Raw genomic sequence first — 144179 nt, 5'->3', positions numbered from 1 at the left:
CACACTCCTTAGCGGGTTCTGACTTCCATGGCCACCGTCCTAGCTGCTGTCTATATCAACCAGGGTGAGCCCCACCCCTTTCGTGAGCGCACTGCGCGCGGAGTGACCCCTGTTACGCGCCCTCGGCAACAGGGGTGGCGGGCAGGTAAGCTGCGCGGGCGGAGCGCGCGGAGTGACCCCTGTTACGAGCCCCCGGCCACGGAGGTGGCGGGCAGGTAAGCTGCTTACCTGCTGCGCGTGACGCCGGCCGCGGCGAAGGCGGACGAGGCGGGGTGTCGGTGCGGTGGGCGCGGTGGTGACCCTGGACGTGCGTCGGGCCCTTCTCGCGGATCGCCTCAGCTACGGCTCCCGGTGGGGCCCTCTCGGGGGAAGGGGCCTCGGTCCCGGACCCCGGCGAGGCGTCCCTTCTCCGCTCCGTAAAAGTGTCCATCTCTTTTTTTTTTTTCCTTCTGTTGTGGCATATGCAGCAGGTTCCTGCTCGTTTTTCGTATGTGGGTAACAACATTTAACTATGTTGTGACAGTTTGACCCCACACTGTCACTGTTTGACCTTTGGACTTCCTCACAAACCGTGCACATTTGTTGGGAAGCTCAACATGGACACAAACATTCAATCTTGTTAGCCAGTGAAAAGCATGTGCTCAACAAACAAATTGTTACCTGTCACTCACCATGGCTCTGAACTATTGACCAAAAGAGTCAGGGTGGGGTTGAGGGCTTTATATAGGTGACCACACCTGCATTCACTAATTAGGCCAAATTTGGGTCGAACCATGATCTTCAAATGCTGGGTGTTACAGAAGGACACTGGACATTTAAAAGTTGTGTTGTCTAAGCCTGAATATACTGTGTACGAAAATGACTGCTCTACACATGCAAAAGTACCATGTGAATACTTTTTAGACATGTGATGGTTATTTATGGTGAAATTTACAAAATAACTGTTTTCTTAATTTCCCCTGTCAAATTGGTCCCAGCTAGTGGGCGGGGCTAAGGGCTATTTAAGTTGGAAAATGCCGTTTTTCTGACAGTCTGCTGTCGGTCACTGCCAGAGGAGGTTCTCTGTCCTGAGTAGGAGTTTCGGTCTCCATGCATCAAACATCTACTAAGGTGAATATTTTGATGATGAGATTATGTTGTGTTGTAACCGGTTAAACGAGTTTTGTTGAATGCTAATTGATTTTGCTAAATCTGTTATGATTAGTTAATTCTTTACTTTGACATATTTGATTATTGACCTTTGACTATGAGTACATGTATTTTGATATAATGAATGATTTATCTTTTGATTATTTTTAATATGCTTATTTTGATTAATTATATAGGCCTAGTTAACGCATGCAACTTCGAAATGTATTTAGAATATAAATGTACTATATATAATATACGATACTAATATTGCCTCTATTTATTACATTACAGATTGTGGGTGCTTTGTTTTTTCTGTCGTTCACCTTTTGACACTTTTTGGGATTTCAATAAATGTTTGTAAACTGTTACCAACTGCGTGCCTTGCCATCCTTGATTTGAAAGTCTGGTTTGCAAAGGTTACATTACCTTCACCCGAGCCGGGGTGTGACATATGTATATATATTTCCGAATTGGTTTAACTGCCACCCGCCTGAATCTATTTAAAATCAAATTGTTCTTTATTTCAACCACCCGACCCGACCCGACCCGCGGATAAAATCTAATTTTTTTTAATTTCATCCGCCCGATCCGCGGATAATCCGTGGACTCCGCGGTTGTGCCCGCAAACCGCGCATCTCTAATACACACACACACACACACATAATATATATATATATATATATATATATATATATATATATATATATATATATATATATATATATATATATATATATATATATATATATATATATATATATATATATATATATATATATATATATATATATATATATATATATACATTATATATATACACATCAATCAACTTTATTTAATGATATATATATATATATATATATATATATATATATCATTAAATAAAGTTGATTGATTGATATATGTATATACATACTTATATATATATATATATATATATATATATATATCATTATAATAATAATAATAATAATAACTTGGATTTATATAGCGCTTTTCTAAGTACCCAAAGTCGCTTTACATGTAGAACCCATCATTCGTTCACACCTGGTGGTGGTAAGCTACTTTCATAGCCACAGCTGCCCTGGGGTAGACTGACGGAAGCGTGGCTGCAATTTGCGTCAACGGCCCCTCCGACCACCACCTATCATTCATCATTCAATTCACCGGTGTGAGTGGCACCGGGGGAAAAGGGTGAAGTGTCCCGCCCAAGGACACAACGGCAGCGATTTTTGGATGGTAAGAGGCGGGGAGCGAACCTGCAACCCTCAGGTTTCCGGCACGGTTGCTCTACCCACTACGCCATGCCGCCCCATTATATGTATATACATACGTATATATATATATATATATGTGTATATATACATTTTATATATATAGACGTAGCTTAAAATTGGTTTTCTGTGTTGGAAGGTTACTGCTTTTACACTAGACCGGTGTTTGGACAGTTTGACAGATGTTCTCTTTTCAAATACACTTTGTGTCAAGGTGATTCTATATTTATTACCCACTGTTCTTCAACTCCTAAAACAACTGAAAGGGAGGCAGTGGGACCACAATTGGATGTAATCCAAAGACACACTTTATGTAGTAATAGTTGTGTGTCACTTCCAGGGTGTTTGAAAAGAAAGGATATATATATATATATATATATATATATATATATATATATATATATATTTTTTATTTATTTTTATTTTTTTTTGTTTTTTTTTTTTGGGTGCGTGTGTATGTGGAGGGGATAACCTTGACAAGGTCAAAAATGAAGGGTCTCGGTTTTGGACAGTTTAATACAGGCAATATTACCTAAGCATTGTGCAGTGTTGTATATGTAGATTCTACGGGAAAACAATAAAAAAACAGTGTTTAAATAGTTCCCTAAATGTGCCATTAATTGATTATAATTAAATTACATCCATCCATCCAAACGTGTTATTAAATTTGTCATAAATTGGATGTAAATGTACCGTATTTTCCGGACCATAGGACGCATCGGATTATAAGGCACACTGCCGATGAATGGTCTATTTTCTACCTTTTTCATATATAAGGAGTCATATTATTATTTTTTTTTAATTTAAAACATTTCCTTGTGGTCTACATAACATGTAATGGTGGTTCTTTGGTGAAAATGTTGCATAGATGTTGTTTTACAGATCATATTCAAGCCGCTTTCTGACAGTCGCTTCCGGATGCCCCGTTTTTTTGGGCGGTCTTATTTACGTGGCTCACCTTCGGCAGCTTCTTCTCCCCGTCATTTTTGTTGTAGCGGTGGATGGGGGGTGGAAGAACTGTCAAAAGATGGAGCTAACTGTTTTAATGACATTCAGACTTTACTTAAATCAATAACAGAGCAGCTTCTTCTCATCCGGAAACAACAACGCCGGGAATGTGTCCAGTGAAAAACCGTCCGACCGGAACTCTCTAATAACTAAAGTTCCTTGAGTGAATAATGTAAACTCACTATACCGGTATGTTTTAGCTCTTTCATGGCGAGTTTACTGACAGATATAAGTAAGAACTCTACACTACTTTATATTAGAAATGGCAACAGCGGAGGATGAATGTCACATAACAAGAAGATAGAGAAATCAGCAGGTACCAGAAGGTAAGAAAAAGTTGCCAGATAATGTCTTACCTTATACACACGCTATAATAATACTGTAATGTTTAATGCGCCGACAATCCATCAAGCGGTGCGGCTTCATCGCTTACCAAAGTCGTACTAAAACATTTTGATAGATTTTTGAGCGCCGTGTGTAATGTTCTATATTTTCAATAGAACATATAAAATGTTGGTGTTGTTTATTTGAGTCATTTTGCCATCATATTGTAGTCTACAGGTATCTCTTATTTTTGACTGCCATCTACTTGTCACACTAATCATTACACCTTGTAGCAACTAAAATTGTTTCGAGGTCAGTAAGCAAAACCAGAATTATATCGTGCATTAGGCGCACCGGGTTATAAGGCGCACTGTCGTGTTTTGAGGGGAAACAAAGAGTTTTAAGTGCGCCTTATTGTCTATAAAATACGGTACAAATATTAATTTAGTTACTTATTTCAATATTTTACAATTTACTATTCAACACATTAATAATTAATATTTTATTAAATTATTTAATATTCCCAGACGTCAACATCAGTAGGCGGGTCCTGACATCCGATTGGTTCCATGCTCGATACCGTAGTAATCATTGGACTAGATTCGTGTGAGCTCCGAACCACTGGCTTTGATGGTTGAGTTTGACGGATTAAATACATTCAATTTAAAACATGTGTAAAATAATCAAATCAATTTAATGATTAATCAAATATTGAAATATTAATTAAATTATTTCATCATTCAAATTCCTTTATGTTTAATAAATCTGACACGCTTTTATATTTAATTCCAATTATAATTAATTAATGATACACTCAAGTAATCATTTATTCCTTTTAGTTCGTCCCATTTGACCCTCCATAGCGTAGGTCTGCACCGCATGTGTGTTTCTTAATCATATAGCGCTCCGGTTGTCACGTGACTAGTTTTGTTTACACCCCCATTTTGGCAGGAGAAGCAGATGCTAAAAATGAACGTTACTAAAGAGCTGCAGCCTGCCACCGTAGCCCCCACTCCCTCCCCTCTGTTGCAAGTCTCGAGATGTATGTTGTAATATGTATATGTACTTTGCTATGGGTTTTTTTTGCCCACTCCAGACCGGGCTCTCTTAGGAGTCAAGTCTAGATTGTATTTTTTTACTCATCCTCCATCAGCGTTTACCTTTTCCCCATCTTTTACGGGGCGCCTTGTACATATGAATAATTAATTAGTTGCATATTAACATGCAAATTAGTAACATATTGGTTAATAAGTCATTATTAAGTACGTATTAATGCCTTACACTGCATGGCCTTATTATACAACCAGTAAACTATTAACTAAGAATCTTCCCTAACCCTAACCCTAGCCCCAACCTATACTTGCCAACCTTGAGACCTCCGATTTCAGGAGGTTGGGGGGGGGGGGGGGGCGTGGTTAAGAGGGGAGGAGTATATTTACAGCTAGAATTCACCAAGTCAAGTATTTCATATATATATATATATATATATATATATATATACACACATATATATATATATATATATATATATATATATATATATATATGTATAATAAATACTTGAATTTCAGTGTTCATTTATTTACACATATACACACATAACACTCATCTACTCATTGTTGAGTTCAGGGTTGAATTGTCCATCCTTGTTCTATTCTCTGTCACTATTTTTCTAACCATGCTGAACACCCTCTCTGATAATGCATTGCTGTGTGGCACGCACAAAAGTGCTTTCATCAAATGCACTAGATGGCAGTATTGTCCTGTTTAAGAGTGTCACAACATTGCTGTTTACGGCAGACGAACTGCTTTACGGTAGACGAAAACGTGACTGCTGTTGTTGTGTGTTGTTGCCACGCTGGGAGGACGTTAATGAAACTGCCTAACAATAAACCCACATAAGAAACCAAGAACTCGCCTTCCATCATTCTACAGTTATAACGTGATTGGGCAGGTACGCTGTTTATATTGTGGGAAAGCGGACTCAGGTCCATGCCTGAATTTCGGGAGATTTTCGGGAGAAAATGTGTCCCGGGAGGTTTTCGGGAGAGGCGCTGAATTTCGTGCGTCTCCCGGAAAATCCAGGAGGGTTGGCAAGTATGCCCCAATCTCAACCTCAACCCTATGTTAATAAGCAACTAATTAATGGTTCATATGTTCCCCATACTAAAGTGTTACACCTGTACACTGTTTGTCTAATCTTGAACGGGTTTGCGCTGAAAACAAAGTTTTGTTGTACCCTTAACCCTAACCCTAACCCTTACCCTAACCCTAATCCTAACCCTAACCCTATGTTAATAAGAAACTAATTAATGGTTCATATGTTCCCTATAATAAAGTGTTACACCTGTACACTGTTTGTTTGTCTAATCTTGAACGGGTTTGCGCTGAAAACAAAGTTTTGTTGTAATTGTGCAATGACAATAAAGGCCTATACCTACCTCATCAGCGTCAGCTTCAGACCTTCAGAACTGAATGTGCATTTTAATGGCACAATACAACGGGAAACAGGAATGAAATTACCGCCAAAACTACACAGACACAAAAACGTGTTTTTACTCATGCCCAATGATTTACAAGTATAAAAACTATTTGCTGCAAGTACACAAGCACTGAATGACAAACAAAGCCGGCGGAGTATACAATGGTGTCAACTAAGTACCAGAGGTAAGTAAAGCAATGCTTTTTTAGTAACTGAGATTTATTGCGATTTATCCAATTAAAATACATTTTTAAATGTATGGTTTGGCAGCACTACTCTATATAGGTGACTTTCGACCAGGATTAGATCAACAGGAGTCTTCCAGTTAAAAATCTTGGTTTTAAAATCCCCGCCCACCCAACTAATCCTCTTCCATAAAGCACACGCCAAAACACTGCTAAATAAAATGATGAATAGGATTTGATAAAGCTTTCTCCGTGCCAACAAAACATTAAAAGCTCGTTTTTTTTTCTCTCTGCAGTCGCAGATGCTATGCAAGCGCTAAGACAAATTCAGTGTTGATCCTCATTAAGGGTTTTAGATCCTGTAAGATCTTGAGGGAGCAAAACGTATCTTTATCCCAGCAAAACATTGATCTCGACACTCCTTCATAGACATGGGAGTTGAAGTTGTGGCCAAAAACTATCCGGAGACACAGTTTTTACTATGTCAAAACCGATGAGTTGACACAAAAGCTTCAGCATCCTTACAAACACCTACTACAACTCCTACATGCTCTGCTTCTTCAGATCTTATTTCTGTTCCCTGGCAGCTCATATTTAGTGGATATTTGCTTGGGGATTGCTTGTATTTTGGGATATGTTTTTGCATGGGTTTGTTTCGCTTAGCAATATTTTACCTCCGTGATATGTCACACCATGTGAAGATTCAGTTGAAACCGGAAAGCAGGCAGGCTTATTACAATATTTTGTCTTAACGCATTGATGCCTGTATATTTTCCTACAAAACCCAAAACCAGTGAAGTTGTCACGTTGTGTAAATAAAAACAGAATTCAATGATTTGCAAATCCTTTTCAACTTATATTCAATTGAATAGACTGCAAAGACAAGATATTTAATGTTCAAACTGAGAAACATTTTTTTGCAAATAATCATTAACTTAGAATTTAATGGCAGCAACACATTGCAAACAAGTTGGCACAGGGGCATTTTTACCACTGTGTTACATGGCCTTTCCTTTTAACAACACTGAGTAAACTTTTGGGAACTGAGGAGACCAATTTTTGAAGCTTTTCAGGTGGAATTCTTTCCTATTCTTGCTTGATGTACAGCTTAAGTTGTTCAACAGTCCGGGGTCTGCGTTGTGGTATTTTAGGCTTCATAATGTGTCACATTTTCAATGGGAGACAGGTCCGGACTACAGGCAGGCCAGTCTAGTACCCGCACTCTTTTACTATGAAGCCACACTGTTGTAACACATGGCTTGGCATTGTCTTGATGAAATAAGCAGGGGCGTCCATGATAACGTTGCTTTGATGGCAACATATGTTGCTCCAAAACTTGTATGTACCTTTCAGAATTAATGGTGCCTTCACAGATGTGTAAGTTACCCATGCCTTGGGCACTAATACACCCCCATACCATCACAGATGCTGGTTTTTGAACTTTGCGCCTATAACAATCCGGATGGTTCTTTTCCTCTTTGTTCCGGAGGACACAACGTCTGCAGTTTCCAAAAACAATTTGAAATGTTGACTCGTCAGTCCATCTTAGATGAGTTCGGGCCCAGCGAAGCTAGCGGCGTTTCTGGGTGTTGTTGATAAATGGCTTTCGCTTTGCAGAGTAGAGTTTTAACTTGCACTTACAGATGTAGCGATGAACTGTAGTTACTGACAGTGGTTTTCTGACGTGTTCAGAAGCCCGTGTGGTGATATCCTTTACACACTGATGTCTCTTTTTGATGCAGTACCGCCTGAGGGATCGAAGGTCCGTAATATCATTGCTTACATGCAGTGATTTCTCCAGATTCTCTGAATGAGATGGTGAAATCCTTAATTTCCTTGCAATAACTTGTTGAGAAATGCTGTCTTAAACTGTTCGACGATTTGCTCACGCATTTCTTCACAAAGTGGTGACCCTGTCATTCACAAACATTCTTGTTTGTGAATGACTGCGCATTTCATGGAAGCTCCTTTTATACCCAATCATGGCACCCACCCGTTCCCAATTAGCCTGTTCACCTGTGGGATGTTCCAAATAAGTGTTTGATGAGCATTGCTCAACTTTCTCAGTCTTTTTTGCCACTTGTGCCAGCTTTTTTGAAACATGTTGCAGGCCTTGAATTCCAAATGAGCTAAAATTTGCAAAAAATAACAAAAGTTTACCAGTTCGAACGTTGAGTATTTTGTCTTTACAGTCTATTCAATTGAATATAAGTTGAAAAGGATTTGCAATTCATTGTATTCTGTTTTTATTTACCATTTACACAACGTGCCAACTTCTCTGGTTTAGGGTTTTGCATATAAACTTAAATGATGGACCGGCTTGTAATAATTGTTGCATAGATTGCCCACATTGGTGCCGGACTGAAACATTAGAAATTGTGCCTATAAATTCAGTCACACTGTTTCGTCCATCACAGGTTTTACACAGATGGCCCAGTTAATCATTTTGTATGGAAAGACGGCTGAGATAAATTAATTTCTTAGTCATTTGAAGACATCTGGCCATCCTTCAGTCCAGATGGCAAGTTGTGTGCATATACGTACTGTACAGTACAGTACTTGTGCACAGACAAGTAAACTACAAATTTATACTAATGGTTTATGCAAATCAATACATGACATGGGAGCAGAATGTCCACGGAAACCACGGAATTTGTAGAGTTTGGTGCTAGAGCAAAGGTTATGGTGCACAAGGTGGAAGGCATGTGCATCGCAGTTCTGAGACAAAAATAAAGACAATGTGCAAAAAAGAGCCATAAAAGACCAAAAATACAAAACAAGCCACAAGAGCAAATAGAGAAAGATTTGTCCTGATCTGGACCAAACTGATTTTAACAATCATATGGTCTTGATTGAAGGAAGTAACCTATAGGTCCTTTTCCACCACAGGAACTTTTTCAGGATTTTTCCCAAGTTCTTCCTGTGTTTCTACCAAAAACAACCCGGGTAAATTTGGTTCTTCAGGAACCTTTCGGAATTCCTCCTAGCTAGGTGAGACTCTTCGAAGCTACCAGGAACCTTTTCAGGGGTGGGCTTTGCTGTCGAACGCTAATTGGCTGAACACCCGTTGAGGGCATTCCTAAAAACGTATTTTTCAAATACACGACCGCCATTGCGGAGACTCGTGTATTTCTTCTTTTTTTTTCATTTTATTTTTATTGACATCCAGCATTAGACATTCCTATCCATTACATCATATTCACATCAATCCTATATTTATTGTCTGCCCTAAATGTCAAGATATTTTTGTTTGTATCCCACCCATACCACTCATCCCCCCCCCCCAAAAAAGAAAGAAACAACAAAAAAACGAAGTAATATCTACAAATACATCAATTAAATAAATGAAAGAGGGAAAAAAATAAAAAATAAATAAAAAATAAAAAAAATAAGAGAAATAAATAATAATACATAAAATATAAACAGATACCCATATATATATATATATATATATATATATATATATATATATATATACATATACCCACACATACATATATACCGTATATAAATATATAAATACATATACATACATACCTACATATACACTTGTAGGGAGTAATCCCCTTTTTAAAAAAAAAAATGTTTTAATCTTTTTTCTTTCCCTTTCTTTTTGGCAATACAATCACTAATTCGAAAAATTAAAGTCAGGTTTATGGAGCGTGACATAGTTGACCCAATTTTCCCAGTATGAAGTAAATTTCTCCAATTTATAATAAATAAAGGCAGTTATCTTCTCCATTTCGTGTATTTCTTATTTCTTTTACAACAAACTTGACAATGAATCTTTGTGCTGAAGAACTATGATCAGTGGAACTATCTTGCAGTGTTTTTACTCAGCCCTAGTCTTTAAACTCTATCTATACAGTTGAATTTTGTTTACAAACTTCATTTCGATAAGCGACGCTACGAGAAGTGGACGACTCTTTCAAACGTATTTACAGAGGAGCATGAAGCCGGACTCGATTGATTGATTGATTGAAACTTTTATTAGTAGATTGCACAGTGAAGTACATATTCCGTACAATTGACCACTAAATGGTAACACTCGAATACGTTTTTCAACTTGTTTAAGTCGGGGTCCACGTAAATCAATTCATGGTACAAATATATACTATCATCATAATACAGTCATCACACAAGTTAATCATCAGAGTATATACATTGAATTATTTACATTATTTACAATCCGGGGGGTGGGATGAGGAGGGTTTGCACTTCAGTCATCAACAATTGCATCATCAGAGAAATGGGCATTGAAACAGTGTAGGTCTGACTTGGTAGGATATGTACAGCGAGCAGAGAACATAGTGAGTTCAGATAGCATAAGAACAAGTATATACATTAGAAATACATTTGATTATTTACATTTGGTTATTTACAATCCGGGGAGGTGGGATGTGGAGGGGGGAGGGGGTTAGTCAAGGGTTGAAGTTGCCTGGAGGTGTTGTTTAAGTGCGGTTTTGAAGGAGGATAGAAATGCCCTTTCTTTTACACCTGTTGGGAGTGCATTCCATATTGATGTGGCATAGAAGGAGAATGAGTTAAGACCTTTGTTAGATCGGAATCTGGGTTTAACGTGGTTTGTGGAACCCCCCCCCTGATGTGGTTATGACCTCGGTCGCTTACTGCTCTGACTTTGTTGGATAATTGTGAAATAAAAGAGGCAGCACACGAGTGGAACAAAGGTAAATAACATCAAATATTGACTATTTACTTTATTACATGTTGTAAAAGTAGTCAGTGACACTCCATTTGTGTAGGTATTTATCACGGCCCGGGCGCATGCCAATGCGCACTCTTCAATGAGCCCCGCGGAACTCACCTCGGGACATGCCCACAGCCGCTCAAATCCTGCCCGTGTCACTCCGGCGGCAGCGAGCAGCTGCAAGCAATCAGCAATCCACACACCTGTCGTTGATGAGCTCTCCTGCCTTCATAAGCCTGCACAACGTGCTATCCGGGGCGAGAACGTAGTCTTCTGTTCGTGTATCCTAAACCGACTAACCCTGCTAGATGCAAACTCTCTCTCTGTGTTTCTTTCCCCGTCTTATGATTGGTCTCGTGTTTCTCCTCTTGTCGTTCCTAGCAGCTACCCCTTCGTTCCCGAGTTTTGAACTGTGCGTCTCGTCATACACATAGTCTCACTCCATACACTCTCTTGGATTTTGTCACACTTAATTTCCTTAGTTTATTCATATTATTGTTGGTTATTATATATATTATTAATATGTTATTATATATATTATTAATATAAATGCGTTAAAATGTAATATCGGAAATTATTGGTATCGTTTTTTTTATTATCGGTATGTTTTTTTTAATTTTTTAATTTTTTTAATTTTTATTTTTTTTTTATTAAATCAACATAAAAAACACAAGATACACTTACAATTAGTGCACCAACCCAAAAAACCTTCCTCCACCATTTACACTCATTCACACAAAAGGGTTGCTTCTTTCTGTTATTAATATTCTGGTTCCTACATTATATATCAATATATATCAATACAGTCTGCAAGAGATACAGTCCGTAAGCACACATGATTGTGCGTGCTGCTGGTCCACTAATAGTACTAACCTTTAACAGTTAATTTTACTCATTTTCATTAATTACTAGTTTCTATGTAACTGTTTTTATATTGTTTTACTTTCTTTTTTATTCAAGAAAAATATTTTAATTTATTTATCTTATTTTATTTTTTTTATTTTTTTTTTTAAAGTACCTTATCTTCACCATACCTGGTTGTCCAAATTAGGCATACTATTGTGTTAATTCCACAACTGTATATATCGGTTGATATCGGTATCGGTTGATATCGGTAATTAAAGAGTTGGACAATATCGTAATATCGGATATCGGCAAAAAGCCATTATCGGACATCCCTAATAATAAATATCTAGAGCTCAACTATGCCCCCTTGTGGTCTGTGCCGTCTACTCCCCCCGTAAACATAACAGTATTAGCCTCAACCCGAATAAACAGAATGCTAATGCTAACAAGCTAACGCTCAAGCCGATGTGTTCATGTTGTCAGCGTGAGATACACACTGACATTTATTATTTAAATATTGTTATTTACAGCTGAAAAGGACAATAAGGAATCGCCTGACCCTCATGAATTAATCATTTTGTGAAAGGATGACTTTCTGACTGTTGGACATTGCGGACAAAAGCCTGACTTTTTATGAACAATTCGGTACACTTCATTTTTTTAAATCATATCGTTTTGTTTATTATTGCCTTGTATTTTATTTACTTACTTTTTAGTAAAAGAACTGTGACCTGATATTGTCTGTTTATTTACATGGTATCAGTGTAGAAATATACTAAACCACTCCTCCATAAGTCATCAGTCTGACTTGTATAAATTACCCTGACCTGTGAAATGCGGTGGAAACACAAACCACACACCTCTACAGGAACCTCTAGTTCCAGGAACTTCCTGATCCATTGGTGGAAAAGGGCCTAATGAGGCGTTTATTTTCATATGGTAAATTGTTGCAAAGTGAGGTTTACGCAACATAAGGCATCCTTTACATACAGTTTAACAAGTATCCAAAACCCGAACAGAAACGGCACATCATAGTGATGATACTTAGCATCAATTATTGGTATTTTTTTATATTTTATGTGTATTTTCTTCTGCTTTCTGTGTGTATTTTATCTTTTGCTGATGATAAACCCAAAGGGAAACGATGAAGAAAAACTAATTATTTAAGTGGCCCATGGTGCCGTCTCTCAAACTGGTTTGGTTCCAACCCCAACACTGTCACTCAGTACGTTTCCACACACTAAATTAGTCTGATTCCTCAAATAATTTGGCTGAAAATAAGTTGTTCTTTATTTTTTACCACACATTGAAACACACTAATCTGGTCGTCTTTGGCTTTTCCAGTATAGGTGTCAAGTTCTGGCAGTGTTGCTTGCAACGTGACAACAACACCCAGACACAGCAGGCTGCATGTATATAAAAATAAAATGTTAGGTACAAATTTAATTGGAAGTGCACACAAAACAATGATAATCCAGGACTGGCACAAGAAACAACCTGATTGGCAACCAGGGACAGGTGTGCCCTGATTGCCAGTCAGGGACAGGTGAGGGAAGTTGGGCTCAGCACAAAAGTAAAGTGGCAGAAATGAAAGCACACAGGAATAAAACAAGAAAACAAGAGCGCTGGAATAAAAATAACACCAAGCACAGGAAAATAGGCATAAATCCAAACTTATAGATCGGATAAACAGACCAAAATGATACGATTGGAAACTGGGATGTCGTGAGTCGCTTTTTAAAAATCATTCACAGGCAAGAAATATAGAAGCTAAAATAAGTAAATATTTTTTTTAAATAAAAAATACAACCCTACCTGTTGGCACGGTGGAGAGAAACCTATAAACAGACGTATTTTATTAAAAAAACTTTTTTGGACACACAATATAATTAATACAGAGTAAAAATAATACATGTATGTTTTTGTTATTTGACAACAATAATAAATAGTGGTAGATTACATGACTTCAAGACAGCATCGAGCTCATTCATTCAACTTATCCACAACAACATCGTTAGGCATACTTTATTAAGTGATGTTAGAATTAAACACCCAAATGCAACAATTTAGACGAGGTCATTGACATACCAACCAGCAGTAAATAGTCATAATTGCGATATTCATACATGTTTCTGATAATCACAATGACCGCAGGTGTCATTTAAACACATTAAAACATTACCAACTACACCAAATAGTAGAGATGTCGATAAATGCTTTAAAATGTAATATCGGAAATTATCGGTATCGGTTTCAAAAAGTAAAATGTATGACTTTTTAGAATGCCGCTGTACGGAGTGGTACACGGACGTAGGGAGAAGTACAGAGCGCCAATAAACCTTAAAGGCACCGCCTTTGCGTGCCGACCCAATCACATAATATCTACGGCTTTTCACACACACAAGTGAATGCCAAGCATGCTTGGTCAACAGCCATACAGGTCACACTGAGGGTGGCCGCATAAACAACTTTAACACTGTTACAAATATGCGCCACACTGTGAACCCACACCAAACAAGAATGACAAACACATTTCGGGAGAACATCCGCACCGTAACACAACATAAACACAACAGAACAAATACCCAGAAGCCCCTGCAGCACTAACTCTTCCCCCACACACCTCAACCCCGCCCCCCTCCCAACCCCGCCCACCTCAACCTCCTCATGCTCTCTCAGGGAGAGCATGTCCCAAATTCCAAGCTGCTGTTTTGAGGCATGTTAAAAAAAATAATGCACTTTGTGACTTCAATAGAAAATATGGCAGTGCCATGTTGGCATTTTTTTTCCCATAACTTGAGTTGATTTATTTTGGAAAACCTTGTTACATTGTTTAATGCATCCAGCGGGGCATCACAACAAAAGTAGGCATAATAATGTGTTAATTCCACGACTGTATATATCTGTATCGGCTGATATCGGAATCGGTAATTAAGAGTTGGACAATATAAATAGTCGTTGTCGCAATTGTTGGATATGACTTTAAATCATAACCAAGCATGCATCAATATACTGTAGCTCTTGTCTCAAAGTAGGTGTACTGTCACGACCTGTCACATCACGACGTGACTTATTTTGAGTTTTTTGCTGTTTTCCTGTGTGTAGTGTTTTAGTTCTTGTCTTGCACTCCTATTTTGGTGGATTTTTTCTTTTTTTGGTATTTTCCTGGAGCAGTTTCATGTCTTCCTTTGAGCGATATTTCTCGCATCTACTTTGTTTTAGCAATCAATAATATTTCAGTTGTTTTTATCCTTCTTTGTGTGGACATTGTTGATTGTCATGTCATGTTCGGATGTGCCGTCTTTGCTCCACAGTAAGTCTTTGCTGTTGTCCAGCATTCTGTTTTTGTTTGCTTTGTAGCCAGTTCAGTTTTAGTTTCATTCTGCATAGCCTTCCCTAAGCTTCAATGCCTTTTCTTAGCGGCACTTATCTTTTTATTTATTTTTGGTTTAAGCACCTTTTTACCTGCACGCTGCCTTCCGCTGCTTCTACAAAGCAATTAGCTACCGATTGCCGCCTACTGATACGGAAGAGTATTACACGGTTACTCTGCCGAGCTCTAGACAGCGCCGACACTCAACAACGGCACACTATTTGCAGATTATAATTACCGGTTTGCAAACAAATATTTTCAACCCAAATAGGTGAAATTAGATAATCTCCCACGGCACACCAGACTGTATCTCACGACACTAGTCCGTGTCGGATTAGAGTGTCCCCCCTGATATCGGTAGGTCGTGAGTCATACCAAAGACTATAAAAATGGCACCCATTACCTCCCTGCTTGGCACTCAGCATCAAAGGTTGGAATTGGGGGGATAAATCATCAAAATTATTCCCGAGCGTGGCCACCGCAGCTGCTCACTGCTCCCGTCCACTCCCAGGGGGTTTGGAACAAGGGGATGGGTCAAATGCAGAGGGTAATTTCACCACACCGAGCGTGGGTGTGACTATTAGTGGGACTTTAACTTTTAACTTTAATACTGAGAGATAATTCCTCTACTATTGATATCATCCTTACATCTGAAAACACAATATTCTTTCCAATTATTGAAAGTTCCCATAAAAAATGTATTAAAGTCGGCCACGTTATATTCCTTCCTCTGCGATGACCGTTTAACTCATCCACTTTCCATATTCGGTACAAATCACATGGAAATACAGTATCAGGCTGCCAGTGATCCTTTTTTTGTCTTTGACATTGCGAGGTGATTTGTCTGAAGCAAAGCGCATTAGGGCCTGTCTCGATACATCAAGCATGAAAGGTGGAAATTGGATTTCTTATCTGGCTAATTTCCAATGTATGTCGTCAATCATAAGTAGATGTTATCAAGGATGGAGACGCAAGAGGTGACAAGTGTAAGTTGGCCTCTAAAGATTTAATGGGGTAAAAGATTAACTTAACAGATCAAAAGATGAGATTTTTGAATACTCGGCCTTTATAATCAATTGGGCTCATATTAGCACGGCTTTTCTTTAAAATAGACTTTGTGTGTTTTTGTTGCGTTCTTACTATTAGCTCTCAGACAAGCTGCATCTTCCCACTCAGCTGTCAAAAAGTGACAATGTTTGGTCCTCAGGCATATGTGCTTTTCTTTCCCTATTAATTTTGACTTTAGGTTTTTACCTTGAGGTTACTTCTTGACAATGTTACTAATCTGTTCTCCGAGATGTGTCGAGAAACACGCTATTGAAGTTAAAATTTGGACCAAAAATGTTTCTCGGGGAAAAAAAAAAGCGTTGTTGATCATCTGTGGCTTTGTAAGTCAATATGCCGCCAAGAGACAAACACAAGTTAGAAGCTATTAGTCTGGAAGTATGGAAACGATAACAAACGCTATTGAAGAGATTTTAGAATCTTCAACATGCACTATAGCCAAAAGTATTTGGCCACCTGCCTTGACTCACATATGAACTTGAAGTGCCCTCCCATTCCTAACCCATAGGGTTCAATATGATGTCGGTCCACCTTTTGCAGCTATTACAGCTTCAACTCTTCTGGGAAGGCTGTCCACAAGGTTGCGGAGTGTGTTTATAGGAATTTTCCACCATTTTTCCAAAAGTGCATTGGTGTTGGTCGAGAAGACCTGGCTGTCAGTCTCCGTTCTAAGTCATCCCAAAGGTGTTCTGTCAGGTTCAGGTCAGGACTCTGTGCAGGCCAGTCAAGTTCATTCACACCAGACTCGGTCATCTATGTCTTTATGGACTTTGCTTTGTGCACTGGTGCACAGTCATGTTGGAAGAGGAAAGGGCCCGGTCCAAATTGTTCCCACAAGGTTGGGAGCATGGAATTGTCCAAAAATGTTTTGGTATCCTGGAGAGTTCAAAGTTCCTTTCACTAGAACTAAGGGGCCAAGCCTAACTCCTGAAAAACAACCCCACACCATAAATCCTCCTCCACCAAATTTCACACTCGGCACAATGCAGTCCGAAATATAGCGTTCTCCTGGCAACCTCCAAACCCAGACTCGTCCATCAGATTGCCAGATGGAAAGGCATGATTCATCAGTCCAGAGAACGCGTCTCCACTGCTCTAGAGTCCAGTGGAGACGTGCTTTACACCACTGCATCCAACACTTTGCATTGGACTTGGTGATGTATGGCTTAGATGCAGCTGCTTGGCCAGGGAAACCTATTCCATGAGGCTCTCTGCGTACTGTGCGTGGGCTAATTGGAAGGTCACATCAAGATTGGAGCTCTGTAGCAACTGACTGTGCAGAAAGTCTTTGCACTATGTGCTTCAGCATCCCTCTTTGTCAGTTTATGTGGCCTACCACTTCGTGGCTGAGTTGCTGTTGTTCCCAAACTCTTCCATTTTCTTATAATAAAGCAGACAGTTGATTGTGGATGATTTAGGAGCAAGGAAATTTCACGACTGGATTTGTTGCACAGGTGGCATCCTATGACAGTTCCACGCTGGAAATCACTGAAAGCGGCCCATTCTTTCACAAATGTTTGTAGAAACATTCTCCATGCTTAAGTGCTTGATTAGGGCCAAGTGACTGGGACACCTGATTCTGATCATTTGGATGGGAGGCCAAATACTTTTGGCGATATAGTGTATATCAGCTACCTATCATTTCAAACAGGCAAATTCCCAGATAAAATAAAAATAGCAAAAGTCATACCGATTTTACAAACTGCAGACCTGTTTCTCTACTTCCACAATTTTCTAACATTATTGAAAAACTGTTTAACAACAAATTAGACGGATTCATAAATGAAAACAAAACCCTCACAGACAACCAATACGGATACAGAGCCAACATCTCAACATCAATGGCATTAATTGAAATAGAGATAACCAATGCAATAGATAGCAAACAATGTACTGCTGCAGTGTTTATGGATTTAACAAAAGCCTTTGACACAATCAATCATAACATCTTAATAAGCAAATTAGAAAGGTATGGAATCAGAGGGTTGGTCTTTTTCTGGATACAAAGCTACTTAACCAACAGGAAGCAATACGTGAAGATAGGCGAACACACTTCTACAGAGCTGGATATATTTTGTGGCGTACCTCAGGGATCAATACTTGGACCAAAATTGTTCAATCTCTCTCCAAACGACATTTGTAAAGTTACAAAGGACTTAAAGTTAGTCCTTGATACAACTGTGTTTTGTTCAGGAGAGAGCACACAGAAGCTAATACAAATAATAACAGAAGAAATTAACAAAATAAAAAGATGGTTTGGAAAAAACAGACTATCTTTGAATCTCAGTAAAACTAAAATAATGTTATTTGGTAACAGTAGAAGAGAAAGTATATGTATGTATGTATATATATATATGTATTTATATATTTATATATATATATATATGTATGTGTGGGTATATATATATATATATATATATATATATATATATATATATATATATATATATATATATATATATATATATGTATATATATATATATATATGGGTATCTGTTTATCCATCCATCCATCCATTTTCTACCGCTTATTCCCTTTTGGGGTCGCGGGGGGCGCTGGAGCCTATCTCAGCTACAATCGGGCGGAAGGTGGTGTACACCCTGGACAAGTCGCCACCTCATCGCAGGGCCAACACAGATAGACAGACAAAATTCACACTCACATCCACACACTAGGGCCAATTTAGTGTTGCCAATCAACTTATCCCCAGGTGCATGTCTTTGGAAGTGGGAGGAAGCCGGAGTACCCGGAGGGAACCCACATAGTCAGTTTATATTTTATTTTATTTCTGATTACTATTATTATTATTAATGTATTATTATTATTATTATTTATTTATTTATTTTTTCTTTCTTTCTTTGTTTATTTAATTGATGTATTTGTAGATATTACTTTGTTTTTTTTGTTGTTTCTTTCTTTTTGGGGGGGGGGGGGGTGAGTGGTATGGGTGGGATATAAACAAAAATATTTTGACATTTAAGGCAGACAATAGATATATGATTGAAGTGAATATGATGTAATGGATAGGAATATCTGATGCTGGATGTCAATAAAAATAAAATGAAAAAAAAAAAAAAAGAAGAGAAAGTTCAACCTAAATTACAAATAGACAGAGTAGATATTGAAAACAACTAATTTTTAGGATATCACCACATGGGCTCAGGAACACTTCAGAAAACCACTGTCAGTAACTACAGTTGGTCACTACATCTGTAAGTGCAAGTTAAAACTCTACCATGCAAAGCGAAAGCCGTTTATCAACAACACCCAGAAACGCCGCCGGCTTCGCTAAACTCATCTAAGATGGACTGATGCAAAGTGTACAAGTGTTCTGCGGTCTGACGAGTCCACATTTCAAATTGTTTTTGGAAACTGTGGACGTCGTGTCCTCCAGAACAAAGAAGAAAAGAACCATCCGGATTGTTCGAGGCGCAAAAGTTCAAAAGCCAGCATGTGTGATGGTATGGGGGTGTATTAGTGCCCGAGGCATGGGTAACTTACACATCTGTGAAGGCACCATTAATGCTGAAAGGTACATACAGGTTTTGGAGCAACATATGCTGCCATCCAAACAACGTTATCATGGACGCCCCTGCTTATTTCAGCAAGACATTGCCAAGCCACGTGTCACAACATAGTAAATGCCCCTGTGCTGCCATTAAAATATAAGGGAATGATTATTTGCAACCAAAAAAAAAATGTTTTTCAGTTCGAATATTAAATATCTTGTCTGTGCAGTCTATTCAATTGAATATAAGTTGAAAAAGATTTGCAGATCATTGTATTCTGTTTTTATTTACGATTTACACAACGTGCCATCTTCACTGGTTTTAGGTTTTGTAATTTGAACCAATAAAACTCTCATCTTTGTTTTATCATGTTAACGAGCAACATGCAGTATCAGTGATTAGAGCATAGGAATTTAAGTTTTGGTTTTTTTCAGAAGTATCACACTGTTCTTTTTTCTTCTGAATCAATACTTTAACTTTCTCGGGACGACTTGACTCCACATGTTCCAGTAGCTTAATGAGTGTGAGTGCTTTTGTAATTTAAAAAGTGTTTCTGGCTCACTTCTCTCGTTGGAAGTCAGGGTACAAAAATGATTATATATCCTTTCAACATTCTGAGCATCACTGTTGGCACGGTGGCTTTTGGCAGCTTTTCTACGCTTGGTGAAGCTGCAGTGGACTGTTTGAGCAGCAAACAAAACTCATTGCAAAGTAAGAGTCAGAGCGAATTGATTTTAGTGTCGAGCTTTTAGACATTTAGACAATCAATATCCCTCTGGACATTTTTGGTTTGACAATCTTAGAGGCAATATGTTTTTGGTCCTCAGAGCGCTGCAAAATGAAACCTGGTTTTTAAAGTCGCTTTTGTATATGTATGATGGCATAAAGGGGTGTGGCGTAGTACAAAACCCAAAACCGGTAAATTTGGCGCGTTGTGTAAATTATAAATAAAAACAGAGTACAATGATTTGCAAATCCTTTTCAACTTATATTCAATTGAATAGACTGCAAATACAAGATATTAAATGTTCAAACTGAGAAACACATTTTTTTGTTGTTGCAAATAATCATTAACTTAGAATTTAATGGCAGCAACACATTGCAAAAGTTGGCACAGGGGCATTTTTACCACTGTGTTACATGGCCTTTCCTTTTAACAACACTCAGTAAACGTTTGGGAACTGAGGAGACCAATTTTTGAAGCTTTTCAGGTGGAATTCTTTCCCATTCTTGCTTGATGTACAGCTTAAGCTGTTCAACAGTTCGGGGTGTGTATTGCACCACACATTTTCAATGGGAGACAGGTCTGGACAACAAGCAGGCCAGTCTAGTATTCACACTCTTTTATTATGAAGCCACGCTGTTGTAACACGTGGCTTGGCATTGTCTTGCTGAAATAAGCAGGGGCGTCCATGATAACATTGCTTGGATACCTTTCAGCATTAATGGTTCCTTCACAGATGTGTAAGTTACCCATGCCTTGGGCACTAATGCACCCCCATACCATCACAGATGCTGGCTTTTCAACTTTGCGCCTACAACAATACGGATGGTTCTTTTCTTCTTTGGTCCAGAGGACATGACGTCCACAGTTTCCAAAAACTATTTAAAATGTGGACTCGTCAAACCACAGAACACTTTTCCACTTTGCATCAGTCCATCTAAGGTGAGCTCGGGCCCAGAGAAGCCGGCGGCGTTTCTGGGTGTTGTTGATAAATGGCTTTCGCTTTGCATAGTAGAGTTTTAGCTTGCACTTACAGATGTAGCGACAAACTGTAGTTACCGACAGTGGTTTTCTGAAGTGTTCATGAGCCCATGTGGTGATATCCTTTACACAATGATGTAGTTTTTTTTTTTTTTTTGATGCAGTACCGCCTGAGGGATCGAAGATCACGGGCATTCAATGTTGGTTTTCAGCCTTGCTGCTTACGTGCAGTGATTTCTCCAGATTCTCTGAACCTTTTGATGATAGTACGAACCGTAGATGGTGAAATCCCTAAATTCCTTGCAATGGCTAGTTGAAAAATGTTGTTTCTTAAACAATTTGCTCACGCTTTTTTGCAACATGTTGCAGGCAATTATTTTGACTCGGTGTGTATGTGTGTATACATATATATATATATATATATATATATATATATATATATATATATATATATATATATATATATATATATATATATATATATATATATATATATATATATATATATAGAAGTGGGAATTTTTGGGCACCTCACAATTCATTCCTTACGATTCAGGAGCTACGATTTGATTAAAAGTCGATTATTGATGCATCTTTAATTTACGTATATTGATGCAGTTTTTACATTTCTTTTTGTTTCACTAAATCAGCGTTTATCCCTTGCAACTTTAAAAAACCTAGTGCATTTATAATAAGAAACAGTTAAATTAATTCCCACATTAATGAAAATGTGGGCAAAAAAAAAGAAGAACAAAAATTATATATATATATATATATATATATATATATATATATATATATATATATATATATATATATATATATATATATATATATAGACACATATACATACATATATGTAAGCTGTGAAAATTTGCTGTACAGCATGTGTGCTTGGGTCCTATTTTTAGGAACACTAATACAAAACCTCACAATAATGTCTGATTGAATGCTAAAAACTTTATGACAGACCGCCTTAAAAAACGGAATGGAATTGTAATTTTTTTTTACTGAATGAGACGCCCAGAATGTACATGAAAATAAAGAGTGTGGGATTTACAATATTAACTATGAACGATAAAACACTGAATATTGACAACATATGAACGTCACACCCACTCTCCGTCGAAATATTTGACAATCATGTGAAACGCAACAAAAATGCAACAAACACAGCGAAATAAATATACAATCTGATATATCTGATACATCACTAAGCTTTAGAAATGTGTTGTAAAAATCTCCTTCCACATCTGTCCCTGACACCCGCATTTCAGGCTGGCCTCTCTGGAAACACTCTGTGGAAACGCTCCCCACCCACACTGCTTGGCGCCTGGTCTTAGCTGCTGTGACGTAGATCACCATAGTAACTAGTACAGGGGTCGGCAACCCACGGCTCTGGAGCCGCATGTGGCTCTTTAGCTCCGCCCTCGTGGCTCTCTGGCGCTTTTTAAAAAATGTATGAAAAATGGAAAAAGATGAAGGGAAACATTTTTATTTTTTGTTTTATTTTTGGTTTCTGTAGGAGGACAAACATGACACAAGCCTCCCTAATTGTTACAAAGCACACTGTTTATATTAAACATGCTTCACTGATTCGAGTATTTGGCGAGCGCCGTTTTGTCCTACTAATTTTGGCAGTCCTTGAACTCACCGTAGTTTGTTTACATGTATAACTTTCTCCGACTTTCTAGGACGTGTTTTATGCCACTTCTTTTTCTGTCTCATTTTGTCCACCAAACGTTTAACGTTGTGCATGAAAGGTGAGTTTTGTTGACGTTATTGACTTGTGTGGAGTGCTAATCAGGCATATTTAGTCACTGCACGACTGCAAGCTAATCGATGCTAACATGCTATTTAGGCTAGCTAGATGTACATATTGCATCATTATGCCTCATTTGTAGCTATATTTGAGGTCATTTAGTTTCCTTTAAGTCCTCTTAATTCAGTTTATATCTCAAGACACACTATCTGTATGTAATATGGCTTTTAATTTTTTAAATTTTTGCGGCTCCAGACAGATTTGTTTTTGTATTTTTGGTCCAATATGGCTCTTTCAACATTTTGGGTTGCCGACCCCTGAACTAGTATATCATGCAAAAGCGCAGATTCCAACCATTGAAATACTTTGTATAGTTCAAGACTTATGGTCATTTGAAAACATCACTGCACATCATAATGACAGCTACAGTTTCCATCTTGAAAATCTAAAAAAAATATTTGATTGAAAAGCTTAACGGGCCACATGCGGCCCCCGGGGCCTTAATTTGCCCAGGTCTGGTGTAAGGTAATGTAAGAAAATTTAAATTTAAATAATTGTAAAACTCCAAAAGGTATCGGGAGAGTTGTCTGTAAACATGCAGTTGTTTTGTTTTCTTTATTTGTTGAATTTAGAACTCAGTTAATTGTCACTGTTAAGAGAGTATCACCTCCTCCCACTCTGTATTTTTTATTTGCCTTAGACAATTCGGAGCAAATTTAATCTTGACTCTCTTCCTGAAGTTTCTTTTGAGTTGTAAATAAGGAGGCATCTTTGGTAAGATACTTAGATCCTCTATACATTTTTCATTCCACATCTTATTTAGTCTTCCATATTTATATGTGGGCAGCACGGTAGGGGAGGGGTTAGTGCGTCTGCCTCACAATACGAAGGACCTGAGTAGTCTTGGGTTCAATCCCAGGCTTGGGATCTTTCTGTGTGGAGTTTGCATGTCCTCCCCGTGACTCCGGCTTCCTCCCACCGCCAAAAAAACATGCACCTGGGGATAGGTTGATTGGCAACACTAAATTGGCCCTAGTGTGTGAATGTGAGTGTGAATGTTGTCTGTCTATCTGTGTTGGCCCTGTGATGAGATGGCGATTTGTCCAGGATGTACCCCGCCTTCCGCCCGATTGTAGCTGAGATAGGCTCCAGCGACCCCCGTGACCCCAAAGGGAATAAGCGGTAGAAAATGGATGGATGTATGGATGGATATTTATATGTCTAGATCAGGGGTGTCAAACTCATTTTAGATGGGGGGGGCCACATGGAGAAAATCACGGCACGATAACTTAAAAATAAAGACAACTTCTGTGTTACATGGCCTTTCCTTTTAACAACACTCAGTAAACGTTTGGGAACTGAGGAGACCAATTTTTGAAGCTTTTCAGGTGGAATTATTTCCCATTCTTGCTTGATGTACAGCTTAAGTTGTTCAACAGTCCGGGGTGTGTATTGCGCCACACATTTTCAATGGGAGACAGGTCTGGACTACAGGCAGGCCAGTCAAGTACCCACACTCTTTTACTATGAAGCCACGCTGTTGTAACACGTGGCTTGGCATTGTCTTGCTGAAATAAGCAGGGGCGTCCATGATAATGTTGCTTGGATAGCAACATATGTTGCTCCAAAACCTGTATGTACCTTTTAGCGCTGATGGTTCCTTCACAGATGTGTAAGTTACCCATGCCTTGGGCACTAATACACCCCCATACCATCATAGATGCTGGCTTTTGAACTTTGCGCCTATAACAATAAGGATGGTTCTTTTCCTCTTTGGTCCGGAGGACACGACGTCCACAGTTTCCAAAAACAATTTGAAATGTGGACTCGTCAAACCACAGAACACTTTTCCACTTTGCATCAGTCCATCTTAGGTGAGCTCGGGCCCAGCGTTTCTGGGTGTTGTTGATAAATGGCTTTCGCTTTGCATAGTAGAGTTTTAACTTGCACTTACAGATGTAGCGACAAACTGTAGTTACTGACAGTGGTTTTCTGAAGTGTTCATGAGCCCATGTGGTGATATCCTTTACACAATGATGTCGTTTTTTTTTTTTGATGCAGTACCGCCTGAGGGATCGAAGATCACAGGGCATTCAATGTTGGTTTTCAGCCTTGCTGCTTACGTGCAGTGATTTCTCCAGATTCTCTGAACCTTTTGATGATATTACGAACCGTAGATGGTGAAAATCACGGCACGATAACTTAAAAATAAAGACAACTTCAGATTGTTTTCTTTGTTAAAAAAATAAAACAAGCACATTCTTAAAATGTACAAATCATAATGTTGTTGTTTTTGTTTTTACACTTACATGTTGTGGTTAATAGTATTCTACCTTTATTTGTCATATATTTATATTTTCTGCATAAATTATGTGATAATATTCATCAGTCAACTAATTGGTGTTCATTTTCAATCTATCAAGATAAAAAAAAAAAATATCAAAATCAAATTAAGGATGTTATTTATGTAGTTTGATCATTTTCCTCGACTGGTGTGCTAACATCATGTGGTTTATTTTTTTTGTACATATATAGCATCATCTGCAAAGATACAAATAATTGCTATTGCGACATCTAGTGGACACATTTAGAACAGCTCATTTAAAAAATTCGGCTCATTTTTATACTTAGCAAACTCATCCCGCGGGTCGGATAAAAACCTGTTCACGGGCCTGATCTGGCCCTCGGGCCTTACGTTTGACACCCCTGGTCTAGATTATTCCTTTTATACCTTTTTCTTGCTTCTGATTCCAAGTGAAAGGATATTTACTGCATGTGCCAGGCACTGTAATAAACCAGTGTGTTGCAACGACGGCTGTGAACAAGATCAACGAATTATAACGTCTTACTTCATTTAGTGTTCAATACGGTTTTTGTGCTGACTCCCGAGGTTCCTGATTGCCCAATAAAGCCTTGTTGTTACACCAGTGCTCCGAACTAATATGAGCCACAGACACAGCGGCACTTGTCTTCCAATGAAGAAAAAACACTGTCTAGAGAGTCGTTTTACACATTTTTTTCCACTTTTAATGAATAATTCACGTGTTACTTGATGCGACCCAATGTGACCCTGATTCTGAAAGGGAAGAGACAGCCTACCTCTAATGAGGAGGCTAATGAGCCCAAATGGTACCGAGCAGAACTTGGTGATCGGATGCATTCGGCCAACAGTAGTGCTTAAAATGGTATTCATGGATGTGGACTTACAATATAATATCACAGTCAAACACTTTAAGGGACCCTCTAATGCTGACAACATTGGCACTTATTTCATACACTATATTGCCAAAAGTATTTGGCCACCAATCCAAATGATCACAATCAGGTGTCCTAATCACTTGGCCCGGCCACAGGTGTATAAAATCAAGCACGGAGACTGTTTCTACAAACATTTGTGAAAGAATGGGCCGCTCTCAGTGATTTCCAGCGTGGAACTGTCATAGGATGCCACCTGTGCAACAAATCCTGTTGTGAAATTTCCTCGCTCCTAAATAATCCAAAGTCAACTGTAGGGATGATACTCGAAACAGGTTTTTCCCGGTTGTTCGATAAGAAAAGAACCGAGTCCTCGGACTTGAATCCCTTTTTGAAAACCAATACCTGTTATCAAGACCACTATAGCAGGGGTCTCAATCTCAATTTACCTGGGACCACTGGATGCAGAAACTGGGTGAGGCTGGGCCGCGAGAAAAGATTTCTTAAAAAAAATCTAACATGCACTTTTTAATGAATTCACCTTCTTTGAATGGCTTTCCCGCCCTAGCAACATACTTGCCAACCCTCCCGATTTTTCCGGGAAACTCCCAAATTTCAGTGCCCCTCCCGACAATCTCCCGGGGCAACAATTCTCCTGAATTCCTCCCGATTTTCACCCGGACAATAATATTAAGGGCGTGCCTTTAGCGTCCTCTACAACCTGTCGTCGCATCCGCTTTTTCTCCATACAAACAGCATGCCGGACAAGTCACATGTTGTATGAGGCTTCTGCAGACACACGTAAGTGACTGCAATGCATACTTGGTCAACACCCATACAAGTCACACTGAGGGTGGCCGTATACACAACTTTAACACTGTTACAAATATGCGCCACACTGTGAACCCACACCAAACAAGAATGACAAACACATTTCGGGAGAACATCCGCACCGTAACACAACATAAACACAACAGAACAAATACCCAGAACACCTTGCAGCCTTAACTCGGGGCGGGGCAGGGTTTGGTGGTAGCCGGGGGTGTATATTGTAGCCCGGAAGAGTTAGGGCTGCATGGGATTCTGGGTATTTGTTCTGTTGTGTTTATGTTGTGTTACGGTGCGGAAAGTTGTTTATATGGCCACCCTCAGTGTGACCTGTGTGGCTGTTGACCAAGTATGTCTTGCAGTCACTTACGTGAGTCTGCAGAGGCCAAATACAACATGTGACTGTGCTGGCACGCTGTTTGTACAGGCTGTAGAGGACGCTAAAGGCCGTGCCGTCACAGCACGCCCTTAATATTGTTGTCTGGGTGAAAATCGGCAGACATTCGGGAGAATGGTTGCCCCTGGAGAATTCCGGGCGGGCCGCACTACCATTAAATGTTCATATTAAGGTGCGGGCCGCAAAATAACGTCTCGCGGGCCACAATTGGCCCGCGGGCCGCGTGTTTGAGACCCGTGCACTATAGTAAAGAAAAAGAGTTGGTTCTTTATTCGAATCCCTTGGAACAAATCCCGTCCCGACCAGAAATGCCCCTTGAGACATCACAAGAAATGACGTCACGGAGCTCAGTCGTTAGGCGCAGATAGGGAAAGCAGGAAAAACAATGGACTGGAAAAAGCGCTCCAAGGTGTAATAAAGTTCAAAACAAAAGGTATAATCCAATGAATAACTTTACTGAGAGATGTGTTGTCTGTCTAATTATAAATAATGCAGACGAGGCGTGTTGGCTGAGTTCTTGACCTTTACTTTCACAGCGTGCTCATAACTTCATTCTTAGCTGCCGGCGTGACGACATGCAACAGCACTTTTCGGGGCTACCGTGCATGGTCGTCACTCCCGTTGCATGCTGGGTAGTGTAGTTGTTATATTCCCTAGCTCGTAACATCACATCTTTCCCCCTATAAAGAAATAATGTTAACTCAATAAAGTTTATTTCTTTTTTTTAGCTTTAACTTTTCATTTTTTAGCATTGTAACCACATTTGCAAACAACTTTTTTCTTCATAGAATGTTCTTTCAATAAAGAAATAAAGTGCAAAAATGTCAAAGCATCATAACAAACAGTTATGTTCCAATAGCAGCAGAAGTGCACTTTTTGGAGAGCTGTATTATTTTCAGTTTTGTGCCCAAGGGACTGACTTTATTTAACACTATATTATTATTTATACACCTACAGTGATCACAGAGACAGGTTGTTTTTGTGTTACTGTATATATTTGTTTTTCTGAAAAATCCCACTTAATATACTTTGGGTAACAACCAGGCCCGGCCCTAACCAATCTGGCGCCCTAGGCAAGATTTTAGGTGGCACCCCCCCACATCGGCAGTGAAGTGTATATACTCACAAGAACCCGAATAGCTTTGTCTTTGACCTTTTTTTTTTACTTACAACTATACCTAATATATAAAGGGGTGGAAAAGTGACTATTACCTGCAGGGCAAACATTAGCTAACCAGAAGGCAATAATGTAAACAAAAAACACCTGCTTAAAAGATCTAATACAAATGTCCCTGAGGAATGTAAGGTGGGAGTACTGTAATTACCTAACGTTACATTATTATTTTCCATAACAATTTAGCCCCCTCCACAATATTAACCCGACGTTAAAACAGAACTAGCTATTTATTGATTAGCAATTGCCGAATCATGTAACATTAGCTTAATGCTAAAAAGCCAGGTTACTATCACATTCTGTAACAGACAAATAATTTCATGTAAGCTAACGTTACCTACCTGCTACCTCTGTCTTTTCTCGTTTCTCCTCTTCTTTTCTCTTTTTTCTTCCCTGGGCACCTGACAGTTTTGGCCGTTTTGACATCTTGTGTTGATTTTTTGATGTGGTGACGTCCAAAAAGAGTCATGATACGGGAAGGGAGGGGGCGCACCGTGCGGGGGGAGGAGGGGGGGCGTAATGTTGTAACAAATAATATTTCTATTAAATAGGCTTTACTTTGCATTTTAATTAACGTGAGATTATTTTTTGTATTTAGAAATAATAGTAACAACTTTTTTTTTCTTTTTTTTTTTCTCCAACATTTGTGGCACTGGCATGGCGCCCCCTGATGGACGGCGCCCTTAGCATTTGCCTATACGGCCTATGCCACGGGCCGGCCCTGGTAACAACAGTCAATATTTATTTATTTTATTTAATTTTTTTTAGAAGGGGGAGGGGGGGCAACAGTCAATATTTATTTACTTATTAGATTTTTTTTTTTTCTTATATAATAAAAGTGACCTTTTGTTAAACCAAATAGTGTGTGTTTTTTTCCATATACAACAACCTATCTGGACTCGATAAGAATATCGATAAGGAATCGGTTCGATAAGAGGATTCGATAATAGGCTCGAACTCGATAATTTCTTATCAAACATCATCCCTACTTAACTGTCGGCTTTATTATAAGAAAATGGAAGAGTTTGGGAACAACAGCAACTCAGCCACCAAGTGGTAGGCCTAAAGGTGGAAAAAAAGTTTGATAACTACTGGGTTGATAATCTTTGTTGTGATTAATGCATGGTTTACATCATTTGACAAGGTTTAGGCCTGTTCAACTGTAAGTAGGTTAGACATCATTTTTGAATATGTTCAAAATCAAGTGTAAGTAAGTGTACTAATCCAATGTTTATTATTATGTACGCCGGCCCCGGGCCCCTGTGTGCAGAAAAAGTTGGGTCCCGAGGTCAAAAATGTTAAGAACACCTTCATTAAATGTTTAACACATTTTAAACATGTTTGATAATCATTATTAAAGCATTCATTCTAATTATTTCTGCTTTAAAAAAAAAAAAGTGTAACTTTTATTGCCGTATTGAAGGAACAAGTAAAGTAAAAGTAAAAGAATAGCCACAGGAAGTAATAAGAACTCCATCAGTGTCCAAGGCTTTTAGTGGCATGACAGTGAAAGATGATTACCATTCGCCACATGGATGATTGTGCAGAAGGGTTTTCCTAAGTGATGCTTAAGTAATGCTAACCACCGATGCTTTTATTTTTGTAAAATACTTTACATCCCCCACATGTTGGCGATTGAATGACTTTTCTTTGCATATTGCTGGTGTTCCGCAGTCCCATATTTTTTATCATTTGTTTATAAGGCATATTCACAAGTGTTATGTTTTACTTTCCATTAGTGGTGTTTTTTTGTTTTTTTTTACTTAACAGAGTTAATATTCAAAAATGGAATATGTGAGCATCAGCGACATGCCCTTTCTTTTGAAGCAAGTGCAGGTCTTCAACAGGGGTTGCATTTACAAAACCAGTGAAGTTGGCACGTTGTGTAAATGGTAAATAAAAACAGAATACGATGATTTGCAAATCCTTTTCAACTTATATTCAATTGAATAGACTGCAAAGACAAGATATTTAATGTTCGAACTGAGAAGCATATATCTTTTTTTTTTTTTGCAAATAATCATTAACTTAGAATTCAATGGCAGCAACACATTGCAAAAAAGTTGACACAGGGGCATTTTTACCACTGTGTTACATGGCCTTTCCTTTTAACAACACTCAGTTAATGTTTGGGAACTGAGGAGACCAATTTTTGAAACTTTTCAGGTGGAATTCTTTCCCATTCTTGCTTGATGTACAGCTTAAGTTGTTCAACAGTCCTTCAGGCTTCATAATGCGCCACACATTTTCAATGGGAGACAGGTCTGGACTACAGGCAGGCCAGTCTAGTACCCGCACTCTTTTACTATGAAGCCACGCTGTTGTAACACGTGGCTTGGCATTGTCTTGCTGAAATAAGCAGGGGCGTCCATGAAAGAGTAATACACCCCCATACCATCGCAGAAGCGGGCTTTTGAACTTTGCGCCTATAACAATCCGAATGGTTATTTCCCTCTTTGTCCCGGAAGACACGACGTCCACAGTTTCCAAAAACAATTTGAATGTGGACTCGTCAGACCACAGAACACTTTTTCCACTTTGCATCAGGCCATCTTAGATGAGCTCGGGCCCAGTGAAGCCTGTGGCGTTTCTGGGTGTTGTTGATAAATGGCTTTTGCTTTGCATAGTAGAGTTTTAACTTGCACTAACAGATGTAGCGATGAACTGTAGTTACTGTAGTTTTTGATGCAGTACCGCCTGAGGGATCAAAGGTCCGTAATATCATCGATTACGTGCAGTGATTTCTCCAGATTATCTGAACCTTTTGACGAAATCCTTAAACTCCTTGCAATAGCTTGTTGAGAAATGTCGTTCTTGAACTGTTCAACAGTTTGCTCACACATTTGTTGACAAAGTGGTGGCCCCATCCTTGTTTGTGAATGACTGAACATTTCATGGAAGCTGCTTTTATACCCAATCATGGCACCCACCTGTTCTCTATTAGCCTGTTCACCTGTGCGATGTTCCAAATAAGTGTTTGATGAGCATTCCTCAACTTTCTCTGTCTTTTTTGCCACCTGTGCCAGCTTTTTTTGAAACATGTTGTAGGCATCAAATTCTAAATGAGCTAATATTTGCAAAAAATATGTTTTCCAGTTCGAACATTAAAAATCTTGTCTTTGCAGTCTATTAAATTGAATATAAGTTGAAAAGGATTTGCAAATCATTGTATTCTGTTTTTATTTACCATTTACACAACGTGCCAACTTCACTGGTTTTGGGTTTTGTACATGCCTTGATCTGCACATTAACCGACTTGATACTATAAGGCTCTCACTTTCGCTCCCGACAAATGGAACACAGCAACAAACCATCGCAACATCACCAGGAATAGTTTAAAAAAAAATCTACATATTGTTCTGAATTTAGCACCTCAAGGAGAGCACAGGTGCTGAAAGATACAACCATCCCACCAGTCGTCATCCGAGAGAGAGCGGCCTTTTGTCAATTTACTGTATGCTCTTAATTGACACGTGTAGCATTAATGCGACATAGTAAAGCTCACAAAGTCTGTCATTAGTGGTAGTAGATACAGAAAGTGCTCTCTCTGTTGCTGTTGACGCAAGTAGCATTCAATGAGAAGTCTCGTTAATGCCTAAAATGATCAAAATACTGTAAATATTACGACACATTATATTATCATGAATGTTTCTGTTACTACATTACACATTGTTTACTGTGATGGGCAAACTACTTGGATCTATCTATATCTTGACAAAAAAACAAAACAATGACTTGAGTTTTGTTTGGGAAAAGTTTGTAATGGTTATGTGCAGTAAAACTTTTCATGAACTCAACTCACCTTAATGTGTGTTCCTAAATTTGTTTTGGACGTCTAAGAAGAAGTGAGCAGTTGTGGTCTTGGTTTACATAGTAAACAACTAAAAACTAAGGTTTTGGGCATTGTTTTCTCTGAACGCATACATTTGTCTAAATATGGCCGAGGACACGTATTATTGTGGGTTTCGTGTACGTCGTCATCATCACTAAAGGAAAAATCTAATCCGCAGGACAAAATTCCCCTGCCATTAGAACATATGTTGTTTTTTTCTTGAGTGGTCAGCTTGAAGCGTCCCTCTGTCTCGGACTTCCTCGTCGTCATGCGACATGAGTGTGTGACTGTTAATATTTTGCTTACCAGTTTTGATGATCCGCCTTATGCGGTATAGCTCGGTTGGTAGAGTGGCCGTGCCAGCAACTTGAAGGTTCCAGGTTCGATCCCCGCTCCTGCCAATCCGAGTCTCTGCCGTTGTGTCCTTGGGCAAGAAACTTTACCCAAGTGCCACCCACACTGGTTTAAAAAAAAAAGTAACTTAGATATTGGGTTTCACAATGTAAAGCACTTTGAATCACTAGAGAAAAGCGCTATATAAATATAATTCACTTCACTTCACTTATCTTGCCTCTGATTGGCCAGTCCGTAATGTTGTGCCCTAACCTTAGCCAATTGTTAATTTAAGTTAAAGTACCAATGATTGTCTCACACACACACTAGGTGTGGTGCAATTTGTCCTCTGCATTTGACCCATCCTCTCGTTCACCCCCTGGGAGGTGAGGGGAGCAGTGAGCAGCACCGGTGGCCGCGCCCAGGAATCATTTTTGGTGATTTTCTCCGTATGTATGGATGTTCTCATTCATCCAGGTCATTGTAATTTCTCTGTATGTTTTTTTTCGGCCTGGATTTGCAGTCAATTTTCTCTTGTTGTAGCTTGTAGCTTTGATGCTTGCTACTTAGCTATATGGGTCTAAAAGTAGCTAAGCTGCAGGAAAAGCTACTAAAGGTAGCTAAACTACCGCCAAAATGCTGGGAAATGTACAAAACATGACATGTGGACTCGTCACAACACTTTTCCACTTTGCATCAGTCCATCTCAGATGAGCTCGGGCCCAGCGAAGCCGGCGGCATTTCTGGGTGTTGTTGATAAATGGCTTTCGCTTTGCATAGTAGAGTTTTAACTTGCACTTACAGATGTAGTTACTGACAGTGGTTTTCTGAAGTGTTCCTGAGCCCTTGTGGTGATATCCTTTACACACTGGTGTCGCTTTTTGATACAGTACCGCCTGAGGGATCGAAGGTCACGGGCATTGCCGCTTACGTGCAGTGATTTCTCCACATTCTCTGAACCCTTTGATGATATTACGGACCGTAGATGGTGAAATCCCTAAATTCCTTGCAATAGCTGGTTGAGAAATGTTGTTCTTAAACTGTTCGACAATTTGCTCACACATTTGTCCATACAGTGGTGACCCTCGCCCCATCCTTGTTCATGAAAGTTGCTTTTATACCCAATCATGGCACCCACCTGTTCCCAATTAGCCTGTTCACCTGTGGGATGTTCCAAATAAGTGTTTGATGAGCATTCCTCAAATTTCTCAGTCCTTTTTGCCACTTGTGCCAGCTTTTTTGAAACATGTTGCAGGCATCAAACTCCAAATGAGCTAATGTTTGCAAAAAATAACACATGTTACCAGTTCGAACGATACATATCTTGTCTTTGCAGTGTGTTCAATTGAATTAAGTTAAAGTTAAAGTACCAATGATTGTCACATTATAGGTTGAAAAGGATTAGCAAATCATTGTATTCTGTTTTTATCTACGATTTACACAACGTGCCACTTCATTGCTTTTAGGTTTTGTAGTTAAGCTACGTATGTATAGAAAACGACAGACTGGGTCCCCATTAACCGCATTGTAAGATGTCTCTTACTTGCAGTTTTTGACTATTTAGAATACATAGAAAAAGGTGTGTGGTTGTGGTTATTAGGCAACATTTCCCCCCATAAAAGTGCAGTTTTCCAGTGTTCAAATAGTGTTTAATTGTTTTTGAATTTTTAATAATTTTTTATTCACATCTTTGAACAAAAGCACATTTTGTCAGGTTGAATAAAAACTCCACCAAAAGAATGAAATGTTTTTTTTTATTGAATTGAATCTTCCATCCGTTTAAAACCCGGGAGCAGATTATCTTTCCAATATCTGTGGAGATAGACAACCCTCATGAGATTAATAGAATACACTTTCGGTGACGATGTATAACCTCAAGACGTGGGTACAGAATAAATGTTACAAATTTGACGTACCACCAAATACTACCTGTTTTTTTTTTTTTTTTTTTAAGTCATAATAAACTTTTAAAACAATTCTTAGAAACTCTTTATTTATTTTTTTGGGGGTTAAATTACATCAAAAAATATACTTGCTGAATACGTTATCTACTCTTGAGGTTATATAATGTGCTCAATTCCCACAGCCGTGAAAAGCGTTGCTTATGTGCAGTAGCATATTGTACAAAGGGGAATAATGGAACACATGTAAAAAGAATAAAAATACATTAAGCAGTACATGTCAAAACATCTACCGACACCGGAAATATGGCAGGAAATATCTCACACTGTAGTACTCCTATTTGTCTTCTTCGGCGTGCACAATTTCAGTGTAACCTAATTAAGGACATTTTCGTTTTAATGCAGCCCGATAAACTAATAAAGTGGGGGAAAAAAATACTGCATATTCAATATGGATGAGCAGATTACTTGTATGTGGTTTCTTTCAAATATATTTTCCAAATTCTTCTGACAAAAAGAACAAACATTGGGAGTTGGCCACCAAATACCTAAATAATAATATCTATTACAGCCAGACTTCTGTCTAACCCAGGGGTCACCAAACGTTTTGAAAGCAAGAGCTACTTCTTGGGTACTGATTAATGCGAAGGGCTACCAGTTTGATACACACTTAAATAAATTACCAAAAATAGCCAATTTGCTCAATTTACCTTTAACTCTATGTTATTATTAATAATTAATGATATTTATCTTTGTGGAAACACTGATCATCTTAATGATTTCTCACAATAAATATATATAGAAACAGATAAATATCAATATGAACTATACTAGGTCAGAGTTCATTTATATTAAACACAAAAAACACTTTACATTTTAAGTGTTTATATATATATATATATATATATATATATATATATATATATATATATATATATATATATATATATTGTCATTTGTAAGTTACATTTAAGTGTGATTTAAACAAGAATAGCTAAATAAATAAATCTATATATATATAAAAAAATTGGGTATTTCTGTCATTCCGTCGTACATTTTTTTTCCTTTTACGGAAGGTTTTTTGTAGAGAATAAATGATGAAAAAAAACACTTAATTGAACGGTTTAAAAGAGGAGAAAACATGAAAAAAATGAAAATTAAATTTTGAAACATAGTTTATCTTCAATTTCGAATCTTTAAAATTCAAAATTCAACCGAAAAAAGGAAGAGAAAAACGAGCTAATTCGGAATTTTTTTGAAAAAATTAAAAAAAGAATTTATGGAACATTATTAGTAATTTTTCCTGATTTTAGAATTTTGATGACATGTTTTAAATAGGTTAAAATCCAATCTGCACTTTATTAGATTATATAACAATTTGGACCAAGCTATATTTCTAACAAAGACAAATCATTATTTCTTCTAGATTTTCCAGAATTTTTTTTTTTTTAAAGAAATTCAAAAGACTTTGAAATAAGATTTAAATTTGATTCTATAGATTTTCTAGATTTGCCAGAATAATTCTTTTGAATTTTAATCATAATAAGTTTGAAGAAATATTTCACAAATATTCTTCGTCGAAAAAGCAGAAGCTAAAATGAAGAACTAAATTACAATTTATTTATTATTCTTTAGAATAATGAAAATAAATTTACTTGAACATTGATTTAAATTGTCAGAAAAGAAGAGGAAGGAATTTAAAAGGTAAAAAGCTATATGTGTTTAAAAATCCTAAAATCATTTTTAAGGTTGTATTTTTTTCTCTAAAATTGTCTTTCTGAAAGTTATAAGAAGCAAAGTAAAAAAAATAAATGAATTTATTTAAACAAGCAAAGACCAAGTCTTTAAAATATTTTCTTGGATTTTCAAATTGTATTTGAGTTTTGTCTCTCTTAGAATTAAAAAATGTAGAGTAAAGCGAGACCAGCTTGCTAGTAAATAAATACAATTTTAGAAATAGAGGCAGCTCACTGGTAAGTGCTGCTATTTGAGCTATTTTTAGAACAGGCCAGCGGGCGACTCATCTCGTCCTTACGGGCTACCTGGTGCCCGCGGGCACCGCGTTGGTGACCCCTGGTCTAACCAATGCATTCTGTAAAACATATAGGATTTATTCCTTTCTAATCTACATGAAATAAATTAACAAAAATTACACCCAATTAAAATGATTTGGTTTTACTCCCAAATCAATAATTTATACATGTGATATACTTGCTTTATTAAATAGTATGCCTGCAGCACTACTCGTCATTTCTTGTGATCGGACCGGAGGGCACAATAAAACTGTTCATGTCACGTTCAATCAAACGACTATTTTTTTTTTTTTAAGATATTGTGCTTTATAAATCTGACACATACCTAAAGGGACTGTTTGCAACATTTACGCTGGATTCAACAACTTTCCGATGTAATTTAAGCATCATATTCCGCATTATATATGGCTTTCAACACATAACGACAAAAACCACGCCTGTACGTAAGTGGTCAATCCATCCATCCGTCCATCTCCTTCCGCTTATCCCAGGTCTGGTCGTGGGGGCAGTAGCCTAAGCAGGGAAGCCCAGACTTTCCTCTCCCCAGCCTCTTCGTCCAGCTCCTCCCGGGGGATCCCGAGGCGTTCTCAGGCTAACCGGGAGACATAGTCTTCCCAACGTGACCTGGGTCTTCCCCGTGGCCTCCTACCGGTCGGACATGCCCTAAACACCTCCCTAGGGAGGCGTTCGGGTGGCATCCTGACCAGATGCCCAAACCACCTCATCTGGCTCCTCGTTGTGGAGGGGCAGCGGTTTTACTTCGAGCTCCTACCGGATGGCAGAACTTCTCACCATATCCCTAAGGGAGAGCCCCGCCACCCGGCGGAGGAAACTCATTTCGGCCGCTTGTCCCCGTGATCTTGTCCTTTCGGTCATAACCCAAAGCTCTTGACCGTAGTTGAGGATGGGAACGTAGATCGACCGGTAAATTGAGACCTTTGCCTTCCGGCTCAGCTCCTTCTTCACCACAACGGATCGATACAGCGTCCGCATTACTGAAGATGTCGCCCCGATCCGCCTGTCGATCTCACGATCCACTCTTCCCTCACTCGTGAACAAGACTCCGAGGTACTTCAACTCCTCCACTTGGGGCAAGATCTCTTCCCCAACCCGGAGATGGCACTCTACCCTAGAACCATGGACTCGGACTCCGAGGTGTTGATTCCCATCCCAGTCGCGAACCGATCCAGTGAGAGCTGAAGATCCTGGCCAGATGAAGCCATCAGGATTACATCATCTGCAAAAAAAGCAGAGACCTAATACTGCAGCCACCAAACCGGATCCTCTCAACGCCCTGACTGCGCCTAGAAATTCTGTCCATAAAGGTTAAGAACAGAATCAGGGACCAAGGGCAGCCTTGTCGGCGTCCAACCCTCACTGGAAACGGATCCTACTTACTGCTGGCAATGCGGACCAAGCTCTGCCACTGATCATGCAGGGAGCAGACAGTCCGATACCCCATACTCTCTGAGCACTCCCCACAAGACTTCCTGGTAACTGGTCAATCACCGTAGCTTATTTAGTCAGCAAAGCAGGGCTGTCTTTAACTATAGCACTAATAATGATTTACATTTATGTAGCTCTTTTCTAGACTCTCAAAGAGCGTCACAGAGAACTGAATACCCATCATTAATTCACTCCAAATTCACACATTGCTGGTGGTAAGCTACATTTGTGGCCACAGTTGCCTTGGGTTAGACTGATGGCCCGTCCAGCCCCCACCAAACATTCATACACCAGTGTCAGTGGCACTGCTAGCAAAGTGGGTGAAGTGGCTTGCCCAAGGGCACAACAACCGTGACTGGGAAGCAGGGCCGTAACCAGGGTTTGACAAATACCGAGGTTAAAAAAATGGTGGTCCAAAAGGAGATTTGAAAGGCTAAAATCATGGGCTTACCCAGCACTGTACACAGTAATGATATTACCTTGAGCAACACAAAGAACAGTCCACTGTTTTTAATTACTATGCTGAAGTGAAGTTAAGGGCATTAAAAAATGTAACATTATCAAAACATAAGGTTGAAAACTTTAACACAACTCCGGATTTGAATTCACAACCCCAAAATGTATCATTTTTAACCAACTATTGGGTCAAGGAGCGCTAAATTGTGCAACTTGGTTTTGGAATAACCCAACATCGTAGTGAGCATAACTCAGCTTTTGTGTTAAATATTTTCAACCCAATAGTTGGGTTATGAATCAACCAACATTGAGTGAGCACAACTCAACTTTTGGGTTAAAGAATTCAACCCCATAGTTTGGTTGGGAATAACCCAACATTAAGTTATCATAACTCAACTTTTTGGTTAAATAATTCAACTCAAAAGTTGGGTTGAAGAAAATGAACCCAAATTGTTGAGTGAAAATAACTCAAATGTCCTTTTCTTAACCAGTAGTTGGGTTAAAATTTGGTTATTTTTTAACCAAACATTTTTTTTGTGTGTATTTGCTGGCAGTCCTATCATCTTCTTCTTATCACTTTACCACGAATTGATTAACGTGGACCCCAACTTAAACAAGTTGAAAAACGTATTCGGGTTTTACCATTTAGTGGTCTATTGTACGGAATATGTACTGTACTGTGCAATCTACTAATAAAAGTTTAATAAAAAAAAAAATCTAATTCTAATAAATACAATTTAAAAATAAAATCAAATTAAAAATAAAATAAAAATGTATTTATTATTTAAATTTATTTTATTTTTTATTTTATTTTTTTTAATAAAATCTAATAAAATCAATCAATCAAACTTAAAAAGATACCGAGGACATGACCTTGGTCTCCTCAATGGTAGTTACGGCTATGCTAGGAAGGATGCCGAAGCTGGAATCAAACCTGTAACCCTCAAGTTGCTGGCGCTGCCGCTCTACCATCTGAGCCACGCCGTCCGATCTACTTTATTTTCCCGATTATAAAGAGCACCAGGTTATAAAACGCAACCACTAAAATTTAGAATAACATTTTTTTTTATTTCATATATTAGCTGCACTGGACTATAAGCCTCATATAAAATACGTTGTTAGATGAGTTATTTACGCAGAACGAGTCTGTAAATGTTTATTTTCATAACTTAATCGTTTCCAAGCGGTGTCTGTCACGCGGCAGTCAAACGGCTGATCAAACAAAACAGAAGTCATGATCATGGACCCGCGAGCTGCGGAAGCTAGCTCTCCAATCAGCCAAACAGACTCAATAAATCCGCGGTGACGTACTGGTGAGTTTATCGAGGGATTTTTGAAACTGGAACAATACAAAAAGAATGCCATTGTGAGTTAATAATACTAACACAGACACTCGAAAACGTGTTAGCATATTAGCTCATGCTAACGATGCTAGCTCGATTACATTACGGTACTTTACAACACTCCTGCAGACATCACACAAGGGCCATTTTAGTAAGCATAAACAGTCTTAGTGATGCGGTAAAACTTCAAAACGTTGCTTGGAGTGATGAATGAAGAATCCGTAGGAGTCGAAACGCTATGCACCTGCAGTGAGCGATCTCGTCCATAAGATGGCGCCATAGTACAAACAGCAAAACACTGTCAAGGCGTATTTGTTTTTTTTTAGTTTTAAAAATACTTTTATTATGACTGTTATCAGAGAAAAATCCATAAATTAGACGCACCGTTTTGCAGGGTTCAAAATGTAAGAAAAAAGCCGCTAAGTAATTGCTAGTTTGTGTGCTTTTAAGTGTCTTTCATCCTTTTTTACAGCATTTTTCTTGTTTTGTTAGCTCAATAGGAGTCCAAAGAAAGCAATGGACAAGCCATGTGTGGTTTGAAACATTCAGAACGATTCCACAGCCTTGGCGATACTAATCACCCCCTACCTCACCCAATTTCCCCCTGGATGCCAATAAGATTAACCGACAAGGAAAAGTGGATTTTATTTTTTTATACCAAATCATTGTCGCGACCTGGCTGTTAAAGTTAAAGAGTTTTAGGAATTCAAACTGAGACTGCACCACAGGGCTACTGACAAAGTGTGTGTGTGTCCGCAGGGTGACTGCAAATGAGGTTAGTTATTGTTTTTTGGCTTTTGTTAGTAAATAGAAAGTTGATGCATCACCCCCCTTGTTAAATTTGTTTGATATACAGTTAGGGCTGGGTTGATAAAACAATATCAATAATATAGCGATTGACATGTAAATGATATAAATAAAATTGCATTCCATAAAATACGATTTTTTTTGGTTGGAAGAAACGGGAAAGTGGTGTGTTGCATGAACAAAGGCACTCACATTCTGGTAACCGAGTAACGCAGGAAGTTATGACTGATCAATGGGAGTTACGCTAACAGCCAATCAGGTAACGTATCAACTATCAAGATTGGTTGCGACATCATGTTGTCTCGCGGTTAACTCTTTGCATGGAGTGAGAAGAGACGGTAAAAATGTGTGCCGCAGAGAGCGAAGAAATTGTCGATAAAACAGGAAAAGTGACCTCAACTGTTTGGCAGTTTTTCAGATTTTTCAAAAACAGACCGTAGTCCTTTGCCGCGCTCACCTCTTTTTTTCAACCCTCGTCCGTTGTATACGGAAACAACAGTTGGGAACTAATTTACAGGACTGTATCAGTAAAAATAAACGACAAAACACAACAAATTACTACTTTAAATTAAAAGTAATTTGGTCCAATAATAATTACTGCATATCATAAATTCCTTTCTATACTTAGGTAAGAATAACAGACCAAAATAATGTTACACAGCCGTAACTTCCTGGCACTTAACCTGCAAAACATAGTTCTTCTAAGGTTTCTCTATGTTTACATTTTCACACTTTGCACTATTTTGTTACACTTTATTAAGCATTTCTTACATATTCCTTATTTTTGCACCTTCATTTTAGAAGGTTATTGTTAAGTATTTTCTGATTTTAAAATGTTGTTTACATTGTTTGAGTGTTTTACATGGTTGTGTTGACATTTCCTTTACTTTCTGCCTTTATAGCTGAGGGGATTATAATAAAAGTTAATCAAAATGTTTACATTTAATATATACCTGGTTCTTATTGTCGATAGTTAATAATAAAAAATATCAATAATTATTGATATTAACCGATATGAAACGCTTATATTGTGATATAGTTTTCAGCCGTATCGCCCAACCCGACATGTACAGTACTGTTTACCGTAGTCAAAGTGTACAAACTTTAACAAAAATATGGATTTTTGTCAAGGCTAGAACCCATTGTCTTATGGCGAAATGTGCTTCAATATATATACTTTTCTATTTACAAACCCAGTTCAAGACCCGATTTTGTTCGGAAATTGAGGTTCCACTGTAGTCTATTGTAACATCAACATGACTGCAAATTGTTAATTGCTGCTTTTGAACTGCTTTCCTTTTGCCAGACAAATTACTCGGTCCGACCAGCACATTTTATTCAACATAATTGTAAAAAATATAGACATATATATATATATATATATATATATATATATATATATATATATATATATATATATATATATATATATATATATATATATATATATATTAGGGTTGCAACCAACAACTAATTTGATAATCGATTAATCTGTGGATTATTACTTTGAATTATCGATTAATAATCGGATTATAGAGACAAACTACATTTCTATCCTTTCCAGTATTTTATTGAAAAAAAACAGCATACTGGCACCATACTTATTGTGATTATTGTTTCTCAGCTGTTTGTAAATGTTTCAGTTTATAAATAAAGGTTTATAAAAAAATAAAATAAATAAAAAAAGTAGCCTCTGCGCATGCGCATAGCATAGATCCAACGAATCGATGACTAAATTAATCGGCAACTATTTTTATAATCGATTTAATCGTTTAGTTGTTGCAGCCCTAATATATATATATATATATATACGTTAGGTCAGGAAAAAACACATAGGCTATTTCATCCCTACAAGCCTCACAGGTTTCCCGCTCTTCAGGGGATTTTATTTAATAAAATACCACTCTACCCCCGGTATTGAGCACTATATAAAGGATAAATATCCGTTACACAGTGCTCAATACTGGGGTAGGTCGGAATATATATAATATAGAATAAATTCCCCTGAAGAGCAGGGAAACCGGCGAAACAGGCTTGTAGGGATGAAATAGCCTCTGTGTTTTTTCCTGACCTAACGTGTGTATATATATATATATATATATATATATATATATATATATATATATATATATATATATATATATATATATATATATATGTGTGTGTATACATACATATATATGTATATGTTCGCTTAAACAACTAACATAACATTTAACAATGTTTTATTTTTTTGGTTTAAAAAAATGTAACTATGAGCAAGTTGCAAACAGCCCCTTTAAATTAACTGGTGTTTACGCTCTTGTCATGCGTGTGCTCATCAACTACTACCTTAATTGGGTTACATATTGTCGTCATAATTGCGGGCATGTTAACATACTTCAGTATTGCCGTTACAATGTTTACAGAAATTCGACTTCTTTTTTTTTTTTTTTTACTATTTTTCTAAAAAAAAAAACAAGAAAAAAACAATAATTGGAGTACATTGGGTCAAGATGCATTGCAATTGCTATCGCTCAAGCAAAGATAGTCCACATCCCGACTTGAGTTAATAGGTCTGCAGGCCCTCTTTTTCACGGTTCACATGATTTTCATATTGAATTGAATGGGAGTCTCAGTTGGACTAGCCTCTTCTGTGTCTTCTTTGTTCGGAACGTACTCGACCTCTATAGTTGTCTTTGTGCTGTCTTTTCCTCGGCTCCACAGAAACAGAATAACAAGACAGAAGAGCACAACTCCGAGGAAAGAAATGAACCCCATGGTGGTTGCGATGATTAGTGTCTTAACATCAAACGGAAAGGGAATTGTGGTCCGGGTCACGTTCGCCCCTTCGTCACTGGGCTGGTTGGAAATGAAGGCAAACGTCTTGTTTGGTTGATGAGGCCAATTAGGGGAGTAGCTATGTACAAAAAGATGGCTGACTTTGGTGTCGTTGCCTGCAGGATTGCTTGCAATGCACAGGTAAGTTCCGTTGTCTTGAATTTGGGCATAACGGACCTCTAATGTACCTTCGTCGGACACGGAAAGTCTTGAGCCCATAGTTTTGGTGGTGATGTAATCTTTCTTCGGAGAAAGCCACATGATGACGGGGACTGGATCACCTTCCGCTTGGCAACTAAAACTGATGGTAGTCCCTTCGTCCACGTGGCTCTCTTGAACCTTGTTATCCACAATTTGGGATTTCTGGCAGCTAAAATAATTAGAAGGCAGGATATCTGGGAAGTCTTTGAACTCCTTTCCTTGCACAACATCAGGTGAAGCACAGATGGGTTGCTGTCTATTAAAGTTTAACCTCCAACGCCGGCGGAAAACCCACAGCAAGCGACAGTCGCATGCCAAAGGGTTGTCATGCAAAGCCAGGGTCTCCAGATTACCCACGGAGTGGAAAACAGCCTCCTCCACGGTGTTCAGCCTATTACCAGAAACATTGAGAACGTGCAGATGATTTAGTCCTCGGAAGGAGTAAGGCTCAATGGCAATTAATCTGCCACCTGCCAAATGAAAAGCCTGCAGCTTTTGCAGATTGTGAAGTTGGTTTCCTTCGACAGTACGGATGGGATTGAAAGACAGGTTTAGAAATCGTAAATATCTCAGGTGACTGATGGCTTGGTAGGGAATAATGGTGAGATTGCAGTTTGTAATTGCTAAAGAGGTCAAGTTGATTCCAAATAAGCATTTGGGGGTCATGGTATCCATGGAAGGCATGTGTGATATTTCTAGTACTCTTAGCCGATACAGCCGCTTGAAGGAGTAATCCCTTATGGCAGTGATGTTCAGATACCGTAATCGGAGTGACAGCAGGTTGTGCAGATGGCTCAGGGCATCAGTGGGCACTGAGGACAGCTTATAACCCTCAATGTTGAGGGTTTCAAGATTGCTGAGGCCGTGAAACGATCGTGGCGAGATGAAAACGAGGTCATTGTCACCCACTTCCAGTACCCTCAGGTTGTAGAGCTCCTGGAACATGTAGTCTAGCAGAATGACAATCTTGTTCTCACTGATATCCAGCTGTGTGAGGTTGTTGAGGCCAGTGAACACCCCCAGCTGGATGAGCTTGAGCTGGTTATTACGCAACCCGAGAGTCCGTAGGTTCATAAGGTTGCTAAACGCGCCGGACTCAATGGAGGAAATGATGTTTTCGTTTAGTTGGAGCTCCTCCAGCTGCGGGTAATTGATGAATTCCTCCGGCCCAATAAGTTTTAGACGGTTTATGCTCAGATCGAGAAGCCTTGTTTCTGTGGGGATGCCTTCGGGAAGAGTTGCCATTCGTCTTCGATGGCACACAACCGAGCGCTCCTGGGCATTGCAGTCACATCTGGAAGGGCATCCGGTGGTCGAGCCGGAGAGGACGGTACCCAGCATCAGGACCAGGATGGGCTGCCAGCACGCCACCAAGTAGCTGTGCCCCCCTGTCTCAGCAGTGACCATCCTACTGCTACCCTGTAGACAGAGAGGAACGAAGTTTGCGTTAATGGAATGGACGCAATTACTATTAACATAATACATTTTATTACATCTAAACAAAGGGTCTCCAACTTTTACAAATTAAAACTACTCATTTTTAAAACATTTATTGTCACATCTAATATCAACCCAAACAAGGTAAATATGCTTGTTTTGTCAGAACATGAACAAAATGTTGCTGTCCACAGCTCACACGTTGTATTAAAAAGTAAAAATTATTTCATATTTCAGTATATATTCTCTTTCTGGTGTATTTCACATTATGAAATGATACTCCATGTTACATCTTTTATAATTATTATCATATATAATATCATGCCTGTAATCTACCTAATCAGAGGAAGTATTACAATACATTTTGATTCCTAACTTACGTTCCTACTTTCAGTATTAAGGAAGTTTTTGTTAAGATATTATGCTGTCGGTCCATATTGTTTAAAAAAAAAAGCTGCACAACTCCTTATCTTTCTTCTTATTATTATCTCAATAACGTTTTAACACCTGTAGACGGGGCCCCAGGCATAAACACTCTATGCGGTTGTTTAGAGTGCAATTGGCCTCACCTTTGCTCTGTTATGAGTCAACATGTGCTTTGTGATATTTTCAGTTCGATTTTTGGTTGCGTCTTGGAGCGCCAAGAGATAATTGCTCATTTAGCATCGCTTTGAACGCCCGTCATGATTTTGAAAACAACCGTACTTTTTAAGTTGATATAGTAGCCAAACCTTTATATGTCATGTCTAAAAAACTTTTTTTTTTTTTTTTGTGGTTTTGTGCAGTTTTAAATGTATTGTCTTCACTACAGTAGATTATATGAAACACTTCTCTCTTCCCTCAAATCTATCAACTAGTGTTGACCCGATACCAATATTTTGGTACCCAAATGATTTTGATAATTTTCAATACTTTTCTATATAAAGGGGACCACACAAAATGGCATTATTGGCTTTATTTTAGCAAAAAATCGTAGGGTACATTAAACGTATGTTTCTTATTGCAAGTTTCTCCTTAAATAAAATAGTGAACATACAAGACATCTTGTCTTTTAGTATTAAGTAAGCAACAAAGGCTCCTAATTTAGTCTGCTGACATATTGTGTCATTTTCTATTCTATTATTTTGTCAAAATTATTAAGGACAAGTGGTAGAAAATAAATAATTGATCTACTTGTTCATTTACTGTTAATATCTGTCTATTTTCTGTTTTAACATGTTCTAGCCCAGTGGTTCTTAACCTTGTTGGAGGTACCGAACCCCACCTGTTTCATATGCGCATTCACCGAACCCTTCGTTAGTGAAAAATAAAATGGTTTTTTTTCAAATTCAAGAAAAAGTTATATGTTTTTTTTACTGGTGCACAAAATATCACATCACCTTGTTCAAAGAACAAAACCGACACACACCTTACACACATTACCATGAATTGATTAACGTGGACCCCGACTTAAACAAGTTGAAAAACTTATTCGGGTGTCACCATTTAGTGGTCAATTGTACGGAATATGTAGTGTACTGTGTAAACTGTACTGTTTCATAAAATGTATTCTCTTCCTTTGCAATCTGCTAGTAAAAGTTTCAATCGATCAATCAAACAACATGCAAATCAGATGGAAAATCAGAGGGAACATTGTTTGGGGGTATCCATAATACGCTGATAGGGAGAAGTTTTTATTTACACGATAAGTCGAATGTGTCTTTACCTCCGTGGCGGAGGCTCCGTCGAACCCCTAGGGTTCGATTGAACCCAGGTTAAGAACCACTGTTCTAGCCACACTTCTGTTAAAATATAATAATCACTTATTCTTCGGTTCTTTGATACTTTACATTAGTTTTGGATGACACCACAAATTTGGGTATCAATCCGATACCAAGTAGTTACAGGATCATACATTGGTAATATTCAAAGTCCTCATGTGTCCAGGGACATATTTCCTGAATTTATAAACATAATATACATACCGGTACTTTTCAGAGGCGGTATAGTTCCGATTATGATTCATTAGTATCACGGTACTATACTAATACTGGTATACCGTCCAACCCTACTATCAATCTAGTTGTTTCCTTTTCATTTAAACTTTGAACATTACATTAATTGTAACATCACTATTGAGCATTTGGACTGAACTGAATTGTAGTTGTCAATGTAGTTCATACTTGCCAACCTTTAGACCTCCGATTTTGGGAGGTGGGGGAGGGGGTGGAAATACTTGACGTTCAGTGAATTCTAGCTATATATATATATTTTTATTTTTTTTTTAATTTTTTTTTTGTTATATGTATATATATATATATATATATATATATATATATATATATGTATATATATATATATATATATATATATATATATATATATAAAATAAATACTTTAATTTCAGTGTTCATTTATTTACACATATACACACACATAACACTCATCTACTCATTGTTGAGTTAAGGGTTGAATTGTCCATCCTTGTTCTATTCTCTGTCACTATTTTTCGAACCATGCTGAACACCCTCTCTGATGATGCATTGATGTGTGGCACGCACAAAAGTGCTTTCATCAAATGCACTAGATGGCAGTAGTGTCCTGTTTAAGAGTGTCACAACATTGCTGTTTACGGCAGACGAACTGCTTTACGGTATACAAAAAAGTGACTGCTGTTGTTGTGTGTTGTTGCCACGCTGGGAGGACGTTAATGAAACTGCCTAACAATAAACCCACATAAGAAACCAAGAACTCGCCCTCCATCATTCTATAGTTATAACGTGATTGGGCAGGTACGCTTTTTTTATATTGTGGAGGACCTGAGTCCGCCTGAATTTCGGGAGATTTTCGGGAGAAAATTTGTCCCGGGAGGTTTTCGGGAGAGGCGCTGAATTTCGGGAGTCTCCCGGAAAATCCGGGAGGGTTGGCAAGTATGATGTAGTTGTCCACACTTGATTATTTATTGTAAATACAAATCTTTACATACATGAATAAAACGTGACCTCTAATTATTTAATTATAATTGAAACTGCTTTGTTTGTCGGTTGTGTTTACTTCTCTATGCACACACTCAGGCTCCCATAACCAAATCTACTTCTGGTCGCCGAAAGTATTCCAGTAAACCCTTGCTTAACGCTGTTAATTGGTCAATTAATTTCCGCAAAGTAGGATTGAATAATTATAAATGTAATATTTTTATAGCTACGGCAGAAAAAAGACATTAGCGGCTTTCTAAACATGTTGTTTTTTTACATAAATAATGCCGTCTAGACATGAAATAATACCTGTCAGCTTTACAAGCCGCAAATGTCAAAGCCCAATGTGGTGAATTATTACGATGCTCACTCGGCTGCAGTCAGCCCTATAGCCCCTTGCGTGTTACATGAATAAAATTAAAGACCGAAATGGGGCCACAAACAAACTCTTGTTTAGGGCCACAGCCAGGCAACCAGTTCTTATAGACCAAAATGATGTAATCTCATGTCAGTAAGTTCATGGTACGGAAGTTGATACCATATAAAGGCATGTTCGTGCCCGTGCGTGTTCTCTACGCAATCTATATTAGGCCATAACTAACCAATAACGTTTACTTCACGTACGTCTGCTCAAAAGGATCTGGCTGTCATTCTGCATACCCTACGGCAGTGTTTTTCAACCTTTTTTGAGCCAAGGCACATTTTGTGCGTTGAAAAAATCCGGAGGCACACCACCAGCAGAAATCATAAACTCAGTTGACAGTAAAAAGTCGTTGTCGCAATTGTTGGATATGAATTTAAACCATAACCAACCATGCATCACTATAGCGCTAGTCTCAAAGTAGGTGTACTGTCACCACCTGTCACATCACCCCCTGACTTATTTGGAGTTGTTTGCTGTTTTCCTGTGTGTAGTGTTTTAGTTCTTGTCTTGCGCTCCTATTTTGGTGGCTTTTTCTCTTTTTTTGGTATTTTCCTGTAGCAGTTTCATGTCTTATATTTCCTGCATCTACTTTATTTTAGCAATCAAGAATATTTCAGCTGTTTTTATCCTTCTTTGTGGGGACATTGTTGATAGTCATGTCATGTTTGGATGTACATTGTGGACGCCGTCTTTGCTCCACAGTAAGTCTTTGCTGTCGTCCAGCATTCTGTTTTTGTTTACTTTGTAGCCAGTTCAGTTTTACTTTCGTTCTGCATAGCCTTCCCTAAGCTGCAATGCCTTTTCTTAGCGGCACTCACCTTTTGTTTATTTTTGGTTTAAGCATAAGACACCTTTTTACCTGCCTTTACAAAACAATTAGCTACCGGCTGCCACCTACTGATATGGAAGAGTATTACACTCTGCCGAGCTCTGGACAGCATCGACACTCAACAACAACACATCATTTGCAGACTATAATTACTGGTTTGCAAAAAATGTTTTTAACCCAAATATGTGTAATTAGATAATCTCCCACGGCACACCAGACTGTATCTGACGCCCTACGGTACGTCTTTCACTTGTGTGATATAAGCTATTCCACATGTGATGTAAAACGTTATGTTCATACTTTATGACCTCCCCGCCATACGTGACCACTGTCTACCCAAACTGGCTGGCTGCTTGTTCCATAGGATATGGGAAAAACATGTTATTTCGTAGGCTATCAGACACTACAAAGTGAGAAACATGGCCTCGTTTACACTGCACACCAAATCAGGTTTTTTTTGCCCTCAAGTGACACAGATCTGATTTTTCTTGCCAGTTTAAATGATCCAAAGTGCTTCAAGCCTAGATTCAGGCCACCCCCGAAGGTAGTCTAAATCCAACCGGAATCTGATCTTTTCAAATGTGACTTCAGTTTAATGCGACCCATATGTGACTTTTTCGTCAGCTTTGGGCGAGCTACGTCATTCGTGTGGTCGGGGAAAGACGCGACCCGCCAGCGGCAGTGGATTTTTCATCACAACGTCCGGTTTCCGCAAGCAAAGTGTTATTTTGACGGTCAAATTTTCGGTGTATCACGAGTCAACCGTGCGCAAATAGTAGGCTTTACACAATATATGAATATATATTTACATTCTGAAGTAATAGCGATTGTTGAAGGACCGGAATTGACGCTTTGGCGTATTTGCTTACATGTTACGTACATTGTGTACCGTATTTTACGGACTATAAGTCGCAGTTTTTTTCATAGTTTGGCCGGGGGTGCGACTTATACTCAGGAGCGACTTATGTGTGAAATTATTAACACATTAACGTAAAATATCAAATATTATTATTTAGCTCATTCACGTAAGAGACTAGACGTATAAGATTTCATGGGATTTAGCGATTAGGAGTGACAGATTGTTTGGTAAACGTATAGCATGTTCTATATGTTATAGTTATTTGAATGACTCTTACCATAATATGTTACGTTAACATACCAGGCACGTTCTCAGTTGGTTATTTATGCGTCATATAACGCCATATCAGCCTGTTGTTCGCTATTCTTTATTTATTTTAAATTGCCTTTCAAATGTCTATTCTTGGTGTTGGATTTTATCAAATAAATTTCCCCCCAAAAATGCGACTTATACTCCAGTGCGACTTCTAAATGTTTTTTTCCTTCTTTATTATTTATTTTCGGCAGGTGCGACTTATACTCCGGAGCGACTTATACTCCGAAAAATACGGTAAGTTATTTAGGTAAGTAAGTTAAAAAATAAAGCTAACATAGATCCACGCCGATGTCCTTGTTGCTTGTATGTAACAGCGATAAAAAGATTAGAACCCTCCCAAATATATTACAATATATATATTCATTCATACTAGTGTTGTCCCGATACAAATATTTTAGTATCGGTACCGGTACCAAAATGTTTTCGATACTTTTCAGTACATTTCTAAATAAGGGGGACCACAAAAAATGGCATTATTGGCTTTATTTTAACAAACAATCTTACAATACATTTCAATCAATCAATCAATCAATGTTTATTTATATAGCCCTAAATCACAAGTGTCTCAAAGGGCTGCACAAGCCACAACGACATCCTCGGTATATTTAACATATGTTTCTTATTGCAAACAAAGAACAATTTTGGCCTTATTTTATTTTTCGAAGTTTTTTTCAAAATTTTACCCATCACGCAATATCCCTAAAAAAAGGTTCAAAGTGCCTGATTTTAACCATCGTTATATACACCCGTCCATTTTCCTGTGACGTCACACAGTGATGCCAATACAAACAAACATGGCGGATAGAACAGTAAGGTATAGCGACATTAGCTCGGATTCAGACTCAGATTTCAGCGGCTTAAGCGATTCAACAGATTACGCATGTATTGAAACGGATGGTTGTAGTGTGGAGGCAGGTAGCGAAAACGAAATTGAAGAAGAAACTGAAGCTATTGAGCCATATCGATTTGAACCGTATGCAAGCGAAACCAACGAAAACGACACGACAGCCAGCGACACGGGAGAAAGCGAGGACGAATTCGGCGATCGCCTTCTAACCAACGATTGGTATGTGTTTGTTTGGCATTAAAGGAAACTAACAACTATGAACTAGGTTTACAGCATATGAAATACATTTGGCAACAACATGCACTTTGAGAGTGCAGACAGCCCATTTCAGGCGCACTAAGAACATATATTTTTCCACGATTTCAGCATTTTAAATGTGCTGTTTTTGTCCAGTAAGATACATACTAGCCTACAGTTACAGCTGAAGTGACAGATTAAAAAGATTTGAACTATTTATTGTCATTTTTCCATGTGCAATCAATCAACCATTGCTTGCCGTGCTACCGAGGTCCTTTGTCCCTGAATAGCTCACACACTCCGGCAGATTCAATGGGGGTCTGGCGGCAGATTTCTTTGACTTTATCGTTGGAAATGCATCTGCTTTGAGTGTCGCAGGATATCCACACATTCTTGCCATCTCTGTCGTAGCATAGCTTTCGTCGGTAAAGTGTGCGGAACAATCGACTGACCATTTCGTCGCCTTTCCCCACAGCCTCGTATTTTGAACAAATTTCGTCCAATTTCTTGCCACTTTCGCATCTTTGGGCCACTGGTGCAACTTGAATCCGTCCCTGTTAACAGTCGAAAAAATGGAAAATAACAGAGCTGATTTGACTCGGTGTTTGTAATGTGTTTGAGAAAATGGCGTTGTGACGTCATCGCTCCGAGAGCGAATATTAGAAAGGCGTTTAATTCGCCAAAATTCACCCATTTAGAGTTCGGAAATCGGTTAAAAAAATATATGGTCTTTTTTCTGCAACATCAAGGTATATATTGACGCTTACATAGGTCTGGTGATAATGTTCCCCTTTAAATAAAATAGTGAACATACTAGACAACTTGTATTTTGGTAGTAAGTAAACAAACAAAGGCTCAAGGACAACAACAGAAGAATAAGTGATTAATACATTTTAACAGAAGTGTAGATAGAACACGTTAAAAGAGAAAGTAAGCAGATATTAACAGTAAATGAACAAGTAGATTAATATTTCATTTCCTACCACTTGTCCTTAATAATTTTGACAAAATAATACATAGATAAATGACACAATATGTTACTGCATACATCAGCAGCTAAATTAGGAGTCTTTGTTTACGTACTATTAAAAGACAAGTTGTCTTGTATGTTCACTATTTTATTTAAGGACAAACTTGCAATAAAAAAAACATATGCTTAATGTATCGTAAGATTTTTTTGTTAAAATAAAGCCAATAATGCAATATTTAGAAAAGTATGGAAACGTACCGAAAAGTATCGAAAAACATTTTATAAATAATCAAAATATTGGTATCGGGACAACTCTAGTAGACTCTCAAGCAGACACACATTCGCAATTCAATAATAATTGGGATAGCGACAAAATGTCAAATTCACGTGTGTGCTCTTTTACATCAACGACATCCTGAAAACACCGGTAAGTTGTAACCCCATAGATCTCGATCGTTCGACCAGCAACTGTGTCAAATACCTGTGCATAACGTGCCACATTTCTAGAACCCTCTTGCGAACTACTCGGAAAGGCTACCGGGGGAGGGGTCGTGAGCGACAGTGACACACAGGCACATTTATACCATTTTGAACATCTGCCAAAATAGTCTCCAACTGAAGAAGGAAAGTCTTTACCAACACAACATGTTCAGTCCCTGCTGGAGTGTTGATCTAGCTGTGATATAAGATAACACAGTGCTGCCAAGAGGTGACAGAATAAGTACAGGAGATTGGAAATTCCATTGCGTTATACCCGCGGGACACCAACTGAATACCTCACATTCTAAGCAAATGTTTCCGGGGCTCAAAGCAGTTTTTTATTATGAGGGCATGTAACGATGCATTATGTAATAATAGTGCGTTAGGGATGTAACGATATGAAAATATAATATCACGGGTATGGTTGTACGATATATATACAACCCTAACCCTAATAAAGTACGAATGAATCAAAAACCCTCTAAATAATATCGGTTCTTTTTGAGCAGATGTGCATGTTAGGCAACGCACACGAACGGAGTACTTACAAGCAGACACATAGTGAAGACAGAAGAGGGAGAACGCACGCATTTTGGCTTAAAAACTAACAAAAAAAGTGAAGCTATAAACACTAATGCACAAAAACATAGCTAGCGGCTAACTTCCATTTGCAGTCGGCAGTGTTTTAGCTTCTACTAAATCACTTAATCCTCGCTTCCGTGGGGACAAACACAGTGAGTTTCTTACAGGTATCATCCCTAAAGGACGAGGAATAGCTAAACATGCTTCACTACACACCGTAGGCATACAAGAGTTAACCACGAACAGTACGCTAGCTCTCCTGAATGTAAACAAATGCCATGAGTGGATCTACACGGACGTTGACTTTTCACTATCACAAAATCTTTTGTCATGTTGTTTAATATTTACTAACCCAGGAACTATATATATATATATATATATATATATACTGTATATATGCACAGTATATATATATATATAAAAATAAATATATTCGAAATGTCCGATAATATCGGCCTCCCAATATTATCGGCCCATAAAATTGCCCTGCCGATAAATGCTTTAAAATGTAATATCGGAAATTATCGGTATCGGTTTTTTTTATTATCGATATCGTTTTTTTAAAATTTTTTTATTATATCAACATAAAAAACACAAGATACACTTACAATTAGTGCACCAACCCAAAAAACCTCCCTCCCCCATTTACACTCATTCATACTCATTCACACAAAAGGGTTGTTTCTTTCTGTTATTAATATTCTGATTCTTACATTATATATCAATATATATCAATACAGTCTGCAAGGGATACAGTCTGTAAGCACACATGATTATGTGTGCTGCTGGTCCACTAATAGTACTAACCTTTAACAGTTAATTTTACTCATTTTCATTAATTACTAGTTTCTATGTAACTGTTTTTATATTGTTTTACTTTCTTTTTTATTCAAGAAATTTTTTTTAATTTATTTATCTTATTTTATTTTATTGTTTTTTTTAAAAAGTACCTTATCTTCACCATACCTGGTTGTCCAAATTAGCCATAATAATGTGTTAATTCCATGACTGGTCGGTATCGGTTGATATCGGTATCGGTAATTAAGAGTTGGACAATATCGGAATATCGGATAACGGCAAAAAAGCCATTATCGGACATCCCTAATATATATATATATGTATATATATATGTATACATATGTATATATATATATATATATATATATATATATATATATATATATATATATATATATATATATATATATATATATATATATATATATATATATATATATATATATATATATATATATATATATATATATTTCCAGAGTTTATGAACTCAATATACATTTAAAAAAAATTAAAGAAGATGCTGTGATGCCAAAAAATATTGATGTAATAATAGTAGCATCGACTCAATACGTGCTTGTACTTGATATCATTACAGTGGATGTTAGGTGTCGATCCACCAATGGCGTTTTTTTACATTTTGACGCCGGTGAGCTACGATGTGTAGTGAAGCATGTTTATCTATTCCTCGTTCTGCAGGGATAATAGTTGTAAGAAACATACTTTATTTTTCGTCATGCAGGCGAGGATTAGTGATTTAGAAGTAGCTACAACACTGCCGACGGCGGATGGACGTTAGCCGCTAGCTAGCTAGCCATGTCTTAAAGCACCTCTTCCTGAGGGCGTTTCAGTGTTATAACTTCACCTTTATCTTTAGTTTCTACACCAAAATGCATCCGTTCTCCCTTTTCTGTCTACACACTGTGTCTGCTTGTAAGTACTCGGTGATTGTGCGCTGCCGAACATGCTTGTCTGCTCTTAAACCAGCAATGTCAGGACGTGACTTCGACGCGGGCGCGGGGGGGAGTTCGGGACCGGTACGTTTCAGAGAAGGTATCGTACCGAAAATGATTCATTAGTATCGCGGTACTATACTAACACCGGTATACTGTACAACCCTATGAGAAAGTAAACAATGGATGATAATGTACAATAGGGGCATAGTGGAACAGTATTACTTTAGTATCCTCTCTTTTAAATCAATCAACAGAACCTACTTATAAAGAAAGAAAATATTCAAGGGCTTAAGTTCCCAATGTTGAATAAGATTTAATGTTTAATTAATATTCCTCAGCGTGAATACATAACACCGGAGCCGTGTTTATCTCTTCGACACATAATCACATTATGTGATTTTTTTTTTCTCCCGCGTCATGGCAGAAATATGAACGAGCATGTGGTCGCCCCCTATCTTTGCTAATCGAAAGCAAACGAATGCAAATGCTGCGGTGATTTTCTTACCAGAGCACATGCATGATTTATGATGCAGACCGTTGTAAGGACACGGGGAGCTACAGTATCCGTGTATTCCGGCCTCACAGCACAGATCGTCTCACTATTACACCACTTTATTTTGACCTTGAGATAGCGGGGGGAAAAAAAAAAAAATCTCAAATAAACTCTTAGAAAAAGCACCAAGTACTTCATAAGCTGTTATCATACATTTTGTATGTTTTTTTTTTTTTTTTTTTTTTTTGTTTTTTTTTACTTTGGAGAAGTGAGAGGAAATCAATATTGCATCACAGTATCTCTTTCAATATAGCGGTATTGAGTTTCTCTGTTTTCTTTTGAATCGGTGGAGCGGAGAAGAACATCAGTGATTACGCTATGACAGCAAACCTCTCTCTGACATTGTCTTCACATGCCTTGCTTGGCTATTGCTACAGGGATCGTGCAAATGGGATAAAGGTCTCCGCTCCGAATGGTTTACCAAATGTCTGCGAGCAGAATGGAGACGGATGAATCAATCTGAATGCATCAGTGCATTCCATTTTTTTGTGTTGTTTCAGTTACTGTTCGTATGGGTCTCCATCCGTCCATCCATTTTGGGGGGTGTTGGAGCCTATCTCAGCTGCATTCGGGCGGAAGGCGGGGTACACTCTGGACACTTATAGACAGACAACATTCACACTCAGATTCACACACTAGGGCTAATTTAGTGTTGCCAATCAACCTATCCCCAGGTCCATGTCTTTGGAGGTGGGAGGAAGCCGGAGTACCCAGAGGGAACCCACGCAGTCACAGGGAGAACATGCATACTCCACACAGAAAGATCCCGAGCCCGGGATTGAACTCAGGACCTTCGTATTGTGAAACACATGCACTAACCCCTGTACCACCGTGTTGCCTCGTATGGGTGTGGTGCACTTATTTTTAGGGAATAAAGACGGACCCAGCCAAGAACACACTGTACATATATATAGAATTAAAGGCCTACTGAAACCCACTACTACCGACCACGCAGTCTGATAGTTTATATATCAATGATGAAATCTTAACATTGCAACACATGCCAATACCGTCAATACGGCCGGGTTAGCTTACTAAAGTGCAATTTTAACTTTCGCGCGGAATATCCTGCTGAAAACGTCTCGGTATGATGATGTCTGCGCGTGACGTCACGGATTGTAGAGGACATTTTGGGACAGCATGGTGGCCAGCTATTAAGTCTGTTTTCATCGCAAAATTCCACAGTATTCTGGACATCTGTGTTGGTGAATCTTTTGCAATTTGTTCAATGAACAATGGAGACAGCAAAGAAGAAAGCTGTAGGTGGGAAGCGGTGTATTGCGGCAGGTGTTGTGCTGGATAACGCACTCCCGCCGTAGAATGCACCCCCTGACTGGTGTGCCGGATAACACAGCCGGTGTTTCATTGTTTACATTCCCGAAAGATGACAGTCAAGCTTTACCATTGGCCTGTGGAGAACTGGGACAACAGAGACTCTTACCAGGAGGACTTTGAGTTGGATACGCAGACACGGTACCGTGAGTACGCATGCAGCTGCGGCTTCCAAACATTTGATCGCTTGCCCATACGTGCGTGCCGCTTTGTGCATGTCACGTACGTAACTTTGGGGACTTTGGAGAAATATATGTGCTGTATGAACTTTGGGGAGGCGAACGGTACTTTGGGCTTTGGGATTGAGTGTGTTTTGCAGGTGTTTGAGTTGTATTGGCGGGTTATATGGACGGGAGGGGGGAGGTGTTTGTTATGCGGGATTAATTTGTGGCATATTAAATATAAGCCTGGTTGTGTTGTGGCTAATAAAGTATATATATGTCTTGTGTTTATTTACTGTTTTAGTCATTCCCAGCAGAATATCAGGTCCCACCCACCTCTCACAGCATCTTCCCTATCTGAATCGCTCGCACTGCCCTCTAGTCCTTCACTCTCACTTTCCTCATTCACAAATCTTTCATCCTCGCTCAAATTAATGGGGAAAACATCGCTTTCTCGGTCCGAATCGCTCTCGCTGCTGGTGGCCATGATTGTAAACGATGTGCAGATGTGAGGAGCTCCACAACCTGTGACGTCACGCTACTCGTCTGCTACTTTCGGTACAGGCAAGGCTTTTATATCAGCGACCAAAAGTTGTGAACTTTATCGTCGATGTTATCTACTAAATCCTTTCAGCAAAAATATGGCAATATCGTGAAATGATCAAGTATGACACATATAATGGACCTGCTATCCTCGTTTAAATAAGAAAATCGCATTTCAGTAGGCCTTTAAACGGAAAGTATGACATTGAATTGAGGGATGCAAATATTATAATCAAGCACTCTCAATCTGATTTATGTTTGTTTTTTTGGCGTTTTTTTCTAACACGTCCTGTTCAGCCACTCATATTGTTCATGTAGATGCCCATATCTGCCGTACAGAATTGCTTTACAAAAGAGAAGTGTTGGATACTTCTCTTGTTGCCTCAATTGTATTAATTGTAGGCGCTAACTGGCAGCCACGTTTCCGTCAGTCTATCCAAGGGCAGCTGTGGCAACAAATGTAACTTACCACCACCAGGTGTGAATGTGGTGTGAAGTGGGTTCCCATTTCTCTGCGAAGCACTTTGAGTGTCTAGAAAAGCGCTGTATAAATCTAATCCATTATTATTATTATTATTATTATTATTATTATTATTATTATTATTATTATATTTAAAACCTCTAAAGGCCTTAGTGGCCTCATGCGTGGACAGCACCTTTTAGCTCTTATTTCCAAAATTGTGAACACTACTGAATTCGGGTCTTGTGGCCACTTATGTGGACACTTATACTGCCATCTGGTGGTGTCAGAATAGTATAACATACAATGGAATTTGAAAAAAAAAGTGTAAAAATAAGAATTAGCATGTCACTACACATTAAGTACACGTTTGTTACTTATGGACTAAGTACATCATATAAAAATATGATTCTTAGTTTTTATTCTAATTAGGGACCAATAAGCCCAAATAGCAAAGAGAAATAAAAAAAGCATGTAAACAAACAGCTTGGTCTTTAAGAGGATTTATTAATGTTTGGCGCAGTGTGATTTATCAATCCTGAAACTGCTGTTTGGCGTCTAAATTTAGCATGTTTGGAATATACGCGCAAACTGCCACAGTCACACACAAATGGCTAAAATTAATAAAAGAACCAAACTTAATGAATTTTTTTTTGTGAGCAACAAGTATGTGCTCCAATCACTCTATCACAAAAAAATAAGAGTCGTAGAAAAGATTGGAAACTCAGGAGAGCCATGACATTATGTTCTTTACAAGTGTATGTAAACTTTTGATCGCGACTGTATACATGTGCCCATTACTACATTACATATATAATTACATCATGTATATAAAACCTTAATGGAGGTTTTTTGGCTGTTTTTTTAAGGGCTTTATAGGCAGAATAGAGCGACACCCGTAGGCTCCATTGTAAGCTGACTTTGAGTGCATTTATTTACTATTTAGAATGCATAAAAAACTAAAACATATGTGATTGTGTCTTTTATAAAGATTGTGAATGATAGGCAAAATTCCAAAAAAGTGCAAATCCTCTTTAAAAGCTGATTTAAATGACATTTCATTTTCAAATAGGAGATTTATTCTTAGATATATTAAAAATATATCCCCACACGACATGTCTACACTTGAGCGCATTTGTTCTATAGCAGAATAAAAGAAATAGAGTCAACCATTGACTCATTTACTGTCTTTGTCTCTGTGGGTGGAGGCTGGGCCACTAGCATACAAACACAGAGCCAATGTTCCCTCTAATTTTTCATGTGTGTGAGCAAACGCAAAAACTCCCTGAGCATTCAGTGGAGCCCATGTGAGCAACATCAGACGTGCACACTGTGGCTACACCAGCAGCACACCTGTCCCAAACCTGACTAAATAACAAGTTAAATCTCCATCCATCCATCCATTTTCTACCGCTTGTGGGGGGGAGGGGGGGCTGGAGCCTATCTCAGCTGCATTCGGGCGGAAGGCGGGGTACACCCTGGACAAGTCCCCACCTCATCGCAGGGCCAACACAGATTGACAGACAACATTCTCTTATTATTATAATCAAATGACAGCAGTCATTTCCATGAGGTTATTTTCTAACATAAGTGTTTAGGCCCACTTACAATGACAATAACAAAACATATTGTTTTTCATGAATTGTGTACTTGTATTGTTTGTCTGGGTGGAGGTCCTGCTTTGGAAATAATGTGTACGCCTTTCAGACATTGCATTTAGTTCCCATTAAAACATGCACATGTTGCACAATGAGATGTAAGCAGGGGATCATGTGTACATTCCTGCAACGTCCTGTTTGTAAAAAATATATTTTTTTAATATACTAACAGCATTTCATGATTAATATTTATAAATTAAGATTCCTAATAAATGACACTAGAATAAGCACACATTTGATTGGTAAATCATAGTGTAACGACCTGGAATTACACTTTATGTGTGGCGTTGGAGTTGTCCGACTTTTTGTGTGGCTGTAAATGCATCACTGGCTAAGTGCCATATGTGCATGTGTTGGCGCAAGTGAGAAAGAGCGAGCGGCTGCTGTTGATATAACAAAGTTGCTTTTGGTCTGGTTTGTACTGCAGAAAATGACCAGTTTTGCTAGATATAATTTTTTTTACTAATGTTTTGGTGATGTGTTTATGGCCAACAATAAAGAGTTTTGCTCAGTAAAGTGATGGATGTAATTCATGTCCTCAAAGCGTCTCGACAGACATTTCAATATTTGAACAATGATGACGAAAACTGTTTTCTCTGTCGTGTCCGTGTGTCGAAAATTGTTATGCGCTTATTTTTTTATTTGATTTTGTGCGTGGCATAGATTTGCAGTGCGCAGAGGACGCTTGAGCAGTGCGCAATTGCACGGGCGCACACCTTAGAGGGAACATTGCACAGAGCAGTATAGCCTTGTAACGTAAACACAAGATAACATAGTAGAAATGATCAGGATGACCCCCAAAATCTAATTACCTGTTACTTATCCCATTTCTGACATATCCTAAAAGTTCCGCCCATACCTTTTTGACTGATGTTAGTAATTAAAGCAGGGCTAAGTAACTTTTTAACCTTCATAAAATATTGACATAACTTTTGGGATGATACATGGACTTACAACTAATTGAATGACACCTCTGTCATGGCCTGAGGGGGTCTGTATCACTTTTACTGGCACTTAGTGACTTTGAGGAGGGTGGCAGGAACCCTGCCACACAAAAAACTACAAATGTGCTGACTTGCTTTACGGCATACGTCACTTCCCCATTTGTTAAAGAGACGGAAGTCGATGCGAACGCTTACGTGCCGCCAGAAAACAAAAAGAAGAAGAAGAACGCCTTTGCGCAATTACTGCTATTGTGGTCGAAGCTCCAAAACAACCAAAGAAACAAAAAGTTTTATCTGAGGAGACAAACAAAGAGCTTACCCGGATAAAAGGACAGTCAGGATCAACATTGCCCCGGCTTTCATTCAGCTCAAAAACGAGGGATTTCAGACCGATGCTGCCTTGGTTCATTTCCTGCTGGACTATTAAGCACCTTTTGATGCTCAAATCAAAATGATAATGCAAATGTTAGATATTGGAAACTTGCGTGGTTTCAGTAAATACCCACTGGTGTGATAGATTCACTACTATTTCCTTTCGCCGGTCTTTCTTTGTTAAAAGTTAAAGTTAAAGTACCAATGATTGTCACACACACACTAGATGTGGTGAAATTTGTCCTCTGCATTTAACCCATCCCCTTGTTCACCCCCTGGGAGGCGAGGGGAGCAGTGAGCAGCAGCGGTGGTGGCGCCCGGGAATCATTTTGGTGATTTAACCCCCAATTTATACATCTGTATCTTGAATCAATTTAAGTGGACCACAACTTAAACAAGTTGAAAAACTTATTCGGGTGTTACCATTTAGTGGTCAATTGTACGGAATATGTACTTCACTGTGCAACCTACTAATAAAGGGTTTGAACTCGCAACCTACCGATCTCAGGGCGGACACTCTAACCACAAGGCCACTGAGCAGGTTACTTCGGACCAGATACATTCTTGGTAGTAGCGTCATGTTTGTAGCGCAATCCGAGATCATTTCTTGATACTGTCTGCTATTTAACATCAGCATAGCCATTAGAGACATAATATTTGTGTGCCAATATCACATCATGTCAGTATGACACTATATGCGCCAATCCTCATGGGAAATGTGGTTTTCTTCTGGCAAAACACTACCTCTTTAGTCCACTGGCGCCGCCAAAATAAACCAAAACTGAAAGTATTCAAGTGTGACTTTAAGTATTTAACTGACAGCCAAATAATAGCTAAACTCGTAAACCAAGGATCCGCCGTACCCTGAAACGGTGTTTATGTTCTACTGAGAAATATAAAGCAATGTATTAATCAATAGTTTATTTCAAAATGTGCAGTATGTAATAATGAATGATCATCATTCATTAGTTGCTAATTAGCCTGTGAAAATGCACTGTAGCTCCATTGATGCCTAACATAAAGTACTGCTGCTTGGCTCTCAAGCACCAGTTCAAAGCTCAGACACATTATATGAGCTAAGAGATTAGCTGATATAGATTCCCCTGCTACAAACGATATTAGTTCCACAACAGCGACGTATAAATCATAATCACTACAAAACACGGACCAGTGTTTGCACTGAACACCCCGTTCACCATCTGCCTGCAAGAATGAGCCTTGTTTTGTCTGTTTTAATATAAAAGGTTGATCTTTTTACATTAGTATGTACTGTAAGTGTTAAAGGGGAACATTATCACAATTTCAGAATGGTTAAAACCATTAAAAATCAGTTCCCAGTGGCTTATTATATTTTTCAAAGTTCTTTTCAAAATTTTACCCATCACGCAATATCCCTAAAAAAAGCTTCAAAGTGCCTGATTTTAACCATCGTTATAAACACCCGTCCATTTTCCTGTGACGTCACATAGTGAAGCCAACACAAACAAACATGGCGGAAGAACAGCAAGCTATAGCGACATTAGCTCGGATTCAGACTCGGATTTCAGCGGCTTAAGCGATTCAACAGATTATGAATGTATTGAAACGGATGGTTGTAGTGTGGAGGCAGGTAGCGAAAACGAAATTGAAGAAGAAACTGAAGCTATTGAGCCATATCGGTTTGAATCGTATGCAAGCGAAACCGACAAAAATGACACGACAGCCAGCGACACGGGAGAAAGCGAGGACAAATTCAGCGATCGCCTTCTGACCAGCGATTGGTATTTGTTTGTTTGGCATTAAAGGAAACTAACAACTATGAACTAGGTTTACAGCATATGAAATACATTTGGCAACAACATGCACTTTGAGAGTGCAGACAGCGCAATTTTCATCAATTAATATATTCTGTAGACATACCCTCATCCGCGCTCTTTTCCTGAAAGCTGATCCGTCCAGTTTAAGGGACGGTGTGAGCCAAGACATCCAGGGGGTTTAGCTCGCTCGTCTGCGGGAACAAACTGCCGCCATTGCTTGCCGTGCTACCGAGGTCCTTTGTCCCTGAATAGCTTACACACTCCGGCAGATTCAATGGGGGTCTGGCGGCAGATTTCTTTGACTTTATCGTTGGAAATGCATCTGCTTTGAGTGTCGCAGGATATCCACACATTCTTGCCATCTCTGTCGTAGCATAGCTTTCGTCGGTAAAGTGTGCGGAACAAACGTCCAATTTATTGCCACTTTCACATCTTTGGGCCACTGGTGCAACTTGAATCCGTCCCTGTTCGTGTTGTTACACCCTCCGACAACACACCGACGAGGCATGATGTCTCCAAGGTACGGAAAACAGTCGAAAAAATGGAAAATAACAGAGCTGATTTGACTCGGTGTTTGAGAAAATGGCGGATTGCTTCCTGATGTGACGTCATCGCTCCGAGAGTGAATATTAGAAAGGCGTTTAATTCGCCAAAATTCACCCATTTAGAGTTCGTAAATCGGTTAAAAAAATATATGGTCTTTTTTCTGCAGCATCAAGGTATATATTGACGCCTACATAGGTCTGGTGATAATGTTCCCCTTTAACATGTGACATACAGATTGTGTAAGTTTCATGCTGATACAAAAGTGTGTATATCCTGTAGGACAGTGTTTTTCAAGATTATGTAATTTCAACTATTTGGGTTAAAAATGTTTTTTGCAAACCAGTGATAATAATACGCAAATGTGCCGTTGTTGAGTGTCTGTGCTGTCTAGAGCTCGGCAGAGTAACCATGTTGTACTCTTCCATATCAGTAGGTGGCAGCAGGTAGCTAGTTGCTTTGTAGATGTCGGGAACATGGTTTGTCGTGATCACAATATGCAGATGACAGCGTGCAGGTAAAAAGGTATCTAGTGCTTAAACCAAAAATAAACAAAAGGTGAGTGCCCCTAAGAAAAGGCATTGAAGCTTAGGGATGGCTATGCAAAACAAAACTAAAACTAAACTCGTTCAGAATCAGAAGAATCAGAATCAGCTTTATTGTCATTACGCAGGGTAACGAGATTGAGGCCATTCCATACAGTGCAATGTGTGCATGCAAGAAAACAATGTGTAAATATATAAAAATATAAAAAATATAGAAGTGCAAATAAAGGAGTGGAAGAGAACAGTGTACACTCTATACTCTCTGTACAATGTACACTCTATACACTCTGTACAAATGTACACCCTATACACTCTGCACAAATGTGACCCTATACACTCTGTACAAATGTACACTCTATACAGTGGGTGAAATGAATATATACATGAATATCTACATGAAAAAACAGGGTGGTTGCAAAGTAAACAAAAACAGAATGCTGGACGACAGCAAAGACTTACAGCGCGTGGAGCAGACGGCGTCCACAAAGTACATCCGAACATGACGTGACAATCAACAATGTCCCCGCAAAGAAGGGTAGCGACAACTTAAATGGCCTTGATTGCGAAAGCAAAACAGGTGCGGGGAATAGCGCTCAAAGGAAGACATGCAACTTCTACAGGAAAATACCAACAAAACAGGAAAAGCCACCAAAATAGGAGCGCAAGACCGGAACTTAAACACTACACACAGGAAGACACCAACAAACTCCAAATAAGTCATGTGACAGTACTTTGAGACAAGAGTTTTGTCATGCATGCTTGGTTATGGTTTGAATTCTTATCCAACACTTGCGAGAACAACTTTTGGTAACACTTTAGTATGGGGAACATATTCTAAGTAACACATACTTAATTTAGATTTATTTGGACACTAAGGGAACATATTCTAAGTCACAAAGACTTAACTTAGAGTTATTTGGTTAGGGTTAGGGTTAGAGGGTTAGGGTTAGGGTTAGAGGGTTAGGGTTAGTTGTATAATAAGACCATGCAGAATAAGGCATTAATAAGTACTTAATAATGACTGTTGCGTTTGGACCAGTTGTTCCTCCCAGGGAAGAACCACCAGAGACAGAATAGGTATTTTGTAATTTTATCTCCAAAGCTTTGGAAATATAATGAGACCAGTCCAGCATAGAACATTCAATTGCGCAGCTAAGATGGTCTGATCTAAAACATGGAAACCTTCTCTTCTATAAAGTGTCTCTCGTTCCCCCCCCTCGTTGTCTCTCTTTCCAGCCCAAACACATGCCCATTGTCCTCCTCAGCTGGGCACAGGAACAGATAAGGAAAAGGAGTATCTGTCCTCCTTACATTCCAAAGTCAAGGTTAGCACACAGTACTTGCAGACAACCAAAAGACCACAATTGGAAGAAGAACACTAGCTGTTTTGTAATGTGACTATAAAAATAAAGAAGTAACACTTAAATACGGATATATGTAAATATCTGCCTCCGACATGACTAATTAAGAGCCAATATGTTACTAATTTGCATGTTAATAAGCAACTAATTAATGGTGAATATGTTCCCCATACTAAAGTGTTACCCAACTTTTTATTGTCAATGTCAGCTGCTAAGTTTCATTTTTTTTTGTATTCTGCTGGTGGTGTGCCTCCACAAAAAATGTGCCTTGGCTCAAAAAAGGTTGAAAAACACCGCTGTAGGAGATTGCTATCATCACAGAAAAGGTCCATAACATTTGCGTATCTGAAAGATGATCCAAATATGTATTTGTCGATGCCCTCAGGCATTCATCTTCTGCTGCGTTAACTGGACGGGCCGAGAAGCTGCTTTTCCTGATATTAAGTTTTTCATATCAGCAAAACACATGGGTTTAGTGCGGCGTTATTCACCGCTTCCATGGCAACACAACTGAAAATAGGGCGGTTACTGTACGGCAATCTGAGAAAAGACTGTGCTTTTTGTTCACTGCTGCTCAGCTTCTCAATTATTTTCTGTCATGACCCCCTTGGGGGGGCAGACATTTTCCACCACCCCCCCATGAATGTAATTACTATTGAGAACTTGATGATATTGATTAAAATATCTGTAAAACAACACAGGGTGTGAGTTAGATTCTTTATTTAATCACCTTGTTATCAGAGTCGATAAGCAACGTGTGCAGTGATAACAACTTAAACCGCTTTCCAGGTTTATTAGTTGATCAAATCAGTTTGCTATATTTAACAAAGACTGTTCAGTCATTACAAAGAAAAATGCAATAAATTCACATGGTTGTGCATTTTCATAAACCTAACACAGCAACATTGAAAGTAGTTCCAAAAAATGCAAACATTGGTCACTTGTCCGTTTTATCAGCGACCGTATTTTCCGGACTATAAGGCACACTTAAAATCCTTTTTTTCCCCCTCAAAACTCGACAGTGCGCCTTATAACCCAATGGTGCGCCTAATATAAGGAATATGTTTGGTTGAGCTTACCCGCCTCAAAGCTATTTTATTTGGTACATGGTGTAATGATAAGTGTGACCAGTAGATGGCAGTCACACATAAGAGATACGTGTAGACCTCCATATGACTCACGTAACCAACACCAACGTTGTATATGTTATATTGAAAATATACAAACCCTGTTTCCATATGAGTTGGGAAATTGTGTTAGATGTAAATATAAACGGAATACAATGATTTGCAAATCATTTTCAACCCATATTCCGTTGAATATGCTACAAAGACAACATATTTGATGTTCAAACTGATAAACATTTTTTTTTTGCAAATAATCATTAACTTTAGAATTTGATGCCAGCAACACGTGACAAAGAAGTTGGGAATGGTGGCAATAAATACTGATAAAGTTGAGGAATGCTCATCAAACACTTATTTGGAACATCCCACAGGTGAGCAGGCAAATTGGGAACAGGTGGGTGCCATGATTGGGTATAAAAGTAGATTCCATGAAATGCTCAGTCATTCACAAACAAGGATGGGGTGACGGTCACCACTTTGTCAACAAATGCGTGAGCAAATTGTTGAACAGTTTAAGAAAAACCTTTCTCAACCAGCTATTGCAAGGAATTTAGGGATTTCCCCATCTACGGTCCGTAATATCATCAAAGGGTTCAGAGAATCTGGAGAAATCACTGCACGTAAGCAGCTAAGCCCGTGACATTCGATCCCTCAGGCTGTACTGCATCAACAAGCGACATCAGTGTGTAAAGGATATCACCACATGGGCTCAGGAACACTTCAGAAACCCACTGTCAGTAACTACAGTTGATCGCTACATCTGTATGTACAAGTTAAAACTCTCCCATGCAAAGCGAAAACCGTTTATCAACAACACCCAGAAACGCTGTCGGCTTCGCTGGGCCTGAGCTCATCTAAGATGGACTGATACAAAGTGGAAAAGTGTTCTGTGGTCTGACGAGTCTACATTTCAAATTGTTTTTGGAAACTGTGGACGTTGTGTCGTCCGGACCAAAGAGGAAAAGAACCATCCGGATTGTTATAGGCACAAAGTTGAAAAACCAGCATCTGTGATGGTATGGGGGTGTATTAGTGCCCAAGACATGGGTAACTTACACATCTGTGAAGGCACCATTAATGCTGAAAGGTACATACAGGTTTTGGAGCAACATATGTTGCCATCCAAGCAACGTTACCATGGACGCCCCTGCTTATTTCAGCAAGACAATGCCAAGCCACGTGTTACATCAACGTGGCTTCATAGTAAAAGAGTGCGGGTACTAGACTGGCCTGCCTGTAGTTCAGACCTGTCTCCCATTGAAAATGTGTGGCGCATTATGAAGCCTAAAATACCACAACGGAGACCCCCGGACTGTTGAACAACTTAAGCTGTACATCAAGCAAGAATGGGAAAGAATTGCACCTGAGAAGCTTAAAAATGTGTCTCCTCAGTTCCCAAACGTTCACTCAGTGTTGTTAAAAGGAAAGGCTATGTAACACAGTGGTGAACATGCCCTTTCCCAACTACTTTGGCACGTGTTGCAGCCATGAAATTCTAAGTTAATTATTATTTGCAAAAAAAAAATAAAGTTTATGAGTTTGAACATCAAATATGTTGTCTTTGTATTGCATTCAATTTAATATGGGTTGAAAAGGATTTGCAAATCATTGTATTCCGTTTATGTTTACATCTAACTTAATTTCCCAACTCATATGGAAACGGGGTTTGTAGAACATTACACACGGCGCTCAAAAATCCATCAAAATGTTTTAGTATGAATTTGGTAAGCTATGAAGCCGCTTCAACATACGAGTATTATAATGGTCTGGGTATAAGGTCAGAAATATTATCTGACACTTTGTTTCGCAATAATATGCAAAAGGAACGTTTCTTACCTTTTGGTGCCTGCTGATCTGTATTTGGGATCTGCATAATTCCTGAAAAATTGTGCGCCTCCGCCTGTGTAGTCCGTGCCGACGCCATAGTCAATAAGCTTCTTCTTTTTCTCTATCTTCTTGTTATGGGACATTCATCCTCCGCTGTTGCCATTTGTAATATAAAGTAGTGTAAAGTTTTTACTTATATCTGTCAGTAAACTCGCCATGAAAGCTCTAAAACGTACCGGTGTAGTGAGTTTACATTATTCACCCAAGGAACTTTAGTTATTAGATAATTCCGGTCGGATGATTTTTCACAAGACACATTTGTTGTTGTTTAGGGATGAGGAGATGCTGCTCCGTTATTGATTTAAGTAAAGTCTGAATGTCATTAAAACAGTTAGCTCCATCTTTTGACACTTCTTCCACTCCCGTCCTTGCACGCTACACCGCTACAACAAAGATGACGGGGAGAAGATGCTGTCGAAGGTGAGCCACGTAAATAAGACCGCCCACAAAACGGCGCATCCGGAAGCGACTGTCAGAAAGCAGCGTGAAGATGATCTCCATCCATCCATCCATTTTCTACCGCTTACTCCCTTCGGGGTCGCGGGGGGCGCTGGAGCCTATCTCAGCTACAATCGGGCGGAAGGCGGCGTACACCCTGGACAAGTCGCCACCTCATCGCAGGTAATAAAAAATAACAAAATATGTATTTTTTTTTTGTTTGTTTTTTTAAATCAACATAAAAAACACAAGATACACTTACAATTAGTGCACCAACCCAAAAAAACTCCCTCCCCCATTCACACTCATTCGCCCAAATGTGTTGTTTATTTCTGTTATTAATATTTCTGGTTCCTACATTATATATCAATATAGATCAATACAGTCTGCAGGGATACAGTCCATAAGCACACATGATTGTATTTTTTTAAGGCAAAAAAAAAAAAAAAAAAAAGCCGGTCTGTGAGACAAATTTACTAGCGTTGACCGGTCCGCAGTGACAAAAAGGTTGGGGACCATTGATGTAGACCACAAGGAAGTGTTTTACATTTAGAAACAAAAATAATAATATGACTCCTTTAATGCGCCCTATAATCCGGTGCGCCCTTATATATGAAAAACGATCAAAAATCGACCGATCATCGGCAGTGCGCCCTATAGTCCGGAAAATATGGTAATTCATTTTCAAAAAGAGCTATGATTTATGGGGCCAAAATCTGCAACAAGGTTTGGTTGATATCAGCACTTCAGTCATCAACAATAATATCATCTGAGAAATGGACATTGAAACATAGTCTGAACATAGTGAGCTCAGAAAGCATAAGAACAAGTATATACATTTGATTATTTACATTTGATTATTATTATGGAATGTGGTGGGAGGAGGGTGTTAGTCTAGGGTTGTAGTATGTTGTATGTAGTATGTTGACCAGAGGGGGAGCACTTTTAAAACCGACACACCAGTCAATTTGAAAAATCTCTCCTTTTTGGGACCACCCTAAATTTGATATATTTCACCACCAGGGGTGTAAATGAGACATTATCTATTAGATGCAATGGTTTTCCGTATTGGGACCATGATTTCGTTCCTAACTTGTTCACCGGTCCTCATATGGACGGCACTTTTCCTTGTTTGATGTCTCAAAAAAGGTACAAATACACACACACGCGCGCACTAATATGAGCAAATGAATGTATGGCTGAGTACGGAGGAGCCGGGTGGGTAAACACTATCACAGGAGCCATCTACACCAGGAGGTCATCAGACCATGACCACCAGGACACGGACACAATGCGCCCCCACAGCATGGCTGATACCCCTGACGGGGATGTCTCCTTTTAAGGAACGCTGGAAAAGTACAAATAATAAAACCTTTAAAATAGGAAGAACTGTGAGTAGAGATAAAGGATCAAATACAAGCAAAACACATGAAGATAAAATAAATATATATGCAGTACATATATAATAAATAAATACAACTAAATAAAATATTGCATAACTAATAAGATAAGAAGTAAAGTACGAATGACTTTAATAAAATTAATAAATTAGGTAAAAGCCAAATGAAAAATTTAGCTCTTAAGCCTGCTCTTTATGAAACACAACTACCATCTACTAATAATTTTAAACTGATTTCACAGCATGTATCTGTTTTACTTGAACACATTTAACTTCTATGCAATTTGCAACAAAACAGAGGAGAGGATTCTGCTCGCATTTATTGGCTACCGGCCTTTTTTTGCAATGCACATCCTTTCAAATCTGGGCTTCCAGTTTGATAGTTTGTACTCTTTCAGTCTTGCTCAATGTTATTTCAATTGCAGCAACAATAGAAAGGACATCTCAACAGAGATAGGATGTCGCAAAGGGTAGCAAAATGTCATGAAACAAACATCGGTCTTTCCTCATTTCCTACTGTGGTCGTGATGAATACAAAGACTATGTTGTACATCTGGATCTTTTTATTCTGGTTTTCCTTGACTTTTTCATTCCAATGTTCTCCATCCCCATTAGCTATGTACACGTGTTCCTGTGTACTTACTGTTTCTACTGGGTAGAATGGGGAGCCTGTTGATTAGATTGAGCACTGCTGCCACCTAGCTGCAGCCGTGGGTATTATTCTAACATGAATACTAAAGTACAACTAATGAAAATCGTCCCTGTTGTTGAAACACTCAGCTATGATGAACCCTGTAACCTTCCTTTCCACAGCCCATAAGTAATGACTCAATGGACCTCCTTCTAGAAAAAGTAATACAATAATTTACAAATAGTTTTCAACTTATATTCAATTGAATAGACTGCAAAGACAATATACTTAATGTGCGAAAATTATTTTCAAACTAATATATTTTTGAAAATAATCACTAACTTAGAATTGCAAAAAAGTTGGCACAGGGGCATTTTTACCACTGTGTTACATGGCCTTTCCTTTTAACAACACTCAGTAAACGCTTGGGAACTGAGGAGACCAATTTTTTAAGCTTTTCAGGTGGAATTCTTTCCCATTCTTGCTTGATGTACAGCTTAAGTTGTTCAACAGTCTGGGGGCTCCGTTGTGGTATTTTACGCTTCATAATGCGCCACACATTTTCAATGGGAGACATATCTGGACTACAGACAGGCCAGTCTATTAGCCGCACTCTTTTACTTTGAAGCCACGCTGTTGTAACGTAAAGAATGTGGCTTGGCATTGTCTTGCTGAAATAAGCAGGGGCGTCCATGAAAAAGACCTTGCTTGGATGGCAACATATGTTGCTCCAAAATCTGGATGTACTAATACATACACTATACACTGTACTAATACACCCCCATACCATCACAGATGCTGGCTTTTGAACTTTGCGCCTATAACAGTCCGGATGGTTCTTTTCCTCTTTGGTCCAGAGGACACAACGTCCACAGTTTCCAAAAACAATTTGAAATGTGGACTGGTGAGACCACAGGACACTTTTCCACTTTGCATCAGCCCATCTTAGATGAGCTCGGGCCCAGCGAAGCCGGCGGCGTTTCTGGGTGTTGTTGATAAATGACTTTGGCTTTGCATAATAGTGGTGACCTTCGCCCCATCCTTGTTTGTGAATGACTGAGCATTTCATGGAAGCTGCTTTTATACCCAATCATGGCACCCACCTGTTCCCAATTAGCCTGTTCACCCGTGGGATGTTCCAAATAAGTGTTTGATGAGCATTCCTCAACTTTGTTAGTCTTTTTTGCCACTTGTGCCCGCTTTTTTGAAACATGTTGCAGGCATCAAATTCCATATAAGCTAATATTTGCAAAAAATAACAAAGTTTACCAGTTCGAATGTTAAGTGTCTTGTCTGTGCAGTCTATTCAATTTAATATAGGTTGGAAAGGATTAGCAAATCATTGTATTCTGTTTTCATTAACCATTTACACAACTTGCCAACTTCACTGGTTTTGGGTTTTGTAGTATGTTAAATCTGCCATAATTTGTTCATTATTTTATCGATTAACTGGGTATAGAATGGGCTACTGGATCAATAAAACATTAGGACTTTTATTAACGCAAACATGGACAATATATATTATATTTCAACTATAAAATGCTACATTGCCATCGCCTTATTTGAACCTCAGGCCTTGGATCAAACGCTGGGGAGAAAAATCTTCCCAGTGCCCTCATTGAAACACTGGCCAGCATGCGGTCAGTCAACTTTTGATCTTTCTTTTTTACACTTACCATCTTCCAGCCTCCTGGGATTTTAATCAGCAACACACATGAGGACTTCAGAGGCTACAGTACACCGAACATACACCCTCTTTTAGGACGGTTGTGTCAAAAGTGGAACTGTGTGCACATTCTAATCGTCAAAAATATTATCGCTGGGTCTTTAGATCACGAGAAAATATTTTTTTTAGTGCCGGATCAAGTTTCATATAACAGATCTTGGTTCTTGGTTACATCTTTTCAAAGCTTTGAAAAAAGGCTTGCTTCACCCTTCAGTGTCCATAGATACTGTATTCTCATTCATCCATGTCCTTGTATTCTCGGGGCGTTCAATCGATCTAAACTGCACTCTTCAGTTTGTCTTAGAAGACGTTTCGCCTCTCACCTGAGCAGCCTTCATCAGTCCCCTCGCTCATAGACTTAGATTGATCTAGTCTGGCTGGTACCAAGGCCCTCTAACAGGAGGAGAAAATATTTTAGACTATATACCCCTCTGCTCTACCTTTCATTTTACTTAACCAGACCAAGACTAAGAACACACACACCAACAAGGTAGCTGTTTTAATTTCAGGGAGGTAGCCTTGACATATTGGGTTATGGTCTCTCCTTCCCATGCTACTTCAAGGATGCTTGCAAGCTGCTCTTTCAATGTTGTCCAGTTTCCCATGTTCATGCTGGGATTATTGCAAAAGACCCAGATGGGAGGAACAGACTATAGGCTTCAGGGCGTCAAAGACAGGAATGTCTTAGCGACACAATCCTTATTCCCAAAATAAATACTGAAACTCACAAAGCAACTCACCCAGGATTTCCACTCTTTCCCTCAATGTGTCAGTTTCCACCGACGCCGGACCCTCTAAATATACGCAATTTATTCAGGATCGCCCCTTGAGATGCAGCATCTCGTTTTCAAGGGGGTCGCCACAACACGGCAAATCAATTATGCTAAAACCTGCTTGTGTGAAGGCATGAACAGACATAAAATAAACCATCGGTTCACTTTCACAATAAACAACTCTTGTGGTCAAGGCGGATCATATTTTACACTTTAAAAGACTTTCAGACTTAATTTCACCTCATTGACACAAATGGATGAGAAGATGCTCATTCTGGAGGTCCAACATCAAATAATTTGGTTTTTGCAGCATTAAAAGTCATTAAATTGATTTTGCGAAAATTAAGGCCTTAAATGGCATTCAAAACATTAAATACGATGTCCAGAGACATTAAAAATGTAACACAATTGTAGGACTTGGCCAATAGTCAATACGTCAATCGATCAAACGATAAATTAAAATGAACTTAAGAACGTTTTACACAAGGCAACTCGGTAAAGAATTTGGGTATTATCTTCGACCCAACTCTCTCGTTTGAGTCACACATCAAGAGTGTTACTAAAACAGCCTTCTTTCATCTCCGTAATATCGCAAAAATAAGTTCCATTTTGTCCACCAGCGACGCTAAGATCATTATTCATGCGTTCGTTACGTCTCGTCTCGATTACTGTAACGTATTATTTTCGGGCCTCCCAATGTCTAGCATTAAAAGATTACAGTTGTACAAAATGCGGCTGCTAGACTTTTGACAAGAACAAGAAAGTTTGATCATTTTACGCCTATACTGTATATACCTTTATATACATATGTACTAGTAGTATAGGTAGTGGCTTCTTGTGCACTTAAGGTTTTATTATTTACGTATAAAATACTAAATGGTCTAGCTCCATTCTATCTTGCAGATTGCATTGTACCATATGTCCCGGTCAGAAATCTGCGTTGTCAGAACTCCGGCTTATTAGTGATTCCCAGAGCCCCAAAAAAGTCTGTGGGTTATAGAGCGTTTTCTATTTGGGCTCCAGTACTCTGGAATGCCCTACAGGTAACAGTTAGAGATGCTACCTCAGTAGAAGCATTTAAGTCCCATCTTAAAACTCATTTGTATACTCTAGCCTTTAAATGAACCCCCCTTTTAGACCAGTTGATCTGCCGTCTCTTTTCTGCTCTGCCCCCCTCTCCTGCATGGAGGGGTTATCTGGTGACCATAGATGACGCGCTAGCTGTTCAAAGTCGGGACCCGGGGTGGACCACTCATCTGTGCATCAGTTGGGGACGTCTCATCAGTAGGGGGGTTTCTCTCCAAGGTTTTTCATTGTATCCCATTGGGTTCAGTATTCTGTTTTAAGTTTTCTTGCCCTGATGTGGGATCTGAGCCGAGGATGTCGTTGTGGCTTGTGCAGCCCTTTGAGACACTTGTGATTAAGGGCTATATGAATAAACTTTGATTGATTGATTGATTGAACGTTGCGTTCATCAATAAATTGCTGCATCTCTCTCTGTGTTTATTTTCATTGGCTCTGGCTTTTTAACTGGATACTAGACCCAGCAGGCACAAGACATTAAAACAATGTTGAGAACGTGTTGAATTAGGTCCTGACGTTGAACAACTCAAACCTAACGTTGAAACAACATGCTTTTTGACGACGTTTAAACAATTTTGGGTTGTGACGTCGATTTAACCTTTGAAATTTGGTAATTTCCTAACCAACATCGTGGATCCAACATTGGACATCAACATGGTCTCCATTTACAAATACAACTAATTTGCAACCTCTGTTTCAAAGGGCATTCTTTGGTCACCATAGGCGTGTAGTCCTTAAATCTGATGACATGTCATGTTAATGAGCAAACTGAGCTTGTTTCATACACAACTTCTTTATTTCAGTCTCCACTTCAACACTCGTAGCTAACTTGGCTAAGATTAGCAACTCCCGTGAAGCAGGCACCTCGGGTGACCTACGGTGGCCTAGGATGGACAAACGAGACCATGACTCTTATTCTCTGACATTCCCACACTAAATGAATAGTCGTTCCTTCAGCTGCCTGACATTTTATACTTAACTTGCTATCTACTGTACCCTTTTTAAACAACTGAGAGGGTGTTAAATACAATCTATTTAAGATGTTGTATTGACTCAGTTTCTGTTTAATGCATCTAAATGTCAGGACGGGGAGTTTTTCACAGCTTGCTGCGATATTTGTTCTCCCAGAATGCAAACAGTCTAGACCGGACAAGGCTTGAAGGTAGGAACATATTTTAATCTCTACTCAAAAACTCAACGAAGTACAAAACAAAAAGGCACACAAGGCGAAGGCAAGCTTAACGCAGGAAACAAAAGCTAAGACTTAGCATAAACAATGGACATGAACCATGAAACAAAAAACATGAAAAAATTCACTAAAACTGTGGCTTGAAACAAATAGCAAGAACTATGGACATGAAACAAAAAGACTTACTGTACACGGCATTAATCGAACAGCATGACTATGGCAAGAAAAGTCAAAACAGAGCATGAAAAGATCATCAAGAACTATGGCATGGACAGAGCAATGTCGCCTGCACGACTTACTGGCAAAACAGACTTAAATAATAGTCTCTGATTAGAGCAGGTGCGTGAGTCAAACACATGAGGCAGGTGAAACTAATGAGTCGTCATGGAAACTTAAACAAACAAGGGTGCACAAAAACAGGAACTATGGAGTCCAAAACTAACAGAACATAACTAAACAAAACATGCTCTAGACCACAGATCACGACACTAAAGAGCTTATTGGCATTTTTCCAAATATCACTCCATGACATGTCTTTTTCTAAAATGTTTAAATACATTATCCATATCCAAACACATGCATCATTTGCATTCTTAATATGACGTTCATTTATTTTAATTCCATAAAACGTTTTAACTATTTTTTTTCTGATTAAAAAACGTACCCACCAGTTTGTGGCTATTAAAAGGCATATTTTTTTTTAGAGGATATGCATTTTTACAGCGTGTTTTAAAATGATACATTTTTTAAATTACTTCTGGGTATATCATATTGATCAACAAATTCCAAATTGGATGTTTATTTAGAGGGCTTAAATGCAGTTCGTCTTTAATAATTTTGATTGAAGGTAGTGTGCTGATCGACAGACGGAACCTTTTAATTGAATGTTGTCTATGGGGGGTGCACTAAGTCAGAACACCAGATGCTACTACATAAAACTAAATGAATAAAAATAAATTGTCAAATGAAACAGTCTTGAGAGCAAATCAATACATATTAAAATTGGATTAAAAAGCATACAATTAGATTTGCTGATACCTGAAGAAACCCTATAGAGGCATATCCTGGACAGCTATCGTAGATGGGGGCCTGTGTCAAATACCAGCTGATATGGGGAGGCATTAACCAGAGTTGAATGAAATGTGTGTGTGTGTGGGTGTTTGTGTCTGTGTTTGTACAACGCTCGCCAGGGATGTTGTTTAACGTTGTGTTGTTTGCTTGCTACAAATAGAAACATAAAGTTGTCATTCTGCAAGGCAAAACTGTCGTCTTTTCCACGCCTCAAGTCAAGACCGTGCCAATAACAGACAAAACTCGAGACATTCCGCTATGTTGCCATTCAGCAGCCGTTACGTATCTCGAATGGCAGGACCGAGTTTATTGGCTTCTGCTACTCTGGAGGAACCATATAATCTGTTCGTGGGTCACTTTACTACAACTCATCTTATCACGTGATTACGATCTTGTGTAGTCCGCGCTAATTTGGGATTGTCGGACAGAGCATGGCGTTCAGTGACCGTTATGCATCCAGTGGAAATCTGGGGTGAGTCTTTTCAGCTTCATCACACCAATCACAGAAATAGGCCGAATCATCCTTGAACTTTGAACACCACCGGACTTGTCTACCCTTGTCCTATAAAAAGGATGAAGACTTCTCCATCAGAGCTCGTTCGGGATATTGATCTCTTGATGTGGACCGTGTTATAGATGCCTTTGCAATATTGAGACCATCACTGATCAGTCCATGTCTTTGGAGGGTCACTGTTGTCAACAGACCAAAAATGGTTTTTATCATCTCAGAAATATTTCTAAAGTGAGAAATTTGTCGTCAAAATTGGATCTCAAAATGATCATTCACGCGTTTATTTCGTCTCCCATTGACTATTGCAATTCTCCTTTCACTCTTTTCAACAAGTCAACGCTAAAGAGACTTTTGACTGTACAAAATGCGGCTGCCAGACTTTTGACCGGTGCTGATATCAACCAAACCTAACCCCCCCCGCCCCAACCCCCTCCACATCCCACCCCCCAGATTGTAAATAATGTAAATAATTCAATGTATATACTCTGGTGATTAACTTGTGTGATGACTCTATTATGCTGATAGTATATATTTGTACCATAAATTGATTAACCTGGACCTCGACTTAAACAAGTTGAAAAACCTATTCGGGTGTTACCATTTAGTGGTCAATTGTACGGAATATGTACTGTACTGTGCAATCTACTAATACAAGTTTCAATCAATCAATCAATGCACCCAGAACAGCCCATATCACCTCCGTTGTATCCAGTCTTCATTGGCTTCCAGTTAAATTCCGCATTGAATTTAAGATTTTAGTCCTGACATTCCGTTTGTTGCGTGGTAAGGCCCCTCAGTACATCACTGACTAGCTATGCCCCTATGCTTCAGGGCACAGCCTCCAGTCTTCAGGACAGGGTCTTCTAAAGTTCCCAAAAACTCATTTTAAAACCTGCGGAGACCTGGCATTCCAGGCTATAGCTCCCAGACTCTGGAACAATTTGCACCAGTCCATTTGAAAACGTATCTTTTTAGCAAATCTTTTAGTTAATGCACCTTTTAACTGTCATTTTAATCCACTTTGTATAATTTGTATAATGTTGCCCCTGTTGTTTTAAATTGAATTGTTGTTTTACTTCACCTATGTTTTGTACTGCGCTTTGTGATTTTATCTGTGAAAAGAGCTTCATAACTAAAATGTACCGTATTTTTCGGACTATAAGTCGCTCCGGAGTATAAGTCGCACCGGCCGAAAATGCATAATAAAGAAGGAAAAAAATATATATAAGTCGCACTGGAGTATAAGTCGCATTTTTGGGGGAAATTTATTTGATAAAAGCCGACATCAAGAATAGACATTTGAAAGGCAATTTAAAATAAATAAAGCAGGCTGAATAAGTGTACGTTATATGACGCATAAATAACCAACTGAGAACGTGCCTGGTATGTTAACGTAACATATTATGGTAAGAGTCATTCAAATAACTATAACATATAGAACATGCTATACGTTTACCAAACAATCTGTCACTCCTAATCGCTAAATCCCATGAAATCTTATACGTCTAGTCTCTCACGTGAATGAGCTAAATAATATTGTTTAATATTTTACGGTAATGTGTTAATAATGTCACACATAAGTCGCTCCTGAGTATAAGTCGCACCCCCGGCCAAACTATGAAAAAAACTGCGACTTATAGTCCAAAAAATACGGTACTTTACTTACTTACTGTCATGACTTGGTCCTGGGTGTTTGCTTTTCCGGGATGCAACGGAAAGTTGGCTCGGGCAAGACGGGAATGTAAGTACATTTTTATTTAAACACTATAACTACAAAAAAAGGAAGTAAACAAAAGGCGCGCACAATGGCGGAGAACAAACTATGAAACCAAAAAGACTATAAACATGGAACAAAAACTTACTTTGGCATGGGACATGAAGCAGGATCTAAAAGGATGAAGAGTGTGTAGAGCATAATTGTGGGATGCCACCAGAAAGACAAACTGAAAACAATGAACTTAAATACTACAGACATGATTAACGAAAACAGGTGCATGACTCAAAACGTGAAACAGGTGCGTGACGTGACAGGTGAAAACTAATGGTTGCTATGGTGACAAAACAAAAGTGCACAAAAAATCCAAAAACAAAACCGAACATGACTAAAACAAAAACATGATCACACAGACATGACACTTACTTACTTAATACATTTTGTTAAAGGGGAACTGCACTTTTTTGGGGGGAATTTTGCCTATCGTTCACAATCATTATGAGGGACAAGAAGACTTTGATTGATTGATTGAGACTTTTATTAGTAGGTTGCACAGTGAAGTACATATTCCGTACAATTGACCACTAAATGGTAACACCCGAATAAGTTTTTCAACTTGTTTAAGTCGGGGTCCACTTAAATTGACACAAGGTTTTTTGTTTTTTTTGCATTTTAACTTGTAAAAATCGGCTCGTTCTAGGTGGCTAGCAAAGCAGCTAATGGGAGCAATCAATTCTACCTCGAAATCACTTCAAAAATACATTCAAGAACCATCAACAATACTTAATTTTGCGTTCTGTACCCGGTGTAATAACCAAACTCTAGCTACATTGTTATTGTAAGAGCGAACACTGAGGACTAGCGTAGCAACACATCGCCATGTTTCGGTATTAGTTGCGAAGGCTAATTGTGGCAAGAGATAAGCTAGCTTCTACGACAACACGGAACACAATTGAGTTTGTAATGCAACTGCGATAAGACACCAATCTGTACTGACTGAAAAACATGAACAATCATATTACATTATCTGTAAAGTATTACCCTAGATTCATGTGTTGTTTGTACACAGGTAGCTCAACAGCATATGTACTGTAGTTGTACTAACAAGCATGGCGTGCTGCGTGTATCATGGTCGTTATATAGTGACTCACTGGTCCAGCTGGCCGGAGGGGCGTTTCCTGTTGACTTTGGGTAAGCCATCCATTTATGTCGAAAATAGCTCGGCTCCAAGTTCCATATTTTACAGCGTCAAAGCGGCTTTCAAGTTTCTGCTTCCGTCTGCTCCAACCTCTCACTCTTCCTTCGTGCTCGCTTCTATAAGCAGCAGTTCATCCTCCGTACATTCAGCTTCAAAAATATAAAGTTGCACATCCTCATTTGTCCAAAAATTGTTGTCTGTTATTGACTCTGCCGTGATTAGAAAACACACTCGTGTTTGTTTCCTGACATAGGAACACGCATTTGTTGCAGGAAGTCAGACGTGCGCTGCTATGGAAACAGGAATCAATGCGCTGAAGAAATCGAAATGATCAAAATGCGCTAAATACTGAACATATCACAGTGTTACGAACGTGTGTTACTACATTATATATAGACTTGCTGTGTGTATATAAAACGCTGATGGAGGGTTTTGAAGTTGTTTTAGAGGGCTTTGAAGGTCACAACATTGACTTCCATTAGCGGCATCTTTCAAGCCTTTCTTTTAATCATCTTTAAAATACCGAACAAAAAAAAAAGACACACGTCTTCTTGTCTCTCATAATGATTGTGAACGAGAGGCAACATTCCCAAAAGAGTGCAGTTCCCCTGTAAGTCTTGCAGTGGACTCCATCTTTGACTGTTCAACAAAGGCACCGGTAAACACTCAGTGGTGTGTAAAAAAAAAAGAAGAAGAAAAAAACAGCTATTAAGCTGCAAAGGAGCAACACCTTTGTCAACACAACAGCAGCCATAGGAATGGAATTACTCCTCGTTTGCACTGAGGTATTGTGTGGCACAACAATCACTGTGAAACGACGTCTGCAATCACACTATCGGTCGTTACAATGGCATTACCCTCGTTAGCATTTCAGCGGTAATGGCACAGAGGGGGCAGCCGGACCCGGAACTGTGTCTACGTCCTGTTGTTTTTTAATGTTAAAATGTTGTCTCTTAGTTTTAGGTATTGTTGAAAGGGCGGTATTGTGTGCGGGAGATAAGTGGTGTTGCAGACCACCTCCACCTTCAATGTAAACCACATTTGTGAATATTGATCAAACCATGTTTTGATCATGGTGTAATGATAAATGTGACCGGTAGATGGCAGTCAAACATAAGAGACACGTGTAGACTACACTATGATGGCAATATGACTCAAGTAAACAACACTAATATTTTATATGTTCCATTGAAAATATAGAACATTACACACGGCGCTCAAAAATTTATCAAAATGTTTTAGTACGACTTTGGTAAGCTATGAAGCCGCACCGCTTGATGTGCTTCAACATAGGAGTTTTATTATGGTGTGTGTATAAGGTAAGACATATTATCTATCATTTTGTTTCACGATATTATGCAAAATAAACTTTTCTTACCTTCTGGTACCTGCTGATCTGTATTTGGGATCTGCATAAATCCTGAAAAGTTGCGCAAGTCCGCCTTTGTAGTTTGTGCCGATGCCGTAGTCGATAAGCTTCTTCTTTTTCTCTAACTTCTTGTTATGGGACAATTATCCTCCACTGTTGCCATTTATAATATAAAGTAGTGTAAAGTTCTTACTTATATCTGTCAGTAAACTCGCCATGAAAGCGCTAAAACATACAGGTGTAGTGACTTTACATTATTCACCCAAGGAACTTTAGTTATTAGTTTTTCATGGGACACATTTCCAGTGTTTTTGTTTCCGGATGAGGACATGCTTTTCCGTTATTGATTTAAGTAAAGTCTGAATGTCATTAAAACAGTTAGCTCCATCTTTTGACACTTCTTCCACTCCCGTCCTTGCACGCTACACCGCTACAACAAAGATGACGGGGAGGAATACACTGCCGAAGGTGAGCCACGTAAATAAGACCGCCCACAAAACGGCGCACCCGGAAGCGACTGTCAGAAAGCGGCTTGAAGATGATCTGTAAAACATAATCTATGCAACATTTTGACCAAAGAACCACCATTACATATTATGTAGACCAGTAATTCTCAACTTTTTTCAGTGATGTACCCCCTGTGAACATTGTTTTAATTAAAGTACCCACTAATCAGAACAAAGCATTTTTGGTTGAAAAAAAGAGACAAAGAAGTAAAATACAGCACCATGTCATCAGTTTCTGATTTATTAAATTGTATAACAGTGCAAAATATTGCTCATTTGTAGTGGTCTTTCTTGAACTATTTGGAAAAAAAGATATAAAAATAGCTAAAAACTTGTTGAAAAATAAACAAGTGATTCCATTATAAATAAAGATTTCTACACATAGAAGTAATCATCAACTTAAAGTGCCCTCTTTGGGGATTGTAATAGAGATGAAAATGAAATTAATTCTAAACATTTCTTCACAAAAAAAAAAATCTTTAACATCAATATTTATGGAACATGTCCACATGTCTCAGCTGCATTACTGCTACGCTTTAACCAAGCCTCCATTGTTTTCTACATCGATAGTTGATTGACAGTTGGTGCCGTGTGGCACTGCCAGGTAGGGTCAAACCATCATGGCGTGGGAGAAATGGGGTATATGGTAATGAATGGAATAGCCCAGTGTTTTTCAACCTTTTTTGAGCCAAGGAACATTTTTTTCATTAAACAAATACCAGCAGAAAAGGTTAAACAATGAAACTCCACCAGGTTGTCGTGCCTTATTTTGAGTTTGTTGTTGTTTCCTGTGTGTTGTGCTTTAGTTCCTGTCTTGCACTGTTATTTTGGGGACCCTTCCTGTTTTGTTGGTGTTATCCTGTAGCAGCTTCACGCCTTCCTCTGAGCGCTATTGCCCGCCCCTGCTTTGTTTTCGCAATCAAGACTCTTTAAATTGTGCGTACGCTATCCTTCTTTGTGGGGATATTGTTGATTGTCATGTCATGTACTGGATGTGCTTTGTGGACGTCGTCTTTGCTCCACATGCTGTAAGTTTTTGCTGTCGTCCAGCATTCTGTGTTTGTTGACTTTGTAGCCAGTTCAGTTTTACTTTTGTTTTACATAGCCATTCCTATGCTTCAGTGCCTTTTCCTAGCGGGACTTGCCTTGTTATTTTTTGGTTTAAGCGTTACATACCTTTTTACCTGCACGCTGTCTCCCGCTGTGCTCTGCCTGTTGGGATCACGACAAACCATCCTCGACGCGTTCTGACTTCTACAAAGCAATGAACTACCTGCTGCCACCTACTGGTATGGACTATTACAAGATTATCATGTCAAGCTCTACACAGCACAGGCACTAGACAACGGCACATTATTATGATTATTGATTTGCAAAAAATATTTTTTGGACCATTTAGGTGAAGTTGCATAATTTCCCACGGCACACCAGACAATATATCACGGCACACTAGTGTGCCGCGGCACAGTGGTTGAAAATCACTGGAATAGCCTACTTGATTTGATGTTCAGTTTATGAACTTACATTTATATTTTGTTGAAGTATTTGTCATGATCCGTTACCCGGGTAATGGCATGATGTATGTTTTGGTAATGTTTCTGTGTTAGTCTGTTTCCTAGATGCACCCTCTTTCCCTGTTTACTGTTGGTTTCCATGGGCACTGATTCTCCTCACCTGTCTTAGTTTTGCAATTAGTGTTCCCACCAGGTGTTATGATTAATCACTCCCCTTTATAGTTTCCTGTCACCCAGCAGTAGTTGCTGGGTCAATGTTTGCAATTGGCAACAGTTACATTCTCCTGGTTTTTCCTCCTTGCTCTAGTGATTTTTGTACCTACTAGCTTTCCTCATTTTTTTCACCATTGGTGACATTTTGGTTTTGTTTGGCCCCACGCTTGCTAGCGTCCTCAGTTTTGTATTTTCGTCCTGCGTTTAATTTATTAAAACACTTCATCTTACCTCCTTGCTACTCCTGCTTGTCTTCTGTATTGGAAGGAATGCTACCAGCGCAGCAATGCGTCCCCGAAGACGTAACAGTATTATTCAATAAATATATTTATAAAGGATTTTTGAATTGTTGCTATTTTTAGAATATTTAAAAACAAATCTTGCGTACCCCTTGGCATACGTTCAAGTACCCCCAGGGGTACGCGTACCCCCATTTGAGAACCAATGATGTAGACCACAAGGAAGTGTTTTACATTTTTTTTTTTTATAATAATAATATGAATCCTTTAACGCGGCCTATAATCCGGTGCGCCTTATATATGAAAACAGATCAAAAATAGACCTTTCATCCGGTGCGCCTTATGGTCCAGAAAATACGGTATTTGAATGGTACGCTGTTTTTAGAGTATGTCTCTTAGCTAGCCCGGGAACACCTCGGGATCCCCCGGGAGGAGCTGGACGAAGTGGCTGGGGAGAGGGAAGTCTGGGCTTCTCTGCTTAGGCTGCTGCCCCCGCGACCCGACCTCGGATAAACTGAAGAAGATGCATGGATTGATGATGTTTACTTAAGGCAATACCAGACCACTTAATTATGTTTGTGATCTAACGGCGGTATAGCTCGGTTGGTAGAGTGGCCGTGCCAGGAACTTGAGGGTTCCAGGTTCGATCCCAGCTTCTGCCATCCTAGTCACTGCCGTTGTGTCCTTGGGCAAGACACTTTACCCACCTGCTCCCAGTGCCACCCACATTGGTTTAAATGCAACTTAGATATTGGGTTTCACTATGTAAAGCGCTTTTTTTTTACTAGAGAAAAGCGCCATATAAATATAATTTACTTCACTTCACTTCACATCTAAAATGTTGGTATTCAACTAAAAGTCAGTCAGTCAGATCCAACACGGGCTGCAGTTCAAAACTTAGGCTCTGCTAACATTTGTGCAGTGGATTCCTAATAACACCAAAGGCCTCGTGTCTTATAGGACATCTTTAATTAACCTTTTTCAGTAGTTCCTTTACACAGAAGAGCCCTCCCATCCTACAGGGAATATTTTACTCTTTATTTGTGCTGGTGTCTTAAAAAAGCAGACCTCTCCGTTTGTATAGAGCCTAGGTGTCAGATCCGGCCCACAAATGCATTATCTATGGCCCCCCCGGGATGATATTTGATTAGTATTAGAACCGGCCCGCAGGCCACAGCCGCCTGCTCCTGTTTTGCACGCACCAATACTCCATCAGTGTTGGCACTAGGAATTTTCAAAATGGGGTCTCGGGCACCCCATCAAGTCAAAAAAAATGGGGTCCCACAGTATATTTTTGGGGTTCCATTTTTTTGTAACCGTTTTTGAAAACAAATGGTAAATGTATGCATTATATCTCACATTCTATATTGTGTTTTGGAAAAAGGTTGTCAAAAACATTACTTAATTCATAAAAAAAGAAGAAGAAAGAAATCTAATTTTTATGCATATGTAAATGTATTCAGTTATAAACATTCATTCCTTAAAGGGGAACATTATCACAATTTCAGAAGGGTTAAAACCATTAAAAATCAGTTCCCAGTGGCTTATTTTATTTTTCGAAGTTTTTTTCAAAATTTTACCCATCACGCAATATCCCTAAAAAAAAGCTTCAAAGTGCCTGATTTTAACCATCGTTATATACACCCGTCCATTTTCCTGTGACGTCACACAGTGATGCCAATACAAACAAACAGCAAGGTATAGCGACATTAGCTCGGATTCAGACTCGGATTTCAGCGGCTTAACACTGTCTGATAAGATAATTACTAACAACTATGAACTGGGTTTACAGCATATGAAATACATTTGGCAACAACATGCACTTTGAGAGTGCAGACAGCCCATTTCAGGCGCGCTAAGAACATATATTTTTCCACAATTTCAGCACTCAGGTTAACCATACCTAAATAGACACAAAATACTGCATTACACAAGACTACCCGAATGTACTCCAATGATTGAAAAAAATAAATGTTTTTAAGCTAAATTATTGGTAAACACAGTTTATGTATAATAATTTACGTAAAACCGCGAGTAATTAATAAAGTTTTCATCAATTAATATATTCTGTAGACATACCCTCATCCGCTCTCTTTTCCTGAAAGCTAATCTGTCCAGTTTTGGAGTTGATGTCAGCAGGCCAGGGAAGCTAGGGTCGATATTCTTCTCTTGATCATCATCGGTGGCATAAGGGACGGTGTGAGCCAAGACATCCAGGGGGTTTAGCTCGCTCGTCTGCGGGAACAAACTGCCGCCATTGCTTGCCGTGCTACCGAGGGCCTTTGTCCCTGAATTGCTCACACACTCCGGCAGATTCAATGGGGGGTCTGGCGGCAGATTTCTTTGACTTTATCGTTGGAAATGCATCTGCTTTGAGTGTCGCAGGATATCCACACATTCTTGCCATCTCTGTCGTAGCATAGCTTTCGTCGGTAAAGTGTGCGGAACAAACGACTGACCATTCCGTCGGCTTTCCCCACAGCCTCGTATTTTGAACAAATTCCGTCCAATTTCTTGCCACTTTCGCATCTTTGGGCCACTGGTGCAACTTGAATCCGTCCCTGTTCGTGTTGTTACACCCTCCGACAACACACTGACGAAAGTGAGAAAATGGCGGATTGCTTCCCGATTAACACCGCATTCACCGCTAATACTCATAATTGCCAACCCTCCCGATTTTCCCGGGAGACTCCCGAAGTTCAGTACCCCTCCCGAAAATCTCCCGGGGCAACCATTCTCCCGATTTCCACCCGGACAACAATATTGGGGGCGTGCCTTAAAGAAAGCGAATAATAGAAAGGCGTTTAATTCGCCAAAATTCACCCATTTAGAGTTCGGAAATCGGTTAAAAAAATATATGGTCTTTTTTCTGCAACATCAAGGTATATATTGACGCTTACATAGGTCTGGTGATAATGTTCCCCTTTAATGGATCTAAACTTTACCGCTGCCGGTATTTTTTTATATATTTTTATTGTAATATTGTAATATTTTTGGCCAAAGTAAGACAAAGAAAACAATCCGAAGTTATTTTTTTAGTTTTAATGCCATGCTTTTAATAGTCCGGCCCCGCGTGTGCACAGATTTTCCTCCAAGCGGCCACTGAGCTAAAATGAGTTTGTCACCCCTGGTATAGAGGATCTTTGACCAGCATATTTGCAGTAGGTCCTTTAAAAGAGTACTCATATCAAATGGAGGCTCTTTGACTACTAATGAATTTCCACGTAGTAGGGATTATTAATTATACATTTAGATTAGATTTAGATTTATTGGTCCCCTTGGGGAAATTCATTGTCACTGCCGTACATTTAAACACTAGACATTACACATCACAAAAAAAAAAAAAAAATAATAAATAAAAAAAAATAACAAAAAGACATCATACATGACCAACACACATTTACAGGCTTGTCAGACAGGTCGGCCGGGCCTGCTGTTAAGGGCGGCTATAGCTGCAGGGATAAGGCTTTTCCTGAGGCGGGCCCTCCGGAATTTGATAGTTCTGATGGTAGTGGGATGATGTATTGGTGTAGTGGGTGAGGGATATCCTGGACTATTGTTTTTGCCAGTCGGGTGATGGACCTGTGGTTTAGGTCTGAAATGTTGGGTGTGGGTAGGCCGATGATTTTAGCTGCTATGTTTGTAATGCGTGTGAGTTTGGTCCGGTTGGTTACAGAAAGCATGGTGAAAAAACATGTGGAACAGTACAGAAGGATGGGTTGAACAATGCTTTGGTAAAGTAATAACAGGAGATGAGGTGCAACATATAGTCCTTTAAAGACTGTCAGCCATCCGAAATGTTTATAGCCAGAGCATAAAAAAAACCTGTTCTAAATAATTTTTTTACAATGTGAAAGCTCTCTAGGCATGAAATAATACCCATATAATCACCTTTACACTCTTTTAATCCAATATAGTAATGCTGCCTGAGGCTGAGCCAATCAGTGGCCGATATACTGAATTGCACGCTCTGATTGGTTGGTTCACATCTCGTGGCCAACGCTACAGTAATATTGCACTTTTCAGTTAATTTAGCCAATTTTATGCTGCAAAATGTATAATTCTGGCCAAAAATAAACAGAAAATAAGAATAGAGAGAAGTCCTCCCCAGTCCTCATTGTTCTGAAAATGCCCCCAGAGTGTCTCAATATTGTTAATGCGTATTTTATTTTATTTTTTCCAACCGTAGCAGGAGGTTTTGTGTTGATTCTGCAACCGCAGGGGTTTTCAGGAGTGATAAAAATGTAATTAACTGCCCTTATCCTCAATGCAGGTAGGTTTCTCGGGATGATAGCGAGGAAAGGTCAGCTCCCAGCCAGCCACCTGCTTTGTGGAGACACCACGAGGTAGACCGCAATACATTGTGTGAATGCTTATCAAGAATTGTTCCGTCTAGTAGAAGGAATTGGCTCTCCACTCGACATCCGCATTGTAACCGTCTGCAAGGATGTGATTGACAATAATGCCCAGGAACTAGAAAACACATGCAACGGTCTTTATTTAATCACTAATAAATAATGGAATTGTATTACAGTTTGGCCTAGATTGCGCGGACACAAAATACAAAATATTATTTCCCAATATATTTTCACTGTGGCTTCAAAAGGAAAGCGTCAGGCTAAGATTTAAAATATTCATGAGGGTACAAATGTCTCAAACGACTCGAGCATTAGTTGCAGCACATGTTTGCTAATCTTGAGTTGGCTTATTTTTAAATAGTTTGAACAGAAGAAATGCATTAAATAGTATATTAAATTAATACATTGATAACTGAGAGGCAAAACGTCTTCTAAGTCAAACCAAACAGTCCAGTTGTGATCGATTAAATGCCCAGAGATAGCAATGAGGCAGTTTTGGGGTTTTTTTTAAACAAATTTCAGATTCAGCTAAGCTAGCTATCCCTCTATAACATTAGCAGTTTTTCGTCCTCGGATTGGTTAATCAGAGCTGAACTATTTGACAAATAGTCTGTAGCGATCTGGAAAGGACAATGGATTTAGTCCTTTAATAAGTAGCCTCTCTTTTGTCTTCTTATTAGATCAATATTGTTATATTTTTCCCAGCGCCACATTTAAAAGCACGGACGGTGAACGTTACATAATGCTACTAAAGTTACTAGCAGAAATAATCAGGCATATTAGCGATGGTGTAGTAAAGAATAAAGGTTTTCGTCATCATGGTATTCATCTTTAGTCCCTACAGAAGACCCAGCCTCTCGTTTTGGTAAAGCACAAAAACAAAACCTTGAGGTGGTCTTTGTTTTTTGAGTTGGTGACTAATGTGATGACCGAGGGTCATGGTTCAGTAATCCCTTGATTAATATATCATTTTGAGGTTTTTAAGGCTGAACATTCAATTTAATATGTTGAAAGAGTTGAATGAATCAGTATCTAAGAGAGGAAACACATGCATTGCAAAACTGGACATCAATGGCAAACTGTTGTTTAGCTCAAGCTTTGAAGTTTTTCTGTTACCGAATACCAGAAGGTTTTGGCTACAACTTTGCAGAGAGGAAACACAGAGAACCCATGTGTGGGACGCTGTTTGCCGGAAGCTTTTGTGCTGCCCACGGATTCATACGGCAGGGTCAGTGTGAGCCGGAGGGACTCAACCAGACTGAAATAATTGACGAGAAAAGGCTGGACGCTGCAGACAGGCCATGAAACACTCTGCAATTAGCACTAATACCACACAGTGTATTATTTGATACACGTATAATAGGAACTCTATTGGATGTGCTTTATCAAATAAGACATCAACTATTTGCAGTTTAGTTTGAGTACAGGAATTATTACTTCCCAGTCCTATCCAGTCTAGACCTTTGTATTTTGTCCATACTGAGCTTTCTCAGATCTCTCCTACTTAGAGTAATACTGCAAAAGATCAAGAGTCTTTTTTTTTTCAAGCCAATTTCTCAACCTACTTATTGACCTTCATAGAAAGAACAAGGACGTTGTAGCAGGCCTCGTTTCAATTTTCAATAGCTCAAAGTAAGTGGTTGCAAGAAAATATGGAAACCTAGTGAGGTGTGTAAAAGCCTTTGATGCAATGCATCAGGTTTGGTGTCGACGTGGTATCAAAATTCCATTGGGCAGCTTTAATTAGTTGCTGCCCCGGTCCAGTTCGGGGAATATGGAAATACAACACAGTTAATTAATCATTCACATTTATTCCACTGACAAAACTAGGGCAGTAGTGCCAGACATACATAAAGAGTTACTCTATGAAACAACAAGGCATGTAATTGTTGAAATGTTAGAGCAAAATAGGCTTAAACTCACCCTTTTGATTAAGCACACAAACGTGCAGCTGCATCTTTGACCTTCAGATCTGCCCGACCACCGTTTGTTGTTTTGGAGACATTGGTGTGTGTTTTAATACGTCCATGCATTGGTACAAGGCTTAAAATAATTACCCTATTTCACGGATTATAAGGCGCACTGCCGATGAGCGGGTCTATTCAGGTCTATTTTCATATAAAAGGCGCACCGGATTATAGGGCCCATTAAAGGGGTCATATTATTATAATATTTTTTTCTAAATGGAAAACACTTCCTTGTGGTCTACATAACATGTGATGGTGGTTCTTTGGTCAAAATGTTGCATAGATTATGTTTTACAGATCATCTTCAAGCCGCTTTCTGACAGTCGCTTCAGGATGCGCCGTTTTGTGGGCGGTCTTATTTACGTGGCTCACCTTCGGCAGCGTCTTTTGTCCGTCCTCTTTGTTGTAGCGGTGTAGCGTGCAAGGACGGGTGTGGAAGAAGTGTCAAAAGATGGAGCTAACTGTTTTAATGACATTCAGACTTTACTTAAATCAAAAACGGAGCGGCATGTCCTCATCTGTAGCTCACTAGTGCAATAACAACGCCGGAAATGTGTCCGGTGAAAAACCGTCCGACCGGAACTCTCTAATAACTAAAGTTCTTTGGGTGAATAATGTATACTCACTACACCGGTATGTTTTAGCGCTTTCATGGCGAGTTTACTGACAGATATAAGTAAGAACTTTACACTACTTTATATTAGAAATGGCAACAGCGGAGGATGAATGTCCCATAACAAGAAGATAAAGAAGAAGAAGCTTATAGACTACGGTGACGGAACGGACTACAACATTTTCAGGACTTATGCAGATCCCAAATACAGATCAGCAGGTACCAGAGGGTAAAAAAAGTTGCTTTTGCATAATATTGCGAAACAAAACGCCAGATAATATGTCTTACCTTATACACACACCATAATCATACTCCTATGTTGAAGCACAGTACAATCCATCAAGCAGTGCGGCTTAATAGCTTACCAAAGTCGTACTAAAACATTTTGATAGATTTTTGAGCGCCGTGTGTAATGTCCTATATTTTCAATGGAACATACACAATTTTGGTGTTGTTTACTTGAGTCATATTGCAGTCTGCACCAAATAAAATAGCTTTGAGGTCGGTAAGCACAACCAACATTATTCCGTACTTCAGGCGCACCGGGTTATAACACTGTCAAGTTTTGATAAAATTTAAGGATTTTAGGTGCGCCTTATAGTCAGAAAAATACGGTATGTATAGTTACACTTCCTATTGACAAAAAAACGCTTCGTTGATGGATACAATCACTCAGGCGTCTTGCTCTTCATCACTTCCTTTTCTTTGGACTGGGCCGCGCCCTCGTGAACACTCATTGACCATGGACCCGTTGACCCATTGGACTTCTAGGCTCTTATGCTGTAGAGAGAGTAAATAACTCTTCATCGGGCCTCACTTTTGTAGAGGGATCCGCTGGCGATTGTTACGTATGTGATCAATAATGCATTTGCGGGGGTGAGACCAACGCTGTAACTTATACCCGTGACCTATTTTAATAAACACTTGTGAAATCTTCCAGAAGACCCGACCTCTGACTGTTTAACAAAAGAACACGGGTGGAGTCTAACAAAGTGAATCTAAATATTATATTTCTTCTTCAGTATTGTTGTGGTCCAGAGTGTAAAAGCATGCGCATGAACATGAGGCAGCCATGGTCTTGCATCTTAACGACCCTTGACTCTCATTTTTGGTGCAAAGATTTTATTATTAGAATGATTTTTTTTATTTTTTTTTATGACTTATTTAAATGAGCAAGGTTGCCGCAGAGCAGCAGTAATTTGACTTCCTGAGTGCGTTTGCCGGACACAAATTTGAGTATCCAGTGACGGATCTTCCTTCATGGTCATCTGACCACATCAACACTGCTCACAGTCTGGCTCACAGTCACTGCTGCAGTCACTTTCTCTTTTCAGGATGGCTGACGTTACACATAATATTAGGACGCAATCCAAGATTCACGTCTGCAGCCAGGGGTGATGTAAGTTGGTAAGGAGAGTAAGAGAGAACAAAAAATGAATTAGAAAAAAATGACCGCGTCTTTTTATACGCAGATAATGTGATGTGCGTCGGGCCCCGCGATCCAAAAGGGGTCCTGTTTTGTGTAAAAAAAAGCGCATATAAAATGTCAATTGGTTAAATTTTACTAGTGATGTGCGATACCGCTGATTTTCTTTCCGATCCGATACCAAGTACAATTCAGGCTGGTATTGGCGATACTGATCCGATACCGATACTTGGTGCACATATACTTGACGTGTCCGCTAAAGTAAAATAAATTGTGTATTTTCCAAAACAATAACGAAAGAAAGAACAGTAAAATGTAAGAAAAAAGGGTAAGAAAATCTGAGTGTAATCAGAAAAAGCGGAACATTTTAATCTAATATCTGGTAATAATATACTTAGTCATCTATAACACAATGTTTTTTGCTTTAAATATAAAATAATATGTGGTTTTATCTTATATATATATATATATATATATATATATATATATATATATATATATATATATATATATATATATAAATATCAACATTAACGCCCCCCATACTTGACTTTTCAGTATGGTGGAAAAAATTATTATTATTATTATTATTTGTTTTTATTCATTCTTAAATGGGGAAAAAGCAACAGTAAAAATGTAAGAAAAAAGCAAAACAATCGGTATCTAATGAGAAAATCTAACTAATAATTATTATAATATACTAAGTCAGAGGTGTCCAACACATTTTAGATCGGGGGGCCAAAATCCACTCCCAAGTGGGCCGGACTGGTAAAATCATAAAGTTAAAATATATATATATATATATATATATATATATATATATATATATATATATATATATATATATATATATATATATATATATATATATTTGCGGTCCTCTCCAAGGTTTCTCATTGTCCCATTGGGTTGAGTTTTTCCTTACCCTGATGTGGGATCTGAACCGAGGATGACGTTGTGGTTTGTGCAGCCCTTTGAGACGTTCGTGATTTAGGGCTATATGAATAAACATTGATTGATTGATTGATATATATATATATATCGGTATCGATACCTGGGAATCGATACCGATATATATATATATATATATATATATATATATATATATATATATATATATATATATATATATATATATATATCGGTATTGATTCCCATAAAATCATTTTGAATTTTATTAAAATACCAAATTTAAATTTCTAGGAATTTAAATTTGGTATTTTAATAAAATTCAAAATGATTTGTTTTAGTACAAAAAATGCATAAAATTAAATTGATTCAATGTATTCAAATTATTTCACATACAGAACAGGCCAAAAGTTTGAGCTTCAAGGGGTAGTCACCTGAAATAGTTTTCACTTCAAAGGTGTGCTTGAAGTTCATCGAGAGAATGCCAAGAGTGTGCAAAGCAGTAATCAGAGCAAAGGGTGGCTATTTTGAAGAAACTAGAATATAAAACATGTTTTCAGTTAGTTCACCCTTTTTGTGTTAAGTACATAACTCCACATGTGTTCATTCATAGTTTTGATGCCTTCAGTGACAATCTACAATGTAAATAGTCATGAAAATAAAGAAAATGCATTGAATGAGGAGAAGGTGTGTCCAAACTTTTGGCCTGGACTGTAAATAAAAAAGTGAACAGTTTTTGCAATTATTATACTCAACATGATATTCCGTTTAGGGCCGCAATTTAGCCAGGTGTGGAAAGGGGTGATTCCATCCAACATTGGTGGGACTCATACAGTATGCTATTGGACATATGAGAAATGAAGTGTCAATAGAAACAACAAATACGCTCAAGGCAAATATTATCTCGCTCTCAATCATGGTGATCTTTAGAAACACATACTTTGCATTAATTATACTAATAACATGGCTACAGTCAACACAACACTGCAGCGGCAATGTTTCATTTTTTCCCCTCATCCTAATATGGGATGGTGTGGTCTCTCTTTAACACACTGTATTTGGCCAAGGGACATACCGTGCTGTTTTCATTATGTTAGTATAATTACTTGTCCATTGTGCTTGTTTGAGCTTGTTTATGCTATGCTAGTGTAAAACAGTATCTGCTGTATTTTCCGGACCACACTTAAAATGCTTTATTCCCCCTCAAAACCCTGTGCGCCTAGTGTAAGGAATATGTTTGGTTGAGCTTACCAACCTCATACCTATTTTATTTGGTATATGGTGTAATGATAAGTGTGACCAGTAGATGGCAGTCAAACATAAGGGATACGTGTAGCCTGCAATAGGATGGGTCTCAAGTAAACAACACTAACATTTTAAATGTTCCATTGAAGATATAGAACATTACACACAGCGCTCAAAAATGTATCAAAATGTTTTAGTACGACTTTGGTAAGCTATGAACCCACACCGCTTGATGGATTGTCGGCGCATTAAACATACGAGTATTATTATGGTGTGTGTATAAGGTAAGAAATATTATCTGGCGTTTTGTTTTGCAATATTATGCAAAAGCAACTTTTCTTACCTTCTGGTACCTGCTGATCTGTATTTGGGATCTGCATAAATCCTGAAAAATTGCACGCATCTTTTTGTTATGGGACATTAATCCTCCGCTGTTGCCATTTCTAATATAAAGTAGTGTAAAGTTCTTACTTTTATCTGTCAGTAAACTCGCCATGAAAGCGCTAAAACATACCGGCATAGTGAGTTTACATTATTCACCCAAGGAACTTTAGTTATTAGAGTTCCGGTCGGACGGTTTTTCACGGGGAAACATTTCCGGTGTGGTTGTTTCCGGATGAGGAGATGCTGCTCCGTTATTGATTGAAGTAAAGTCTGAATGTCTTTAAAACAGTTAGCTCCATCTTTTGACATTTCTTCCACCCCCGTCCTTGCACGCTACACCGCTACAACAAAGATGAGAAGACGCTGCCGAAGGTGAGCCACGTAAATAAGACCGCCCACAAAAGCGACTTGAAGATGATCCGTGAAACATAATCTATGCAACATTTTGACCAAAGAACCACCATTACATGTTATGTAGACCACAAGGAAGTGTTTTACATTTAGAAACAAATAACAATAATATGACTCCTTTAATGCGTCCTATAATCCGGTGCGCCTAATATATGAAACAAGACTAATCAAAAATAGACCATTCATCTGCAGTGCGCCTCATAATCCGGTGCGCCCCATGCTCCGGAAAATACGGTAATTGGCATATGAAGTGAAGTGAAATATATTTATATAGCGCTTTTCTCGAGTGACTCAAAGCGCTTTACATAGTAAAACCCAATATCGAGGTTACATTTAAACCAGTGTAGGTGGCACTGGGAGCAGGTGGGTAACGTGTCTTGCCCAAGGACACAACGGCAGTGACTAGGATGGCGGAAGCGGGAATCGAACCTGCAACCCTCTAGTTGCTGGCACGGCCGCTCTACCAACCGAGCTATACCGCCCCAAATGAAGCGTAAGAAGGGGGCGGCATAGCTCGGTTGGTAGAGCGGCCGTGCCAGCAACTTGAGGGTTCCAGGTTTGATCCCCGCTTCCGCCATCCTAGTCACTGCTGTTGTGTCCTTGGGCAAGACACGTTACCCACCTGCTCCCAGTGCCACCCACACTGGTTTAAATGTAACTTAGATATTGGGTTTCACTGTCATGTCTGTGTAATCATGTTTTGTTTTAGTCATGTTTTGTTTTGTTTAGTTATTGGACTCTTTAGTTTCTGGCTTTTCACTCCCTTGTCTTGTTTCCATGATTACCCATTAGTTTCACCTGTTCCACGTTTGGACTCATTGTGCACTCTTGTTTGTCACCATAGCAACCCATTAGTTTTCACCTGTCACGTCACACACCTGTTTCACGTTTTGAGTCACGCACCTGTTTTCGTTAATCATGTCTGTAGTATTTAAGTTCATTGTTTTCAGTTTGTCTTTCTGGCGACATCCCGCATTCATACCCCTGTCACACTCTGTCTACCTCTGCGCACTTCATGCCATGTCCAAGTAAGTTTTTTCTATTTATGCCACAGTTAGAGTTCACACTTTTTTGCCCACGTGCAAGTCTTTTTGTTTCGTTAGTCAAGTTTGTACTTCCGCCTTGAGCGCGCTTTTTGTTCCTTTGAGTAGTATAAATAAATATGTATTTACCTTCGCGCCATGACCAGTCCAGCTTTACTTGCATCCCGGGAAAACAAACACTCCATAGTCCACGTCTTGACATTCACTATGTAAAGCGCTTTGAGTCACTAGAGAAAAGCGCTATATAATTCAATTCACTTCACATTTGGTGACCAGTGTTCTCCCTCTTTTTGTATCTTCTTGGAGCCATTTTTCTTTTTCTCACACACTTTGATTTCATGAAGGAACTACGGAATCTTGTCTAGACGAGAAAAGGACGAACCTTGTTGTTCTATCCTGTCCACATAAGTGATGTTGAGCAGAGGCAGCAAATAGCGTGACGCAAAAACTAAGCCTCGGCGATGAAAATCGGACCTTTTCGACTCCGAGGTCAGGTCTGCATAGGTTATTCATGCGATGTTACGAGGCGAGAGGGCGACAGGAGTGTTGCGGCCACGCTTACACTTATGCAAATTCGCCACGCGGTAGGATTTTTAAATATGAGAGCTCATTCATGGCTTGCATAAATCATCAAACAAAGTCCATCCCTCTTCCCCCTAAACCCGAGCTCCCCCCACCTCCGCGTCCACTGCCCGCCACCCATTGATATGACCTGTGGCAAACCAGAGGGTCCCTCATCAGCACTGGAAACAGCCAACAGCAAAAGGTGGCACTGAATAAATTAACTGGCGGAGTTTGCTGGCGTTTGGAGGAACATGAATGTTAATGAGACATAAAGACCAAAAAAAAAAACACAGTCTCACACCTTCAGCTGTGATAAAACAAATGAATCATAGTGTTTGTGCAGCGGCGTTTCTTCATCCATTGTATTGATGACAGCTTTAAGGCAATACTCGCGGACCACGTGAGTTCTATTGCATAAAGCTCAGAACAAAATGAAACCCATTTGGATGACAAAGCACAAATGAGATCTGAAGCTCCCCTCTGTGAATAATCCCCCCCCCCCCTTCCATCACTGCCACTATACCCATCCAATTTTATCCCTGAGATCAATTTGCTCACCGGCTATCACATGGCTCCACCACTGCACCATATTAAATCTGATGCCCCAACACCACAGAGACGGGAGTACTCACCAGGACCGTCATGCGGAGAATTCTAATTCAGGCAGCTCCATGTTGCCAGGGGGAATTCGAAATGCCTCCAAAGGCATGGAGACGGGGGGGGGGTGCAGCGGACAAGACGGGCCGGGGGTCCGAGGGCTAGAGACGGATGGCGAGGATCCCTTGTAAGTTGGGGACATCTGAGAAACGCCTCCCGTCCGCTCCAGATGCGCTAAATCCTCCAGCACTGATGGGCTAACATGTAAACACGCAGCCTGGCAGGCGCTCACATGCATGCTGCACCGAGCGCCGACTGGGAAGGAGGAGGACGGCGGGAGGGGGGGTTGGCGGATAAGAGCGGTGGAAGGAGGAGCTGCAGTGCCCTGGAAGAATGAGAGGACACATGAAGAGAGTTGGAAAGAAACGCACACGAGCGTCCTCTCGTTGCGCTGATGTCGCTTTTTTTTTTTTCTGTACCGGTTTATTTGTGCAAATCGAGTAGACTTGTTTGCACGAGACGGGAAACAAACGCGAGGACAAAGGAGTAGAGGAAGACCGGGGGATGAAGACGAGAAGGTGACGCGGGTGTAATTATAGGGTCGAACAGATCGCTGAATCTCGCAACAGCGTTGTCCCAGTTACGAGCCATGAAGTCCATAGTCCAAAAGAAATGGATCATCTTCCCGAAGAAGGATAAAAGGATGTTTAATGGCAGTTTGAGGCAACATCCGCCTGTGCCAAGTGAAGCTCCTCCGTTAAAGGAGATTATGGGGTGGAGGATTTAGCGGAGTGGACAGGAGGAGCCCTTGTCACTGAACGAGCCAAGTCAAAAAAACGAGGCGAGGACACGACGATTAGTGCGGTTGTTCTTTTCCTCGATGTCGTCTTAAAGGGGAACATTATCACCATTAAAAATCAGTTCCCAGTGGCTTATTTTATTTTTCGAAGTTTATTTTCAAAGTTTTACCCATATCCCTAAAAAAAGCTTCAAAGTGCCTGATTTTAACCATCGTTATATACACCCGTCCATTTTCCTGTGATGTCACATAGTGATGCCAATACAAACAAACATGGCGCATAGAACAGCAAGCTATAGCGACATTAGCTCGGATTCAGACTCGGATTTCAGCGGCTTAAGCGATTCAACAGATTACGCATGTATTGAAACGGATGGTTGTAGTGTGGAGGCAGGTAGTGAAAACGAAATTGAAGGAGAAACTGAAGCTATTGAGCCACATCGGTTTGAGCCGTATGCAAGCAAAACCGACGAAAACGACATGACAGCCAGCGACACGGGAGAAAGCGAGGACGAATTCGGCGATCGCCTTCTAACCAACGATTGGTATGTGTTTGTTTGGCATTAAAGGAAACTAACAACTATGAACTAGGTTTACAGCATATGAAATATATTTGGCAACAACATGCACTTTGAGAGTGCAGACAGCCCAGTTTTCATCAATTAATATATTCTGTAGACATACCCTCATCCGCTCTCTTTTCCTGAAAGCTGATCTGTCCAGTCCAGTTGGAAATGCATCTGCTTTGAGTGTCACAGGAAATCCAGACATTCTTGCCATCTCTGTCGTAGCATAGCTTTCGTCGGTAAAGTGTGCGGAACAAACGACTGACCATTTCGTCGACTTTCCCCACACCCTCGTATTTTGAACAAATTTCGTCCAATTTCTTGCCACTTTCGCATCTTTGGGCCACTGGTGCAACTTGAATCCGTCCCTGTTCGTGTTGTTACACCCTCCGACAACACACCGACGAAAGTGAGAAAATGGCGGATTGCTTCTCGATGTGACGTCACGTTGAATAATAGAAAGGCGTTTAATTCGCCAAAATTCACCCATTCAGAGTTCGGAAATCGGTTAAAAAAATATATGGTCTTTTTTCTGCAACATCAATCAATCAATCAATCAATCAATGTTTATTTATATAGCCCTAAATCACAAGTGTCTCAAAGGGCTGCACAAGCCACAATGACATCCTCGGTACAAAGCCCACATAAGGGCAAGGAAAAACTCACCCCAGTGGGACGTCGATGGTATATATCAAGGTATATATTGACGCTTACATAGGTCTAGTGATAATGTTCCCCTTTAAGCACTAATAATTGATTGTTCGCATGCAATATTTGTCAATGAAAACCATACTCATGAGCTGTACTTGTATGTTCGACTTAGAGACTTAGACTTCCTTTTATTGTCATTCAAATTTGAACTTTACAGTACAGATAAGAACAACATTTTGTTGCATTAGCTCGTTGTAGTGCAGGATAAAAGAGCAATAAGGTGCAGATATAAATAAATCGATTACTGGACAGATAAATATATTGCACTTTTGCATATGCATCCACATTTATGGATAGATAGTGTTGCGTTCGGACCAGTCGTTCCTCCCAGGGAATTCAAGCGGCTGGTCGCTCCCAAGCTCTTTATGACAGTACAGCTGAGTAGAAGAACCACCAGAGACAGAATAGGTATTTTGTAATTTTATCTCCAAAGCTTTGGAAATATAATGAGACCAGTCCAGCATAGAACATTCAATCGTGCAGCTAAGATGGTCTGATCTAAAATATGGAAACCTTCTCTTCTATAAAGTGTCTCTCCCTACCACCCTCGTTGTCTTGTCTCTCTTTCCAGCCCAAACACATGCCCATTGTCCTCCTCAGCTGGACACAGGAACAGATAAGGAAAAGGAGCATCTCTCTTCCTTACATTCCTAAAGTGAAGGTTAGCACACAGTACTTGCAGACAATTAAAAGATAACAAATAATAAAGAACACTAGCTGTTTTGTACTATGACTAATGGTTAAAAAAAAGTAACACACAAATATGGATATATCTAATTATCTGCCTCCGTCAATAGATAGATAGATAGTACTTTATTGATTCCTTCAGGAGAGTTTCCTCAGGAAAATTAAAATTCCAGCAGCAGTGTACAGAATTGAGATCGGATTTAAAAAGTAAAAATCAAATAATGGGGGTATCAATCAATCAATCTCAATCAATCTTTATTTATATAGCCCTAAATCACAAGTGTCTCAAAGGGCTGCACAAGCCACAACGACATCCTCGGTACAAAGCCCACATACGGGCAAGGAAAAACTCACCCCAGTGGGACGTCGATGTGAATGACTATGAGATAAATGGAATATAAATGGAAACAAAATAGAAACATATTACAATAGAATAAAAATAAAAAGCAACAATGAGAATACAAATATAACAGTAAAATAAGAATATAACAAGAGAAACTAGGCAGTAGTGACCATGTTATGAAAAAATATTGCACTGTTATTGTTTTGCATCCCCTGTCATCTTAGTACCCCCCACCCTCCCAGAGAGGAGTTGCACAGTCTTATGGCGTGTGGGACAAAGGAGTTTTTTAGTCTATTAGTCCTGCACTTGGGATGAAGCAGTCTAGCACTGAACAGGCTCCTCTGGCTACTGACAACAGTATGCAGAGGGTGACTGGCATCATCCAGGATGCTCACTAGTTTTTCGACAGTCCTCTTCTCTGCCACCGTCACCAGTGACTCCAGTTTTATTCCGATCGTAGAACCAGCCCGCCTGATCAGTTTCTCCAGTCTGGATGTATGTTATACTGTCTTTATATTCCAGCGGGTTAATCCGTTTTTGGGGGGGAATTGAGGGGATTATTATAATGCGTTCAAGAGTCTTACGGCCTGAGGGAAGAAGCTGTTACAGAACCTGTAGGTTCTGCTACGGAGGCTGCGGAACCTCTTTTTCTAGAGTCCAGCAGTGAAAACAGTCCTTGGTTGGGGTGGGAGGAGTCTCTACTGATTTTCTGAGCCCTGGTCAGGCAGCGGCTTTTTGCGATTTCCTGGATAGGAGGAAGAGGAGTCCTGATGATCTTTTCCGCCGTCCTCACCACTCTCTGCAGAGACTTCCAGTCTGAGGCACTGCAGGCTCCAGTCCAGACAGAGATGCAGTTAGTCAGTAGGCTCTCTATAGTGCCTCTGTAGAATGTGGTGAGAATGAATGAATGAATGAATGAATGAATGATCTTTATTTGTCATTGTGCATGTACAGGTACAGGTCCAACGAAATTTAGGTTGCTTCCCTGAGGTGCTTTGCATTAAAAAAAAAAAAAGAAACCACACAATATACAGAAACAACACAATATACACAATATTCAATATACAATATGGCCTAAGACCACTCTAAGAGGCAATGTAAAAAAAACAAGACAATAAAAAGTATAAAGTGACTAGTAAACTGACTAGAGAATGGGGGGAGGGAGCTGTGCTCTTTCCATCCGATGCAAAAAGTGCATGTGCTGCTGAGCTCTTTTTAGGGTGTAGGTGTAGGGACCAGGTCATGTTCCTCGCAACACGGTGCTTTATATTGCGGTGACTATGGAGGATAACTTGTTACTTATTACCAAAGTTTTTTTTGACACTGTTTGACGTGTTTGAAGTTTGTGATCTAATTCATACATTAAATTATATTTAATTTAATTTTAAATAACCAGAAATGGGTATTGAGTTGGGCAGCACAATACGAATGTCCTGGGTTTGATCCCCGGGCTCAGGGTATTTCTGTGTGGAGTTTGCATGTTCTCCCCGTGACTGCGTGGCTTCCCTCCAGGTACCGCGGCTTCCTTCCACCTCCAAAGACATGCACCTGGGGTATGATAGGTTGATAGGCAACACTAAAATTGGCTCTAGTGTGTGAATGTTGTCAGTCTATCTGTATTGGCCCTGCAATGAGGTGTCCAGGGTGTACACCGCCTATCGCCCGAATGCAGCTGAGATAGGCTCCAGCACCCCCCGCGACCCCAAAAAGGGACAAGTGGTAGAAAATGGATGGATGAATGGAACATGTTGGAGGAAGGCAAAGACGAGATGATTAGTGCGGTTGTTTTTTTCCTCAATGTCGTCATTAGCACTAATTATTGATCATTAGCATGCAATATTTGTCAATTAAAAACCAAACTCATTAGCAAGAAGGTGCTTTGAATATTGCGACTACTACGGAGGATAACTTGTTACTTATTACAAAAGTTTTTTTTGACACTAAATTTAATGTAGGTAACGGAATTGTATGTGTTTGAAGTTACAAATATTTCTGCACTTAATTTTTCTACACTAATTTATTTATTTTTTTTACACTGAATTTTAAAACACTATATTTTACCAAACTGAATGTTTACTAATTTACTGAAATGTCATGTTATCGATGGGAAAAATGCATTTTTAGACAATATGATTTGCCTGAGCAACTAGGAGACACCGAGAGTAACAAGTGGTAGAAAATGGATTAGACAGGACAGATTTAAATTAATAATAATAAAAAAATATATAAAAATGTACTTGGGATTTTGGACGCAGGCCATAGTTTGGGGACCACACACATTTTTCCCACAAATTCAATCAAGTTATGCTAGCAATTTTATTTAATAAACATTTGTGAGCACATTTTGTGTGTTTAAAAGTTTCATTTGTTAAAATACAGTTTTTTTTAGAATTCAGTGTAAAAAAAAATAGTAAATACAATTCAAATTGTATGGAATTTGTAAAAATATCAATAAATTATAAATAAATAAAATAAATTAATTAATTTTATTTAAAAAAAAGAAGCTTACTAATAAAGACACAAATGAACCTACATCAACGCTATATCAAATACATTCTTAATTAATTACTTAATGTTTTAAAGAATATTCTACATATGTTTGGTCTAAATTGAAGGGCCCCTGTACTGCTTGGCACTTATATCATACCCAGCAGGCACAAGCCATTAAAACAATGTTGAGAACTTGTTGAATTAGGTCGTGACACTGAGCAACTCAAACCTAACGTTGAAACAACATGCTTCTTGACGACGTTTAATCAATGTTGGGTTCTGACGTGTCCCCGCCACACAAGCTATGAGCCCATCATTCTCTTATGCAAGCGCTTAGGCCACAGGTGTCAAACTCAAGGCCCGGAGGACAAATCTGGCCCACGATATCATTTTATCTGGCCCACAAACACCTGGAAATGATATGTGTCAATAAAGTACTTAATAATTTCTCACTAAATGTCATGGATTTTTTTAATTTTTAATTTTTTTCAAAATATCCGTACTGCTTAAAATTGCATGCCTTTTAAACTTTAATAGTATCCATTATTGCAACAAATATTACAGTATATTATCATACTTTCCAAACATTTTTTGTCTAGATAAAAATAAATATTTAAATATCTGCTTGACCTATAATTTTACAGCAAACTACCCATCAAATTAATAAAAATGACAATACATTTTACGGTGTTCTTTACAGCATATTACAGTAAATTGAAAAAAAGTAACAATTTTTTGGTGTTAAAATTCTGGCGCATGGTCAGGATTGTACCACCTCTGCCTCAATTTGAACCAGGAAAAACCCTGGTACATGCTATTTTATTGTTTGCACACTCTGTTTAGCATGTGGTGTTTTTGTTTTAGTAGACCAGGCTCTGTGTTGTGCAAGGCACCGGTGATATGCATAATGGAGCTTTTTGCCTCAGTGGATGCGGTGACTTTACGGCTCCTCTTTGGTTTGGCGCGGGAACTCCAGTGGGGACATTATGGAGTTAATAATATTCATATCGCAACCACGAAATTGTAGGGCTGCTTCACGCTCGCAGCCGGGGGGCACAAGCTCTGCTGCAGAGCAGAGAAAAATAAAGTAAGCCGCAAGTGTTTTATTTTGGATCCTCTTCTACTGATGTTTAATTGATGCAATTGTGCATCAAATTGAGTGGAATTGTGCTTGGAAAATGCTGACAGAACATACAAAACCCAAAACCAGTGAAATTGACATATTGTGTAAATGGTAAATAAAAAGAGAATACAATGATTTGCAAATCCTTTTCAACCTATATTCAATTGAATAGACTGCAAAGACAAGATATTTAACGTTCAAACTGGAAAACGTTATTTTTTTGCAAATATTAGCTCATTTGGAATTTGATGCCTGCAACATGTTGCAAAAAAGCTGGCACGAGTGGCAAAGAAGACTGAGGAAGTTGAGGAATGCTCATCAAACACTTATTTGGAACATCCCGCAGGTGAACAGGCTAATTGGGAACAGGTGGGTGCCATGATTGGGTGTAAAAGCAGCTTCCATGAAATGCTCAGACATTCACAAACAAGGATGAGGCGAGGGTCACCACTTTGTGAAAAAATGTGTGAGCAAATTGTCGACAAGTTCAAGAACAACATTTCTCAATGAGCTATTGCAAGGAATTTAGGGATTTCACCATCTACGGTTCGTAATATCATCAAAGCGTTCAGAGAATCGGGAGAAAAGCCGAAAACTAACATTGAATGCCCGTGACCTTGGATCTCTCAGGCGGTACTGCATCAACATCAGTGTGTAAAAGATATCACCACATGGGCTCAGGAAAACTTCAGAAAACCATTTTTAGTAACTACAGTAGGTCACTACATCTGTAAGTGCAAGTTAAAACCCTACTATGCAAAGCGAAAGCCATTTATCAACAACACCCAGAAACGTTGCTGGCTTTGCTGGGCCCGAGCTCATCCAAGATGGACTCATGCAAAGTGGAAAAGTGTTCTGAGGTCTGACAAGTCCACATTTCAAATTGTTTTTGAAAACTGTGGACGTCGTGTCCTCCGGAACGAAGAGGAAAAGGACCATCCGGATTGTTATAGGCGCAAAGTTCAAAAGCCAGCATCTGTGATGGTATGGGGGTGTATTAGTGCCCAAAGCATGGGTAACTTACACACCTGTGAAAGCACCATTAATGTTGAAAGGTACATACAAGTTTTAGAGCAACATATGTTGCCATCCAAGCAACGTTATCATGGACGCCCCTGCTTATTTCAGCAAGAAAATGCGAAGCCACGTGTTTCAACAACGTGGCTTCATAGTAAAAGAGTGCGGGTACTAGACTGGCCTGGCCTGTAGTCCAGACCTGTCTCCCACTTAAAATGTGTGGCGCAATATGAAGCCTAAAATACCACAACGGAGACCCCGGACTGTTGAACAACTTAAGCTGTACATCAAGCAAGAATGGAAAAGAATTCCACCTGAGAAGCTTAAAAATGTGTCTCCTCAGTTCCCAAACGTTTACTGAGTGTTGTTAAAAGGAAAGGCCATGTAACACAGTGGTGAACATGCCCTTTCCCAACTACTTTGGCACGTGTTGCAGCCATGAAATTCTAAGTTAATTATTATTTGCAAAAAAAAAAATAAAGTTTATAAATTTGAACATCAAATATCTTGTCTTTGTAGTGCATTCAATTGAATATTGGTTAAAAAGGATTTGCAAATAATTGTATTCCGTTTATATTTACATCTAACACATTTTCCCAACTCATATGGAAACGGGGTTTGTATATTGGGAAACGAGTGAAAGAGTGACTATATGGGTGTTATTTCTGTTTAAAGGGCTATTATTATGTTTAACCTACAGTATTTAATGATAATCCTCGTTCCCGGGACTGTGTATGTTCAACAATCGAATGCACTTGTTTCAAAGGGGGAGACATGACTTCATATCGCAATGATGGAGTATAACACTCCATAAACAACAACATAATGTCAGAGAATCTATAATTTCTTTCTAATTATGAATTAACCTCTTAAGGCCCAAGCTGTTTGTTTACATGCTTTTTTTTATTTCTCTTTGCTATTTGGGCTTATTGGACCCTAATTAGAACAAAAACTAAAAATCATCTTTTGATATGATGTACTTAGTCCATAAGTACACAAATGTGTACTTCATGTGGAGTGACATGCTAATTTTTATTTTTACACTTTTTTTTTTCCCGAATTCCATTGTATGTTATACTCTTCTGACACCACCAGATGGCGGTATAAGTGTCAATATGTTGGCATAAGACCCCAATTCAGTAGCGTACACAATTTTGGAAATACGAGCTAAAAGGTGCTGTCCACGCATGTGGACAGCACAAGGCCTTGTAGATTAAAGAAAAGCGTGCACAAAAAGTTCCATTATTTTTTTAACATTGCTGACATAAATATATGCATATTAACTATTAAAGTACCCTCTTTTCGCACACTCTTGGCATTCTCTCGACGAGCTTCAAGAGGTAAACACCTAAAATGGTTTTCACTTCACAGGTGTGCTTGAAGCTCATCTAGAGAATGCCAAGAGTGTGCAAAGTAGTCATCAAAGGGTGGCTATTTTGAAGAAACTAGAATATAAAACATGTTTTCAGTTATTTCACCTTTCTTTTGTTAACTACATAACTCCACATGTGTTTATTCATAGTTTTGATGCCTTAAGTGACAATCTACAATGTAAATAGTCATGAAAATAAAGAAAACACATTGAATGAGGTGAAGGTGTGTTATATACATATGTATTTGTATATACACATATAATAAAATAAAAAATATATATACGATATATACACCTTATATGTTTAAGTTAGACTAACTATTGTGTGCCTTCCATCTACTTAATATTGTAGACTAAAAACTATCTTGTTGACAGCCATACTTCTGGAGGGGAAAAAAAAAATCTATTTTTAGAAGTGTCGTGCAACGGTTTGCAAAATTTGGTGGTAAAGATTTACACTCTCACACTCCAGAGGCTCTTCCACACACACACACAAAAAAAAAAAAACGCAAAGCAATCTTGCAACAAATGTGCTTAAGCAGGTTTTGCCATTAAGCAAGTTCATCAGAAAACTAGCAGAGTGAACATTATAAAACAGTTATAGTCCGTTTTATGAATAATAAATAAGAAAATGGCTGTGCAAAATAAGTGTTTCGCAGCCTGCCTTGCAGAATGTAACGACAAGACGTTAGAAGAAATCTTTTAATGTCTAATGTAAGGAGAAATTAACTTAGTAACCTCCCCGGTTATTATAGGAGTGTTTCATAACAAGAAAACAATGGCCATACTTGCCAACCCTCCCGGATTTTCCGGGAGACTCCCGATATTCAGCGCCTCTCCCGAAAACCTCCCGGGACAAATTTTCTCCCGAAAATATCCCGAAATTCAGGCGGAGCTGGAGGCCACGCACCCTCCAGCTCCATGCGGACCTGAGTGACTGTCGACAGCCTGTTTTCACGTCCGCTTTCCCACAATATAAACAGCGTGCCTGCCCAATCACGTTATAACTGTAGAATGATTTAGGGCGAGTTCTTGGTTTCTTATGTGGGTTTATTGTTAGGCAGTTTCATTAACGTCCTCCCAGCGCGGCAACAACACACAACAACAGCAGTCACGTTTTCGTCTACCGTAAAGCAGTTTGTCTGCCGTAAACAGCAATGTTGTGACACTCTTAAACAGGACAATACTGCCGTCTACTGTAAATGCATATGTGACAATAACATCTAGGGCTTTTAGAGAATGCACAACTGCGCACACAACAAGGAGACGAAGCAGAATGCATCATCAGAGAGGGTGTTCAGCATGGTTAGAAAAATAGTGACAGAGAATAGAACAAGGATGGACAATTCAACCCTTAACTCAACAATGAGTAGATGAGTGTGATGTGTGTGTATATGTGTAAATAAATGAACACTGAAATTCAAGTATTTCTCTTTTATATATATATATATATATATATATATATATATATATATATATATATATATATATATATAGTTAGAATTCACTGAAAGTCAAGTATTTCTTATATATATATATATATATATATATATATATATATATATATATATACATATATATATATATATATATATATATATATATATGAAATACTTGACTTGGTGAATTCTAGCTGTAAATATACTCCTCCCCTCTTAACCACGCACCCAACCACGCCCCCCCAACCACTCCCACCTCCCGAAATCGGAGGTCTCAAGGTTGGCAAGTATGACAATGGCATAACATGTGTAGTGGTGCACTGTAATATCTGCAAACATTTACACGCCAATACCCAGATTAAACTTGACATCCTTCATTTTGGAGCACAGCTCAGGAATCTTTTACACCTTTTTAATTTTTTATCTGCTCAAGTGAATATATAAAAACTTGTATTTCGCAGATATCACTACAAACCCTCAAGTGACATCACTACAGACACGAGACGGCTTTATATTGGTGTGTGTTTTTTTATTTTTTATTTTATTTTATCACGTCTGCACTAGGGATTTGACACAAAACTGTATTGGATTTTAGACGCGCTATCGCTGATATGAAGTGTCCCTGTGGTATCTGGGAAGACACATCTACAGTAAAGGCACACATAGCAGATTCCCTTCGCTCTGTGTGACATGAATTAAATGATTCACACACAGCAGAGGAGGCCGCTGATGGTTGCACTCACCACTACTACATGTGGAAGCCTGGAGGGGCTGTAAGAGCCATTTGGAATTGTTGATGCCAAGGTAAATGACAATGTTGTGGAAGGGATAGATTGGAAGGTAATATGTAGTACAATGTGGGAATATGCACACTGAATATCAAATAGGGAGACTAGAGAGTGCAGACCTCTCCGGTCCGAACTACAGGTAGGCCAGTTTCGTCTTTTACTATGAAGCCACGCTATTGTAACACGTGGATTGGCATTGTCTTGCTGAAATAAGCAGGGGCGTCCATGATAACGCTGCTTGGATGGCAACATATGTTGCTCCAAAACCTGTATGTACCTTTCAGCATTAATGGTGCCTTCACAGATGTGTAAGTTACCCATGCCTTGGGCACTAATACACCCCCATACCATCACAGATGCTGGCTTTTGAACTTTGCGCCTATAACAATCCGGATGGTTCTTTTCCTCTTCGTTCCGGAGGACACCACGTCCACAGTTTCCAAAAACAATTTGAAATGTGGACTCGTCAGACCACAGAACACTTTTCCACTTTGCATCAGTCCATCTTAGATGAACACAGGCCTGGCGGAGCCGGCGGCATTTCTGGGTGTTGTTGATAAATGGATTTCTCTTTTGCATAGTAGAGTCTTTACTTGTACTTACAGATGTAGCGACGAACTGTAGTTACTGACAGTGGTTTTCTGAAGTGTTCATGAGCCCACGTGGTGATATCCTTTATACACTGATGTCGCTTTTTGATGCCGTACTGCCTGAGGGATCGAAGGTCACGGGCATTCAATGTTGGTTTTCAGCCTTGCTGCTTACGTGCAGTGATTTTTAGCAGATTCTCTGATTCTTTTGATGATATTACGATTCGTAGATGGTGAAATTCCTTGCAATAGCTGGTTGAGAAATGTTGTTCTTAAACAATTTGCTCAGGCATTTGTTGACAAAGTGGTGACCCTCGCCCCATCCTTGTTTGTGAATGACTGAGCATTTCATGGAAGCTGCTTTTATACCCAATCATGGCACCCACCTGCTCCCAATTAGCCTGTTTTTTTTTAATTAAATCAACATAAAAAACACAAGATACACTTACAATTAGTGCACCAACCCAAAAAACCTTCCTCCCCTATATACACTCATTCACACACATTCGCACAAAAGGGTTGTTTCTTTCTGTTATTAATATCTCTGGTTCCTACATTATATATCAATATATATCAATATAGTCTGCAGGGATACAGTCCGTAAGCACACATGTTTGTATTTCTTTATGACAAAAAAAAAATAAAATAAAATAAAATAAAATACGGGGATCACTGATCTAAGGGTTAAAAACTGAGCACTGAGATGCTGAAAAAGAGCCACAACCATAATGCCTGATTTGGTCACCGGAACAAAACTTAGTCATCAAAAACAAGTGGTTATTACAACAAACAGGAAGTAAGTTGCAAACAAACCCTAATGAATGAAAAACGAAACTTCTTTGAAAACAGACGGTAAGCCTCTACCTCTTTGTCCAGCTTGGGTCAATTAAGACCAATATGGTTCCTTCATAGTTCATTGGTCTATATAATTAGGAGGTTCCCTCAACAGCAGTGGAAACAGCCGAAAAACAAAAGGTAGAACTGAAGTCCAGCAGACAAAAAAACCACAAAGTGTTATAAATACTCTCAAAAATAGAACAAGAATGTTCTCTCTAAAGTACAATATTAGTTTTTAAGAAGCCAAAAGTATATGTTTGGGGGGTGAAGTTGTAAAAGATGATATAAAGTGCAACTTTGTACCATTTCAACCCGAAGGGCATATCTGCTGAATTAAATATAGAAGATTCACAGCCCTAATATGTATATATAAATGTATATATATACATATATGCCTGTATATACTCCATCCTTCCATCCATTTTCTACTCAAACTGGCTTTTTTAAATCCAGTCATCAAAGATCTCTCAGCCACTTTGATTTTCCTATAGATTTTTGGCTTGTGTGGCTTTTGGCACGTATCTCAGTACCTGTGAACGAAATACTAAGGGTTTCATCTGCCAACTGTCAACATTATGCATCAGGAAGGTGTGCAGTGATGCTTGAGTCAGAATCCTGAGACGTGTTGAACAGACGAGTCGATCTGTATCATCCAATAGGCCACAGCGTCTTAAAAAAAGAGACATTTTGTTCAGGGTTTAACCTCGGTGGCATAGACAGATGACGAACGATCTCGGAGGGGTTTGTTTCGTATCAAAACAATGTTGAATATTGGTAACTATGGTGTTATTTCATCCAATTCTGAGCAGATGGTAATTCAGTGAAGAGTGTTAATGGTGCAGCTGGGTGAGAAGTTAATGGATGATTGGTGCCCACAAATGCATGAAACAACAGTGCTTTGGTGTTATTTGTATTTGTCTGGCCTATTTGAGTATATGGCATATGGCTGGGAAGTGCATATAGGAGTAATGGTGTTGCACATAAAAGTGTACAGTGCAAGTCTCACGCCGTGCTGTTCAAAAACAGTGTAAGAGAGCCACCTTGTGGAAATACCACAGGAAATACAAGCCAAATGTTCCTTCAGGTGCATGCACAGGAATAAAGAGAGAAACCCTCAAAATGTCATTTTTGAGGCGCTCACACTGCACGTTTTGGTGCTCTACCACACACCAGTGACGTGCGGTCACTAGAGGCAGGAAAGAAAAAAAATGTAAAAAGAAAAAAAAAAAAATTAAATTGTCATATGTATTCAGTGATTATACTATAAAGTTATTTTCCATTTAACTTCACCAGTTTTAGATTATTTTTTATTCAAAATCGCTGAATTTTCACATTTGCCGTTCAAATACTGAGAAGAGACGGTGCGGTGATCAGCAGCCAGTTGAGGCACGTCATTCAGTTGTGCCTCAACATGGATTGCGGACTCGGCTAACTGCTGGCCTGCTGTGCAGTGAGACCGTATTGCTATATGAATTATATTATACATTTCCATAGTTTAGTTAGCTGAGGTATATAATGTACAGTGTATTTTGTCAACAACTGTATGTGTGTAACGTATTTCTTGTGCTGAGCAATCATAAAACTGCTGCGAAGACGCACTATGTGAGGCTCGCAGTAATCCCGCCTCCTGGTGCCGGTTTATGCACCCCCGCCGCAGAATGCACCCCCCGACGGGAGCGCCACACCAACCAAAGCCCACACCCAAACCCTCCACGTGCAAGACCGAATCCACCCAAAAAAAGTCACTTAACAAGAAGCCAAAAAGTGCAAAAACAACAATGCTTGCGCTGGAGGAGCCGTGAACGACTGCAGGGACACAACATTAGGTACACCCGCAGACTGCAGCACGGATTTCATATTTCATTCATTCACAACTCCTCCAACACCAACACCACTGTTCCCGCACTTATAAGTAAAGGTAAGACCATAATAACGTTTTTTTAATTAAATGTGCTTTTTTGTGTGCTACAGTTTGTATGTGTAAAGTTAAAGTTAAGTTAAAGTACCAATGATTGTCACACACACACTAGGTGTGGTGAAATTTGTCCTCTGCATTTGACCCATCCCTTGTTCACCCCCTGGGAGGTGAGGGGAGCAGTGGGCAGAAGCGGCGCCGCGCCCTGGAATAATTTTTGGTGATTTAACCCCAAATTCCAAGCCTTGATGCTGAGTGCCAAGCAGGGAAGAATGCTGGTATGAGCTTTTAAACATAACCCGTTAACTGCTGCCAATCAAATGGTGAATAAGATACTCTTTAGGGTTCATATGTTTGTAAATCTGACTGTGATGAAGTCAGTGCCTCACCAGCCATCAACCTCACCACACGTCACTGCCACACACAGATGTTTTTTTACACCATGCTGATATTGCCATATTCAACCTGGAGAGTGTTTGATGGAGCACACACATTTTCATTCGGTGAATAACTCCCCAGAAGAGCCGAAATAGACGCTGATGCTGACTCCAGGAGGCCCATGTCAAAGAAAACCCACCAGTGTTGACCTACTTGAGAGCATGACGTAGTAATCTTCTGAAGATGTGTCGTTTTCCCAGCATATCTCTTAAAACCAGTGTTTTTCAACCACTGTGCCGTGGCACACTAGTGTGCCATGATATACCGTCTGGTGTGCCGTGGGAGATTATCTAATTTTACCTATTGGGTTAAAAATATTTTTTGCAAACCAGTAATTATAATCTGTAAATTATGTGTTGTTGTTGTTGAGTGTCGGTGCTGTCTAGAGCTCGGCAGAGTAACCGTGTAATACTCTTCCATATCAGTAGGTGGCAGCAGGTAGCTAATTGCTTTGTAGATGTCGGAAACAGCGAAAGGCAGCGTGCAGGTAAAAAGATGTCTAATGCTTAAACCAAAAATAAACAAAAGGTGAGTGCCCCTAAGAAAAGGCATTGTAGCTTAGGGAAGGCTATGCAGAACGAAATTAAAACCTAACTGGCTACAAAGTAAACAAAAACAGAATGCTGGACGACAGCAAAGACTTACTGTGGAGCAAAGTACATCCGAACATGACATGACAATCAACAATGTCCCCACAAAGAAGGATTAAAACAACTGGAAATATTCTTGATTGCTAAAACAAAGTAGATGCAGGAAATATCGCTCAAAAGGAAGACATGAAACTGATACAGGAAAATACCAAAAAAAAAAAAAAAAAAGCCACCAAAATAGGAGCGCAAGATAAGAACTTAAACACTACACACAGGAAAACAGCACAAAACTCAAAACAAGTCACGGCGAGCTATATTGATGCATGGTTGGTTATAGTTTGAAGTCATATCCAACAATTGCGACAACGACTTTTTACTGTCAACTGAGTTTCGTTTCTTTAGGATTTCTGCTGGTGGTGTGCCTCGGGATTTTTTTCAACACAAAAAATGTGCCTTGGCTCAAAAAAGGTTGAAAAACACTGTCCTAAACACTACAGATTGTGTTTTGATTGTTATCTAATGGTGATGAAGCATGCATGTTCACCAATAGACTTGTTTTTATTCAAGTGTTGCAATTACTTTGACTCTAATATAATTATGAACATAAATTGGGCTCATTCTTCTTACAAACCCCAAAACCAGTGAAGTTGGCACGTTGTGTAAATGGTAAATTAAAAACAGAATACAATGATTAGGCAATCATTTTCAACCTATTTTCAATTGAATAGACTGCAAAGACAAGATACTTAACGTTCGAACTAAACTTCGTTATTTTTTGCAAATATTAGCTCATTTGGAATTTGATGCCTGCAACATGTCTCAAAAAAGCTGGCACACGTTGCAAAAAAGACTGAGAAAGTTGAGGAATGCTCATCAAACACTTATTTGGAACATCCCACAGGTGACCAGGCTAATTGGGAACAGGTGGGTGCCATGATTGGGTATAAAAGTAGCTTCCATGAAATGCTCAGTCATTCACAAACAAGGATGGGGCGAGAGTCACCACATTGTGAACAAATGCGTGAGAAAATTGTCGAACAGTTTAAGAACAACATTTCTCAACAAGCTATTACAAGGAGTTTAGGGATTTAACCATCTAAGGTCTGTAATATCATCAAAAGATTCAGAGAATCTGGAGAAATCACTGCACCTAACATTGAATGCCGGTGACCTTGGATCCCTCAGGCGATACTGCATCAAAAAGCGACATCAGTGTGTAAAGGATATATATATGGGCTCAGGAAATCTTCAGAAAATCACTGTCAGTAACTGCAGTTTGTCGCTACATCTGTAAGTGCAAGTTAAAACTCTATTATGCAAAACGAAAGCCATTAATCAACAACACCCAGAAACACAGCCAGCTTTGTTGGGCCCGAGCTCATCTAAGATGAACTGATGCAAAGTGGAAAGTGTTCTGCGGTCTGAGGAGTCCACATTTCACATTGTTTTTGGAAACTGTGGACGTTGTGTCCTCCGGAACTAAGACGAAAGAACCATCCGGATTGTTATAGGCGCAAACTTTAAAAGCCAGCATCTGTGATAGTATGGGGGTGTATTAGTGCCCAAGGCATGGGTAATTTACACATATGTGAAGGCACCATTAATGCTGAAAGGTACATACAGGTTTTGGAGCAACATATGTTGCCATCCAAACAACATTATCATGGACGACCCTGCTTATTTCAGCAAGACGATGCCAAGCCATGTGTTACAACAGTGTGGTTTCATAGTAAAAAAGTGCGGGTACTAGACTGGCCTGCCTGTAGTCCAGACCTGTCTACCATTGAAAATGTGTGGCGCTTTATGAAGCCTAAAATACCACAACGGAGACCCCCGGACTGTTGAACAACTTAAGCTGTACATCAAGCACGACTGGGAAAGAATTCCACCTGAAAAGCTTCAAAAATTGGTCTCTTCAGTTCCCAAACGTTTACTGAGTGTTGTTAAAAGGAAAGGCCATGTAACACAGTGGTAAAAATGCCCCCGTGCCAACTTTTTTGCAATGTGTTGCGCCATTAAATATTAAGTTAATGATTATTTGCAAAAATAAAAAAGGTTCCAATGGCAACGTTTCTGGGTGTTGTTGATAAATGGCTTTCGATCAATCAATCAAGCAATTCCTTTTATTGTCATTGTCATAATAACACTTAAATCATACATGTCAATGAGATTTTGTTTGGGCTTCGTCTAGCGGCATAGAAACGGCATTGAAGTGCAGGTTGACAATAGTTTACATTTTAGCATTGTCAAGAAAATCGCGAATAGATGGGTGTGGGGGTGGGAAGAGTCAGATGTCTGATGGGTGTTACGTTGATGTTGCAGCAATGCAATGTCCAGAGCACAATTATTGAGGTGGTGAAGAGTAAGGTAATAAGATAGTCGGGGGCAGTAAAGGGGCAGGCTGTTCATTTAGCAGTCTCACAGCCTGGGGATACAGACTGTGAGACATTCTGGTGGTCCTGGCGCGAATCGATCTATACCTCCTTCCAGAGGGTAGCAGGTTGAAGAGGCCATGCGCTGGGTGGTATCTGTCCTTCAGGATGTTGTGTACTCGCTTTAGGTCAGCGAGCTGTGTACATGGCACTCATCTCTGGGAGTATTGTCTTTGTAATTTTCCCCGCCGCTTTAACCACTCGCTGGAGGGCCTGTTGGTTCGCTTTAGTGCAGCGAGCAAACCACACTAAAAAGCCGTAAGTTAGGACACTGCTGATGGCACAATTGTAAAAGTTTCGCTTTGCATAGTAGAGTTTTAACTTGCACTAACAGATGTAGCGACAAATTGTAGTTACTGACAGTGGTTTTCTGAAGTGCAGTACCACCTGAGGGATGGAAGTCCAAGGCCTTGCCGTTTACGTGCAGTGACTTCCCTAGATTCTCTGAACTAGTGATGGGTCCGGCAACACCGATGCATCGGCGCATGCGTCGAGCTCATAGAGCGGAACCCTGTGTCGGTGCGCGTACCGCTTTTAGAAAGTCACGTGACCGATCATGAGCTGTTTTGGTCACGTGACCGATACGCGAACTGTGTCGCACTGACGCCTCCTGTGAGCGGGTCTTTTCTACAGCCGGAGAAATAATAACTAAGAAGAGAAATCGTCTAAAATGTAATACGTCGGAAAAACTTTTCTTTTTTTTTTATAAAAATGTGTAAAAAAATAAAATTACAAAAATTCCCAGTCCACAATCATCCACAACACGTTCTCTTAGATTTCCATGTTATGATGCATGTTCACATTTATTGACTGTATCTAAAAAAGATAAAAAAATATTTTTATTTAAATGAAGATATTAAATAATCCTAAATGAAATACAATGACTTGGTTTATATTATTGTATATACTAGGGCAGGGGTCACAAACGCGTTGCCCGCGGTCACCAGGTAGCCCGTAAGGACCAGATCAGTCGCCCGCTGGCCTGTTCTAAAAATAGCTCAAAGAGCAGCACTTACCAGTGAGCTGCCTCTATTTTTTAAATTGTATTTATTTACTATCAAGCTGGTCTCGCTTTGCTTGACATTTTTAATTCTAAAAGAGACAAAACTCAAATAGAATTTGAAAATCCAAGAAAATATTTTAAAGACTTGGTCTTCACTTGGAATAAGCGGTAGGAAATGGATGGATGGGTCTTCACTTGTATAAATAAATTCATTTATTTTTTACTTTGCTTCTTATTACTTTTAGAAATACAATTTTAGAGAAAAAACACAACCTTAAAAATGATTTTAGGATTTTTAAACAAATATACCTTTTTACCTTTTAAATTTCTTCCTCTTCTTTCCTGACAATTTAAATCAATGTTCAAGTAAAAAAAAAATTTTTTTTTATTGTAAAGAATAATAATTTTAGTTTCTGTTTTTTCGACGAAGAATATTTGTGAAATATTTCTTCAAACTTACTATGATTAAAATTCATAAAAATTATTCTGGCAAATCTAGAAAATCTGTAGAATCAAATTTAAATCTTATTTCAAAGTATTTTGAATTTCTTTTAAAATTTCTGTTCTGGAAAATCTAGATGAAATACTGATTTGTCTTTGTTATAAATATAGCTTGGTCCAATTTGTTAAATATTCTAACAAAGTGCAGATTGGATTTTAACCAATTTAAAACATGTCATCAAAATTCTAAAATGTATCTTAATCAGGAAAAATTACTAATGATGTTCCAAAAATTATTTTTTTAATTTTTTCAAAAAGATTCAAATAAGCTAGTTTTTCTCTTCTTTTTGTCGGTTGAATTTTGAATTTTAAAGAGTCGAAATTGAAGATAAACTATGTTTCAAAATTTTATTTTAAATGTTTTTGTGTTTTCTCCTCTTTTAAACCGTTCAATTAAGTGTTTTTTTCATCATTTATTCTCTACAAAAAACCTTCCGTAAAAGGAAAAAAAAATGTACGACGGAATGACAGACAGAAATACCCATTTTTTTATATATGTAAAATGTATTTATTTATCTATTCTTGTTTAAATCACACTTACGTGTAACTTACAAATGACACTATATTTATTTATCTAAGTGTGTATCAAACTGGTAGCCCTTCGCATTAATCAGTACCCAAGAAGTAGTTTTTGGTTTCAAAAAGGTTGGTGACACCTGTACTAGGGCATAAAATCAGTGTCAGTTGAGTCGGTCCATAGGTTGCCTGTAGGGATTTTTAATGTCCAGCAGATGTCAGTATTTAGTGACACAGTATCGACACAGTATCAATACAGTTTTGCAATGTGTCGAAACGCTTCATGACGCCTCATCAACCCATCACTACTCTGAACCTTTTGATGATATTACAGACCGTAGACGGTGAAATCCCTAAAATCCTTGCAATAGCTCGTTGAGAAATGTTGTTCTTGAACGGTTTGACAATGTGACGCTCGCCCCATCCTTGTTTGTGAATGACTGAGCATTTCATGGAAGCCGCTTTTATACCCAACCATGGCACCCACCTGTTCCCAATTAGCCTGTTTGCCTGTGGGATGTTCCAAATAAGTGTTGGATGAGCATTCCTCAACTTCCTCAGTCTTTTTTTGCCATTTGTGCCAGCCTTTTTTGAAACATGTTGCAGGCATCAAACTACAAATGAGCTAATATTTGCTAAATATAACAACGTTTCTCAGTTCGAACATTAAGTAAAGATAGATAGATAGATAGATAGATAGATAGATAGATAGATAGATAGATAGATAGATAGATAGATAGATAGATAGATAGGTAGGTCTTTATTGTCATTGCTCAAGTACAACTAAACTTTGTTTTCAGCACAAACCCTTTCAAGATTAGACAAACAAACAGCGTACAGGGTTACAGAACAGGAACGCTGATGGGTCGCCACAAGGCGCCCCGTAAAAGATGGGGAAAAAGGTAAAACGCTGGGGAAGGATGAGTAAACAAAATACAATCTAGACTGGGCTCCTAAGGGGGCCCAGTCTGGAGTGGGAAAAAACCTCCATAGTGAAGCACATATACATATTACAACGTACATCTCGAGATATCTAGCAACAGAGGGAAGGGAGTGCGGGGTCATGGTGGTAGGGCCGCAGCTCTCAGGCGCTGACCATCCCTTCATCACCCCTATGGGATTTGCGTCGAGGGCGTTGGGTTGGGGGGGGGGGGGGTGTATGTGTGGCGTGTATTTTTTTTGGATGCATGTTTGCGTGTAAGCCTGCAGTGTGTCTCTGTTCCGCGGCCTTGATCTTGTGCAGTCGCTAGTCCAAAGTCAGCGTGTGTCCATGAGAGACAAGAAGGGAGTTTGCTGTGTCTTCGCTGCACTGTCCTTCAGGAGAGTCTCGAAGCCAGTGAAACAATCCAAGTTAGAATGTTTTGTATGCGAGTGAAAATAAAATTTGCTTTTCACTCTAAATTGTGTATGACTGGTCCTCAAAAATCATGCGGGGCAGACAGTCTGATGTTATCCAAAAAAGTATCTTGTCTTTGCAGTCTATTTAATTGAATATAAGTTGACAAGGATTTGCAAATCATTGCATTCTCTTTTTATTTACGATTTACACAACGTGCCGACTTCACTGGTTTCGGCTTCTGCATATATGTATGTTTTTTTGGTATTTTTTTGGTTCATTGAGTTTAGTGTGACAATGTAAAGAAGTTGAAGCGTACATACACACCAGACAGGGTGGTAGAATTTTGTATTCCCATTTGCACTATTGTTCAATTTTTAGTCCAGTCATAGTTATACTTTTTTTTTTTTTATACATCCTACCTATTATTTGTGCATTTTTTTCCGGTGTTGTTAAAATGCTCGAGTGTTTTAGAGGGAAAGTTCAATATAGTGATGCCACTGTCAAAGCATGGTGATATGGCGCCCTCTTGTGGAATTTTACAATGACAACAACAAAAAACAATTTATAGTCAATATTCCAGAATACTTGCTTTCCACCGATGGTGTAATACTTTTGTCAATCTAAATTATTGTAATCCACATATTATCTTATAATTCATAATGTACCAGTGATTATGTCCTTGATATAAAAAAAATAAAAATAATAAAACGTCTTTTGAACGGCTCGTTCACTTTGTGTACCTTTGGACCTACTTCTGGTTTCGGATTTACGTCGCTCAACCTTTTAGGTAATGTAGTATATTAACATTTAGCAACACACTGGCATCCTGACAACCTAGTTTACATGTATTTATATATTTATGTAACCTTTATTTATCCATTTATATTTAATTTGCAATGCTGACGCAGCAAAGAGACAGCATTAATGCCTCTCATGACCGAGATGTTGAAGTGTGAATATAATCTCTCATCATCAGCACTCTTTTTACCAACAACTAATTGTGGTATTGATTTATCCAAAAAAATATCTTAATGTGGGGCGGTAAAAATGTTAAAATATAAATAAATGATAAATGGGTTGTACTTGTATAGCGCTTTTCTACCTTCAAGGTACTCAAAGCGCTTTGACACTACTTCCACATTTACCCATTCACACACACATTCACACTCTGATGGAGGGAGCTGCCATGCAAGGCGCTAACCAGCACCCATCAGGAGCAAGGGTGAAGTGTCTTGCTCAGGACACAACGGACATGACGAGGTTGGTACTAGGTGGGGATTGAACCAGAGACGACGCACGGCCACTCTTCCACTGCGCCACGCCGTCCCTGAATGTTTAAGATGGACAAACACCATAAGGAAGCCTTTGGTGCTAACTTTTTCTATGTTAGCATGCTGACTTTATCCTGCTAGCGTTTTATGTTAGCATTTTAGCTAAATTTGTTCGTTTGAATTATGAAAATGATGTTTTTTTGATACTTAGTCCCATCTTAGAAGTCTGCTAACTCATCCTATGTCAGTGCGCTAACGTTTTATGCTAGCATATTAGCTAATTTTGTACGTTTACACCTGAAAATCATGGAATTTGGTACTCGGAAGTATGTTAACTTCTCGTATGTCATCATGCTCACGTTTTATGCGAACATTTAAGCTAATTGTAGGGACGGTATAGCTTGGTTGGTAGAGTGGCCGTGCCAGCAACTTAAGCTTTCCAGGTTCGATCCCCGCTTCCGTCAACCTAGTCACTGCCGTTGTGTCCTTGGGCAAGACACTTTACCCACCTGCTCCCAGTGCCACCCACACTGGTTTAAATGTAACTTAGATATTGGGTTTCACTATGTAAAAGCGCTTTGAGTCACTAGAGAAAAGCGCTATATAAATTTAATTCACTTCACTTCACTTCACTAATTGTGTGCGTTTAAACTTACAAATCATGGTTTTTGATAAGTGGCGCCATCTTAGAACTATGCAAACTTAGCCTATTTTAGCATGCTAACATTAGCATGCTAATGTTTTATAGTATAATTTTTGCTATTTGCTGTTATATTAATCTAAAAATATTTGATTTTGATACTTGGCACTGTTTTAGAAGTGCACTAACTTTATGCTAACTTTATGTAGGCATGCTAAATTTATAATTCAAACATTTTATGTTAGCGTTTGTTTGTTTGAACCAAAATAATCATGTTTTTTGATACTTGGTACCATCTTTAAACGTTTTCTAACTCATCCTATGTTAGCATGCTGGCGTTTTATGTTAGCATTTCAGCTAATTTTGTTTGTTTAAACCAAAATATTATGTTCATTGATATTTTGACCCTTCTTAGAAGTATTTTAACTCATCCTAAGTTAGCATGCTAACATTGTATGCTAGTATGTTAGCTAATATTGTATGTTAACACTTAAAAATCATGGATTTTGACACACTTTACTTCTCCTATGTCAGCAAGCAAATTTTGTCCATTAAAACATAAAAATAATGTTTTTTGATACTTGGCCCAATCTTAAAGATATGCGAATGTATCCTATGCTAATTTTAGCATGCTATTGTTTAATGCTAGTATTTTTGCTTTTTGCTTTCGTGTAAATCTAAAAATCATGGATACTTGGAGCCATCGTAGAACTGCGCTAACTCCTTCTGTCATCTCAGGGCATTCAATCGATCGCAACTAGACTGTTTGGTTTGTCTTACAAGACGTTTCGCCTCTCATTTGGGTAGGCGTCATCAGTCCACGCTCATATATTTAAATTGGTCAGATCTCGTCTATCCTAGTCCAGTCTAGTCGGACTAGATCTGACCCATTGGATGCCTTGAGATTACATTGACCTGGATGAACGAAAACATTCTTAGACATAAATTCTTCTGTACAATCATGCTAATTTTACCATGCTAACGTTAGCATGCTAACGTTATATGCTGGATTTTTCGCTAATCTTATGCAATTTAACATACAAGTAGGGTTGTACGGTACACCGGTATTAGTATAGTACCGCGATACTAATGAATCATATTCGGTACTATACCGCCTCTGAAAAGTACTGGTCCGCCACCCCCCGCGCCCCCGTCGTCGTCACGTCGTGTCATTGCCGGTTTACGTGCAAACGAGCATGTTCAGCAGCGCACAATCACTGAGTACTTACAAACAGACACAGTGTGTAGACAGAAAAGGGAAAATGGACGCATTTTGGCTTAAAAACTAACGATAAAGGTGAAGTTATAACACTGGAACGCCCACCGGAAGAGGTCCTTTAAGACATGGCTAGCTAGCTAGCGGCTAAAGTCCAGTGTAGAGCAGTTGTAGCTACTTCAAAATCACTAATCCTTGTCTCCATGGCGACAAATAAAGTGAGTTTCTTACAAGTATCATCCCTGCAGGACGAGGAATAGCTAAACATGCTTCACTATACACCGTAGCTCACCGTTGTCAAAATGTAAACAAACGCCATTGGTGGATTTACACCTGACATCCACTGTAATGATACCAAGTACAGGAACGTATCTCGTCTATACTACTATGATTACGTCGATATTTTTTGGTATCACGTCTTCTTTCATTTAAAAAAATAAATAAATTATGTTTATAAACTAAGAAAATATGTCCCTGGACACATGAGGACTTTGAATATGACCAATGTATGATCCTGTAACCATACTTGCCAACCCTCCCGATTTTTCCGGGAGACTCCAGAATTTCAGTGCCTCTCCCGAAAATCTCCCGGTGCAACCATTCTCCCGAATTTCTCCCGATTTTCACCCGGACAACAATATCAAGGGCGTACCGTGACGGCACTGCCTTTAGCGTCCTCTACATCCTGTCGCCACGTCCGCTTTTTCACCATACAAACAGCGTGCCGGCCCAGTCACATGTATGCGGCTTCTGCAGACACACGTAAGTGACTGCAAGGCATACTTGATCCATAGCCATACAGGTCACACTGAGGGTGGCCGTATAAGCAACTTTAACACTGTTACAAATATGCGCCACACTGTGAACCCACACCAAACAAGAATGACAAACACATTTCGGGAGAACGTCCGCACCGTAACACAACATAAACACAACAGAACAAATACCCAGAATCCCTTGCAGTCCTAACTCGTCCGGGCTACAATATACACCCAAACGCCCCCCCCTCCCAAATCTCCGGAATTCTGAGGTCTCAAGGTTGGCAAGTATGCCTGTAACGACTTGGTATCGGATTGATACCTAAATGTGTGGTATCATCCAAAACTAATGTAACGCATCTAAACAACAGAAGAATAAATGATTATTACATTTTAACAGAAGTGTAGATAGAACATGTTAAAAGAGAAAGTAAGCAGATATTAACAGTAAATGAACAAGTAGATTAATAATTCATATTCTACCACTAATATTGACAAAATAATAGAATGGAAAATGACACAAATATGTTACTGCATATGTCAGCAGACTACATTAGGAGCCTTTGTTTGTTTACTTACTAATAAAAGACAAGTTGTCTAGTATGTGCACTATTTTATTTAAGGACACAATTGCAATAAGAAACATATGTTTAATGTACCCTAAGATTTTTTGTTAAAATAAAGCCAATAATGCAAATTTTTGAGGTCCCCTTTATTTAGAAAAGTATCGAAATAATTTTGGTACCGGGACAACACTACATAAAGTCATGGCTTTAGATACTAGGTGCCATCTTAGAAGTATGCAAACTTTAACCACCCCCCGGGCCACAGATTCACAGCACAGATAGAAGGCCCATTAACATTTTATAGTTATTACTCTTGTTACTCCCTCCGAGGTCTTAATCCAGGCTCAAGTCACAGACATTAATTTCAGGCACGCCTTCTTCTCGTTAACAACGATGCCAAATACAATGTCGTCAGAACTAATAAAAATAAGAAAAACAGAACCTACAATTAGTCTGACATCAAATAAAATAAAACACATTGATTTCACATACATGACCAGAAAGAATCATACCTCATTGGCCTCACAAACTTCGAGGGAATAAAGTTTGTTTTCAAGCAGAGACTCCGTTCACGTCTTCCATCAAATGCTTGCTGTCTCATGCTGCTTCCCTTATTCCGTCACATATTACCGTATTTTTCGGAGTATAAGTCGCTCAGGAGTATAAGTCTCACCAGCCGAAAATGCATAATAAAGAAGGAAAATAACATATATATGTCGCACTGGAGTATAAGTCACATTTTTGGGGGAAATTTATTTGATAAAACCCAACACCAAGAATATACATTTGAAAGGCAATTTAAAATAAATAAAGAATAGTGAACAACAGGCTGAATAGGTGTACATTATATGAGGCATAAATAACCAACTGAGAACGTGCCTGGTATGTTAACGTAACATATTATGGTAAGAGTCATTCAAATAACTATAACATATAGAACATGCTATACGTTTACCAAAAAATCTGTCACTCCTAATCGCTAAATCCCATGAAATCTTATACGTCTAGTCTCTTACGTGAATGAGCTAAATAATATTATTTGATATTTTACGGTAATGTGTTAAAAATGTCAAACATAAGTCGCTCCTGAGTATAAGTTGCACCCCCGGCCAAAATATGAAAAAAACTGCGACTTATAGTCGGAAAAATACGGTAATTGCCCGCCCCCCGCAACAAAACAAAAATTCCCCTCCAATGTACATGGGTTTTATAACAAAAAAAAAAAACTTGCATGAATTAACCCAAGTAAATACCTTTTTAATCACATTATGTGTACAATATGAACTTATATTTATATATTTGTTTTTATTTATTTTAACCAACTATGAAATTAAATAACATATATACAATGTGGGGCAGCACGGTGGAAGAGGGGTTAGTGCTTCTGCCTCACAATACGAAGGTCCTGGGTTCGATCCTGCGTTCGGGATTTATCTGTGTGGAGTTTGCATGTTCTCCCCGTGGCTGCGTGGGTTTCCTCCCACCTCCAAAAACATGCACCTGGGGATAGGTTGATTGGCAACACTAAATGGTCCCTAGTGTGTGAATGTGAGTGTGAATGTTGTCTGTCTATCTGTGTTGGCCCTGCGATGAGGTGGCGACTTGTCCAGGGTGTACACCGCCTTCCGCCCGAATGCAGCTGAATGCACCCCCCGCGACCCCGAACGGGACAAGCGGTAGAAAATGGATGGATGGATATACAATGTGCTTCTGTCAGCAGCGACAACTATTATGCAGTATAAATTGAGTAAAACATCAATACCGTATTTACTTTGTTTTTTTTGAAGTCCTGTGCTTTTTGATGTGAAGGTTAACAAGGAACACTTAAAACATTGATAAGAAATGTATCAATCAATTAATCAATCAATGTTTATTTATATAGCCCTAAGTCACAAGTGTCTCAAAGGGCTGCACAAGCCACAACGACATCCTCGGTTCAGATCCCACATCAGGGCAAGGAAAAACTCAACCCAGTGGGATGACAATGAGAAATCTTGGAGATTTCTGGTCTCCCTCTATGGGAGACCAGTGCAATGGACGTCGAGTGGGTCTAGCATAATATTGTGAAAGTCCAGTCCATAGTGGATCTAACATAATAGTGAGAGTCCAGTCCATAGTGGGGCCAGCAGGAGACCATCCCGAGCAGAGACGGGTCAGCAGCGCAGAGATTTCCCAACCGATGCACAGGCGAGCAGTCCACCCCGGGTCCCGACTCTGGACAGCCAGCACTTCATCCTGTGCCTCAGCTGTAAAGACCCACTTCCGGGTAAAGTGAAGGTTGTTAGCCCCAAAGTACATAGGCCCTGTAGGAACGTCTCCCCTGCGCCCCTCAACTACGGTCTGGGAGCCCACCCACACAAAGCACGCCTCTTCTCTGCACGCCTCTTCTTTTCCTTGTGACACAGAAGGAAGACACCACAGCGCTACAATAAAACACACTCAGATCTTCTGTTTCTAGCCGATACTACATAAAAAATAACGTAAAATAACGCAGTAACGCATCATGTAGTAACGGTAACTGAGTTACTGAATATAAAAAATAACGCATTAGATTACTAGTTACCGCCGAAACTAACGGCGTTACAGTCCCAACACTGGTCCTGACACAACCCGCTTCGCTGCAGGTCCACAGGCAACGCCCGCCCCACAATGTGGTACAATACAATCGGCAAGATAGGATGGTGCGAGACCGTGTAGTATTTTATACGTAAGTAGTAAAACCTTAAAGTCACATCTTAAAGGCCTACTGAAATGCCCATCCATCCATCCATTTTCTACTGCTTATTCCCTTCGGGGTCGCGGGGGGCGCTGGAGCCTATCTCAGCTACAATCGGGCGGAGGGAGGGGTACACCCTGGACAAGTCGCCACCTCATCACAGGGCCAACACAGATAGACAGACAACATTCACACTCACATTCACACAATCAACCTATCCCCAAGTGTATGTCTTTGGAGGTGGGAGGAAGCCGGTGTACCCGGAGGGAACCCGAGCAGTCACGGGGAGAACATGCAAACTCCACACAGAAAGATCCCGAGGCCGGGATTGAACTCACGACTACTCAGGACCGTGCTGCCCTACTGAAATGCGATGTTCTTATTCAAACGGGGATAGCAGGTCCATTCTATGTGTCATACTTGATCATTTCGCGATATTGCCATATTTTTGCTGAAAGGATTTAGTAGAGAACATCGACGATAAAGTTTGCAACCTTTGGTCGCTGATAAAAAAGCTTTGCCTGCACCGGAAGTAGCAGACGAGTAGCGTGACGTCACAGGTTGTGGAGCTCCTCACATCCGCACATTGTTTACAATCATGGCCACCAGCAGCGATAGCGATTCGGACCGAGAAAGCGACGATTTCCCCATTAATTTGAGCGAGGATGAAAGATACGTGGATGAGGAAAGTGAGAGTGAAGGACTAGAGGGCAGTGGGAGCGATTCAGATAGGGAAGATGCTGTGAGAGGCAGCTGGGACCTGATATTCAGCTGGGAATGACTAAAACAGTAAATAAACACAAGACATATACATACTCTATTAGCCACAACACAACCAGGCTTATATTTAATATGCCACAAATTAATCCCGCATAACAAACACCTCCTCCCTCCCGTCCATATAAGCCGCCAATATAAATCAAACACCTGCACAACACACTCAATCCCACAGCCCAAAGTACCGCTCACCTCCCCAAAGTTCATACAGCACATATATTTCCCCAAAGTCCCCAAAGTTACGTACGTGACATGCACATAGCGGCACGCACGTACGGGCAAGCGATCAAATGTTTGGAAGCCGCAGCTGCATGCGTACTCACGGTACCGCGTCTGCGCATCCAACTCAAAGTCCTCTTGGTAAGAGTCTCTGTTGTCCCAGTTCTCCACAGGCCAATGGTATAGCTTGACTGTCATCTTCCGGGAATGTAAACAATGAAACACCGGCTGTGTTTGTGTTGTTGCTGCAGTCGGCCGCAATACATCGCTTCCCACCTACAGCTTTCTTCTTTGCTGTCTCTATTGTTCATTGAACAAATTGCAAAAGATTCACCAACACAGATGTCCAGAATACTGTGGAATTTTGCGATGAAAACAGACGACTTAATAGCTGGCCACCATGCTGTCCCAAAATGTCCTCTACAATCCGTGACGTCACGCGCTGACGTCATCATACCGAGACGTTTTCAGCAGTATATTTCGTGCGAAATTTAAAATTGCACTTTAGTGTGCCGTATTGGCATGTGTTGCAATGTTAAGATTTCATCATTGATATATAAACTATCAGACTGCGTGGTCGGTAGTAGTGGGTTTCAGTAGGCCTTTAAAGTCACATCTTAAGTGCACAGGAAGCCAGTGCAGGTGAGCCAGTATAGGTATATATGTATGTATTTAGGTCTATAAATGTATATACAGTATAGGCGTAATATGATCAAACTTTCTTGTTCTTGTCAAAAGTCTAGCAGCCGCATTTTGTACCAACTGTAATCTTTTAATGCTAGACATAGGGAGACCCGAAAATAATACGTTACAGTAATCTAGACGAGACGTAACGAACGCATGAATAATGATCTCAGCGTCGCTAGTGGACAAAATGGAACAAATTTATGACATTTGAAAAAACAATTGCCTCAAATCCTTGCAGCTTTTGCCGCAAATGCAGCCGTTTTAGGCACCGCTTTATGAATTACTCCTGGTAGCGTGCAGTTGAGAAGAAAAAAATAAAAAATACCCTCATAAGCCTGACAAAGTGCTGACTGCTGTGTGATGCACAGTGTTGTGATGGAGCGGACAGGACTGCTGACTTGCTAATTTGCCGTCTACTTAGTTGGAACAAAGAGCGGGTGCTAACGTCCCATCACTCCGGTAGCACCCTCAACTGTTCTGCAGTGATGGAGTGCAGCGGATGAACGGCATGACAGCTGCTCTGGGCACACTTTCCTCTCCCCCGCATCAGCAAATAGGCCCGGGATCGCTCGAGAGCGCCATGTTCGGGAGCCGCCTGCTTTTTGGACCAGCTCCCTTACGCAGGTCCCTAAATAACCCAGGCTTGAACGCTGACTTCTCACATCCACTCCGTGGTGGGCCTGTCAAGACGACGGGGGTTTTACGGCATTGTCCTCCGTGTCTGCTTAATAAGGAATTCGACTTTATTCCCCTGGGCGTGACAGCTCGCTGAAAAATGGCAGAAGGTTTTGCTTCCTGCTCTAAAAAAAGGTGGAGAGGATGATCTCAGCAGCCCCCTCTAGCTTGCTGGTCTAATAACTGTATTTCACAGTATAATGTCGACATAAAACAATGCTTATAGCAGGGAAGGGAGTCATATGGCCCCATTCCTGGGTGGATCTCGCGTGAGAGGAAGAGGGTGGGAGCAGGGTTACATCATTTTGCAATGCGGTCTGCTGAAAATGATGGAAAGCCCCACTCTACGTGTGGCCACAAAACACATTTTCACGTGTTCAAAAACACTCTTCTGCCATCTAGTGGCAAAAGTGGATAGCGCACCCCCTGATTTGTCACGTTTCATGTGTCAGGAAAACCATGACAAATGGGGCTATATGACTCCTTTTTCTACTGTAGTAGAGTGGATACTTGGTTGAGTAAAAATAAATATATATACATTTTATTTATGCTGGTAATATGTCGGGGAGCTCCAATTAAATACATCTCAAAAGTAGGCTAGTCAAGAAAAACACTTGCACATTTTACTACATTAATTTTATACAAACTGCATTAATTTTATACAAACTCCAGAACCAGTGAAGTTGGCACGTTGTGTAAATCGTAAATAAAAACAGAATACAATGATTTGAAAATTATTTTCTACTTATACTCAATTGAATAGACTGCAAAGACAATATATTTAATGTTCAAACTGAAAATTTTATATATTTTTTTGCAAATAATCATTAACTTAGAAATTAATGGCAGCAATACATTGCCAAAAAAGTTGGCACAGGGGCATTTTTACCACTGTGTTACATGGCCTTTCCTATTAACAACAAAAAACGTTTGGGAACTGAGGAGACCAATTTTTGAAGCTGTTCAGTTGGAATTATTTCCCATTCTTGCTTGATGTACAGCTTAAGTTGTTCAACAGTCCGGGGTCTCCGTTGTCGTATTTGAGGCTTCATAATGCGCCACACATTTTCAATGGGACACAGGTTTGGACTACAGACAGGCCAGTCTAGTACCCACACTCTTTTACTATGAAGCCACGCTGTAGTAACACGTGGCTTGGCATTGTCTTGCTAAAATAAGCAGGGGCGTCCATGATAACGTTGCTTGGATGGCAACATATGTTGTTCCAAAACCTGTATGTACCTTTCAGCATTAATGGTGCCTTCACAGATGTGTAAGTTACCCATGCCTTGGGCACTAATACACCCCCATACCATCACAGATGCTGGCTTTTCAACTTTGCGCCTATAACAGTCCGGATGGTTCTTTTCCTCTATGGTCTGGAGGACACGACATCCACAGTTTCCAAAAACAATTTGAAATGTGCACTCGTCATACCACAGAACACTTTTCCACTTTGCATCAGTCCATCTTGGATGAGCTCGGGCCCAGCGAAGCCGGCAGCGTCTCTGGGTGTTGTTGATAAATAGCTTTCGTTTTGCATAGTGTTTTAACTTGCACTTACAGACGTAGCGACAAACTGTGGTTACCGATAGTGGTTTTCTGAAGTGTTCCTGAGACCATGTGGTGATATCCTTTACACACTGATGCCGCTTTTTGATGCAGTACCGCCTGAGCGATCGAAGGTCCGTAATATCATCGCTTACGTGTAGTGATTTCTCCGGATTCTCTGAACCTTTTGATGATATTACGGACCGTAGATGGTGAAATCCCTAAATTCCTTGCAATAGCCCTTTGAGAAATGTTGTTCTTGAACTGTTCGACAATTTGCTCACGCATTTGTTGACAAAGTGGTGACCCTCGCCCCATCCTTGTTTGTGAATGACTGAGCATTTCATGGAAGCTGCTTCTATACCCAATCATGGCACCCACCTGTTCCCAATTAGCCTGTTCACCTGTGGGATGTTCCAAGTAAGTCTTTAATGAGCATATCTCAACTTATTCAGTCTTTGTAGCCACAGGCATCAAATTAAAAATGAGTTAATATTTGCAAAACATAACACAATTTCTCGGTTCAAACGTTAAATATCTTGTCTTTGCAGTCTATTCAATTGAATATAGGTTGAAAAGGATTTGCAGATCATTGTATTCTGTTTTTATTTACGATTTACACAACGTGCCAACTTCGCTGGTTTTGGGGTTTGCATAAACAAAGTAGCATTTATAGAAAAACAAAGCGAGATGACCTCGTACTTAGTATTTAAAATATTGGGAATTCTACGGTTTGGATGGTTGAGTGTGTGCTGCACTATGGAGTAAATGGTTCGTTTTTTTCACAAACATATGAAAGGGAGAAACACATTTTCAAGGCTGGAACTCTTTTGTTTTCAGACAAAAAAAGCCATCGCTGAGTTTATCTCCGTCTAAAGCGCTAAGCTCAGAGTTTCCTGCGCGTCGCTATCACCAGCTTAATCCGACAATAACAATTCTAAATTCAATTTACTCAAGTCCATCGCCTCGGTTTGGCTGCTTGCCGCTGTAGGTTCCCATTAGTCTACTACAAGTGGTCCAGTGGTACTTTGTCCGTCTTCATCATTGTGTCAAGCAGGGAGGAGAGCTGACCAGCATGTTTATGTGGCCCTTGAACTTCAGGGACTCACTGACTGACTGGCAGCTTTCTCTGCACTTTAATGGTCACACTTTATTTGCTGTCTGTACTGCCTGTCTTCAGTAGTTTCACCTAAACTTTTTGGACCTCGGAGCCCAACTTTTCCACTACACAAGGGTACGGACCCACTCAGATTTTAACACAGCATTAGTCATTCTACTCTTGAATTTAATTAGGGATGTCCGATAATGGCTTTTTGCCGATATCCGATATTCCGATATTGTCCAACTCTTTAATTACCGATACCGATATCAACCGATACCGATATCAACCAGTACCGATATATGCAGTCGTGGAATTAACACATTATTATGCCTAATTTGGACAACCAGGTATGGTGAAGATAAGGTACTTTTTAAAAAAATATATAAAATAAGATAAATAAATTTAAAAAAAAATTCTTGAATAAAAAAGAAAGTAAAACAATATAAAAACAGTTACATAGAAAATAGTAATTAATGAAAATTAGTAACATTAACTGTTAAAAGTTAGTACTATTAGTGGACCAGCAGCACGCACAATCATGTGTGCTTACTGACTGTATCCCTTGCAGACTGTATTGATATATATTGAAATATTATGTAGGAACCAGAATATTAATAACAGAAAGAAACAACCCTTTTGTGTGAATGAGTGTGACTGAGTGTAAATGGGGGAGGGAGGTTTTTTGGGTTGGTGCACTAATTGTAAGTGTATCTTGTGTTTTTTATGTTGATTTAATTAAAAAACAACAAAAAAACAACAACAACAAAAAAAACAATACTGATAATAAAAAAACGATACCGATAATTTCCGATATCACATTTTAACGCATTTATCGGCCGATAATAGCAACTTAAGTTGTTCAACAGTTCGGGGTCTCCGTTGTCGTATTTGAGGCTTCATAATGCGCCACACATTTTCAATTGGACACAGGTCTGGACTACAGACAGGCCAGTCTAGTACAAGCACTATTTTACTATGAAGCCACGCTGTAGTAACACGTGGCTTGGCATTGTCTTGCTGAAATAAGCAGGGGCATCCATGATAGCGTTGCTTGGATGGCAACATATGTTGCTCCAAAACCTGTATGTACCTTTCAGCATTAATGGTACATTCACAAATGTGTAAGTTACCCATGCCTTGGGCACTAATACACCCCCATACCATCATAGATGCTGGCTTTTGAACGTTGCGCTTATAACAGTCAAGGATGGTTCTTTTCCTCTTTGGTCCGGAGGACACGACGTCCACAGCTCCCAAAAACAATTTGAAATGTGGACTCGTCAGACCATGGAACACATTTCCACTTTGTATCAGTCCATCTTAGATGAGCTCAGGCCCAGTGAAGCCGACGGCGTTTCTGGGTGTTGTTGATAAACGGTTTTCGCCTTGCATAGGAGAGTTTTATCTTGCACTTACAGATGTAGCGACCTACTGTAGTTACTAACAGTGGGTATCTGAAGTGTTCCTGAGCCCATGTGGTGATATCCTTTACACACTGATGTCGCTTGTTGATGCAGTACAGCCTGAGGGATCGAAGGTCACGGGCTTAGCTGCTTACGTGCAGTGATTTCTCCAGATTCTCTGAACCCTTTGATGATATTACGGACCGTAGATGGTGAAATCCCTAAATTCCTTGCAATAGCTGGTTGAGAAAGGTTTTTCTTAAACTGTTCAACAATTTGCTCACCCATTTATATTATCGGACATCCCTAATTTTAATCATATTCAATAGCTACGTTGAACCTACTTACAGTTTACAACCTTGTCAAATGATATTCAAACCATTTGTTCATCACAAATATTATTATTTATTCAACAAACATTTTAGGCTTAGGTCAGGCTGATTAGAAAAATAAGTACCATATTTTTCGGACTATAAGTCGCAGTTTTTTTCATAGTTTGGCCGGGCTCCAGTGCGATTTATATATGTTTTTTTCCTTCTTTATTATGCATTTTCGGCAGGTGCGACTTATACTCCGGTGCGACTTATACTCCGAAGAATACGGGTACTAACCAAAAAAAAAAGATTCATGAATAACTGATGAAAAATACATTTACATATTGTGTTAAAATTAGGGCTGTCAAACGATTAAAATATTTCAATGTGATTAATCGCAGTTGTTTATAGGCAACTCAAAGTTAATTTGAGCTAATTTTTTATGTTTACACCTAAAAATCATGAATTTTGATACGTGATGCCATCTAAAAAGCATGCAAACGTATCCTATGTTTTATGGTATTAATATTGCTATTTGCTTTTGTATGAATATAAGAATATTTGATTTTGATACTTGCCGCTAACGTCTTCATTTTGGTGATTTAACCGCCAATTTCAACCCTTGATGCTGAGTGTCAAGCAGGGAGGTAATGGGTCCCATTTTTATAGTCAATGTACAAAATAAACCACATGATGTTAGTACATCAGTCGAACTACATAAATAGCATCCTTTAATTAGATTTGTATATATTTTTTTTATCTTGATAGATTGAAAATTAAACACCAATGAGTTGACTGATGAACATTATCACATCATGTATTCAGAAAGTATAAATAACGACAAATAAAGATATAATACTATTAACTGCAACAAGTAAGTGTAAAAAAACAAAACAACAACATTATGATTTGTACAATTTCAGAATGTGCTTGTTGTATTTTTAAACAAAAAAAACTATCTGAAGTTGTCTTTATTTTACCATAAATTGATTAACGTGGACCCCGACTTAAACAAGTTGAAAAACTTATTCGGGTGTTACCATTTAGTGGTCAATTGTACGGAATATGTACTGTACTGTGTAATCTACTAATAAAAGTTTCAATCAATCAAAAATGAAGTTATCGTGCCGTGATTTTACCAGTCCGGCCCACTTGGGAGTAGATGTTTCTCCATGTGGCCCCCCTATCTAAAATGAGTTTGGGAAATCACCAAAAACGATTCCCAGGCGCGGCCACTGCTGCTGCTCACTGCTCCTCTCACCTCCCAGGGGGTGATCAAGGGTGATGTGTCGAATGCAGAGAATAATTTCGCCAAACCTAGTGTGTGTGTGACTATCATTGATATTTTAACTTCAACCCCTGTTCTAGGTCCAAACCAAGTCTAATATGCTTACTCCATTTTTAACGAAGACACCTGCACTGCAACATGACGGACATTTATTTTAATTTTATTTTTTGTTGTTCTTGTTCTTAAATAGGTAAAACTTGCATGCATTTCATTTCAGCTACGGGATAAAAAAAACAAAAACTTAGTATAATCCAATAAATCATACGTTATGCAATATTTGCAACATTGTGTTTTGGCTGCAGAAGAAGAAATCAACCCAGACTTTTGGAGCACTGTAAAAAATAGAAATGACTGAGGTATGAATGCATCATAAAGTGGACTAGTTTGTTGAATACTTGACTCTCATTGAGAACTGAGGCGAGTTTAGCTCGCATGTTTCGGTATAAATCAAGAAGTCCCCTGAATCACATAAATATAGATGTCATTTACAACAATACCAGAAAACAACAACAGCTATAGTGGACTGTATACTCTATTTCTAGACAATAATTGCAGTTTAAAGGCCTACCAGAAGATGGTGGTAAAAATCCACCGCTGAATTTCATTCCTCATAGTAGATGTAATACTTCACTGGTTCCCTCCATTGGGTGGCTTTTCAGGACATATATCTACAGAATTAATCAATAATATAACATTTATACCAATTCATAGTATTGCCTCAATGCAAACAAAACACATATCTTCCTATGGTATTTGCTAAATCTGTATATAACGAAAATAAGCACTTTTTGTCGAGCAATCCATTCTTTTTGTAGGATGATGATCAATATGATGATTAAAGAGCATGTTTAAAGCCAATTAAAAATGGGTACTTTTTCCAAAACCATGCAACAGATGCCACCTTGGCAAGTTTGGGGGCGGGAGCGTGCAGTTGGCATGGCAACTGCATTATTATAAAGTGAAGTGGTTTTTTTTGTTTTGATTTTCCTGCCACCGACGACCAAACGTTTCAGATAATTCGACAATACGACAACTTCAGAGCATTCGTAACCGTTTTATGTTGACTTCTGCAGAGTGATCAGACAGCTTATGAAACGGTTTGCTCGCAGATCAGCCGCGAGGCTGTCGTTCACAGCAAGGTCGTGACCTGATTGCAGTATGTTGCACATGTTCTTTGAAGAAGTGAACTGTAGACTGTATACTGGATTGTACTCGGCAGATGGAAGGACGCGGGCATCACTTTGGGGATGTGCCAAATGGCTGATGATAACATAGTGAGGGTTGTAGCCCACACTGGAGGTAGGTGGTTGTTGAAATGAGCAGTCTTACCATTGTCTTATCCATTGCAAGGATCTGTATTAGGGATGTCCTGTTTAACCTTTTATGGTCTCTGATCCTGATCCGATTTTTTTTACCTAAAATCCAATTTCGAGTCCCGATTTGATACTTTGACAATAGATTATAGAACTGAAAATGTGTCATAGCAGGTAAGTAGCGTATTTTTTGGATTTTAAGGCGCACTTAAAGGCCTACTGAAACCCACTACTACCGACCAGGCAGTCTGATAGTTTATACATCAATGATGAAATCTTAACATTGCAACACATGCAAATACGGCCGGGTTAGCTTACTAAAGTGCAATTTTAAATTTTGCGCGAAATATCCTGCTGAAAACGTCTCGGTATGATGACGTCACTGATTGTAGAGGACATTTTGGGACAGCATGGTGGCCAGCTATTAAGTCGTCTGTTTTCATTGCAAAATTCCACAGTAATCTGGACATCTGTGTTGGTGAATCTTTTGCAATTTGTTCAATGAACAATGGAGACAGCAAAGAAGAAAGCTGTAGGTGGGAAGCGGTGTATTGCGACCGACTGCAGCAACACAAACACAGCCGGTGTTTCATTGTTTACATTCCCGGAAGATGACAGTCAAGCTTTACCATTGGCCTGTGGAGAACTGGGACAACAGAGACTCTTACCAGGAGGACTTTGAGTTGGATGCGCAGACGCGGTACCGTGAGTACGCATGCAGCTGCGGCTTCCAAACATTTGATCGCTTGCCCGTACGTGCGTGCCGCTATGTGCATGTCACGTACGTAACTTTGGGGACTTTGGGGAAATATATGTGTTGTATGAACTTTGGGGAGGTGAACGGTACTTTGGGCTGCGGGATTGAGTGTGTTGTGCAGGTGTTTGAGTTGTATTGGCGGGTTATATGGACGGGAGGGGGGAGGTGTTTGTTATGCGGGATTAATTTGTGGCATATTAAATATAAGCCTGGTTGTGTTGTGGCTAATAGAGTATATATATATATATGTCTTGTGTTTATTTACTGTTTTAGTCATTTCCAGCTGAATATCAGGTGCCAACCGCCTCTCAGCATCTTCCCTATCTGAATCGCTCCCACTGCCCTCTAGTCCTTCACTCTCACTTTCCTCATCCACAAATCTTTCATCCTCGCTCAAATTAATCGGAAAATCGTCGCTTTCTCGGTCCGAATCGCTCTCACTGCTGGTGGCCATGATTGTAAACAATGTGCAGATGTGAGGAGCTCCACAACCTGTGACGTCACGCTACTCGTCTGCTACTTCCGGTACAGGCAAGGCTTTTTTATCAGCGACCAAAAGTTGCAAACTTTATCGTCGATGTTCTCTACTAAATCCTTTCAGCAAAAGTATGGCAATATCGCGAAATGATCAAGTATGACACATAGAATAGACCTGCTATCCCCATTTAAATAAGAAAATCGTATTTCAGTAGGCCTTTAAAATCCTTTCCTTTTCTCAAAAATAGACAGTGCGCCTTATAACCCGGTGTGCCTAACGTACGGAATAATTCTGGTTGTGCTTACCGACCTCGAAGCATTTTTTTTTTGGTACGTGGTGTAGTGATAAGTGTGACCAGTAGATGGTAGTGTAGACTGCAATATGACGCCAGTAAACAACACCAAATCTTTGAATGTTCCATTGAAAATAAAGCACATTACACACGGCACTCAAAAATCGGTCAAAATGTTTTAGTACGACTTTGAAGCCGCACCGCTTGATGGATTGTCGGCCCATTACGGCTACCGTAGTCAGAGATACAAGTATTACTACGGTGTGTGTATAAGGAACGCAAAATGGCAGACATATTATCTGGTGTTTTGTTTCCCAATATTATACAACACCAACTTTTCCTACCTGCTGATGTGTATTTGAGATCTGCATAAGTCCTGAAAATGTGCGCAATTCCGCCACTGCAGTCCGTGCGGATGCCGTAATCGATAAGCTTCTTATTTTTCTCTATCTTCTTGTCATGGGGCATTCATCCTCCGCTGTTGCCATTTCTAATATAAAGTAGTGTAAAGTTCTAACTTATATCTCGCTATGGAAGCGCTAAAACATACCGGTGTAGTGGGTTTACATAATTCACGCAAGGAACTTTAGTTATTAGAGAGTTCCGGTTGGATGCTTTTTCACGGGACACAAGAACTCGCACTTGTGAGCTACGGATGATGAGATGCTGCTCCGTTGTTGAGGGTAGCGGGGGTAGCGGGGGGTGCATTTTGTAGCGTACCGGAAGAGTGCTGCAAAGGGTTCTGGGTATTTTTTCTGTTGTGTTTATGTTGTGCTACGGTGCGGATGTTCTCCTGAAACGTGTTTGTCATTCTTGTTTGGTGTGGGTTCACAGTGTGGCGCATATTTGTAACAGTGTTAATGTTGCTTTTACGGCCACCCTCAGTGTGACCTGTATGGCTGTTGATCAAGTATGCGTTGCATTCACTTGTGTTGGTGTGTGCAGAAGCCGCACATGTTATGTGACTGAGCCAGCACGTCGTTGGACTGGATGGAACGCGGACGTGATGACAGCGGCGGGCCAAATTTGGCCCGTCGGCCAGAATTGGACACCCATGGGTTAGAGTGTCCACCCTGAGATCGGTAGGTTGTGAGTTCAAACCCCGGCCAAGTCATACCAAAGACTATAAAAATGGGACCCAATACCTCCCTGCTTGACACTCAGCATCAAGGGTTGGAATTGGGGGTTAAATCACCAAAAAATAATTCCCGGGCGCGGTACCGCTGCTGCCCACTGCTCCCCTCACCTCCCAGGAGGTGAACAAGGGGATGGGTCAAATGCAGAGGACAAATGTCACCACACCTAGTGTGTGTGTGACAATCATTGGTACTTTAACTTTAACTTTAACTACACATTTCTCTTATGTTTGACTGCCATCTACTGGTCACACTTATCATTTCACCATGTACCAAATAAAATAGCTTTGAGGTCGGTAAGCAAAACCAGACTTATTCCGTACATTAGGCGCACCGAAAATGGATGGATGGATGGGTTATAAGGCGCACTGTCGAGTTTTAAGGAGAAAAACAATATTTTTTAGTGCGCCTTATAGTCAGGAATATACATTATAGTCTTTCTTCAATGAATAAATGGTGTTGCATTCATATTTATGTCGTCCTACAACAAAACAAAATGTACTGCTTCTGCAATAACGGCTACTATTACTGCAATATACAAACAACATAGAACATCTACATCAACACTTAATTCCCATTGATGGAATGATTCCAGTTTGTATTCATGTTATCTATAAAACACAGCTTGCAGGTATAAGTCATGATACGGTTATTTTTTATTTTGTTGCTGTTGACAGCAATATTCACCTAGAATTCATTAGGAACCATATATTTTATGACAACATTATCCCCATGTCACAGGTCTGCAGCCCCTTTGCGATTTGTCTTCATGACAGACGAGCATTTGGGAACAATGGGGTTCATAAAGAGTAATTCATCTCTACAGCCCAGTGTTTGTCCTCCGGGGCCATTTAATAATACATGCGCCAGTAAAACGCAATAGTGAAAATTGGTTCAGGGAATGGTGAGATACCGATCAAAGAACATACATGTTCAGCCATAACATGTGGTAAGCACATATTGAAGCTTCGTCTCAGAGGAAACATACCTATTGATTTGTAAAGATCTGTTCTTGGCCCTCAAGACAACACTTGTATACTAGTTACTGGCTGCATTAATTATCAGTCTACTTCAAAAATGAATTGAGAATTCAAAGCATTAGACTTAGACTTCCTTGTATTGTCATTCAAATTTGAACTTTACAGTACAGATAAGAACAACATTTTGTTGCATTAGCTCGTAGTACAGGATAAAAGAGCAATAAAGTGCAGATATAAATAAATAGATTACTGTACAGATAAATATATTGCACTTTTGCATATGCATCCACGTTTATGGGTGTATGTTATACTGTCTTCTTTTTTGGAGGAGTATATTTACAGCTAGAATTCACCAAGTCAAGAATTTCATATATATATATATATATATATATATATATATATATATATATATATATATATATATATATATATATATATATATACATATATATACAGTCAAGAAAATAAGTATTTGAACACCCTGCTATTTTGCAAGTTCTCCCACTTAGAAATCATGGAGGGGTCTGAAATGTTCATGGTAGGTGCATGTCCACTGTATGAGAGATAACCTAAAAAGAAAAATCCAGAAATCTCAATCTATGATTTTTTAACAATTTATTTGTGTGATACAGGTGAAAATAAGTATTTGAACACCAACATTAATATTTGGTAGAGTAGCCTTTGACATGGCACCCCAAACCATCACCCAACCATGCAAATTTTGCATTTCCTTTGGAAATCGAGGTCACAGAGTCTGGAGGAAGACAGGAGAGGCACAGGATCCACGTTGCCTGAAGTCTAGTGTAAAGTTTCCACCATCAGTGATGGTTTGGGGTGCCATGTCATCTGCTGGTGTCGGTCCACTCTGTTTCCTGAGATCCAGGGTCAACGCAGCCGTCTACCAGCAAGTTTTAGAGCACTTCATGCTTCCTGCTGCTGACCTGCTCTATGGAGATGGAGATTTCAAGTTCCAACAGGACTTGGCGCCTGCACACAGCGCAAAATCTACCCGTGCCTGGTTTACGGACCATGGTATTTCTGTTCTAAATTGGCCCGCCAACTCCCCTGACCTTAGCCCCATAGAAAATCTGTGGGGTATTGTGAAAAGGAAGATGCAGAATGCCAGACCCAAAAACGCAGAAGAGTTGAAGGCCACTATCAGAGCAACCTGGGCTCTCATAACACCTGAGCAGTGCCAGAAACTCATCGACTCCATGCCACGCCGCATTAACGCAGTAATTGAGGCAAAAGGAGCTCCAACCAAATATTGAGTATTGTACATGCTCATATTTTTCATTTTCATACTTTTCAGTTGGCCAACATTTCTAAAAATCACTTTTTTGTATTAGCCTTAAGTAATATTCAAATTTTGTGACACACGGAATTTTGGATTTTCATTTGTTGCCACTTCAAATCATCAAAATTAAATGAAATAAACATTTGAATGCATCAGTCTGTGTGCAATGAATAAATATAATGTACAAGTTACACCTTTTGAATGCAATTACTGAAATAAATCAAGTTTTTCAAAATATTCTAATTTACTGGCTTTTACCTGTATATATATATATATATATATATATATATATATATATATATATATATATATATATATATATATATATATATATATATATATATATATATATATATATATATACAGGTAAAAGCCAGTAAATTAGAATATTTTGAAAAACTTGATTTATATAAATAAGAGAAATACTTGAATTTCAGTGTTATTTTTTTTACACATATACACACACATAACACTCATCTACTCATTGTTGAGTTAAGGGTTGAATTGTCCATCCTTGTTCTATTCTCTGTCATTTTGTTCTATTCTCTGTCATTTTTCTAGCCATGCTGAATGAACACCCTCTCTGATGATGCATTCTGCTTCGTCTCCTTGTTGTGTGCGCAGTTGTGCACTGCACTCTCTAAAAGCCCTAGATGTTAATGTCACATATGCATGTACAGTAGATGGCAGTATTGCCCTGTTTAAGAGTGTCACAACATTGCTGTTTACGGCAGACGGACTGCTTTACGGTAGACGAAAACGTGACTGCTGTTGTTGTGTTGTTGCCGCGCTGGGAGGACGTTAATGAAACTGCCTAACAATAAACCCACATAAGAAACTAAGAACTCGCCCTCAATCATTCTACAGTTATAACGTGATTGGGCAGGCGCGCTGTTTTTATTGTGGGAAAGCGGACGTGAAAACAGGCTGTCGACACGTCACTCAGGTCCGCCTGAATTTCGGGTGATTTTCGGGAGAAAATTTGTCCCGGGAGGTTTTTGGGAGAAGCGCTGAATTTTGGGAGTCTCCCGGAAAATCCGGGAGGGTTGGCAAGTATGATTATGATGCGTTCAAGAGTCTTATGGCCTGAGGGAAGAAGCTGTTACAGAACCTGGAGGTTCTGCTCCGAAGGCTACGGAACCTTTTCCTAGAGTCCAGCAGTGAAAACAGTCCTTGGTGGGGGTGGGAGGAGTCTCTGCAGATTTTCTGAGCCCTGAGGTCAGGCAGCGGCTTTTTGCGATCTCCTGGATAGGAGGAAGAGGAGTCCTGATGATCTTTTCCGCCGTCCTCACCACTCTCTGCAGACTTCCAGTCTGAGGCACTGCAGGCTCCAGTCCAGACAGAGATGCAGTTGATCTGTAGGCTCTCTATAGTGCCTCTGTAGAATGTGGTGAGAATGGGGGGGAGGGAGCTGTACTAAGACTGTGTTGTCGGACTAGAAAATCAACCCCGGTAGTCGTTTTTATGACTGGAAATAAATAAAAAAACGTTAAAAATTAGGAATATGCAACTGGCAGCTATGCCGGTATATTGGTTCAAGCTTGAAAGAGTAAGCGATGTCCAACTCAGCAAGTGGTATTAAATTGTCAAGAGAAAGATTAAGAGTTTTGGATGGAAAGTAGAAGACATAATTAAAGAAGTTACAATTTAAAATGGTACTCACGAGCACCAACTCCTCGGAGTCCATCTTGGAATTGATTAGAATCCTGATGTGATAAAAATAGGGAATATAATTAATAATCAGAAAGAACAAAGATTTGAGGACATACCATTTTAGTAAGAGCTTCAGCTGTTTTTCCACAATTGAATATTTCTATGGAGGGGTCCTATTATTATTTTATTTTTTTTCTACATTTCAAACTCTTCCTTGTGGTCTACATAACATGTAATGGTGGTTCTTTGGTCAAAATGTTGCATAGATTATGGTTTGATTATGGTCTCTTAGGGTTGCGCCGTTTTGTGGGTGGTCTTATTTACGTGTCTCCACTTCGACAGCCATGTTGTGGTTCTTAGGGCTTCCATACGGAGTCTACTGACAGACATAAATTCAAACTATATGCTAATTTGTATTAGAAATGGCAAAAGCGTAGGATGCATGTCCATGTACGAGCCAGTCTGCCCCACAGCAAGAGGACAGTGTTTTATAAATATCATTGCCATGCGTCAATGGTTTGATTTCAAAATGTCGGTGCCTTTGCAGAATTACATTTTGTGAAAATGTTATATTATTCACCTCATTAGGTGAATCATAACTGGCCTAACTATTCATTAAGATAACTGCTGCATTCAGAATGTATTGATGTAAATTGTGTCACCAAATGAGAACAGGAAGTGAATATATGTATCAGCAATTGCTGTGAAATAGAAAAGGGTTAGGATTAAATAAGCTGTGCTTCTTCTTACACCCTTTTTGACATGGTGTAAAGAGAAATGAGAACATGTAGATTATTTGATGTACAAACCCCGTTTCCATATGAGTTGGGAAATTGTGTTAGATGTACATATAAATGGAATACAATGATTTCAAATCCTTTTCAACCCATATTCAGTTGAATGCACTACAAAGACAAGATATTTGATGTTCAAACTCTTAAACTTATTTTTTTTTTTTGCAAATAATAATTAACTTAGAATTTCATGGCTGCAACACGTGCCAAAGTAGTTGGGAAAGGGCATGTTCACCACTGTGTTACATGGCCTTTCCTTTTAACAACACTCAGTAAACATTTGGGAACTGAGAAGACACATTTTCTAAGCTTCTCAGTGGTATTCTTTCCCATTCTTGCTTGATGTACAGCTTAAGTTGTTCAACAGTCCGGGGGTCTCCATTGTGGTATTTTAGGCTTCATAATGCGCCACACATTTTCAATGGGAGACAGGTCTGGACTCCAGGCAGACCAGTCTAGTACCTGCACTCTTTTACTATGAAGCCATGTTGATGTAACACGTGGCTTGGCATTGTCTTGCTGAAATAAGCAGGGGCGTCCATGGTAACATTGCTTAACATATGTTGCTCCAAAACCTGTATGTACCTTTCAGCACTAATGGCG

The 144179-nt window shown here is 39.2% G+C and overlaps 1 protein-coding gene across 1 annotated transcript; it reads right to left on the bottom strand.

Annotated features, from left to right (window-relative positions):
- Positions 1 to 43620: 43620 nt before the first annotated feature.
- On the bottom strand, positions 43621 to 98472 carry lingo1b (leucine rich repeat and Ig domain containing 1b). The gene is made up of 2 exons (XM_061975368.2): positions 98233 to 98472; positions 43621 to 45558 (listed from the first exon to the last, which is right to left on the bottom strand). Exons 1-2 carry the CDS (start codon positions 98242 to 98244, stop codon positions 43699 to 43701), a joined length of 1872 nt encoding a protein of 623 aa, XP_061831352.2. The 5' UTR covers positions 98245 to 98472; the 3' UTR covers positions 43621 to 43698.
- Between the last annotated feature and the right edge of the window lie 45707 nt (positions 98473 to 144179).

This window comes from Nerophis lumbriciformis, linkage group LG15 (assembly GCF_033978685.3).
Source record: "Nerophis lumbriciformis linkage group LG15, RoL_Nlum_v2.1, whole genome shotgun sequence".
NCBI classification, from domain to species: Eukaryota; Metazoa; Chordata; class Actinopteri; order Syngnathiformes; family Syngnathidae; genus Nerophis; species Nerophis lumbriciformis.
The sequence above is the reverse complement of the archived record's forward strand: the minus strand, read 5'-3'. Positions and strand labels throughout refer to the sequence as shown.